The 144,179-nt window shown below is 39.3% G+C and overlaps 1 protein-coding gene across 3 annotated transcripts; it reads right to left on the bottom strand.

Annotated features, from left to right (window-relative positions):
- Positions 1–10,311: 10,311 nt before the first annotated feature.
- Positions 10,312–95,109, bottom strand: SMAD2 (SMAD family member 2). Of its 3 annotated transcripts, none has more exons than XM_065932663.1 (11): positions 94,957–95,109; positions 64,621–64,909; positions 38,852–38,941; positions 37,603–37,796; positions 36,105–36,239; positions 33,769–33,843; positions 21,624–21,677; positions 20,195–20,407; positions 17,688–17,825; positions 17,232–17,376; positions 10,312–14,182 (listed from the first exon to the last, which is right to left on the bottom strand). In XM_065932663.1, exons 2-11 carry the CDS (start codon positions 64,854–64,856, stop codon positions 14,059–14,061), a joined length of 1,404 nt encoding a protein of 467 aa, XP_065788735.1. In that variant the 5' UTR covers positions 64,857–64,909; positions 94,957–95,109; the 3' UTR covers positions 10,312–14,058. The 3 variants fall into 3 exon arrangements, with proteins under 3 accessions (XP_065788735.1, XP_065788736.1, XP_065788737.1); XM_065932664.1 differs by lacking the exon at positions 94,957–95,109 and adding an exon at positions 94,520–94,736; XM_065932665.1 differs by lacking the exon at positions 38,852–38,941.
- Positions 95,110–144,179: the final 49,070 nt, after the last annotated feature.

The following is a 144,179-nucleotide window of genomic DNA, read 5'->3' on the forward strand; positions in this document are numbered from 1 at the left end:
GTAAAATATATACTTTTGGATAATACATTTTTAAGTTGGAAAATAAGAAAAGATAGAACTTCACCTAATAACTATCTAAATGATTTACCAAAACATGAACAAGAAAGTAATCACAAATTTGTTCATGTTTTGGTAAATCATTTAGATAGTTATTAGGTGAAGTTCTGTCTTTTCTTATTTTCCAACTTAAAAATGTATTATCCAAAAGTATATATTTTATAGATTAGCGTGGCATGTTTAATATGTATGTCCAATACATTTCCTATGTTCATTATATCTAAACACAATGCTAGTTGATGAATAAAATTCCTTGGTTCCACTGCACACTTTTATTTCAGGATGCTTGCAACAGACATGACAAAGAAACATTTGGTTCCAAATACACCAGCCAAAGTAAATAGTCAAGGTGAGGCACATAAAAAAAATCATGCATGAGTTGTCTAAAATCTGTCAAACAGCAAATTTTTGTGTTGCTCAAAGCAAGTTAAAAAAATACATATCAATTATGGCTTGCTTAGTGCATTTTAGAGATTTTTCTTATGATTTGTAATAGCTTCCTCAACTAAATGTGTTGCTGGAGATGCTTCAAACATTTCCTGTTAAAAATACATATATCCAAAGTAAGGAGGAGAGGGAAAAAAATGACACCATGCAGTGGTCTTCTCTGGTTTTTATCTGGGTGGGTGACTTTTTTTTTTGCTGGTGTTTTTGTATTTAAAAAAAAAATGGGTATTTATTATAAAGTTAAATGCAAGGAGCTCCATCTCTATGCTTCCAATAAAGGTACACAAAATATTTTCGTGTATTTTCATGAACGTGATCATCAACAGTAGTAGTGACCATTAAAGGGGAGTGTGGGGAGCTCTTTCAAATCTGTGCTCGAGGAGAAATACCGTCTCCTGAGACATACGGTAAGGAAACAGGGGTACACAAAGTTAAAGGCTAAAACGCCAACTCCACTTTCAGGGGCTACCAAGCTGGGCCGTATCACAGAGAAACGCTCACTTCCCAACCTCCTCAACAGCAGACTCAGACTCTCCAGACAACTGCAATATTTGTGATCAAGAGGACACAGATGATTGCAGTGTTTCCTTTTTTTAAAATGTGTGTCAGAGTTACGACATACTGTGATCCTTCGTTCTTACTGGTGAAGCTTTCCTAAAGCATGCCAGGTCTCCAGAAAGGGCCAGTATGAGGTGCAAGAGGCAAACCGCTCCTTTGCACATAAGAAGTCCCAGAAAGATTTTGAAAGTGGCGTGAATCACGTAACATTCTGCCATGTGATGATGGCCAGGGACAACCACAAGTAAGAACCTAGAGTAGACAGAAGTTACATGACTTTGGTTTTACTCACCTTCACGGTGTGTGTTAGAACAGGTTTCTACTGAATGCTCCATGGAGTGAATACAGGTGAGCTGAACAGATCCCAGCGTGGGACCTTCATCTCTTACTCCTCACTGGCAAGTAAATACAAAGCCTGGGCATGCTGCACGGATGGCCTCTGGGCCCGATTCGCACCTCCTGGTACCCTCCTCCTCTGTGGCGCCTTTCCATGCTGAGCTGAGCCGGGGGCTCCCTTCTGGGGAAGTCGGCAGGGAGGCAGGGGACCGCAAAGTGGCTTGTGGGGCTGAGCCCCCCTGCCGTTCCCCACTGCCCCCTCATGAAAACATGCCTGGGAGGCAGGATGATGCAGAGAAGGGCTGAGTCAAGTGAGCCAGGCAAACCTGGAACTACCCAGAGATGCCCTGTCTAAATCGCTGACCTACCTAATTTGTAGGCTGCATGTGTGCAATTGCATGCCACTGGGCTTTTAGGGCTGCTGTGCATTACTTCTGCGGCAATGGAGAATTGCTCCCACGACTCATCATCTCTTGGTACGGGATCTCACGCAGCTTCTCTGAGACAGGTTTGGTGGCAAAGACCTAACTCCCTGCCACCACCTCCTGAGGCTCCATTGGCTGTGGATTCAGTCCTCTAGCACTGAGCTCCTCTTCTGGGTGATCCTCCTAACCACCCTGAACGGCAACTTCCTCATTTTGGAAGATTGAAGGAAAGGAGGAACTGGAAGCAAACTGATGAAATTATCTCAAGTTACCACAAACTGGCAGAATCAAGGCCCAAACCCAAGACCTCTGATTGAATTCAGCTGTATTTTCCATTACATCAGAAATGATAACCAAGGCTTTACAACGAGCAGAATGTTATTCTGTCCAAAGTCACTCAAGACAGAAAAAGTTTGTGTAAAAAGGCAACTGAGTTTTATTTCATTATTCAAGATAACTGAAGTAGTTGACCATTACAGGGTTGTTTTCTTCAAGCATTCCACCCTTAGTACCTTGCTGCTTAAATGTCTTTTGAAACATTGCTATTCACAGCTGAGAAACAGCCAGACGACCAAGAGAGACTAAATTATATAAATCTCCCACCATTTCTCATATCTTAGATTTTATCTTCAATACTCCTCTTCGGCCAATCACTAATTATGCAAATTGTAAATGTGAAGACTAGTTGCTCCTTGCTGGCAATAGATTGAAATACCAGTGAAAATATAAATTAAGAGAGGATATATGAAATATGTATCCATTTTAAAGGTGATCTTCTGAAGGATGTAATAACAAATCAGACTCTCAGCTATCTCTCCCTTTTGTGATTTTGGCTCTTAATCCAATGAATTGTTCTAAGATAAGGCAGTTTTCTAGGGTTACTTTAATTGCAGAAGTTTTTAAGGGTGGGCTGGAAATAGGAGGAAGCAGAACAGAGAATTAAGTAACATTTTGGTGAATGAAAGTCACAGACATTACTAGAAATTTTACTTCAAATTTAGTTTAGCTTGATTTTACTAATATATTTGATAAGCACCTAGATACTGGGATGATAAAAGACAAGAAAACAGCTGCTTAGTTAATAAAGTAGTTAAACTTTTAGAGGACATTTTGTCAGTGGTTGTTGCTTTAGAATTTAAAATTGAGTTTTACTTTGCATCGTACTTCCTTTATGCATATAACTTGGAGCAGAAAATTCCCCCTTTAACAACTTCAGAACAAAGCAAGAAACCACAGTGGTTTGCAGGCCACTAATTCTGTTACAGATGAAAGCATTCAATTATCTCTATAAAATTCAATTCCTTAGAAAATGTGTTTGTGATTGACTAAGTATATTTTTAAAATGTGGTGATACCACATGCTATTATTCAAGATCTTGATTTAAAAGTTGGAATAAAGTAGCTTGTGGTTCTTGTGTAAAACAGAGACTCTAATATATTTTTTTCAATGTAAAAATATTTTCAATACATTATCTTTAAGAAAAACCTGAATGAACTTTTGGGCCAACCCAATAAAAAGGCAACGTAGAATACTTTTGATTCCAGATGTTAAGCTGGGTGTGTGAAAATTATTTTTTTCCACTGCAGCCCAAACATACTTCAAAAATGAAAACTATTTCAAAGTGAGTCATCAATTATATTAAAATCTTATTTACATAGCATTTATATTTAAAATACTGTGATCAAATACTGCTCCATGGAGTGAATACAGGTGAGCTGAACAGATCCCTGTTGTTTCTTAACAATAAGAAATTATTATCACTTAAGAGTCAAGATCTCTCAAGAAAAAAACCCTTAAACAAGATTTAAAATCAGAGTTAATTCTAAGCTCAAGATGGGTGGTCTCAATAGAATCGCTGTTGGGCAGTGGGTAAGGCCTCTCTGATGAGTGCCACTTCTCACCATGAAAGTCTGCATATAACATATACACAAAATTTTGCATAAAATCTCAGAGGGCTCTCTATGATCCCCTCCAGCTGTGAGGAAAGTGTTAAATTTCACTCACACACATGTATTATGTACATGTTTAAGTTCCCCCTTCCCCAAACAAGCACTCCACCCTGGGCTGGGGCTATGGCTGGTATACTAATGTCCTCAAGCCAGCCAGCTCAGTAGCACAATCTCTATACATATTGAGACCCAAGGTGTAGAGCTAGCTATGGCTTTTACTCCTGGCTATCTAGGTTCTATTATTAGGTGTGGGCTTTGCAGTAGCTCCCACTCAGCTTGTGGCTGTCAGCTTCCTGCTCACCACACATAGCTCAGTAGTTGTCCAGCTTTCATGCACATTCAGATTCACAAGTTCTGTTTCAAGATCTCATTCTGACTGGCCCCTAAAGTCCTCTCCATCTCTTTGTGATATTCTCTCTTTCCTAAACCACTTTTAAAGCAACCTTATTAGGTATTAATAGGTGCAAAGGCAGCCAACAAAACAATTGGAAGATTATAAAATCTATGGCAGATACGTATCCCAAACTCAATTTATTCTGTAACAAACAAAGTCACGTAGCTTGGACTGAAGACTGGGACACAGTAATTTACTCTGTATTGTCTTGCACCTTCCCAAAGATCGTGTGTGGTCTTATCACAAACTTACTACCTGTAAGTCTGATTCAATGTTCTTGCCCTCAGTTAATGTGGTTGACTTTAAGAATGCAAACTAGCATCTCGGTATCTATTCACTGCAGCAGCAAACAGCTTTTATGTATGCTGTTTTCTTCTGGATTCCTACACTGGCAAATTTCTAAGTTTTAGGTTGGGCTTATCTTGTATTACTTTGATGAAAAGGATGAGAGTGTGTTAAAAAGCAGCTGGACAACTGCATGGTACAAATATATTCTTGAGCAGTGGACGAACGTGGTCTTCACTCTAGTTCCTGGGCACACCTGGTGCCGAGAAGGAGTGCACCGAAATACATTTGTTTGGTATTAATAGGCGTGCTTCCCACACTGGGACTTTCAATCTATCTTGAAGCAAGTGGGATAAAAGCATTTGCCAAATGCAGGTAAAGTCCAAACACGCAAACAATACTTCTCTCATACTCTTCGGCCCACTGAATACGGGCAATTATGGACACGGGGGTTTGTCCTGAAAATCTCATGGTGCAGATAACCAGCATCACTATCAGTAGGTTAATACACAGGAATGTTCCCAGGGTGAAGTGACGACGGGAAAAGGATCTGTTTTAGTCACCTGTCAACTGAAGTCATGCTGAAAATCAATGGCTCCTTTTAGATGAATAGAGCTGTCTGGTGTAGCTAATTTAGGCAGGATTTAAGTAGGTTTCCTACCAATACAAAATTGTTAACAAAATCAAGCTAGTCTCTGGGTTGTTCAGTACCAAGTAGCATAGTGCATTTTAGCTTCTGAAGTCCTTTTTGATGCATCCTAAGGTAAGCGTCTTAAATGGTCTGAAGTAAACAGCCTGCTAACGATTCAGAAGTATTGATTCATCCTAGGAACTGAGCTCTTGCAAGGCACAAAGAAAGTCTGGTTGATGTAAAAAGTTTGTTTCTCAATTATTTCATAACAATGATACAGCTATGAGTATGTATTATATACTATTTTTCAATGAAGTCTTTTAAAAATACCCATTGGTTTTTTTGCTAAGAGTACATTTTGAGAGTTAATGTGAATTTCACCTTCTAGTCTGTTGTTCACTGAACAATCATGTGTATCAGATCGTTAGTTTGACACAGGAAAGCTCTGAAATAAACTAAAATGTCTAATCAACTAGCTCTGTGAGGTATGTGCTGTGTGCGTGTACACCAAGCAGTGTATATCTGTCTGCCAGGGGAGTGGGATAAACTTTTCATATAACACCAAACTTAAAAAATAAAAAGAGGCACTCATAGCATAATTCCATCATGTGAAATACAAACACAAAAACTTTTTGTTTCCATATAATTTAGAGTGTGGTCAGCAAAATATAATCCCCTCTTTAAAAAAATCAGTTTAAATCAAGATCAATGAAAACAATAAAAAAATAAGTCCCATAATAACATGGTAAACAACTCAAATGGCTTTTTTTTAATGCTAGGAAAAATGTTCACCTTTCAATGGTGACAGTACTGTTAACACAGAGAGCCAACAAGATAAAAAGTGAAACCACATACAGACACACACAAATATATAAAATTGGACCAGAAATCACAGGACATTTAAGCAGTGTTTTCTTAAGTAGAACTTTTTTTTTTTTTTTTGTACTTTAAATAGACTAAAGTATTTGGTGTGGGTGGAGGGAAGGAAATCAGTATTTCACAACTTTAACTTGAAAACCAGCTGAAATAAAGCCTCAGCTCACTGTTTTAATTTTAAAAAAATGGAACATCATACTTCTGACAATCATAGGATTAAAGCTTACAGAGAACACATCTACCGTCTACATCACAGTGCACAGAGAGGAAGCAGTCTGCAGACTGCCACAGGGGAATGAGAACAGACTCTGCACCCGACATATTGCATTACAAAGCCAACGCCAGCTCAGAGGAGGCTTGCCTCCCGTGGTCGGTGTCGTAGCTGGTAAGCACCCGAGGGCCAGGAGGCTATCAGAACTGAGGGTGCTGCTCAGCATGGATCAGGACACCAGTTCCTTGATCTGCCATTGGCCGATGCATTTAGTAATCGCAATACGACATTCACTGAGAATAAACATAATAATGCCACATTCTGGCTTCTTGAGCAGGACAGTCTGGGGAATGCAGAAGATACAGCATCAAAGGCCGTTATCTTTCCTCGAGAGAAAAAAATCCATGCTCCTCAGTTTTCTTTTACCATGAGAATTTAAATTTCAGATATAAAAATTTAACCCCATAAAGACATGATCTGTACTTACATATACACACAGGTTCTGAAGAACTTCACTGTCTAGTTGCCTCTTCTCTTTCATTCAACCACTGGTATCTTCCCTGGATTACTGTTAGTCTCACTACCAAGAGTGCGTTGGTGCCATTAGCTATTATTTGTCGTAAATCTCACATTCCATCCACAGCAATAAGTGACCGGAGGACACGTGCCATAAGGCAGGTGAACTTAACTGAAACTAGTACAATGGTTAAGGTGAGGTCAAGTCACAGCAACAGCCGGGGCTACCAGCCCCTCCTTGCTGTGTGGGCCTGGGCTTTCCTGGGCTTGGCACTCATGAAGTTTTGCATCCAAGGGGATCACCTCAGTCCCAGGCATGCTAGGGCAGGTTGCCACCCTAAGAGCACTACTCATTCCTCCCTTAGGATCACTAGAGGAAGGGTAAGAATCTTCAAGAGCATATAGGGCTACTTATGAGGGAATCAGCTCAAAAATCTTTTTAGGACACCTGCTAATCGCTAGTTCCTAGAAGTCTACAAATACCTTACTTTAAGAACAGGTTGATCAAACCTAAAGAAACTGGTGAGCATGTAACAGTTCATCCTTGAAGCCTGTTTTCACATAAATCCTCTATAGGTTCTTCAGGTTTTGTCCAGTTATATAGTACTTTACTGTATCTTTTTGAGATTTTTCAGAGCGAAATGAATAATCCAGTTTTATATCTTTTCATAATTCTTTTTTTTAGGTGAAAATACTCTTTGCCAACTATTTCCCACATTCGGGCTTCATATGTTAACAAGAAGACTGCCAACTGGAGCCATTTCCCTCAGATTATAAAGGCCCAGAATTATGTTACTTTTAACTGTGCTCTACCAGAAGGTCTGGCCTTGGGGAGAGACGGCAAAAAAAAATATTCTCAGATATGCACATTTTTATTTTGCCTACAATGCTATGATTGAGCTCAACAACTGCACAACTGCTTTCATCTTAATCTTTATAGTTTTTCTTGTTTTGCCGTCTTGTATTACAGAAATGGTTAGGGTCACAGTTTCACTATCAGTAATAAAAAGATATAAATATTTATGCCTTAAAGGCCCAAGGTCAAAACAGCAAAAATGAAGCCTGAGGTAAAGTTGGTCTAAGAAATGACCATTTTGGGTTCTACAGTTTGCCAAAAAAATAGGGCATTTTTAAAAAATGTAAAATCCATGCATGTGACCTACATGCTATGTAAGAGATAATTCTTTCTCCTGATTTAATCTGTGTATATACTAGTTACATAAAACCGACAAACGACTACATTCTTAATGCAGGTACATACATTCATCAGAAAAGGACCCTAATCTTTTTCACCAACAATTTTTTTTTGTTTGAACAATCCAAGAATGTGAATAAAGAAAGTGACAAACAAGTATCATCTTAGGAATTATTGAGAAAGGAAAACCTCTTTGGAAGAAAAAGACTTTAGGAAGACTTCTATGCTGAGAACCAACTTTATGCCACAGCAGTGTAAACGGTAGGACTTAACACAGAACCAGAAATACAGCAAATTACCTAGAGACCAACACTGAAAAACAGCCAAAAACTTTAAAGCCACAGGGAGAAAAAAAACAGCCAAGTGTGAAATGAAAAATATATAATAGTTAAGTGTTTTTACAATTCTAAAACTTCACTTCTGTCCTTAAATCAATATATTATGAATTTCACGGTTCAATAAATAAGCATCTTTAATCAGAAGAGAAAGTAAAACCCTTCCCACCACCCCACCCACCCACCCCCAACCTTGTAAAAGAGCAGACTGGAAATTCTGGGGACAGTAAGAGGTTTTTTGTTTTGTTTTTTTAAAAGAGGGTAGAAGAATATAATCAGGAGTGGGGGGAGAAAAATCTAAAAGTCCTTTGTGTGGAGTTAATGAATACTCACTTCCTCTTCAGCGGCATTATTCTTTCAAAGGGCCCTTACATCTCAACCAACGGTGAAAATCTGGGTCTATTATGGATCTCATGGGAGTGAACCAACTGACACTGAAGTTAACTCAGGCTAATAATACACTCTGGTCAGATCCTCTGTAAATCAGAAATGACCCAAAGAATTTTGGAAAATTCATTTCTGTTGAGCACAGCTAAGAATGTCATCTTTAGGCTATCCTTAAGTACAGGAAAACTTGACTTGGTAGTGGTACTTCCCAGGTTATCTAAAGCAGCAGTCTTAGGCCAGGGGGAAAAAAGCGTAGGGGTGGGGGGCACACAACCTATCATTATTATTAAGAAAGTTTTTTAATGTAATTTTAAGTCAGTACCTTCCACAGAGACCACTCAGAGCTTCTTTTTGATGTCAGTTTCAGTTCTGATTCTTAATTGTCAAGCTGCCTAAAAATGGTATACTAACAGAACCACGAAATTAGGACGCTAGCAGAATAAAAAATTTACCCTGATGGTCTGTCCATGAAAGGAAGTCTGCAAGCAACTTAGGAATTTTTTACTGAGATCTAAACAATAAAATTATTGAATACTGTTAAAATGTGTGCAAACAACCCCTACTGTTAAGATTTTTATATGAGTGTATATGTATATATAAACCCATACATACACATTATATAATTTATTCCCTACTAAAAAGACTTAAGGCAGTTTATGCTATATATAAAGTTAGCTATAATATCCAAGAGAAAACAGTTCCTACCCAAAAAATTATGTGAACACATCAGACAACTTATCATAAAAGCGATCATGAGGCTATCTGTATCCGGTATAGCTCACATTTCCTGGTCGAGGCTCCCAACACAGGAATTCCACTCCCAAGAGAAAATTTGTCCCTCGATCCCCACAAAAGGTAGTCTGAACAGACAAAATATTTATAAAAACTTTGAAATGGAAGATAGTAAAAAGAACTCAACAGAATTCTGACAACCTCTGGACACCACACACTACCGTCATTACACCTGATTGTACTACATACAACAACTCAATATGCTCCAAGGTGGAAACTGGGCTGGTATTATGGGGAAATTATTGGCTGCAACTGCTGGAAAAGTTCATAATCCTAAACACAATTTAAACAGAATGTGATGATTCATGCTATTTGATCATCTCACACACACATACACGTTTAAACTGGATAGAATTTCTGAACCATTTACAAGTGACTTAGCTAATCTGAACATCAACCTTTGTGGTGAAAAAAGTTAGGACCCTGGGTATGAACAGCACCATCCTTTTTGGTCTTTAGTAAAGTTCAAAGGAGAGAAACACTCTGATGCATGCAGATAAAACATGGTTGGAAAGGAAGGGGGCAATCAGCAAAACCACTAGGGATACGTGCTGTCAAGAGAAGGAAGAAAGAAAGAAATTCAGCTGATGAATAAAAAGGGCTCAGTAAAACAGAGTTCATGAAGGAAAGAAAATAGGCAGTAATTTGTTATGTCTAAACCTCAATGTGTTGCACCAGAGTAAGAGACAAGATCATGGGTTGCTTATGTCCACAGACTACTTAATTATCTAAAGAGATACTGGGGGAATGGTGGAGGGGCAACAATCTGTGATTCAGAACCATTCAGCTATGAAAGTCAGGACTGTACATAAAGACAGATGTTAAGAACAGTGAGGACTGTCTTGCGTTATATTACATACCACCATCAACCAGACCAGGAAGGTGCTGATTACTGAATAAATGCTCAAAGTATTTAATTATTTTTTTTAAAAACGATGTTAAACATATATTTGGACAGTTTTTGGAAGAGGTAGAGAAACCAACTGGGTACATACTCTCTTTTATTTGATTTGAACTAGCAAGAGACTAGACTGATTGTTTTTCACCTTCAAAATCTTAGTCTTGATGAAACTGACAATCAAGGCACAAATAAAGTGAAATTAAAATAATTTTAACAAAGGAGAAAACCTGGCAATGTCTAAAGAGCAGATGAAGTAATAAGCAAAAACCTTAAATATAATTTAAGGTTTTAAAAAACCTTTAGATATTAACAACTTGCAAGTGTATATTCAGAATACAGAGTAAGAGTATAGAACAAGAATATTTAGCTTTCAAGAAAAATTAGGCAGGTTTTCTTCTGACAAAGTGACAGGTCCTGAGGGAAAAAGTAACCCCCACAAGACTAAGACTCAGTACCAAATCCCAGTCATCTTGCCACTCAACATCCATCACACTGGCTGGGTGAAGAACAGGCATCAGTAAGTGTTCACTGAATCAATGTATATCATAATGCACAATTACAATTAGTTAGTATGGTGTAGTTCAAACCCAGTCAGGAAAGCAAACCTTTTTTAAGCAGTGAAACTTTAAAAAAAAGAAATCTATGTAGAACTCCAATACAGAATAAAAATGAAGCTGCCACTGGCCAGCTGGCCAGGCCAAAGTCAGTGGGAATATCCCAGCCTCCAATTCCCTAAACCAGCCCTAAGGTGTATGTAATCCAGTGTGAGAACCACCGTTTATTTTGGAAATGTGATAGAAAGCATGAGCCTTCAGTTCTCATGCTGTTAAACTGAAGACATTACCAGCACTGTGTAGAAGAAATTCTTAATGATGTTGCTAATTTAAATAAAAGATAAAATTATACAGAGAGGAGATCTTATCACTTAGAAGAACGAAAACAAACCCCATAAAGGAAAAAAATAATCAGCAAAAATTAGCCCACAGTGGACAAAACAAAACGTAAACCCAACATCTCATTAAAAAGCGAATTAAGACCATTGAATATATTCATACAAATGTAACCACCACCACCATCAAGTCAACTGCTTGACTGGTCTAACTACTGAAAACAATAGGTGCTTCCAAAGAGTTGAGTCCCAGCTTCATACTGTACAGAAGAATCCCACCATAACTGTAGAGATGTGATCCATTTCTGAAATGCTACAGATGGTACTGCTTTGCTTAACATATCAATGCAAGAGTAACAGCCAGGAGTTTCTTCCATTTTGAATCGTTCTTTGACCCCAGACAAAGAACAGTATTCCCTAACATCACACAAGTTCTCAAGTGCAAAGGCCAGAACCTCCACACTTTCAACAGGTCTGACAGTGGTGATACCTGGGACATTTATACCATCCACAAGACAGGCTGCACAAGCAGTAATCAGTGGGCAGCAGGACGTCTGGAAGCAAGCAGCCAGTTGCTACAATGGTGAAATTTGCCCAAGGCAGAATTAAAGAAAGGGTTGTTCCATTAAATGGCAGTGACCTGGTGCAAACTCTTTATAGTAAGGACTTGAGGAAGAGGAAATACTAACAAGAATGACACATGAAGCAGTCCATTACAAAATAAGGCCACCTTCAACTATTATAAATTGTAGAACCAATCTGATCCTCAAGTTTGGATCTGTGAAGAGGTTTTTGTATAAAGCATAAACACCTAATAAATGATGAGTTTCCTTTAAAGTACGCCTTTGCATTTGATGCCATTTTCTTTGCCGAGAAAGCCTATTTTTCCCTGGCTCTCCACATGGCTGGCTCCTTCCTCACGCATCACTTCTTGACAGATGCTTTCCCTCTGCTTTGCTCTATCACAGTACCCTGTTTATCTCCTTCATAGACAATATGCTAGTTAAGTGTTAGAGTAACTGCTATCTCCGCAAAGGCAAGGGCCATAGCTGTCTTGTTCACCTTTACCCAAAGGCTAAGAAAGTTCCTGGCACACGTAACAGGTGAACAATAAATATCTGTAGAACGAAAAATCACTCTACCAAGTTTACATGAACATATACATGCATACACAAACATAGGAAAATGGGCAATATCTGACAGAAAACAATCAAATGCTGAAAGTATTGAAAATAACACCTGTACATACAGGTGAATATGGTTTTAAAACACAAGTACCAACCAAAGATAATCTGTCTTTAAAAATATGAAAACTTACTAGAAGGGGACCAGGAGTGGTTATTGGCTGTTCCTATTGAGATGTAAACAAGAAAAGTTTAAACTGGAATGAGTTAAGAATAAACTAAATAAAATAAGGATTATCTGCTGTAGAATGACTTTCAACAGAGCTTTTGACACCTCTGGTCATGCCTGTCCCTGCAGAGCATGAAGTATGGTGGCTTCTAATAGTCACCACATATTCAGGATTAGTTAAGAACAGCTCAGACCACAGGTATTCATAAGATAAAAAACTTGCTAAACGGCTTCTCCCCCAAATTTTACAATTCAGAATTCATAATTATGTAAAATAACATAGATTTTATAAATTTAATACAACATACCTTAAAAACAGATGGCCCCTATCTGCTGATCAGACCTCAGCATTACTTTTCTAGGTATTCTGCTGAAGCAATTACATTTACAAGAGGTCCATTTCATAAGACAATCTGGTAATTAAATCCAATGAAATTCAACTCAAAAGAGCACTAGGTTTGCTACTGAAATATTTGAAAGTATCTTTTAAAAAAGAGTGTTTATATTTATAGATTGAATTTTCAGAAAGGATAAATATATCGAAATAATTGCAGCATATCCCTGAAAATAATTATACTGCCACCTGTGCATTTTTTATGAGGTGTAAAGATAAATCAAAAGACTGCCAGGTTACATAAGTCTATTATTACCTGCTGAAACTGCAATTTGGGGTAAGACAAAGGGCCCTACTCCATGTGAATTCTCATTATGCCCAGAATTAGCTGGTGCTGGCAGTGTCAGTGCAATCACGGTGGTGACGGATGACATGCTACACTGTTTTGGTGGAAAAGGAGAAATGGAGGAGAGGTTTAGAAAGATTTCCATAAAGTTTCCTTATAATAAGATTTAGCAGTAAGTAAACAAACACATAAAGAATGAATATTTAAGACCCACTGAACACATTAAGGTCAAGGATTTCAAAAGTTAATCCACTTTTCTTCCCCCAAGAGTTTATTTTTGGTAAAAGGCAGAAAAATTAGTTTTTCTACAAGGGAAATCTGCTTCTAAATGATAATTTGAAAATCTTGATATATATTATATATTAAAAAAGACACACAAAAATAACAAAGAAGTGGGAATAACAGATTAGGTACTGTAACTTTATAAAGGCTTGCCTAAATCAAGAAGCAGCACACACACACCTAATTTATGCAAACTAAAAATATATATAAACAGCACAATACTGTGATACTGGATCATGATACATTACCTGTACACATAACTACTACTGGTATCAATAAACCTTTGGGACACTCAGTTTTATGCCCAACAAGACATCAGTAAGTCTTTAAAATCTTCTCTTCCTCCTTTACGGGAGAGTATTTCTAGACATTAATTTTCCCATCTAATATTCGAACATAGGAAACCAATTCCACAAGGTGCTTTAATTGATGAGACCTCAAGTGCTGTTTTCTCTTGAATTTTTGGATAGTAAACAGTCCACGGGGACCACACACAAATACTATGACAGAAGAGTTGGTATATTAAGTCTTTTGATGGGACTTGATTGGTGATGAAGCTTTATGACATGCTTGAGCAACGTACTGAAGGGGATCCCATCTGAGTTAATACTTTGTCCAACCACTGCAGAGGTCCATTCAGATGCAGTTCAATCCAGCAAGGAGTGCTTGTTACCGTCTGTCTTCTGTTCAAAAGAATGAAAGAAAATAATTACGAAATCAAAAGAATAACAGGGATACGGAAGAACTAAGATTAACCAACAGGCTGTATATACTAAAACCTAGATTCTTTTTTGAACTAGTATTAAGTTTGGACATCTATTATTTTGAAAACTGTTTAATCCTTAAAGTCTAACAAAGTATTTATAATGCTATAAATAATCACTGCCAGGGCAAGAGACACAAACCAGCACTGTCCCAAGCAAACCAGAATATAAAGTCACTTTACTTATTAATCATCCGAAGAATAGAAAATACTCAAATAGAAAATGAAGTCCAAATGGAACAGAGTTCAAACTTAAAGTATATCAAAACAAAAATTCTGACTCAAGCTTATCACAGAATGTTCAAAGCTGGGGTTCAACGTCCCCTGACAAAACCAACAACCAACCTCCCTTTTAGCAAAATCATGCAGGCTTTTAATAAGAAACATCTCTAGTACTTCAACTAAATGAGCTATCCTCTGAAAATCGCAAACTGTTCAAGGATATCCTATCACTTCCACATACTGATTTTAGTTTCTTATTTATTATACACAGTAAGTCAGTCAGTCTGTTTGCTTCAACATGACAACCCTGGAAACATGAGAAAAGGCCATTATCAACTCTTCGCCTCCAAGTGACACATCCTCAATGTAATTTAGAACTACTACTGTATTTCAGAGGGTGTGGTTTTCCGCAGCAGGTGGTGCTGGTGCCCCGCTGCTCCCTGCAGACGCTCAGTGATCTCCAGCCCACTTCCAACTGTAGGAATCTGCATCTCTGTGCCTGAGATGCCTGCGCTGTCCAGAGATGGAACAGACCTCAACCAATGACACGGGAATCGGCATTTAAATGCCCAGTTTCCTTTCCCTCCAAGTGGGGTAATTCTGAGCGTTCTTGACTCTTTTCCCAAAGTTTTCCTAAGGGGACAGCTCTAGTTACCCACCCACTAGAGGAGGTGGCATAAGAACGGTGAGTAGTGCTCCCGCCCCTGCCTCTCTTCCCTACCTCCTCCTTCCTTGGTAGTGCTCCCGCCCCTGCCTCTCTTCCCTACCTCCTCCTTCCTTGGTGGTGCTCCCGCCCCTACCTCTCTTCCCTACCTCCTCCTTCCTTGGTGGTGCTCCCGCCCCTACCTCTCTTCCCTACCTCCTCCTTCCTTGGTGGTGCTCCCACCCCTACCTCTCTTCCCTACCTCCTCCTTCTTTGGTAGTGCTCCCGCCCCTACCTCTTTTCCCTACCTCCTCCTTCCTTGGTGGTGTTCCCTCCATTTCCTGAGTATACTTCAGGCAGGCAAGCCCTTGTCTCAGGGTCTGAGCCTCACATTATCAGTGCCCCTGCCAGATTATTCACTTCACTACTAACTCACTTAACTGAGACATGAATTCTTTACACATCTGTATTTCCCCTTACTATGTCTCCTGATTTTTATGCTGGGAATCAAACTGGCACTTAAAGAAACTGAAAAATAGTTTAGAAATACAAACATCAAATCTATTCCTCAGCACCTGTATCATTAGGATAAAAGGTTCCACAGTTCACAGATACATGGGTATCTAAGTTATTTTGATCTGCAAATGTTAAAGGAAACTACTTTATTATCCAAAGTAGATGTACCAGACCTCCACTATCCATGAATACATACTGTATATCACTGCTTCTTGTATAGGTTTTATATTATCTCTGGTTAAAGAACAGCAGAGACCACAGTGAATCAAAGACAGCATCTCTTTCCACCAATCAAAATTGATCTTACAGGAGACCCACAGATATACACGGAATTCTCCCTGACCTATATGATTCATGTTTAATGCCACTCCATTTCTACCATGTTCCACAACATTATAATCTCTCGAAGGAGAAGAAAAAAAAGTGTGACCTAATAAACTGATATCAGATAGTACTATCTGAATCTAATTTTAATACCAACTCAATCCAAGTTCAAAGGAAAGAAAAAACTCAGCATTGTTTAAAGTTATCCCATCTCAAAGGGGAAATGATTAAAACAAAAGAGAGCTACAGAGAAGTCAAAAAATGAATTCTTGCACTAACATAACTTGGACAAAATAGTGATAAGTCTCACTTTAGATACAAATATATAACACATTGTATATTTTTATAGAAGCTGTCAAACCAGTAGCTCTCAAATCTCATCATCACAAAAGTCATACACCTCAAAATTTAAGACAAGGGATCAAGTTCAAATGAAACAAATTCTAAGAAGGGCCCAAACTGCTGAATGAAACAGGAGTATTATTACTATACCATATGAATATCTTCTTAAGCAGACATTCAGACAGTAAGTAATGTGAATTGGAGAAAGACTAGGTATTTTATTTATAGTTTTATTCATTATTATGTTGATGAACTATTCCCTTTCTTTGATGTGGAATCCAATCAACTGTATAACCTAGCAACAGCCTAATTGATCTTACTCCCTGATGACAGACTGGTTCTGGTAAAACTCAATTATGTAACTGCTACTACTATCCTTAGAGAAGAGTCAAGGAGAGCTTTCCTCAGGTCCCGTCTCTACCACTGAGAATGTGTCCTTGAGCAAACTATTAAATCTCACCTAAGCCTATTTCCAAACAAACATTTAGTGTAGACCTTTTTTTTTAAAACTTTACAAAGACTGCAACCTTATCAAGAAAGAATAAAAACAGCAACAGTAACTCTTAGCCATGCTGAGAGGCGTGACATACTGCATTTAAAACACAGTACAGTGCCTGGTACCCAAATACCCCCTTATATTACTGAATAATAACCCTTCCAATATGCCATTTACGGTATTTAACACTCTGCATTCTGTTACAGTGCCTGTCCATACACGTTTTAATTCTATGTTCCATAGTGCCAGCATAGGAATTTGCAATAGTTTTGAATCTAGAGGCCTCCAACTTTCTTTTGTTATTTTACATAAAGATTTGCTCTCTATAAACTTCAATGAAAATACTGATAAACTTCAAAAGATTCAAAGAGTGCAAGAAAAAGAATTACATTCTAGAAATTTAAGAACTGAATATGTATTTCATACCGGTATTCTGCTCCCCACCCTTTCACAAAACTCATTCTTATGGTGCACATTCTAGTTAGCTGATACACGGCTTCAAAACCCTGATTAACGGACTGAGCCAGCAGAGCAGCAAATTCCTGGTTGTTGAAGATCTTCAGATTACAGCCTATGATTGAAAAAATACACAAAAACATTATGTACGAAGAAGATAGTATAAGAGAATCATTTTAAAAGAGCTACAGATATTAGAATGGTGGTGGTGATGCAGTTACTAAGTCACGAAACCCCTTGGACCCTCACCAGCCACGCTCTTCTGTCCATGGGATTTTCCAGGCAAGAATACTGGGATGGGCTGCCATTTCCTTCTCCAACAGACATTTGAATATGAGCATGCAAATCACCTCCTGATTCCGAAAATTAGTAGCAAAGAAAAACTCAGCAAGTTGACATGATAGGCTTATACTGTTGCATCCATACCTGGTGGAATTTTGCACACGGTTGCAGGGTGCCAGCCGTATCTCTGATTACAGTTGGGGCTCTGCACAAAGATTGCACTATCACTTAGGCACTCAGCAAAAACTTCCCCACCTATGTAATATAAGCGCACTCCTCTTCCTAAAAGGAAATATATATGGAGTTAGTTTACAACATTTACTACTTCAATATCACTTCTGAAGGATTCTTAGAGGTAAAGTAAAATGGTATAAACTATCTTGATGATCTCTCCCATAGCTATGCTTTTCTGAAATCTTAATGTGAAACATACTACTGTATACTTTTCCAAGTATTTTTTCAACAATGATTTTATTGATTCGTAAAGATAATATGTGCTCATTAAAAGTACTTAATGTAGAAAAGTGGATAAGCAAAACAAAGAATTTCAAACAAATCATATTTTTGAATAAAGCAATTTAATTCATTTGAAGGAATTAACTAATGTCTAGATTAATATGCCTTCATTATAATACACAGCTTTTCTTTAAAGAATCCACTATGCTTAAGAAAAAAAATAATAAAAATTACCATCTGCCCCTTCTCAAACTATATATTATGGTGGTAACCAGATCTCTATTTACAAAAGCAGAATGAGGTAAGTAAAAATTATATTGGGAAATTTTAATATACCTCTTTCAGAATTTGACAGATCAAATATACATAAAATATAAGAAACACAAGGATTAAAAAAAAAACCAGGAAAAGCAGAATTCTTTTTTTTTTTTTTTAAGCAGAATTCTAAGACAGCACTTAACAGTCTCATCCCTGGTGTATTTATCTTCTCAATTATTCAGTCAAACACTAAGCAGTGCTTAAAGGAATTTTTCAGATGTGTAGTTCTTAAATCAAGTGACCCCAAGAAAAGAAGACTATCTTTGGTGGGCCTGACTTAATCAGGTGACAAGCCTTAAAGGGACTGGGCTGGTCCTGGCGAGAGTGACTCAAAGTGTGAGGGAGAAGAACTTAACAGTCTTCACTGCTGACTGTGAAGATGGAGGGGGCATGCAGGTGGCCTCTAGGAGCTGCGAGTAGCCTCTAGTGGACAGTCTGTAGGGAATGAGGATCTCAGTGCTACAACTCCAAGGAAGTGAACTCTATAGTAATCACCTGTGAGCTTCGAAGGGGCCCTCAGGCTTCAGATGAGATAGGGTGAAAAAGCAGGGTAAACTTACTTATTTAGGAGTAAATATGGTAGGGTTAACCTCCTGTTAAATTTCTATACAGAACTCTAATGAGAACACAGAAAAATCAGAACTATTTTCGTTAAAGGGTGGATATTCAGAGGCCTTTGTCACCTACAAGACATCCGAGTACCTCAGTGAGATTATGTAAAATTTATACATCAAGCAAGATTTGAGAAATTTCACATGGAGCCAACTAACATCTCTGAAGTCACGAGCACTCTGCAATACCACACTGACTCTTTAGTGATCAGCATCACTTCTCATAGGAGGTAATGGTTAATTAAATGAAAACAGAAGCACACTATTATTAAAAGAAGTTTCTTTAAAGTGATGAGAATTATGTTCAGTTATTTTAGTATCACTGAAACTATTTTTTCCCTCATTGTCAAAAAACAAAAACAAACAAAAAAATCCCAATGTCCCAAAATGTTGCTGTTCATATGTCTTAAATATATGCAAACTTACCATACTGTGTGTTAAAACTAAAGATTCAAAAAAAAAATTCATTAATTCATTTGAAAATCAAAATAGTAAACTTACTACATATTAATATAAACAAGTTTATGAAAACTATTTCCCAAAGTAAGGAAAAAATTAGTGAGAAGAGTTTTATATCTTTGCAAACCTCCTTAATGTCTGGATTAAGACAGTAGAATTCTCATCAGAGTCTGTGTTTAACTTCTTGCAAAATCACAAGCCTTGGAGGCTCTAGATACTTCACTGTGGAATCACGAGAGAGTGAGAGTGAATGGCAAGCGGCACCTTAATGCCGTTATGAGAGCAGCTCTCCCCTCATACACGTTCAGAGAGGGCACCTGGGGCCGCCACAGTCTAAGCTTCTCTGAACCATTCCTGAACAAGTTCATGGTGGTTTTTGTTTTAGATATCTTGCTTCAGATTAATAGCGTGCAGATCTGATATATGAATTCACTGAAGTGCAGAAAAAACTAGGAGATGTAAACAAACTGAAAAAAAAATCATGATTTGCTAAAATTACAATCCTAAAATCTGAACATGACAATTTTATGACTGGTAGAGGCTTAGCAAAGGAATTTTAACACATATTTACTGACGGACTTCCCAGTGTCGAGGGGGCCAAATAAAGAGAAACTCAAGATAAAAGTTTGCAGACGGAGGAAGGATCACCAGGATCACTATTCAAGGTGGTGAAGCTGTGCAACGTGACTGCACTTAAGCTGAGAGAAGGCAGGCTTTCTTGCACACAATCTCTTGATGTGGTAAACCACACAGTGCTCACGTTATGAGTATAAGGCATTGGTTTTCACACAAGGAAAATAAACATACCTATATGTCTTCTTGTCATTTCTACCGTAGCATTTCTGTTTACGTTGGAGAGTAAACCTAGGCAGAACCTCTCAGAATTTGATGGATCTGTGAAGCCGTCTACGGTGAGTGAGGGCTGTGAGGCATGGAAGGTCTCTCCAACCCTCTGGTTTAATTCATAATATGCTATTGAACACCAAAATGCAGGCTCTGAGTAAGTAACTGGCTGCAAGTCTGGCAGGGGGGAAAAACAAACCCATAAAAGAAATGTTGTGTGAACAATTCAAGCCATGTCAAGCCAAGAATAGATTGAATATCATTATCTTTACGTGTCCTATGCCAGCCTACACTGGCAATAGCCCAGGAAACAGACTTAAGATCTACATCACGAACCCCAGATTCTAAAGATCACAGCAGATTTTCAATTTCTCAAATTCCCCCTATCTCCTTAAGTCATCCAAATCTTCAAACATCTTTTTTAGATTTTATGGTGAATCACTTGTTCTACTAGTAATTTTACCCCAGTTGCACCACTTGTAAAATAAGTCAATTTGCATTATAAAGTTAATTTTGGGTAGGATCGAGTAGAACAAAGCTAAAGCAAGGATTAATGCATCAACAGCCAAAGATTAAAAAAAAAAAACCTGTCACGACAGGATATAAAACATGACATATTTTTGACATCTGACATTTTAACATGAGATTCTCACTGAGTTACCCCAATTACAAAAAGAGAAAGCCTGCATATATACAAGAAACAAAAAGTAATACAACACAAAGTATGCAAGCGGAAATAATATAAATATCATGGGAACACAACATATTTCATGGGAAAACAAGGACCATATATATATTTAAGTGCTGTAATTTTGATTAAAATGCATAAGGAATATCACAGAAAAAAATGACAATTTTGTAGAATAAATTCCAATGTGTAGAAACTGAAGAGAAATTGTGAAACAGTGTATAAAATGAAGACCAAGGTGCATATTACACACACAAACATACATATGCACATGTATCAATACAAATACATACGATTAGCAATCACACATATGTATCTCCCATATCACATGTATATGTGAGCAATATGTCTCTACATGCTTATTACAGTCTCATATTAATAATTGCTATTACAAAATATAACAGAAACTAAATATACCCATAAAATCTAGCCATGTAAGACATAAAATTCCTCATGAATAATGCATATGATTTCTATGAATAAAAAATTAACTTCTTATATTCATTATGTGCCAGGAGAAAGGTGTTTTAGTAATATTGAGGCACATTATCAGTATCATTTTTAAAAAAGCACTAATTTGAACAATCATCTGTTATTCACTGAGATCTCTTTCTCCTATATACAGAAAATAATTACCAGAAAGGACATTTAAATAAAAAGGTGGAACAGTATAAAAACAGTAGGGGGAAAGTATTTGCAACTTACCCAAACTATGATTAACAGGGGAAAGAGTAGTAGGAGATAATTCTGCTGGAGATCCTAAAACAAAAGGATTCAATTTTAAAATAGCTTAAGAAAGAAAACCTCTGACCCAATAATAAAATTTATTGTATCTAGCTATATTATCATAACACAGATAATTTGCCAAGAATTCAAATGCTTAATGGGACATTTAATTTCAGGAGCTTCAATATATAAAAGATAGAAAAAAGTCCTGGTTACAAGTTACCTTCTTCCAAAGGCATCCAATGTTGCCAGTTCTTGGTGCACCTTTCCAGAAATATTCTATAAACCCTATGAGCAAATATATTTCTGTGCCTCCTGCTTTTTATGTACAAATGGTAAAAACAATTCTGAACTTTGCTTTTGTATTACATATTCTATATCAACATCTAGAAATGCTGGTACACTTCCTTACTATTTACATCTATCCATCTATCCATAACATTACATTATGGTATATTATGATCCCATGTTGATGCGTGTTCAGGTTATTTTCAATCTTTTGCTTTTAAGAACCAAGATTCCAATAAGTAACTAATCTTGCACATTTTGCATACTCTGAATTGCATCTGAAGGGTAGACTCTAAAAGGGAAACTGCCAAATCAAAGGACTCTCAAACTTCCAAATCAAAACTTGGATAAATTTTGCCAAAACTGTCATCTTCAAAGGTTGTATCAGTTTACACTCCAGTCACAAAATAGTGAGTAGAGACTCATGTGTTATTGCTGATAAACAATGCTGAGAACAAGGTCTTAACAAGTATAGTTTTAATCTACATTTCCCTTATAAATGACACTCAGCAGCTTGATATTTGTTTATATTTTATTTCCTTCCTGTAAATAGTCTGTTCTCTTCTTTTGCTCAATTTTCTATTGTGGTGTCAATCACTTTACTCACTGATTTACAGAAGGCTCTTTATATTTTAACAATATCAGTCCTTTCATAGTACGGGATGCAAATATTTATGTCTTATTTTTCAGTCCAATTTTGATTAAACAGTACTAAAAAACTTCTATGTGACATAATTAATCAATCATTTTGGGGTATGTTATATTTTGATAAAAGTGGTGATGGGGAAATTCTTTTCTTACTCTTAACTTCAAAGAAATACTTCTATCATCTGCCCGTTAAGTATGATGCTGGCTTTGAGGATGAGAGATAAAATTCTGTATTTAGAAATTTTACATAAAAAATCATAAGCAGTAAAGATCTGTAGATTTATAAGCATAAATGTTATGCTGCCTCAAAAGTCAAGCTAGAAGCTTTATGTCTTTTCTATGCTCTGTAACAGTTTAAATAGAATTGGAACAACAAATGCTTTAATAGTTTGGTAGAATTCCTGTGTGAAATCAGTAATTTTCTAGGGTATATTCTAAGACATTATTTCTTCTATGAAAGATGACTGTTCAGACAGTTCTACACTCCGGAGTCAGTTTTGGTAAGCTATGTTTTCTTAGAAAAGTATTTGTTTCTTCCAGGTTGAGGTAAGCTGGTTAAATCTAATCAAGAAAATAAGGAAGAGGCACAAACACAAAAAGTTAAGAAAAAGAAGGAACACCACAGACAGAAGAAAAAGAGTCAGACCTTACTTCACTCAATTTCAGGCAAATTTTGAAACATGTTTGCTGTAGACTGTTGCTAAATAATCATAATTGTAGGATACACTTTGTTTTCGCATCATCATCCTCTACATATTTTGAGAATGTTACCCAAAAAAGCAAGACCTACAGCTCCCAAGTGTTAAAATTACAGCAATGGCACAGATGTAGAACAAGGTAAGAAGCCCCTGGGTGTATCTTCCCTCTCCACACGACAACCATGAACGAAAACACCAGGCAACACAGGTAAACAGCAATCTCCCCGTAAACTAACGCATCAAAAAATAAAGAAAAGGTGATGATTCTTGAGAAGCCAGAACAGCCTTCTATAACAAATTTCTTATGTTCTGTTTTTGTTCCTCACTTCGAAAAATCTGCTGGCAAGTCATAACAGGTACAGCTATGAAAGGTCAAAACATATTTAGAACAATGAACTAAAACCCACTGCTGTTTCCTGAAGCTAAGATAAAATAAACAGAGCTACTATTAGAAATGGAGGAAACGGCCCAATTTTTCATATCTTTTAACTGCTTACTCTCTCTATTAAATATTTATTAGAAGTGACCAGTAGAGTCATGGTTTATTAATTTTGACTGAGTCCAGTCGTATGTAATAAAAGTTAGCACTGAAGATTACAAAAAGTTGATTATAATCACATACAAAATGTTTAGAAGTTAAATTAAGATAAAAATGTATTAGGTACCAGAAGTCTTTAGAAACTTGTAATAATCTCACTATTTAAAGCTAGTTTCTATTATTTGCAGCTAAAACATCTAGAGAAATCCTTGTGCACACAACCCTGTACACAAGTTTGCAAATATTTGTAGGATACATTTTTCAACAAGGAAATGTTGAGCAAAAGGAATGTGAGGTTAAATTTTTATAAGTACCCTCCCTGGATGTTTAATCCCACCAACAATTTATGAGCATTTCTTCACACTATATCACTACCTTTTGACATATGACAATTTAAAAGATTTAATGAGGCAACTCTGACATTTAAAATTTTTATTTATTTTTATTTTGTTATAAATAGTGCACTCATGTTCTTTACGTCCATTTATCCATTAAGCACTGTCTTTAACCTCTTGACTTATAGGAGGTTTTAAATCTAGAAATCAACTATGAGACTTCTTGTACATTTAAAAATATTTCCCCCAGTTTTTTGGTTTATCTTTCAAAATTAAAAAAATTTAATAAAATTATTTATAGAGCAGTTTTAGCTTTACAGTAAAACTGAGCATTAATAATGTACAAGAGTTCCCATTTACCCTCAAATCTACAACCTCCCCTGCCATCAGTGTCTCACATCACAATGTACATTTACTACAACTGAGGAACCTACACAGACATTATCACTCAAAGCCCGTAATTTATATTAGGGTTCATCTTTGGTTGCTGTACATTCTATAAATTTTGACAAATGTACGATGACATGTATTCACCATTACAGTAGGATACTGAATACTTACACTGTACTAAAAATCTTCTGTGCTTATTAATCCCTCCCTCCCCTGAACCCCTAGCATCACTGATCTTTTTACTGTTTCTATAGCTGTCTGTGTCTTTTCCAGAACGTCATATAGTTGGAATCATACAGGTATGTCACCTTTTCAGATAGGTTTCACTGGTAATATGCATTTAAGGTTCCATGTATTTTCATGCCTTTATTTGGCAGATTTCTTTTTAGCGCTGAATAACATCCCATTGTCTGGATGTGCCATAGTTCATTTACTCATTCACTTACTGAAGGACACCTTAGTTGGCAATTAATGAATAAAGTCACTATAAACATCCAAGTACTGGTTTCTGTGTGTACGTAACGTAAATTTTCAACGTTAGGTGAATACCAAGGGGCATGACTGCTGATTGTATGGTAAGAATGTGCAGCTTTGTAAGCCGCTGCCAATCTGTCTTCCAAAGTGGCTATACCATTCATTCTGCATTCCCAGCAGCAGTGAATCAGAGTTCCTACTGCTCCACTTCCTTGCCAGAATTCAGATTCTGGTCATTCTAAAGGTATGGAGCAGTAATGTTTTAAATGTCATTTACTTAAGTTTATCAACCCTTTATTCTGTGGTTTTATATCTTGCATAATTCTTGCTCAGATTATTTTAAAACTTCAAGTTCTCTCTAAATGGGATTCATTTTGATATGACTTACATATTTAGTATCTATAACTTTTTGAGAAATACTAAAATTAGTTTGAATTTCTTGAGCAAAATTAATGGCAAAGAAATGTATATTTTACTTTTTTTAAGTTTCAGTATGTAAACTAACCATAAATTATTATCATTCAAATAAAAAAATAGACATGCTTTCAAAAGGCATATATGGGAGGACAGAAAAGTTAAAGGCCTTAAAATAATTTCATTTTATAATCTTTAAATTCAAATTACAAAAAACAGTCCCAAAGAACTAAAATTATCTACGATTTTGTTTTTATACCAAAAAAAGGCTTAAACATATGCTTTAAAAAACCTCACTTACTGAATACAGAGACCAATCACATTCAGAAACCTTTCAAAAAACTGATCATCATGCTGGTATATTCCTTCCACCATATCCCTACCTGATCACCAACCAAGTCCCACCCTCAGGAAATACTGCAAAAGCAGGCATCTCTCCCCATCTCTTCTGAAACAAGCCAGAGGAGCCTGGTGCAGTAGTGTAGTAGTCAGGAACAGAATTTCTAGAATCTGAGATCCTAGGTGCAAATTCCTGTCTCTTTCTACCTATCCTCCTATGGCATTCATTGCGGTACTGCTTTTTATGAATTAAATACCTGCTTTAATAATTCAAAATGCTGCATCATAATTTTAATCTGTAAAATACTGTTGAACTTTTGACAGAGAATGGTAGAAACTTGAGACTAAGCAAAAGATAAAGGAACTATGTCAAATTCAGTTAAAAAAATACATACTTCCTTCATGTTTCTTTATTATGTTCTATGTAATTCCAAGTTTTCTACAAGCATGAATTGTGTTCAAAATGAGAATACAGTTGCTCTTCTTTTGTTCTTATTAGTAACTTGTACAGGATTCCCCTTATGGTTAGAATATAGAAGACTGTTGGAAAAACCCTTACTCCTACAATAAGAAAGTATCAGAAACACTAAAAAATTATATATTTTTTTTTTACCAAAAGTGACCCCAAAGCTACAGATTTATTTAAATTGTAAGTCATTTACAGAAAGGGATGAGCTCTTCCTACAGTAAGTAGGGAGTGGTAACCATTTTCATTGCTGGGAGTATCTGCCAAGTTAGCACACACAGGACTGGTCTTGCCAAAGGACAAACCAGCTAAAAATTTAATGGCCACACACAGGCAACTGGAATCTGAGAAGCTCAAGCACAGATACAGTCCTCTTCGTTAGCCAATTCTAACTCCCATATCTGACTTGTTGAAGGCAAGTGAAAATTCTGTAAACTTCACCCCCTATCAGACTAGAAATGAGGGAAGGTGTTCACAGTTTATGAGGTCAGAATACGGACGTCCCGTCTAGGTCCCTGATACACGCAATAGAGATAGAAAACAAGCGAGATCTCTGAACCAATAAAAGCCTGGGTTTTTTACACACGATGTTGATGGATGTTTATGTTTATATGAGACACATTTTATAACAAGAGTCACTTCATCAAAAGGATGTAATTCGAAATGTGTACCATTTTAATAACAGAGACTCAAAATACATGAAGCAAAAACTGACAGGACTGAAAGGAGAAAGAGATAAACCCAAAGTCACATTTAGAAACAAGTCAGAGTTAAGGATTTAAACAGTATCAGCAATGACCTCAACCAAAAATGACACCTAGACTAACACTACAACTGCACAAAATTCTTTTCAACTGTAAATGGAACCGTAAATCAAAGTAGGTATACCACGCTGTGGCATAAAATAATTCTTAGTAAATTTCAGAGGACTGAAATCATATACAGTATATATGAAACATAATGGAATTAAGTTAGAAATCAATAAACTATCTAGAAAGCCCAAACACTTCTAAAAAATCATGGATCAAAGAAATCAAAGAGGAATTAGAAAATACTTAAATGATAACAACAAATAATAATGAAAAATAGCATTAAAATTTGTGGTATGAAGCTAAAATAAGGGTAGGAGAGCAATTTTCAGTTTTAAAAGCTTACATTAGAAAAGAATCAATGGGAAAAAATAGAAAAGAATCAACAATCTAAATTTAAACTACAATGCTCTAAAAAGACCAAATTTAATGCAAAGTTAAGTAGAAGAAAATAATGAAGAATAGAAACAAATCAAGTAATAAAAAGAGAAACACAACAGAAAAATTTAACAAGCCAAAAACTGAGTATTTAAAAATATTAACTGATAAAGCCCCTGCAAGATTTATCAAGAAGAAAAAAAAATAAATTATCAGTATTATAAAATATGAGACCATCAAGATTTGCATGATCTTGTAGACATCAAAGGGATAACAAAACATTAGAAATAACTTTATAGCAATAAAATTTACCACTCAGATGAAAAATATCTTTTAAGACACAAGCTGCCAAACTTACATAAAAAATAGAAAATAGAGAATCTAAACAACTCTCAATTTAAAAAACCCTTCCCTTGAAGAGACGGTTTCTCTAGTAGGAGCTATCAAGTAGTTAAGCAAGAAATAATAACAATCCTATGCAAAATTTTTCAGAAAATAGTAGAAAATCCCATCCAATATAGAGTCTATTACTGATACTGAAGCTACAGAAAACCATTATATGAAAACTGAAGACCAAAATCTCTTATAAACATAGATTTGAAAATCCTTTACAAAAATTATCAAATCAAACCCATAAAGATTTTTATTGAAGTGCAACTTATCATAACCAAATAAGGTCAAAATTGGTTTGTTATCAGAAAAATCACTTTGTGAAATTCACTTCAAAAAGGAATAAAACTATGATCCTTTCAGGAGACACAGAAAAAGTATGGACAAAGTTCCACGGCCATTCATTACAAACTATTCAAACCACCAGGAACAGAAAGAAACATCCTCAATCTGATAATCTATTAAAAATCCATAATTAACATCTCACTTATTTGGGAATTAGTAAATGTATTTGCCCTATGATCAAGAACAATGTAAAAATATCCATTCTTAGTATTTTTATTCAACAGTTTACTGTAGATCTTAGCCAGGACAGAAAAAGAAGAAAGCATAAGAATGAGAAAGCAAGAAGTAAAACTGTTTTCAGAAAATCTTAGGAATCTACAGAATACTAGATACAAAAAGTGACTTTAGCCAAGTTCAGGGAAAAAAAACCAACAGACAATAATCAAATTTTATTCTATATTCTAGGAATAAACAATTAAAAAATAAAATTGAAAAATAAATGTATAATAACACTAAAAGGTTAAAACAGTAAAGCATGCATCTCATAACAGCTATACATCTATGCTAAAAACTATAAAACACTGCAGAGATGGCCCACCCAGTAAGACCATTACTCTAAAGTTCAAAAACCTGACCCTTTTTTCCTAGCAAATTACTTTCCTATTTTGAGACGATCCTAATAATGACAATGAACTGCTCCTACTCGGAGATCTCAATTCCCTCAATTTACTTCTAATCTTCATGCAGTCAACTTTCTTCTCTTTCTTAATGGTTAATTCATCTTCTTTATATTTTCTCTAAACACACTCATACAGTATTTACTATGAGTTAGGTACACGTAGCTACTGTTAACAGCCCTATGAGGTAGGTACTATAATTATCCCTAGTTTACAGATAAGGAAACTGCATGCCTACATCGTCAAGCTAGCATAGAATAGAGGGACAATTCAAGTCCAGGCAGTCTAGTTCAGAGGCCAATCATGCTATCCAGCAGCCATGCATCTGGTTAGAGACGCTGTCTTCTGAGTATAGCATGTGAACCTTATCTAGGGGTACATAAAATGACCAGATTGTAAGAAGAAAAATTTAGAACTAAACCAAACCTGTATTTCTTATGACGTTCATTCAGCCTGATCCCTAATGTCCACAGGTTTTAAAGAATGAAGGCATGACCAGAGAAATTAAAAACACAAAGCAAAGAAAAAGTAACATGTGCCTGCTCATACAGTTCTGTATTTTACTTTATTTGTCCTCTGGCTTCATTTATTTATTTATTTATTTTGGCCCTGAAGCTTGCGGGATCATAGTTCTCCCAACAGAGATTAAACCTGTGCCCTCTGAAGTGCAAGCACAGAGTCCTAACCACTGGACCACCAGGGAATGCCCCCTCTGATTACCCTTTTAAAAACTATTAACTCCTATCCCAGAAGCGTTTCAAAGATTAATTTAATCATGTCTTCCCTCAAAAAAGTATGGACCAGAGTTTAAAGAGAGGTCAATTTTGTTCTAAACTGGGATCCTGCAGCAGTCAGAAAATTCTTGCCATTGCACTAAGAGAACAATAGATAGCAGGCAGAAGAATAGTATTAAAGCAACTTTTTAGCATCTCATGAATCAAATATTCACAGTCACTGTCATTACAGTAAATACTTTTAAATGTGTCATTTTGAAAAAGATAGCAATATTTCCTCCACCGAAACAGAATTAGAAATATCAAGTTATGTTCAAAGCTAGCCCCAAAACAATGAATTCATTTTGATTCAGCTTATTCCGCCCCCACGGGGTTTTGACCCATTACCGTAACTAGTGATTACTGTTGTTCAGTTGCTAAGTCATGCCCGACTCTTTAGGCTCCCATGGACTGCAGCGTGCCAGGCTTCCCTGTCCTTCAGTCACCCAGAGTTTGCTCAAAGGCATGTCCATTGAGTTGGTGGTGACATCTAACCATCCCATCCCTCTGCCACCCCCTTCTCCATTTGCCTTAAATTTTTCTCAGCATTAGGGTCTTTTCCAATGAGTTGGCTCTTCCCATCAGGTGGCCAAAGTACTGGAGCTTCAGCAGCAGTCTTTCCAATCAATATTCAAGGTTGATAGCCTTTCGGACTGACTGGCTTGATCTCCTTGCTGTTTAAGAGACTCTCAAGCGTCTTCTCCAGCACCACAGTTCGAAAGTATCAGTTCTTTCGGTCAGCCTTCTTTGCGGTCCAACTCTCAAGTCTGTTCATGACTACTAGAAAAACCATAGCTTTGACTATATAGACCTTTGTCGTATAGTCATGACTACAGATGTCTCTGCTATCTCTGTATACACTGTCTAGGTTTGTCACAGCTTTCCTTCCAAGGCAATCATCTTTTAATCACATGGCTGCAGTCACCATCCACAGTGATTCTGGAGCCCAAGAAAATAAAGTTTGTCACTGTTTCCATTGTCTTCCCATCTATTTGACATGAAGTGATGGGACCGCATGCCATGATCTGAGTTTTCTGAAAGCTGAGTTTTAACCGAGCTTTTTCACTCTCCTCTTTCACCTTTATCAAGAGGCTCTTTAGTTCTTCCTCACTTTCTGCCATTAGAGTGGTATCACCTGCATATCTGAGGCTGTTGATATTTCTCCCGGCAATCTTGATTTCAGTCTATGATTCATCCAGCCTGGCTTTTCACATGATGTATGTAAGTTAAATAAACAGTGACAATATACAGCCTTGACACAGTCCTTTCCCAATTTGGAACTGATCTGTTTCTAACTGTTGCTTCTTGAGCTGCATACAGGTTTCTCAGGAGACAGGTAAGGTGGTCTGATATTCCAATCTTTAAGAGATCAGAGTCTGTTCTGATCCACACAGTCAAAGGCTTTCTTACAGTCTTGCAGTTAGGGATGTCCTCGGCATAGAGCAGCTCGTTGGAGGGCAAGTCCTTGCCCAACTTGTGTTCGATATGGAGCAAAAGTTCATGAAGGTCTGGGCCACCACCACCAGGCAGTGGCTACCACCATCACAATGGCTATCCGTGAACCTGGTCTTGCGGATGTCAAACACGAAGTGTGTGTTCTTGATCACATTCATTCAGAAGCACAGGGGCGGCTGTGGGCAGCTGGGCGCACGGTCAGCCAGGCATTGGCAGCCCTTGGGACACCGGGAAAGGGGCTGGCCTGCGGCCGCCCCATCCTCCCAAATCTGGCCTACATGGTGACCGTGGATTTCCATGCAGCCAGGAAGACATGTCCAGAGTCAGGCAGTGAGTGAGAGATGCTACTGCTGCACCCTCTCCCCACAGTCCCAGGATGAGCTGTGCACACCCAGAGGTGCTCTCACGTGGGGTCACCCATGGGCATGGGCATGGTCCTCTAAGCCTGAGCACTTGCTCAGGATTGGGTTGGCTACTGGAGACGCAGCCCTGCAGACAGCTGATCTCTGACCCCAAACACCACCTGTATGACAGCCATCAGCTGGGTTACCATCAGCCTCTAGCCACACGTCACTGTTTAAATCAAATAAAGATAAAATTCAGGTTCTTGGCTGCACCAATTATGTCAAGTACTCCTAGAAGCATGTGGCCACATGGACAGCACACATCTAGAACCTTCCACCATTCCAGAGAGGTCCCTGGACTGTGGCCCAACAGGCTCCTCTGTCAATGGGATTTTCCTGACAAGAAAACTAGTATGGGGTGCCATTTCTTCTCTAAGGGATCTTCTAGACCCAGGGATGGAACCCAGGTCTCCTGCACTGCAGGTGGATTCATTACTGACTCAGCCACCAGGGAAGCGCATAAGCTGTGATTATATTTATCTTATTGCTCCTCATGTTTCAACTATATTATCCAACGGGCACTAATTGGAATCGTTATGGCCTTTTGTGCCTGGCTTCTTTCACCTAATATTATGCTTTCAAAGTTCATCCACGTTGTAGCATGCACCAGTATTTCATTCTGGTTGGATAATATTCCCAAGTACGGATATAACTCATTTAATTTATCCATTAATCATCTGATAGACAATCTGGGTCATTTCTACTTTCAGATTACTATGAATAATGCTTACATTTGTGTGCAAGTTTAGTTTGGACATATTCTCAATTTTCTTGGGTGAAACTGCTGGGTCTTATTGTTATTCTTTATTTAACTTTGAAGAGCAGCAAATCTTTCCAAAGTAACTGAACCATTTTACATTCCCACTAGCAACTTATGAAGACTCTTAACTTCTCCTATCTTCATCAAGACTTCTTATTCTTCTTTTTTGATTACAGAGCTTCCCTGGTGGCGCAGTGGTAAAGAATTTGCCTGCAATGCAGGAGACCTAGGTTCGATCCCTGGCTCAGGAAGATTCCCTGGAGAAGGAAATGGCAACCCACTCCAGGATTCTTGCCTGGGAAATTCCATGGACACAGGTGCCTGGCAGCTACAGTCCATGGGTTCACAAAGAATCAAACTTTTTGATTACAGCCATTCTAGAGGGTGTGAAGTGATATGTCATGATTTTATTTGCATTTTCTCTGATGATTAATGATGTCATCAGAGTATATTTTTATGGTATTCACGTCTAAGTGTCACAGAAGCAACTGTCCATCATAGGGCAAAAAGGAACATGGCTGATTTAGGAATACAGTTCTATGAGGTCCAGTGGTTAGGACTCTGTGCTGAGGGTAGGGAATGAAGAACCCCACAAGTCATTCAGCCAAAATTAAAAAAAAAGAAAAAGATTTACAACATGCTATATCCAATGATCATCATCTACTTTTCCTGGTTATTTACTATTCTGAAAAGCTATCAAGTATGATTAGCTATAGCAGAAGCTTCTTTACTTGGAAATTGAAATAATGAAAGAATTTAAGCAACAGAATTATTGTAAAGAGAACCACCCAGGCCCCTGCTATTTAGAAAATCACTTAGATTATCATAAATATAGAATGCTTTAGTATAAACTGTGTAGAAAAAGCTATGCTGTGACTTGGCAGGTTGTGATATTAAGCTGTCCAATCCTTAAGATACAACCAGGATGGAATAAATCAAGATCTACAATTACAGGGACATCGCAGCTACTTCACTGGTAACTTACCAGTTATGATGCGTTACATGCACTCTATTATATAACAACTTTTCTAAAGCTTTGATGTATGTAATCTTTATTACATGTCAAAATTTTTTCTTCATTGTGTTTAAAGTTGATAGCTAAGTATTAGAAATTGAAGCAGGTCAAGTACAATATACAGGGTACTTTATGTAAACAATCTACTATAATTCAGAACTATTAAGTTAAAAGAGCACTAAAAAGCTGATCCCCATATCTAACTTCCAAGTTCCTCTGAAAACCTGCTATTGGGTTAATTAATTAGAATCTTTTATCACAAAGACATTTATTCATAAAGTCCCTAAAACTTTAAACAGAAGCATAAAACACTTGAAAAATATCTGAGTGTTCCCTGATTTTTATTTAACTCTAATAAGAGAAAATCCTAACAATTATTCTGCAGAGTAGTACGTGTTAATCTTTCATTGACAAAGAGGGTCCTCTCTCTGATTGCTCAAATATGATTAAATCAAAATAAAAGATTTCATTTTTTTGATAGGTATCCCAACTTTTCTAAATATAAGGGTTAGTAATAATTTTAGTGAGTTTCAAACACGACAAAATTGTGTATTTAACTACTGAGTAATTTTGAAAATATTTTTTTACCTGTATCCATACTTTGGTTCAACTGTTGATCACTTGTTTCTCCATCTTCACTGATATATCCAGGAGGTGGCGTTTCTACAAAAGTTTAGAACAAATCAAGTACAGCTTCAATTTAATCTCAATGCCTTTTCTCCCAGCTACCAAAGATAACCAACAAATCACTCCAAATAACATATGAATGTTACATAACATCACTATAAAAAGCAGTACTGGATACTGAGGGCTTATGATTCAGGTTCCGATCCAAACCTTATAGGTGAATCCTTAAAACCCACTTGTAATACAATTGAGCTCTCTGTGCATATTTTCTTAGCTATTATTTACATATCTGGCTCATTCTCATTTGTATATTTTCTGGGGCAAGAGCCAAAAATATAACTTCAAAGATGCCTCAGTTCTTAATCAGTATGTTTAAAAGAAATTAGTAACCAAAAAAATTTTTTTAACCAATGGCCATCATAAATGAGTACTTAGACACACAACATAGGCACACAAGATTCAGAATTACAAAGTAATACAGGCTGACAAACTACACTAGGTTCTATAGGGCAAAATATGGTAATATAGTTCAGGAATGGTCTAGCCTGAATTCTATCTAAAAAGTGGATTGCTTTGAGTGATATCTAAACAGTTAAGTCCTGAATGCTTGAGGTAGAAAATTAAATTCAAATGAGACTGCTACACAAAACCGAGGTCAATTACTTTCTGAAAATACATAAGATTCTAATGTGTCATTTCCAAAATGGTTTATGAACAAAATGCTTATATTCAGACAGTACTTGAATATCTAAGCTTCATGTAAAATAAAAAATTTATACAATTTTACCAATCATAATTCCAAGCAGGAAAAAGAAGTTTAGGTGATGCAGGTTAAAGGTCTCCTCCATGAACTCTTGTTGACAATCTCTCTTCAATAAGTTAATTTTAAGCTTTAACTTAAGTATCAAACTTTTCATTTTAAATGTCAATGCCCCCAAATTTTTAATATGAGAAGAAAATAAATTCCTTCATAGTAATATGTGAACAACAAAGAATATAAAAATAAGAATATATACAGTTATGTGCTATTTTAAAAGTTAAATCAAATAAAATTAAAAACAGCTAAGCTTTGCCAGTTTAACCACCCATGTCTCAAAGGTGTAACTAGGAAAAAATACTGAACTGATAAATATGCTATTCTTTTTCATTTTTCTCCATTATTATTTATATATAAAATAGTAAACAACAAAGGTATAATACTAGTGTCTTGGAGGAAATGTTACAATTTCTTTCACAGTGGAATAAAAAGTGAACACCAAGGTTTGCTGTCAGTTGGAGCTGGGTAAAGACCCACTGTCCAGAAAAGCAGGTTAAGTATAATCCACATGTGATTTTCCACTTTGTAAAAGACCCAAATCTAAACAAAGATGATGGAAAATCAGCCTAAATATATCCACAGGTAAAAGTCAAACATTTTGATTAACATCCTTCTACATAATCACTGGGTAGGTATCTTACAAGAGCGAATGCTTACACCTCAATTTCCTAAGGATTGCTGAATTATACTGATTTCCACTTCAGACTTAAGGACTCCCTCAATCCAACACACTACTCACAAGTAACTACTTCCAGTCAAATTCCTCTCCCTACAAAATGCCTAGTGTTCACCCTGCTTCCCCTTGTCCTAGCCCCCATTTTCTACAATAAACTCTTTGCCCTGTACTAACTCCTCAAAATGTTTATGTTTCCCAATAAAAGCAGCTTTTATTCTTTAAATCTCCTTTTGGAATAAATAGTAGTAAAAGAAAAAAGCATTAAGATAGTCAGAAAACACTTTTTAACCTTAAAAATAGCTGTTTTTAAAAAGTCTTCTTTTACCTTATGTTTTCAAAATTACCTCCAAAGAGCAAGCATTATTTCCATGATGAGACACATTAAGGCAATTTTTTTTACTATAGCTGAAACTCGAAGTTCCTTACACATTTTCAGTGGTATAAATAAAACATGAAAGTGGAATAGATAAATACTGCACACAGAGAAAAAAATTAAAACACCAAAAAATCCAACATACAGCTATATGCTCATGCTTATCCCTTTAGTTTGTACTGGACACATAATGTAATAGAGCAGAATTTGAGAATTATGTGGTTCATTTATTTTTCAGCATTACTGAGTCCCAGATGAAAAAGAACTAAAATAGAAGTTTCCTGATTTTTTAGTACAACATACATGTTACTATGTCTGTAGAACTAAAATTTTTAAAAAGCCAAACCATAACTTATTTATTAATAGATGAATGTTTATGAACAAAATCTGTATCTATCTCACAGTTTAGGAGACTCAGAAGGCAAAAATACCTGGGATATAATTACTCTGCGGCTCGATTCCTGCTGGGAAGTTAGTGTTTTCTGGAATGGAATGGGTGTAGTCGTCCAGAGGGGGCAGCTCTGTTAAGATCTCCGTGTGCCGGGGCACCAACACCGGGGGCAAAACTGAAAGAGCGGAAGAAACCCAGTTAACGGCAGAGCAGATGGGAGCGGCCCTTTTATCAAAAGTCTTCACACGCAGAAAAGAATTAGCCCGATTAATTTCTGAAGTTTAGGATTGACTTACTTGGTATTATTCGGCTATTGAAAAACTGACAAACCTGATTATGATTTTAATTTACCACAAAGTCCACAATCTAAATCTCCAAGTTTTGATTTATCTTATACTTTTGGGGAAAGAGTGATCCTGATCATATTATATGACCATCAGTCAGTCAGTCAGTTCAGTCGCTCAGTCATGTCCGACTCTTTGCGACCCAATGAATCGCAGCATGCCAGGCCTCCCTGTCCATCACAAACTCCCGGAATTTACTCATACTCATGCCCATCGAGTCAGTGATGCCATCCAGCCATCTCACCCTTTTCCTCCTGCCCCCAATCCCTCCCAGCATCAGGGTCTTTTCCAACGAGTCAACTCTTCGCATGAGATGGCCAAAGTACTAGAGTTTCAGCTTCAGCATCAGTCCTTTCAATGAACACCCAGGACTGATCTCCTTTAGGATGGACTGGTTGGATCTCCTTGCAGTCCAAGGGACTCCCCAGAAGTTCATAAATCCTCACTGGAAAGGTTGCAGTAAGATTTGTAAAATCAAGCTTTTTTCCCCTAAACATAGCAGCATTCTATTAAGTTTCAAGTACTAAGTAAATTGAGTAAGTAAACTGACTGAAAGTCCTGCTGTGAGTTTTACTAAACTGCTTAGTTACAAATGATATCATTAAAGTACATCAAAAAAACCAAAGAGCAAAATGACTTAAAACAGTTAATGCAGCAGACAGGTAATGAGACTGATTCAGTTCTAAGCAGATTGTGTATCTACAGGATTAGAATTTCCTAGATATGTACTTTGATGTGAAATGTTATTTCAAGAAACTAACATATCTTTCCCTCTAAGCTATATTTTCCCATAACATATATCAACATTTTTTTAGTACTTTTAATTACCGCCAAAAAATTTACTGAATTCAAGGCAACTTATTAGAGCTTTATGCTCCCCTGGTGGCTCAGATGGTAAAGAATCTGCCTGCAATGCGGGGGACCTGGGTTTGATCCCTGGGTCAGGAAGAAAAGGGAATGGCAACCCACTCCAGTATTCTTGCCTGGAGAATTCCACCGACGGAGGAGCTTGGTGGGCTACAATCCGTGGGGAAGCAAAGAGTCAGACACAATTGAGCAACTAACACTTTCACTTTTCACTATTAAAGAGTTTTATGCCGAAGTTTCCCTGGGTCAATTAGGTGTAAGAGTACCTAATATACTTAAATTCAAGCATTTAACCAAAACAAGGGGAAAAAAATCTAATTTTCCTACCTGGTGTCTCAACTCTCTGGTAGTGATAAGGGTTTACACATACTTCATCCTTTTTAAGATTAAAAGCATATTCGCAGTTTTCAATTGCTTTGAGTTCATGATGACTGTGAAGATCAGGCCAGCGCCATAATCGGCAATATATTACATGAGGCAGTCCTTTTCGATGGGACACCTGAAGACGACCATCTAGAGACCTGTTGGGAAGCAAGGGGAAAAGAAAGATGGGAACTTTTAAAAACAATAAACATACTCAATTGGGCTAAACTAGTACATTAAGAGCATAAAGAAAGGAATGACAGACATTTAGTTAGTTTTAGTGAATACAAGGAAGAAAAATGTACTATCTAATGGATCTGATATAAAGGTAAGCAGCAGCACTAGGGTATTTTTCTTATAAACATGCTACATAAATGACTCAAATGTCAATCAATGAACAGGTAGCCGTTTGGGGAAAAAATGTTTTTTTTTTTTTTTTTTTTTAAGTCTCATACAGCTACACGTGAAAAATGTTATCAACATTTTATCTTTAGTGACTCAAACTCTTACTTAGGGAGGTTTAAGGGCATTACTTCTGTAGGTGACTGAATTCTCAAAAAAGGAACTAGTGTGAAGAATGGCAAATACCAACAATGATGTAAAAGTAACTTACTAAAACTAACATAACTCATTACCCAATTATGACTGTTTTGAATACTGAGGTATATTTTCTATAGCTCACACATAAATGCAGATGGCGATGAAAATGATGCGATGAAATGGACAAATACCAATATGCTCAAAAAGAGAATAAGGTGATTAAAAAAAATAAATAACCAAAACAAGTCAGCCTAGCATTATTTGTGACATAAGGGGTTCAAGTAAATAACCATGTACTTATTAGTATAAAGATGAGATTTAGATGACAGCAAGAAATTTAGCAAAAACTGGTTATGTATCTACTGAAAAATTAGGCCAACAACAGATTATAATCTACCCTCACACTAAAATGAGAATATAGTTATCGAAGCTCCTATTCTTTAGGGGATGCAGTAATTTAAAGATTCAAAACTAGAATTTCATTGATCAACACGTCAGCGGAAACATTTAATATATTTTTAATACTGGCAAGCAGTTATTTTAAATGCCATGCCTTATTTTACATTAAGGAAACATCCTAGGCAAAATTATACTAAGCAACCCACTTTAGGTCTTCCAAAACACCCTCCCTCCCACAAGATCTCTAGGATTCCATAGAGGGCAGAATATTCACCTGGTTTGTTCAGAGAAGCTGTAAAGGCCTGTTGTATCCCACTGATCTATCGTATTTGGTGTACTCAGTCCCCAAATTTCAGAGCAAGTGCTGTGCATAAATTGAAAAACAAAAAGTTGACGTGAACATGGAAGCATGGTTATTCAAATTACCATGATGCAAAACATGGAGAATGTGCAGAACACTTCCTTCACCCAGAAAATATACGCCACTTCACTTTTTCACGGGCATTGAGTGCTGATTTCTATATTTTCTATATGAAGGAAGCCAATAAAATGGAACATGTGACTCCAGATAAGTTATGATTATGTTTTTAAAATGTGAACATCAATGCTCTCTAGCTTAATGAAATCATAACTGTGCCTTTTCCAATTTCCTCTACTCACAACAAAGGATCCTATGCCATTAAGTCTTACTAACAGTGCTTCATTTTATAATCCAGTTTAAAAAAAAAATCTAAAAATGGGTATCAACTGGTATTTTTAACATAGATAAAATTTCAATTAAAACAGACATATATCCAGTTAAAATTTCCAGCTTATTTGTTTAAGATACATACATATTCAGTTTTACTGAAAATTATTATTGCTGTTATTACTACAAAGGACAAGGAAATGGATTTTGAAGTCATCCTAGCATAGCACACTACCTGAAAATTTTTAAGAAACTGCTACAAGGATTAAAGATAGGTGAAAGCATAAAATTTGTAAAAGATACTATGACTATGACAAAGTTGCTGTATCAAAGTTGCTGTATCTAGTTTTTCCTCATCAATTCACCTGAAAGACATACACCAGAAAGATTTTTTGAAAAATCTGATTTGAAATTTCAAAAATCATAATTTTTCTTCCACATTTCTTTCCACAACAAGGAGAGCCCAGATACAAGTCCGCCTATTTTCCCTGCCACCACTTCATTTGTATGAGAGTTCTGAGAAGAGGAGAAAAGAAGAGCTTAATAAACAGTCTGGAATCGAACTACTCTCTACCAAAGGGGTCTTGCCAAAGATAGGAGGTCATACTTTTTTTAAAAATGAGGGTCAAAAGACAATTTCTGAAACTCCATTCCAACTTCTTACATGTTATGAAATCATCAAAACTTAAAGGAAGAGAAAGAAACATCTCAAAACTTCTGAGCATCCTTTGCTAACGGGCTCACTCACTCAGCATTTCAAAGAGCACTGGTGAAAAGCGCTGCCTTCCTGAGGCTGGGCAACTCGTCCAGTCCGGTGGGGCAACTCAAGGCCTCCCGCAGGGTCAGTGAGCTGCACTGGAGGCTAGTGTGAGTGTAATGCAGGGTGGCTTTGCAAAATGCATTTTCAGACACTTTGGAGCACCTTGTTCATTTTACTGATTCTCTTGGTTTTTTTAGGCTTCAGAAGTCTAACTTCCACTTCTCAGACTACAAAAGTCAGAAAAGGCCAAACGGAGGCTAATTCAGACCTTTTCTCCCAAAGGTGTACTGACTAAAAAACCATGACATGAACAGTTCTTTTATTTAAGATATTTGTCAACTATCTACTGGAAACATATAGCTCCAAGTGTTTAATACAATAAAACCAACCCAGTTCTGGAGTTTCATGAATCTGAATTCAAACCTCCGAAGGAACAGTATACATCTTCCTTTTCTCTCTTTAAAAACAGCCAAAAGATCTTTAAATGACTGAGAAGAGTACATAATGTGGTTATTCTGCTCTTATGAGGCTAAAATAAATATTTCACTCAAAAAACTCTGGAACTGACATGAGAAGCAGAAATTTAACAGGGCATGAAGAGCTTAAGTTGTGTTTTATTCAAGCCCTGAAATATATGAGAGAACAATAAACAGTAGCTGTTAAAAGCATGCAATCAATCTAGAGGCAGACAGAACTACCTCCCAACTCTTAACTCAGCTACTTTTCCACTGCCATCACAGGGTATTTAAGCCTCAGTTCTATTGACCACTGCAATCTCTCTCATGCAAACTGGAAGGTTTATTTAAAAATAATAAATTTGCTTCTATCAGGTAAAATTTTTTCTCATTTATATATGAAAATTTTCTTAAAGAATCTATATCAAAATATACAAAATACCTAGGATAAATGTAATTATAAATGTGTCAAAACTACAAAAATAAACATTTTAATTATTAAAGAACACAAAAATCAACCAAAGAGAAAAAGATACATCTTCCTAAATAGCAAGCTAACATCATAGCAATATCAGTTCTGCCAAATTTACATATTTGATGGACTCTCAACAAAAATTAAAAAAAATTTTAAGACTCAAAATTACTCAACATATATCAAAAAAAATTACAAGAATGACCAAGAAAACTCCCACGAAGAAGCAACTGGCTCTACTAGATTCTGAAACACATTATACTCTTCAATAGTGGCAACTGCATGAAATTAATAAAGGAATACAAAACAGAATAGAGGTCCTGCCAGTAGGGCAGCCTCAATCGGGCAAACCTTCCTTTGGATAAAAATGACAGCCTTTAAACAAAATATAATAAAATTAACTGTTTGAAAACAAAATAAAATCAACTATTTGATAACAGGGGAGAGACACAAAGCAGACAGAAACTGAAGGAAAGGCAACCTCTACAGGGGGTGCAGCACCAGGTGAGATGCACGTGCGCGGCTCTGTAAGGCAACCCTCAGCGGAAGCTACCCAGGGGAACTAGACCTTAAGCAAAAAAACGGCAGTTTTAACAGACCTGCAGAATCAGAGGGTGGATTTGGGGTTATCGGAAAGGCTGGAAAAAGAAGAAGGAAATCCCATAATGAAGGGAAGAAACCACAAAGGGGAAGAAAAAAAAAAAAACACATCAAAACAGGAGTGTGAATTCTGGCCAGACCCTAAACTGTCCCTGTGGGAGAGGCTGTGGAGGCCTGTTCAAAACTAGCACTTGAAAGTCTGAAAGAACTAAGCTCAGATTTCAGCTACTCCTTTGCTCCGAAGCAGTTTGCACTTTCAGGTGACCCAAAACTATTTGTAAGAACAAAAATCAACACTCTTCAGAGAAAGATAAGAGAATTTAGTCTCTATGATATTTTGTCCCAAATATCCAATACAAAAATCACAAAATACTAAACAGGTGAAGAGATAAGAAACTGTTACCCCCTGGTTAAAAGAAAAATCAGCTGTTAGAAACAGACCATTAAAATGAATTAACAGACAAAAATCTTGAAGTAACTACTATGCGCATGTTCATGGACTTAATGAACCAATAGGAATCTTAGGGAAACTATAAAAACAAATGAAAACTCTATAACTGAAAACTACAAAATCAGAAATTAAAAATTAACCTGATGGTGGGAGAAGACATAAGAGTCAGTGAATTCAAAGATGGATCAATAGACGTTATCTAATTAGAACTGAAATAAAAGACTGAATAACAAAATAAAAGTTACAGTAGCACATGCAGTCCCCAAAAGAGGGCAATTAAGAACAGACAAAAATATTTGCAATAATAATAGCTGAAACTCTTCAACTTCAGTGAAAAACTAAACTTATACTTCCCAGAAACTCAGTGAATAATAAGCAGTTTAAAAATAACACCCATGAAACAACCAAAAACACACCAGGGCATATCACTGTCAAACTGCTAAAAACAAACGTTGAAAAGAAAATCTTTAAGCTCGTGAGAAGTATGAAAACTCTTTCCACATCCATCCAAACCTTTGCAGTAGAAGACTTGACCAAACTCTAACATGGCTTCTAGAAACCTAAGGCCTTGTCTGTGGTGTGACACAGACCCTCTGGAGTTCCTGCCTGGAAATGCTCATGACTGACAAAAGAATTTACCATTTGTCCCAGTCAATACTGATACATAGGCTTCTGGCCTCCTTTTCCTGAGGAGCATCTATTTTAAAAAGCTTACAATTGTAAATCCTTCCTGTCTCTTTGAAATGTATATATGACTCCCACAACTCAGGAGGGGAGGACCTCAAAACCATTCCTTTGAAATGTAACTGATCATCAGGAAAAAAGGGCCTCTGTCTGCCTCCCAGTCTGCCCTCTAAGCAAAGGCAGAAGCCTAACTTCTGATAAATGCCTTTCGGCAAACACAGATGGCCTCAATCAGTGACACTAACCAAACCTCTCGCCCACTTGCTGTATATAATTTTTCACTTGCCTGACTCTGTTGCAGACCCCACTCTTGACCCCCGTGCTACTCATTATTCCAGTCACTTCTGTGCAAACTGGAATTCGGCTCACATCTTACCACCCTGATGGTAATAGTTACTGAATAAAATTTGCTTTTTACCACCTTTAACCAATGACACGCAGCTTTGACAGCGACCAAACCACAACAATTCATACGCGGAGAGGCATAACAACAATTTCTCATTAGAAACAACGGAAGCCTGTAGGTAATGGAACAGCAGCTTTAAAGAGCACCAAGGGGAAAAAACCCCTTAACCTAAAACATAATCAAGAAAATTCAGGATAAAGAGAAATAAGAGATGTAAGTTAAATCGCGGGGGAAATTTTTAAAAAACTAGAAAGTAGTAGTTTATATTTACTTACAACTAAATATAAAAAGATAGTATTCATTTCAGCTCTTCATTTCTACAGAAAGATGATGACCAACTTCAGAAAAAACCTATAACTAAAAGTATTCGAGTGTAATTTAAATGACAACGGCAGCAGAAGAAACAGCAGGCGTTTTAGAATCACTACACTATCGCAAAGCTAAAAACACAGACTATCACTGGGAAAGCAACCCCCTCCTCAAACAGCCAAGAGATATAACTAAAGAGTATATAGAAAACTATTAATAAAATGAAATACTAAAAAATAAGTCCAAAGGAAAGAAAGAACAAATAACAGATGATAACTGAAAACAAAGTGTAAAGAGTAAAACAAAGAGTAGGTCCAACCCTATCAGCGTTAACATTATACATAAATACACCATATACTCCAATTAAGAAAGACTTGTCAGAATGAATACAGTATGCAAAATGTCTACCAAAAAGGGTACTTTAAATATAATATATAGATGGGCTGAGAATACAAGAGTGGAAATATAGTTCATATAAGCAGTGAGTTTAATAAAGCATAGTACCAGAAATAGTAAGACTCATGTCTAAAAATACTACCAGAGATAAATAGACATATTTCATTGAGAGGGCCAATTCATCAGAAGACCTGTATGCATTTAAAAATAAAGTTCAAAATACATGAAGTAAAAACCGATAGATCTAAATAAAGAAATGAACAAATCAGTCATCAGAATTATCTCACGAACTCTTAGGACAGTCAGACTATCAAAAAAAAATCTATATATCATAGTAAGAGCTGTACAATACTATCAACCACCATCTAACTGACATTTATAGAATCTGCTTCAAGTACACACGGAATACTTAACAAAGAGAGCAAAACAGTGCCTGAGAATCAGGGGGTGGGTGGTAAGTGCCTGGTTGTTTAGAAGAGGTTAGAAAATTGCCTAAACTTTTCTAGAAATGCTAATTTCTTCCCAGAAATGGCTTTCAATTTACATCACTAAAAAAAAAAACCAGACCAAACTTAGGACAATTTTCTCCTTCCTTCCAGTCTTTGTGTATGGAGACATGTAGTTCAAGACCTCCCAAGAGGACTCCGTCAGTTGTCATCATCATGTATTTTAAAATGAATGGCATGCAATGAGAAGTTATCCACAGATCCTATGGCATGCTGTTGTTTAGTCACTAAGTCATGTCCGACTCTTTTGTGACCCCATGGACTGCAGCCTGCCAGGCTCCTCTATACATGGGATTTTCTAAGCAAGAATACTGGAGTGGATTGCCATGCTGTCCTCCAGGAAATCTTCCCAACCCAGGGGAACTCTCATCTCTTAAGTTTCCTGCATTGGCAAGCAGGTTCTATGCCGTTGGAGCCACATGGGAAGCCTGAGGGAAAAGATCTTCAAAAGCAAAACATCTGGAAAAAGACGAATTACTGATACAACATGAATGAATCTCAGAATTATTTGACTCAGAGAAGCTGAACATGAAAGACTAGATTCTGAATGATTCCATTTACATAAAGTTCGAGAAGGGACAAAACAAACTTAAAGTGCAAAAAATCCCAACAGTAGTTGCCTCTAGAGGGAAAGAGAATGAAGAACTTCCTGGGTGACTGAATGAAACCTTCATTATCTTGATAATACCTCCCTGTGATGGACAGGGAGGCCTGACGTGCTGCAGTCCACAGGGTCGCAAAGAGTCGGACTGAGCATCTGTCAAATCAAAAACTACTGAGCACCGTGATTTGTGCTCTTTATGATTTGAAAATTTTACCAAAAAATACAATACATTGTCTGAAAAATTCAATGAAACAATAAAAATGGAAAGTAGCCAACAAAAAAAATTATATATTAATTTAGTATATAATAAAGTTCCCTATGAATTGACAAGGAAAGATCTCTCAAATAAAATACTAAGTGGAAAAAAAGTACAGTATTTTAGTAAGCTACTCTGTGTAAAAAAACAAAAAAAGGACAGTAAAAATATCTTCCAATATCTGTGTAAGTATACAGGAAAGACACACACACACACACACACACACACACACACACACACACACACACACTGTGAACCACAGGAAAGACAGACAGACAGACAGACAGACAGACACACACACACACACACACACTGTGAACCAGAGTTACTTGAGGTGGGGAGAGGGAGGAAAGAGAAAATTTTTCAATGTTTGTTCGTTCTGTTTTTACATATGCATGCATATATATCTGTACACATAAAATATATACAGATTTTTAAACTATGACAATGTATTGCCTTTTACAAAAATTAAACAAATCAAACAAAAGAATACTGCCAAAGAATTAAACGTCAAGTCAAGCTGTCTTGACATTTCTACTAAAAGATATGCTTCTAACCTTAGATAACTAAGAAGTACAGACTGTTATTTTCTATTCTGCGCCATTTCAGCTCACTTGGGGCATTAGTTTCGAAGATAACAAATGCCAGTCGGAGGCCTGTTTATTCTGCCACCAAAATGCCCTCTCTAACATGAGCTTTGCTACCCATTTTCTTCCACGTGCATTTATGTCAATGGCCTGCACCTAGCCCCGTTTTAACTTGACTACTAATTCTTTAGGTATGCCTAGTGAAACAGGTCAATTTTTAAGACCTAGTAGTCTAGGGGATTTAAATCAGGCAGTTTTAAACACTCCCTCTTCTTTAAAGAGTCTTTCTACCCAAAGTTTTTATTTATGAACAAAATTAACCCCATAAGACCTTGAGCTTCTAAAGGTCTTTGTATACCTACCACATGGCAAGCGAGGTAGCTGGTGACTAAATTAGTATTTTTATAGCATAAAATCTGAATCATAATATTCCCGGGCACACTAAATCATAATACTTTAAATAACAGTGAGGAAAATGGCTCTCTCAGGTTTTCAGTTTATTAACAAGGAGTGGCAAGTTATAACTGCAAATATGGACAGTTCCCAAAAGATATTAAAAGAAGTAAATGCAGGAAAAATGTCAGAAAAACAGCACTGATTACAACTACTTTATAAAACTCTTCTGTATATTCTCTAAAATGCAACATTATCTTATACTAAATAAGGAAAAACTTTCAATTTTATTTATATGATGCGTCCCAAAGTGAAGAAATGTACATCTGAAAACCAGTGAAATAAGTAATAACAATTACTTTTATAAGTTAGCCAGGACATATGCTAGGCATCATTAAGACTTAATATATTATGGACCTCGTAAGAACCTGCAAGCTACTTACTATCTCTCTTTAAATTTAAGGAAACTGAGCCTCAGAGGGGCAGTAAAACAATCTCCTAACAAGTGGCAGGGCCAAGATTCCAGCCCACTCTTGTCCAACAACACTTTCCACTTTACCAAGAGCTTTCTGAGCTTTTGTTTTCACAGCACCTCTGTCAGCATTTCTGTGACTAAAACCTGGGCATCCCTGGGCACCTCAAATACAGTACTGTCGGGAGTCTGCAATAATTTTTTTAAGTTGTATTTTCATCCCAAGTAAATAGTAACATAAACCTTCTGGACACGTGTTCTGGATAGCCTGGTAAACACCAGTCTCACTCTGCTGCATCATCTCAGCATCTCAGTTTGGATCAGGGTTTGACAATTACCGCAGCACCAAAGGCAAGTAGAGAGACTGACTTAACATGTGAGTGACGAGAGCACACCAAAAAGGCCAAGTGGTATTAGGATGTGCTAAATAAACTATGCTTCCTAGTAGTCTTAGAGAAAAGAGGTACAGAATTTAGCAATACAGGGCAGATGATAATATGCTGATCTTAAAAGAACCTCAGTCATTCAGCACCACAACCACAATGGAAACAAAAAATCAATATTAACGAATCAACTTGATACTAGAATTTTCTCAGTTACAGAACTCAGTATAAATTAGCCTTTTGACAATCATAAACCTTCACTAAATTGTTTCTACACATTTAAACAACATTAAGAAGTCCACAAGAAATGTCTACATATCACTTGAAAGTGAAACATATCAATGCTTCACTGTTAATAAGTAGTAAGGAAGAGAAAGATGGGTCTGAAAACACTAAATGGATAAAAATACTTGATAGGAGAAATTCATATGTTCCAAAGAAAGTATTGCACTTTACTAATTACAAAATGAACTGTAATAATAGCACTGTCCCATACACATTAGCTCAACATCTCCTAAATTTGACTATCTGACTTCAGGACAGTCTAAATACTCAGAAGTTTAAAAAAATTTGCATGCTAACTGGTTAAAGACAAAAACTGGTCTCAGATAAATTCAGCCTGGTCAAAATTTGATATAGTTCCCCAATGCAATTAACATACAATAATATGCTGAAATAAGATATAACAGACCAAGCATAAGTCATCTACAAAGCTGTCTTCGCCTAGATTCAGTCAGATGAGCAAGCATGTCCATATCAGAATCTCATGCAAAGTCCTGCAGACCTTGTACTGGAGATTTCTCCACAATAAACCTATTATGTTTTACTAATTAATTATTTTTCATGACTTTCTTGCCTAAAGATTATATTCTTCTACAAATCAAAAGGAGTAAGGATCTAGACCGGCATGAGGAAACCCACATATACAACACTGAATACTGAATAAAATTAACAGAATGGCATCAACAAAAGAAACTTTACTTGAGGCTCTAGTTCGATTACTAATGTACTCAAGAGAAATGAGAGGTTTCCCAGGTGGCACAGTGGTAAAGAATCCACCTTAAAATACAGGAGACACAGGAGACACTGGTTCGATCCCTGGCTTGGGAAGATCCCCCAGAGAAGGAAATCGCAATCCACTCCAGTATTCTTGCTTGGAAAATTCCATGGACAGAGGAACTAGTGGGCATAGTCCATAGGGTCGCAAAGGGTCTGACGCAACTCTCAGCATGCATGCATGATATATGAACTTGTATGAAATAATTTGTATCGACCTGTCTAAAACTCTACTTACAACAGAGAAGTCCTTCCATTTTGTATGTGACTAACAAGGCTACAAGTTTATATCAGCTCAGGAATCAAGAGCTGATAACTGTAATAAAAAAAAATTATAGTCTCTATAATTCTATATACTAAATATGTCTGTATACTTCACTTTATCACCATTATACAACTGAGGCATGGGAACAAAAAACAAGAAAATGCCTATCTCCAGATAGTTTTTAACCTTCCCTCTATCACCAAGAAAGGAGCTTTAGGAACAACCTTGTTCTTAACAAATTAGCAAAGGATATAAAGGAACAACTAAGAAATTTTCATTGGCTACAGAAAACTTAAGAAAAAACTGCCAACATTTATTTTAAGCATTTGCTATGTACCTGGCACTATTCTTCCTATGTATTACATAATTTATACTCAACCCTATAAAATGAATTAACATGAATATTATTTTCATATAAAAAAATAAATGTGAGCAGTTAAATCATTCAAAAGGTCACAAAGCTACTGAGGTAACAGCCAGGATTTGTATCAACTTCTGGCTGGCTTAAGAATCTAAATTTTTCAAGGTATACCTTTGCAGAATGATGGTTTAAAATCTGTAGGTTTAAGCTTTTATATGAACATGTATTAACTATATTTTCTCATTTCTGTATCCTTGACACGCTGGCATCTGGAGCTTTGATTTCAGAGAGACTACTTCTCTCCCAGGTCTAGAGACAGCAAGGGACTCCCTTGAGAGCTCATCTTTCAAACACAAACCAACAGATTCAGAGTTCACACCTCTACTATTTAATCAAACTCTGACACACCAAGCTAATATTCTTCCTGCCCTAAATCAACCTACGGGTATGTACTAGACAACTAGGAACCTCCTCTATAGCCCAGAGGCTGACCAAAATTACTAAAACTACCTAGTCCTAAACGTAACTCAGCATATCCACCCAGCACTGTCATTCCTTCCCTGGAAAACTCCAATGAAAGCTCGGAGCCATGCTGTCCTTGCCCCAGTATCTATTTATCAATCCATCTTATTTTTGATGTATTCAAAACTAAGTTGTAGATACTTTAAATCTAGACACTGAAAGCACACGTATACTGTTAACTAGAGTTCACCGTTTGCTCTTTCTTAGAGGTAACATTTACACAGAGACAAACAGATCTTAATCGTACCATTTTGTTAAGTTTAAATTTTATCAAATACATAAATTGGGTAACTCTGTATCCTGACAAGAAGTCCCCTTCTACCCCTTTCTCAGTCAATCCCTGTCACCCCCTCCCCACCCCCAAAGGCAATCTTTTTTCCCCTGCGATGGTGGATGTGCAGTGGTATTTCATTGTGGTTTCACAATGTGCGTTTTCCCAATGACTAACAATACCACACACTTTCTATTTGCTTAGCAGTCCTTTCCATATCTTCTTCTGTGATGCATCCAAATCCTTTGTCCATTTTTAAAATAGGCAATCTCCTTCTCACTGCCGAGTTAAGAAATACTTTAAAGTGCAGATACAATCCTCTTGTTAGAAATATGTTCTGCAAATATTTTCTTCCACTCTATGACTTGTTTATTCATTTAATGGTTTTTGATGAAATGCTTTTTAATATTGATGGAAGTCTAACTGAATGTCCTCTTATTGCTTTCCATTTCCTTTAAGGAAAAAAAAAAAAAAAAAAAACACTGCCTACGTCCAGGTCACAAACAGCTGAGAAAAGAAGAGAAGAGAAAAGCAAAGAAGAAAGGGAAAGATACACCAACTGAATCAGAGCTCCAGAAAACAGCAAGGAGACATAAGAAAGCCTTCTTATGTGAACAACGCAAAGAAACAGGAAAACAATAGAATGGGAAAGACTAGAGATCTCAAGAAAATTGGCAGTATCAAGGAAACACTTCATGCAAGGATAGATACAATAAAGGAGAGAAATGGCAAGCACTTAACAAAAGCAGAAGATAATAAAAAGAGGTGGCAAGAATACACAGAACTACACAAAAAAGGTCTTAAGGACCCCGATAACCACGATGGTGTGGTCACTCGCTAGAGCCAGACATCCTGGAGTGTGAAGTCACCGGGTTTTAGGAAGCATTACTAGAAACAAAGCTAGTGGAGGTGAGGGAATTCCAGCTGAGCTATTTCAAATCCTAAAAGATGATATTGTTAAAAAGCTGCATTCAGTATGTAAGCAAATTTGGAAAACTCAGCAGTGGCCACAGGACTGGAAAAGGTCAGCTTTCATTCCAATCCCAAAGAAGGGCAATGCCAAAGAATGTTCAAACTACCATACGATTGTGCTCATTTCACATGTTAGCACAGTAATGCTCAAAATTCTTCAAGCTAGGCTTCAACAGTAAGTTAACCGAGAACTTCCAAGATGCACAAGCTGGGTTTAGAAAACGCACAGAAACCAGAGATTAAACTGTCAATATCTACTGGATCACAGAAAAAGCAAGGGAATTCCAGAAAAGTATTTACTTCTGCTTCACTGACTAAGCTAAAACCTTTGTGTGGATCACAACAAACTGGAAAATTCTTAAAGAGATGGGAATACCAGACCACCTTACCTGTCTCCTGAGAAACCTACATCCAAATCAAGAAGCAACAGAACTAGACATGGAACAACTGGTTCAAAATTGAGAAAGGAGTTTGTCAGTGTTGTATATTGTCACTCTGCTTATTTAACTTACGCAGAGTACACCATGCAAAATGCTGGGCTGGATGAATCACAAGCTGGAATCAAGACTGTGGGGAGAGAAATATCAACAACCTCAGATATGAGGATGATAACCATTCTATTGGCAGAAAAGTGAAGAGGAATTAAAGAGCCTCTTGATGAAGGTGCAAGAACAGAGTGAAAAAGTGGGCTTAAAACTCAACATTTAAAATACTAAGATCATGGCATCTGGTCCCATCACTTCATGGCAAAGAGAAGGGGAGAAAGCGGAAACAGTAACATTTTATTTTCTTGGGCTCCAAAATCACTGCAGATGGTGACTGCCTGCAGCACTGAAATTTAAAAGATGCTCACTCCTTGGAAGGAAAGCTGTAACAAACCCTGGTGTGTTCAGTCGCTTCAGTCGTGTCTGACTCTTTGCGACCGTCTACACTGCAGCCCACCAGGCTCCTCAGTCCATGGGATTCTCCAGGCAAGAATACTGGAGTGGGCTGCCATTTCCTCCTCCAGGGGATCTTCCTGACCCAGGAACTGAACCCACTTCTCTTATGTCTCTTGCACTGGCAGGCGGGTTGTTTACTACCAGAAGGTTCCAAGAAGCCCTAGTCAAACCTAGACAGTGTATTAAGAACCAGAGACATCACTTTGCTGACAAAGGTCCGGACAGTCAAAGCTATGGTTTTTCCAGTAGTCATGTACAGATGTGAGAGTTGGGTCATAAAGAAGGCTGACAGTGAAAAAATTGATGCTTTTGAACTGTGGTGCTGGAAAAGGCTCTTCAGAGTTCGTTAGACAGGAAGGAGATCAAACCAGTCAATCCTAAAGGAAATCAACCCTGAATACTCATTGCCAGGATTGTTACTGAGGCTAACTTGGCCACCTGATGGGAAGAGCCGACTCACTAGAAAAGACCCTGATGCTGGGGAAGATTGAAGGCAGGAGAAGGGGGTGAGAGAGGACGAGATGGTTGGATGGCATCACTGACACAATGGACATGAGTTTGAGCAAGCTCCAGGCTATAGTGAAAGGCAGGGAAGGCTGGTGTGCTGCATTCCATGAGGTCGCAAAGAGTCAGACACGACTTAACAACTGAACAAATGCAATTCAATTTGTTCACAACAAACTGGTCACAACAACAAGGTCACAAATGTATTTTCCTATACAAGTTTGATAGTTTTAGCTTTTAGATGAGAACTCTGATTCATTTAGAATTAATCTTTTTGAATGGTGTAAGGTGGGACCAAGGTTCCCTCATCCACATGGACAGTCCAGTTCTCCCATTACTTGCTGAAAAAGACTTTCCTGTCTCTATTGGATTGCTTTGGCAAACCTGTCAAAAATCAAATAACTATTTGTTGGTTGTTCAGTTGCTAAGCTCTGACTCCTTGTGACCCCACCAACTGCAACACACCAGGCCCCTTGGTCCTCCACTATCTCCTGGAGTTTGCTCAAATTCATGTCCATTGAGTCAGTGATGCTCTCTAATCATCTCATTCTCTGCTTCCCCCTTCTCCTTTTGCCTTCAATCTTCCAGAGCATTGGGCCTGGCTCTTCCCATCAAGTGGCCCCAAAAACCAAGAACCCACATCTCTTATGGTTTTATAGAACCATCTGTTTTAAGGTTCTCTATTTTATCCTATTTATCTGTTTTTATGACAGAATCACAATATATTATTACTGTAGCTTCACACAAAGTCAGATAATTTAAGTCCTCGAACACTGGTGATCTTTTTCAAAATTGCTTTGGACATTCTAGGTCCTTCCTATGTATTTCCATGTAAATTTTAGGATAAGTGTGTACATTCTATGAAAAACAAATACATATATTTTTAGGGTTTGATGGAGATTAATTTGACTCAGATTAAACTGGAAGAGAACTTAACACTACTGAGTTCATCAATTCACAAATATATGTCAGTTTACTGCATGATAGTTACAACAGGAAGGTTGTCTCAGAGGTGTCTCCATCGGTCTCCTCCTGAGAAAAGGCCCCATTTTCTTTGTTCCTCAGAGGTTGAGTAACTTCAAAGACTGTATGCTGGACATGGAACATTACATGCTGGGGATGTCAGATTCCTCCAAGAGTTAACTGGTTTTGTTTGGGCAGGTAACTAACTTGTTTGTGCTCAAGCTGCAAACTGTTCGTCTTCAAACAATTTCAATCAGTTTTCACCTTCAGCCAGACTGCACTAGCTCTACCCCACACACACATGGCTTTAGGGGTCAGCCTAGGGATTTTGGCAGTTTTAAAGGAAAATCTGGACTCCTCTTCAGTGGCTGGCTCCATGCTAGAATTCTCCCGTCACTCATCAGCAACTCTGGTTCTGGTGGTCCTCAACCCTGATCTCTGGTTTTTCAGGCCAGAAAAGGTGTAATTCATATTGAAATTTTAGCTACTCTATTCATTCTACATGGATAACAGCAATAAAAACAGAAAATTTGCCTGTCACTTCCTTCCAAGGGTCAAATCTCCTTCAAAATGTCTATTTTGTTTACCCTGTAGTGACTTATTTTTCTTTTTATTCTGTGCAGAGTTGATAACGTTTATCTGAGGGAGTGTGAGTCTGATAAAAAGAATTATCTATGTGAGAAGAATTCTCTCCCTATTTATTTAGTCCTTAATTTTTAAGATTTTTAAATTTTAATATACAGATCGTCTTTAAAAAAATGTATTCTTAGATGTTTTAATTGTATTGACAGAATTTTCTTAATATTAATTCCACTTGTTTGCTGTTAATGTATTGAGTTATGAAAATACAACTCATCTTGTAAAATTCAACCTTGCTAAATTTACTCATTTGCTTTAGTGACTGCTCTCGCAGCTCCCTTGTTTCTTATATAATCACATCATCTACAAAATGTAAGTGCTTTGACCCATTCTTTGAGCTCTTTATGCCTCTTATATTTCATTTGCCTGCCCCACTGCACTGCCTAGGTCCTCAACTATTAATAAAATAATGAACTGAAGAAGACATAAGAATGGATATCCTTGTCCTATTTCTGCTCTTAGGGAAAACATGTTATTTTGTAAGTATAACCTTAAGCTGTCAGTTTTTCTTAAATGTGCTTTATCAGACTGAGGAAATGTCTTTACACTTCTCATAAGCTGGGAGTGTTTGTCATGAATGGATGATGAATTTTTATCAAATGCTTCTAACCAAGTACAGTGATCACATTGCTTTTCCCCTTTGTTACGGCTCTGAATTACACTGATTAATTTTTGAATATTATAAACTACCCTCTCTCTCACTGTTGAGCTAAATCTCACTCGATCATGATGTGCTCTTTGTATATTGCTGGAGGATATGTGTTCTGTTAATTTTTTATACCTTTGCTCATGACTAATATTAATCTGTAAATTTTCTCCTTTTTGTGCCATCTTTGTCAGGTTTTGGTATCGGGGTTACAATGACCTCATAAAATAACTGTTTTTCTGAGTTTCTGTGAGATTGATGTTATTTCTTGTGCAAATGTTTTGAATTTACCAGTAAAACCATCTGGACCTGGAGTGTTCTTTGTGAGAGAGATTTTGATTATGAGTTCAATTCTTTTTCATTGATACAGGGCTATCCACATTTTCCACTTCTTCTGCACCAGCCACAGTAACATGCTCTTAAATTTGACCATTACAAATTACTGGCATAAAGTTGTGAAAATATATTCATAGTATGCTTTTAATGCCTGTAGGATCTAGCATAACATTATCTCTATCATTTCATACATAGCTAATTCATGGTTATGGGCTCTTTCACTCTTATGTCCATCAGTGTTATAGGAGAATTTATCAATTCTACTGATCTTTCTAAAGAATCAGCTTTTGGATTTATTATCTCTATTGTCTCTTTTCCAATCACTGATTTTCTGCTATTTTTTATCTTCCTTCTACTTACTTTCTATTTTCTTTGACCTTTTCTCATTTCCTAGGTGACATCTTAGATATTTTCTAGTATAATTATCTAAAGCTATAAACTTCCCTGTAAGCACTGTTTTAGTTACATCCCACTTATTTTACATGGTGCAATCTGATTATCCTTTAGTTTTGACAGATATTCTAATTTTGCTCACAGTTTTCTTCTAGATAACCCATGGGTCAAAGAATTATGATAATTTCCATTTTTTAATACATGTCATAATGGTATTGATTTCTACTTTCGTTCTGTTCTTAGCAGAGAATATATTATGTTGACTTTTAATCTTTTAAAATTTACTGAACCCTGCAAATAGTCTTTCCTGGTGACGGTACCATGAGTACTTGGAAAGACTTAATACACTGATTTTAGATCTACTTTTCTAAAAATATCAAAATAGTAGTGTAATTTAGATCTTCTATGTCTTTACTCACTTTTTTAGTCTTATTTAACTCTCTATAACCACAAATTTGTGATTCTGATACATTAATTCTATCAAGTTTTACTTATATATTTTGAAACTTTTATTAACTAGATACACATTTATGGTTATGGCTTCTCAGAGATGTCATTTTATCATCTTCTGGCTCCACTGTTTCTACAAAAGGTCACATGTCTTTCACATCATTATTTCCTGGTATGTAACATGTCACACTGTTCACTGGCTGCTTTCAAGATTTTCTCTTTCATGGGTTGACTATGATGCACGTAGTGTAGTTTACTTTCATTTACCCCTATTGAGTTTTATGAGGAATCTGACTCTATTTTGACGTTCAACTGCGGAGAGTATCAGCAAGTTCCACCATGTCTTCAACCCTCTGCCTCAAATGTGAGCAAACTGGTAAGGAAATCCTTGTGGCTGGTGGGAATTTTAAACCAAGAAAGTTTGGGTACACACAGGAATGCAGGATTATCAACCCAGCCCCACGACTCCCATTACTTCCTTCTCAAGTAATTTTTGGACCAGTCTGGAAGCCTATCCTGCTTTTCCTGAAAGATTCATCATATGAACAATAATCTTTTTCATTCCTTTTTAATATATGTTTGGCTTCATCAGTCTCACATCAAAATCAAATTTGGGGAGGGATCCATCCCATATATAATTCACACAGATCAAGCACTTACTATAATATCGGGCACAGTACTAAGTTGTTACACATACTAGATCACTTAATCTCCCAACAACCCACAAATAAGGCAGTTACCCACTTGACACATGAGATCATCAAAGCACAGAGATAAAGTGACATGTCTAAGGTTGTACAGCTAGCAAGTGGTGGGGACAGAGACTGCATTCTTAATTACCAACTCTATTCTGCCTCTTACGTAGTTCAATAAAAATAAAAACATGGCAAGATAAAATTAAACCAATAACTTTGGTACAGCATTTTAGATAAGTAAAGCATTACAGAATGTGCTTAACTATAAAAACTAGAGCAGTCACTATGAAAGTTAATTTCTCAGGAAAAAAAATATTCTTTGGACAATGAAATCAGTAGATTCACTCCCAAATTAAAACAGGAGGAGACAACAGAATTTCCATAGAGTCCAATAAGATAAAAGGGATACTTTTATTCTTCTTGGTTTGGAACAGCTCTTCTTTGAAACAGAAGGAAGGACCAAGTAATAACTGAAAAAGTTACTGACCTTTCTCTTTAAATGTTATCTTGAAAATACTACTTTGAAATCTTGCTAGGTTCTTCTACGCTTTTGAAAAAAAAGCAAAATATCCCCCACACAAATAAAATAGTCCCTACCATTAAAAAGATTTAAATATCAATTCTAAAAATAGTTGCTCAAAATATTTCAAGTTCTTCCAAAAGGAAAAAAAAAAACAAAAAAAACCAGAAACTTTTACTTAAAAAAAATAAGCCAGCACCAAAATAGGCTCAAGGACATTTATTTTAATAATACAACTGATGGATTCTTTAAATTTATTTTAATACATATTCTGTTTTTAACAAAAATAATATCCTAAAAGACAAGAAATCCTAACAAAATATAACTACATGGTCATTTCAATCTATTAAATGCATAAAACTTAAAATAAGAATTGCACTACAGAATAGAGTTCTGTAAAAAACTCAACTTATTAATCACACATTTTTGTGATGCTGTATGTGGCTGTAAAGAAATGATTTTTTTAATTTGACAATTCTAATATTAGCATCCTACAAAATAAAAACTAACTCACATTTGTATAGCACTTTGAAGTTGACAATGGGATTTTACATATAGAGGTTAAAATGTTTTACATAGTTAATGCAAATTATATAAGCAATCACATAAAAATTATGGGAGAATTACTGTAAGTTAATTACTTTTCATTATAAATTTCTATTCATTATCTAACTCTGAACTTTTACATCATCCTTAAGAAAAATACAGCCTCCCTTAACTTCCTCTCCCCCACTGGCCTAGCAAACTTGGGGTAAACCAAGTTACGGAAAAATTATATCCTCTTAATACATTAAAAGCCATAAACATAAGCAAGGATCATAAAAGAAAAAAGTCTGGGATGAGGGAGATAATCAAGAACCTTACATACGTTAGTTCTAATTTAAGCATTATTCATGATAAGTTTCATACGAGTCTCAAGACAACCAATTCACACTGTTTATAATAACCCAAAAGCAAAGCTAAAATAATACTGGATTCTGAGAACAGAGATTGAACAGTTCAAGGGGAAAAAAAAATGTGATGGTAATAAAAAAAACTCTAGTTGTAATAAAATCATCCCTGGGGAGAAAGCATCACTGGATAATTTAGCAGGTATACAGTCAGATTTTTTGTTAGAAAAAAAAATATTTTGTTAAAAAGCTATGCATTTCATGGATATGTATGTAACATTCCTCCATTCTCCCCATTCAGTCTGCTTGTCCCCAGTGTCACTAAATCTGGATTCCCTAGTTTTCGAAAGGAGAATATAGACAGTTTTTTGAAAAGCTGTTGAGTATTCCCATATCATTACCCTCAAACAAACTCCTTTTCAAACTGTTTTCCTCATTTCTGCATAAAATCTCAAAAAGGTCACATGGTTGTTCTAGTACACAATATATATAAATATATAAAGCATATAAATATATATAATTAACAAAAACCTCTTTGAAAAAATTTATATTTTACTACTCTGATCTAAATCAAAACTTACTCTGTCATTCAATTTTGCTAACTTCAACTCTTGCAGAACTCTCCAGCTGTTACTTTTAAGGGCTCTGTAGGTTCTGGGAGAGCAAGAAGAGAAGATTTTAGAGGAGGAAGGAAGAGCCCTATAAGGTCAGAAGCCCAAATGCTACCTTTTTCCTGCAGTTGGTTCCCGCTGCAAGAGTTTCTCTGGCTGTTCGACTTGGGTCACTTTGACTCTCCAAGTTGAGCCTCTTGATCTTTTCAAGACAAGTCAACTTCAACTACCTTAGGAAGTCCACCTAGCCCATGGGAACCTTCCACTGATACAAGAGCAGCTCAGCTGCTCTCTTACTTTTTTTTTAGGCTTTTTCAGGTGACAGTCAAGTACCAGTCTATTTATCTCCCATACCTCAATTCAAACTGAAGAGTTCCCTGATGCCCCTCAATCTGGATAAAAGAAGGGAAATGTCACAGCAAAAACCTACTTTCTACAAGTTTTCATATGGGATCCCTCTCACAAACTCTTTATCATGGCGAGGAGGTCAGTGATAGGTTAAACCTAACAATACTTGTCTCAGCTAATCTTTCCTACAATTCCTGCATGAATAGTACAGCACCTCAATCCTGATTGTAGGTTACATGCAACCAGTTTTCAGATTTGGGGGTCTCTGAATAAATAGCATAAGAGTCTCACTTTAAGTAGCTGTTACAACTTTACTTCAAGGTAAGATGTAAGCAGGTCATACACAGCAAGCTAATGTTCCCTGTTGCAAAAACTGGAGGAAAAAAGGTAACAAAAAATATTTATTCAAAGACAACAGTGAGCAATTAAAGCAATGAGATTCAAACAAACAAAGACTGTGAGAAGAGAAGACACTTTCTGGTGAACAGAAAACTGTCTGTGCCATTTCCTTCCCTGGAGTCACTTGTACATTCCAGGTACAAGCTGAGCACCAGGTTCAGTCTGGGAAAAGAAATTCTAATGAAGAAAATAAACACGGTCAAACACTGACAATCACAAGATTCTCCTCCCTCAAAGATGTCTGCCTGATTTTAAAAATGCAACCATCAGGAGGATCAAGCACCAAACTCAAATTATGGAAGAAGAGTTGATATGAATCTCCCACAATGCTTGAGGGACTGGGTGATAGAGACCTGCCTGGATTTCAATCAAAATCCCAGGGGAATCTTATTTGCAGAAAAAGGAATGTGTCATATATTGCTGAGTGTCTTTGCTGTCCACCTGAAACTATCACTGTTAATCAGCTATATTCCAATATGAAATAAAAAGTTAAATAAATAAATGAAGATACTTTTCTATCTAACAACAGAAATAAATAAATAAAAGGTATGTGCCAGTGCAGACTAAAACAAGTTAAAATGGCAACCAAGCCTCAGCCGATCAGCCACTGAGATTAAAGTGATCAGCCTGTCTACCTGACATAAGAAAAAGTTAACGACTCTTTGCGGAAAGCATCACTTGTAGCATCTATAAACATGGCTACAATTTTTTAAATGTCTATTATTTTAGCTAGGCTGATTCCAGGCTGTTAAGTGAATTCTTCAAAGCAAATACATTATGTGAATTGGACAAGAAAAGTGGGGATGATGTTTACTGTAATGAGTGTTAAAATTTTAAATTAAATAGATAATAGTAAATCTGGGTAATAATTCTGTAATTTTATAAAGGAACCTAGGTTCTAGGACAGGTATGTTTACTTTGATAAGGTAAATGATAAAAATGCCCCATGGAAGAATGTATTATATACACAAAAGAACTTTGAATACCAGGATCCTACAGCATGCACTACCTCAGAAAAAATCACAATGCAAATGTAGGCATCAAATAAAGGTTAAGGGTCTTAGCAGTGTGTCTTTCAAACTGTGTTTCACAGGAGCCTAATGAAGTGTTCATCAGAAGAGCTTTCACAACTTATACACAGATCATACAGACAGAAAATGACAAGTTGGATGCTGAGGCCGATGTCTCAAAGTTCTAGTTTGCATTCATACACTGTTTCACTGTTCTGACTAATTGATTTTATAAATAATAGTTATACTGAATCATGATAGTTATCTGGCAGAAGCGTTTACTAAGCAAAGATAGACAATTATAATTTAATATGAGTTTTCTTAGAAAATCTGGAAGGAAAATGAAGACATGGCATACCTGGGAACATTTCAAATAAATCATATTCATGACTACAGCGCTTTACAGCAAATAAACCAACAGTTATAGTATTTCAGAAGACCCCAGAAGAGTGCTGTGAAAGAACTGGAGATAGTACTGACCCCTTTCACAGATGAAGAAATAGTCAAAAACAGTTACATGCCTTAGGAGTCACATACATCAGTACTGAAGCTTACAAGTCATCAAACTTCAAATTCAGACTTCTTTCTGTCATAGTACTCCATATATATTATCTCATACACACACACACACACACATCTACATATGAGGGAGAAAGAATCATTCTTATTTTCTTCTGAAATAAAAAAGCACTAATTTAAGAACTGAAGGATACTACAGTTTGGTTTTTAAAGACTTTTCTTTAATTCTTCCTGGGTTATCCAGAGAAGCAAGAGTAGGAATATGAAACTAAAAATAAAAGCTGACAATCTGCATAAAGTTTACTTCAATTACTCTGATGTTTAAAAATTTGGAAGATGGAAAACAAAATCCAAATGTGAGTGACAGCATTAATAGGATACTCAGTATCCTAGAAGGATATGTAAGACATTAGTAATACAACTGGGTGAGGAGATGGGTGATGACAGGAGGGGAGAGAGGAGTTTTCCCGCTGGATAATGTGTGTTCAAATGTGGAATCATGTACAACACATACTACTTTTATCTTTTTAAGGAACAAACTTTTTAAAGGAAAAAATGTAAACACATGTATTAGAATGTTAAGAAAATGAAAATATTGTTTCCCTGTAAGAGGAAAGTTGACTTAAAGGGTTTAAAAAATATAGAAGAACAGTCCAAGTATTGCCAAAAAAGTTTTTTTTAAACACCTAACTGTGCTGACTGCAAGAGTAAAACATACTTTCATAGATAAATACTAGGGAAAAATTATAGGACATTTCTCTTTTTAGGTAATCCATAAGTAATCACTATTAACAATGTGGCATTATTTCTTCTAAAGTTTCAAGATTAAGCATTAACACTTTTATGTTTTATCAACTTAAGAAAATTCCTATTCCTAATTTGTTAATATGAGCACTGGATTTTATAAAAAGCTTTTTCTAGATCCATTAAGATCAGGGCTTTCATAAATATGAATATGCAGTGTCTCCTATTGACTAACCTCCTACAGGTGAATTATACTAGCATTCCTGCAGTAAACCTTACCTACTCATGATTTGGTGGTTTTGTTTTTATAATTTAAGTTTTATTTATAATTTTTGCATCTATTTTTATGAGTAAAATTGGTATAAACTTTACTTTTGCTATTCAATTTTACTTTACCGTTCAACCCTGGTATAAAATGAGTTATGGAAGTCTCCTTTACAGTCAAGGAAACTATGGGTTATGATTGGATTTATCTAATTCTTTGCTACTAAAAACACTGCTGAAATGAACACCAGAAATCTTTGACCATATTCCTCACTGTTTCTTTAGGATGAACCATCAAAATGTCATAGATAGTCAAACACAAAGTAACACCTTAGGAAAGTCCTTATAATGTATATTTACGAAAAAAAATTCTGCATTCGCGTTTATTTGTGTAAAACAAGCATTATCAAATTAGCATTCAGACCTCACAGCCTTGTTTTTAACTTTACAAGCTCTCCATCTCCACTGCTGTTTCGATTTTGTTTTTCTGTAGATGATATGCACTGAAAGCCAATTTTTTCTTCTTTTGACTGATTCGTTAAACATCAGTTGCCGTTCTGATTTCTGACTGAGTTGTCTTGAGATGGAAAAGCTTCATGAAACTTTATTTATACTATTCAGCTCACTGCAGCTTAGTCGCTTAAGTTCTACTCATGAATTACTTTGTGTCACCACATACAACAGTAGGAAGGGAGCAGCGACACATGTGCAGCCACAGCTGTCCTTTCTTCAGAGGCAAAGTGACGAAGGCAGAGCTAGTAATATGAGGGGGGTGGGAGGGATATCAAGTCAGGCCTATGTTTCCACCCACAATTTAGCCCCACTCTAACACTAGCAGATGGAGGTAGAGGGAAAGAAACTGTTGAGAGTCAAGGAGACACTGACCATTTAAGAATATTTGCCATTTCAAAAATTTAAGTAATTTATGCTTCATGTTCATCAATACATGATGAAAACATCAAGACATCAATACCTAAAGGTATTTTATTAACAACTCACTTGCAATTTTAAGCTAACAGACATACAGTAAATCCATTTTGCATTACATCTTAAAAAATTTTGCTTAAGCTGAGGTTTGGATTCCTCCACAATAGGTCCTTTCTGCACCCACTCTCCCTGTTTTATAGTTGACACCATGAAGAGTTGACCAAATGTTTAAGGATATTTAGTAGTTAAGAAATGACTAATAATCTGATACAATTTTCAACTATGAACAAGAAAGCAAACTTCAAAAAATATATGGTTCCAAACAGTATAAGAAACTTACATTTTTCGATAGACAACAGCCAATATTAAATCTACATTTCTTGTGGTATTAAAAAAAAAAAAAACCCCACCAAATTAGACAAGCAGGTTTCTAAGCTTCAAGGAACTTTTATTAAAGAGTAAAAAACAAGATACTGGACAAGCAACACTTCACTTTCATTAATCCGGTGAAAGTGTTGCAGAAAAAAAAAAAAATCTTTAAATGAAGAAAAAGAAAAAAAAAAAACCTCTGAAACCAGAGTGTAAAATGAAAAATGGACAAGAAGGAAAAGAAATCTGACTAAGGGGACTTCCATAGTTTAAACACAAAGCCTATACATTTTAATCAAGAGCCTGCTACCTACTGGATCTCCTTAAGAGACAGACTGCACGGCTCTCCTGGCAGCTCCGCTCCGCCACACGTCACCGCGCTGGCAGCAGGGCCTTGAATGGAGCTGTGCCAAACCATGGCCCCATGTCTTCCTGGACCGCGCCGCTCCCTTGGAGGAGGAGGAAACATACTAACCAGCCTCCAGCTCCACTCCTGACAGTCTCACGGCCCTTTCCCTCACTTCTTTACCCAAGACTCTCTGATGTCTCCCCTCGCCCACTCCGCTCAGGTTCAGTGTGAACCCCCGGCACGGGATGCAGCGCTCCCTCACCACCACGCAGCCTCTGAGGCCTGCCATCTCCCATCTCCTCCCCTCCACGCCCAGGACCCCGGCCACCGGGCCTCCCCACCGCCACACTGTCCACACCACAGCGCCACTCTGGGTGAATCAAGCTTCTCCTAACTAAATTCCTCCTTGACGTCCATCCACCTTGGCCACCAATCTTTCTTCAGGAGGAAAATTTTCACAAGCTGCAGAATAGGGATTCCCACTTTGGACACTACTCCCTAAGCATACATCTTTCAGAATGCCTACTGTATGTTATAAAACTATCTTTCTTATTTTTTCAAGTTTACCTCCCTTACTAGGAAGTAAGCAATTCAACAGCAAAGACTATATGTTGATATTAACAACTGTTCACTGAACTGAAATGTCAGGCATCTATAAACATTTCTAAAATGAAAGAGCAAACCAAGAAAAGCGACTCTTACTTAAGAAATACATGAAACAAGCAAGGTAAAAGAAATGGATAATTAATCTACCAAACAAGGCAGGAAACATTCTGTTAGTATTTGCAAGTAGATAGGCTGGTGTTACTAGGCTCTATTATCCACAAGCATCCACAGTGTATTTCCCAAAACTCATTAGAAACATGTCAAGTAGAATGGTTTCACATGCCATATGCTAGCCTATGTGTATGATACTGCAAACAATCATTTTACAAAATGCAATAAACTGACACTCCCTCAAACTCTATAATGTGCACAATTATAGCAGTACAAATTAAAACCACTTGCTACTTTATTTCAAAAAACACTATTTCTGAGAGTGGTACTACTCTGAAAATGATTAAACTTACACTAATAAAACTTCAACCTCTTAGGTAACACATCCTTCTAATACAAGAGGCAGATCTTCAAGACAGGTTCTGACTATAACACACAGGAAGCTGTCTTACATACGGTTCTTTGTTAAAAGTAATGTTGTAACTCAAATAAAAACTATACAAAATTCATCACAATGTGAGCTGCCTCTGTTAACTCCTTACTAAAGTTTTGACCAAAGGAGGAGAAAACAGTCAGTCACTACTGCGCTAGTGATAGAAAATCTTTGACTCTTTATTCAAATTTGATCACAGAAATTACAAAAGCATACAAAGAAGCATTTAGGCAATGAAGGTAAATGAAGACAGTGGAGATAAAAATACAATCTAAGTATTTTATTTGGCTTGATTAACCTTCTCACTGTTCAAGAAAATGATTTCTAAAATAAGTCTTAATGAGTCAAACAAAATTAATGTGACAGGTTTAAGAACAGCTATCTTATTTTAATAATCACTACTGATGGGTGACTTGAAAGTAACAAAATTTCAGTAACGGTCCCTTAGATTCCTTTAAGCAACTTTCAACAGTAAGGCCCTCAAATTTCTTACCTAACAACACTTACCTTGGTATGGTAACACATTTAGTATTACAATTCTGAGTGGTGATGGCTTTCTCAAGCTCATCTAATCGTCCTGTTTTCTTCAGCTTCTTCACCAAGCTTTTAACTGCTTTCTCACACCACTTTTCTTCCTGTCCATTCTGCTCTCCTCCACCCGCTCCTCCAGATCCACCAGCTGACTTCTTCCATCCCAACAGTCTCTTCACAACTGGTGGAGTGAATGGCAAGATGGACGACATGGTCTTACCGAAAGCGGTGGTCCACTCTAAGAAAATATCCTCCTTAATCTAACCTAGAAGAGACACCAAAAGAATAGTTTAGAGCCTAACTTTACGATCAACCACTAGTTTTAGCACAGTACCAAAAGCCAATTACAAGATGAAACAAATTCAAATTACTACTTTCATAAAAAACATTCAGTTATCTTTTTCACCCTTGAAAATATCTTTACCAATTTAAATGAACTGTGGAAAAAACAAATTCTTCTAAAAACAAGACAACGTTATAAGTGGATAAATATAATATTTTTGCAAGTAAAACCTCATCTTTATCAACACTGGACAAGTTTCTCATTACCCATACTACTTTATTTTTAATTTTTAATAGTATCAATAAAGTATTTTCACCAAAAGAAAGTTTTCCTCACTTTTTGGCATTTCAATCTATTCTCAAAACATGTTAACAAAAGATACTTTTTAATTTACAAGTCCAACAACTTCAAAGTTTTCAACTTTCATAGCTAAGTATCATAAAGGAAAATCTAAAGTTGTAACAAAGGAAAAGGCATCAAGTGTGAAGTAAACAAGAAGGAAGAAATAAAAGTAAAAAGAGTCTGTGAAGGAAAGACTTGGTTACTTTTACCATCCCCTGAGAAGACTGCTAATTAAGCTTCTTTTTTAAAAAATGTTCATTTTTATCTAAGAAACAACATGTATAGGGAATAAAGTCAAATACAGCTCCTCTTCTTACACCAAGGTACAAATTCCCTAAAATCTTTTAAATTTATTCTTGCTATTTATACCTCAGTAATGATAGCCCTTGAAACCATCAAGTTTAGATATGCTTATCGACTTTTCTATAGGAAAACCAGGATTTACACCACAGCCACTTGCTTTCCTCCAACTTTAAAAATAACTATCTCCCAACTGCAGTTTTCTACCTGATGACATTAGCAGTAAACTATTATACAATCATGTGCTCCTTTCTGTACAACTCTCTCCCTACAGCTATAACTATGTCAGTTTCTCATCTGCCCAGTTTCTCAGCAGCTACCGCAAATTCTTCCCACACTCTCCACAAGTCCCTCAATTACAATTTAATGTCAATGGCTGTAATCTCAAAGTAAGAGATAAGATAATTTGCCACTTGAGGACAGAACTGGAGAGTTCAGATTTGAGAAGAAAGGAAAATATTTCAAAATCTAGCTCTGAGAAATTCAGTAGAAAATTCAACTACAGCAAAGTGAAATAACAAACTTGATCAGGTATTTGCTAGATTATGTACCAGAAAGTATTCCATAAAGGAGTTCCACTTCTAATCAGGATGTAAAAGATCACAACAGATCATCACTTTCACCTTAACAATCAATACAAGACAGGAAAGATATAAAATCATGGTTTTTCTGAACCCATCAGGAAATTTAAGATTCGAAGTAACCTGAGTGGAACTAAATTCCAAAAAGTGTTGAGTCTTGATAGAAAAAGGAACCCACAGATGGTCTCTTTCCTGGTGGAGTGGCTATGAAGGAATAATCCCACCACAGTGAGAATAAGGAGAAATCAACCTAAATTTTAGTACATTTTAACAGCAACATTTAAGCTGATAAGATATATTAGAATTCCAAGGATTCCACAGAACAAGTCTGCACTACTCAACCACTCAATCCCACAGACCTGCGCCAAGTGTTGGCCAAAATGTGCCAAAGGGTGGAGGACAAGGCTTGAAAGCTGAGATAACCCAAGAAGCTAAAGGTCTTCCTCAAACGCCCTGCAGAGGAGAGGCAAGAGAAATTAATACAAGAGATTCCAGACATTGAGCTGCCTAGGCTGATGTGGGACAGGACAGCTGAGACAAGATACTCTCTAAATTGAACTACCAAGGCTAGGGTAGGAAAGAATTGCTGACAGAAAGCACTGGAAGATACAAGAGCCTGGGGTAGCACTCCAGAATCACAAGAACCCAGAGAAAAGCAGAGAAATCACCCACAGTTCAGAAAGCTGATGGCTCAGATACAAAGCATAGGGAGAGAACTAAAATTACAATAAGACAACAAATCTTGTAGAATGTGAAGTCTTAAGCCTACTCTCAAAACACTTGAGCTAATCAAGCTGAAGTTGCAAACAAGCCGAGAACTAGGTCAACCACACACACATCTTATCATTTAGCCTCCCAAGAAATGATGGGCCATTGCACTGATTTTACAGAAACATTCAGCATTCAATCAAAAACTACAAGACAGACAGAGTAGCAAACCATAGTCAAAAGAGGACAGTATTAATATAATCAGATCAGAGGGCCTAGATTTGGAGATTATCAGACATACTTTTAACTATGATGAACACTGATGGGAGAGACAGCATGAATAACAAAACAGAGATTTTCATCACAGACACTGAAGCTATAAAAAAAGATCACAGGGAAGTGTGAGAAATGAAAAATACAATATCAGAAATTAAAGATCTCTTTAGATGGATTTAGAAACAGACAGAAATAAGCAGTGAATTTGAAGACAGGCCAAATTAAAGTGCTCAGATTTAAACACGAAGAGAAAAAAAAAGTGTGGAAAGAAATCCCAGAACATCCAACATCAAATGTGAACTTGGGTTTAAGGGGAGTATAACTGGGGTCCCAGGAAACGAATGGGGCAGAAAAAGCATAAGAAGAGATAATGGCCAAGAACATTGCAAAAATGATATCAGACATCAACCCACAGATGCAAAGGAAACAGCTAACAGTCAATCTGCTGAATATTTCAACCTACTGAATATTAAAAATAAAAGTAAAGATAATGGAGAGGTCCTCCCCATTAAGTGGCATCTCACATGAAACAAAGCCTTCACCCAGGAGAGGAGATGCAGAAAGCCTCCCACACCCCAAGCCCAAAGGAAGATCCCCCTGCCTCAGAGGGAGGAGCAGAGACCGATCTGGGAGGGTGGGGGGAGCAAAATCGACTTGTGCACCTGCCACGTGACAAGCCGTTCACGTGTAACATCACATCGGTCCACTCCTAGAGGAAGGCAGGAAATAGCGCCACCCCCAGCAGCAAACGTGCCCTGAGGCTGAGGAATGAGTATGAAGAAAAGCTATCTGACTTCACATTCAGCATGCCTGGCTCTAGGTGAGTGACCACACCATCGAAGTTATCCAGGTCATTAAGACTTTTGTAATATAGTTTTCTGTGTATCCTTGCCAGCTCTTCTGCTTCTACTAGGTTCTTCACATTTCCATCCTTTATCACGCCCATTCTTGCGTGAAATGTTCCCTTGATATCTCCAATTTTCTTTAAGAGATTTCTAGTGCTTCCCATTCTATTGCTTTCCTGCATTTCTTCACACTGTTCACTAAGGCTTTCTTATCTCTCCTTACTATTCTCTGAACTCTACATTCAAATAGTATATCTTTCCCTTTCTCCCTTGCCTTTTGCTTCTCTTCTTTCCTAAGCTATTTAGAAAGCCTCCTCAGACATCACTTCATGGCAAATAGATGGGAAAACAATGGAAATAGTGACAGACTTCACTTTCTTGGGCTCCAAAATCACTGCAGATGGTGACTGCAGCCATGAAATTAAGACACTTGCTCCTTGGAAGAAAAGCTATGAAAAAACCTAGACAGCGTATTAAAAAGCAGAGACATCACTTTGCTGACAAAGGTCCGGATAGTCAAAGTTGTGGTTTTTCCAGTAGTCGTGTATGGATGTGAGACTAGGACCATAAAGGCCGCTGAACACCAAAGAATTGATGCTTTTGAACTGTGGTGTTGAAGAAGACTTCTGAGAGTTACTTGGACTGCAAGGAGATCGAACCAGTCAATCCTAAAGGAAATCAACCCTGAATATTCACTGAAGGACTGATGCTGAAGTTGAAGCTCCAATACTTTGGGCCAGCTGATATAGAGTCTACTCATTAGAAAAGACCCTGATGCTGGTAAAGACTGAAGGTAGGAGGAGAAGGGGATGAAAGAGGATGAGATGGTTGGATGGCAACACCGACTCAATGGACATGAGTCTGAGCAAGCTCTGGGAGATGGTGAGAACAGGGAAGCCAGGCGTGCTGCAGTCCATGGGGTTGTAGAGAGTCGGACACAACTGAGCGACCAAACAACAACCTCAGACAACCACTCTGCCTTCTTGCAGTTCTTTTCCTTTGGAATGGCTCCGGTCACCACGTCCTGTACAGTGTTACAAACCTCCGTAACACTGCAGTTCTTCAGTCTGTTTACCAGATCTAATTCCTTGTACCTATTTGTCACCTCCACTGTATAACCATAAGGGATCTGATGCCGCTCATACCCGAATGATGCTGTGGTCACTCACCTAGAGCCAGACATCCTGGAGGGTAAAATCACTGGGCATTAGGAAGCATTACTACAAACAAAGCTAGTGGAGGTGATGGAGTTCCAGCTGAGCTATTTAAAATCTAAAAGACGATGCTGTTAGAGTGCGGCATTCGTATGTCAGCAAATTTGGAAAACTCAGCAGTGGTCATAGGACTGGAAAAGGTCAGTTTTCATTCCAATCCCAAAGAAGGGCAATGCCAAACAATGTTCAAACTACCATACAGTTGTGCTCATTTCACATGCTAGCAAGGTTATGCTCAAAATCCTTCATAGCTAGGCTTCAACAGTATGTGAACCGAGAACTTCGAGATGTACAAGCTGGATTTAGAAAACGCTGAGAAGCCAGAGATCAAATTGCCAACATACACTAGAACATAGTGAAATCAAGGGAGTTTCAGGAAAACATCTACTTCTGCTTCATTGACACTAAAGCCTTTGATTGTGTGGATCACAACAAACTGTGGAAAATTCTTAAAGAGATGGGAATACCAGACCACCTTACCTGTCTCCTGAGAAACCTAAATACATGTCAAGAAGCAACGGTTAGAACTGGACAAGGAACAGACTGGTCAAAATTCGAAAAGGAGTTTGACAAGGCTGTCTACTGTCACCCTGCTTATTTATGTTCTATACAGAGTACATTATGTGAAATGCTGGGCTGGAAGAATCACAAGCTGGAATCAAGACTGCTGGGAGAAATACCAACAACCTCAGATATGCAGGTGATACCACTCTAATGGCATAAAGTGAAGAGGAACTAAAGGGCCTCTTGATGAAGGTGAAAGAGGAGAGTGGGAAAGCTGGCTTAGAACTCAACATTCAGGAAACTAAGACACGAGATCTGGTCCCATCACTTCACGGCAAATAAGTGGGGAAACAATGGAAGTAGTGGCAGATTTTATCTTCTTCGCTCCAAAATCACTAGAGATGGTGACTGTAGCCATAAAATTAAAAGATGCTTGGTCCTTGGAAGGAAAGCTATGACAAACCTAGACAGCGTATTAAAAAGCAGAGACATCACTTTGCTGACAAAGGTTTGTATAGTCAAAACTATGGTTTTTCCAGCAGTCATGTATGGATATGAGAACTGAACCATAAAGAAGGCTGAGCGGCAAAAGAATTGATGCTTTGAAATTGTGGTGCTGCAGAAGACTCTTAAGAGTCCTTTGGACTCAAAGGAGATCAAAGCAGTCATTCCTAAAGGAAATCAACACTGAATATTCACTGAAAGGACTAATGCTGAATGAAGCTAAAGCTCCAATACTCTGACCATGTGATGTGAAGAATAGACTCACTGGAAAAGACCCTGATGCTGCAAAGACTAAGGGCAGAAGAAGGGGGTGGCAGAGGATGAGATGCCTAGACAACATCACTACTCAATGGACAGGAGTTTAAGCAAACTCTGGAAGCCTAGCATGCTGCAGTCTACGGGGTCACAAAAGCCAGACAGGACTTGGTGATGGACAATACAATAATCTGAAAATGGGCCAGAAGCATGCCTTTGGCCAAATTCTGCACTAATACAAAGCAAAGGTCTGCTACTACTAGAAGGAAAAATCCTTAACAAAATATTAGCAAATCATTCCTAGTACCATATATAGAAAATGTGATACATCATCACCAAGTGAGGTTTATCCCAAGGAGCAAAACTGGTTTACCAGTTTAAAAAAAAAAAAAAAACAAGCACTTCATTTACAGTATACAAGAAAAATCCATATGATTCTCTTAACTGATGCAGGAAAAGAAAAGCATATGAAAATGCTAATTTAACATCTATTGTTGTTTACTCACTAAGTCGTGTGTGACTCTTTTCTGAATCCATGGATTATAGCCCACCAGGCTCCTCTATCCATGGGATTTCCCAGGAAAGAATATTGGAGTGGGTTGCCATTTCCTTCTCAGCAATCTTCCTGAATCAGGGATCAGACTTGAATCTGCCGCATTGGCAGGCCGGTTCTTTACCGCTGAGCTACCACAGAAGCAATTTAGTATCTATTCACGATTAAAAACTCTTAGGAGAATTAGAAACAGAGACAATGAAGAAAGGATAACTGAAAAACTACAGCTGGCAACATATCTAATGATCAAACATTAAGTCCCTTTCCGTTATGACTGAGGATAAGACAAGGATGCCCACTGTCACCATTTCTATTCAATAATGCACTGGGTGTTCCAGCCACTGCAATAAGGCAAGAAAGAAGTAAAACACACAAAGACTGGCAAGAAAGAAGTATATTCTCTGGTGATATGACTGTCTCTATTGGAAACTGCATAAAAATCTATAAAAACACTAGTACAATTAATAAGTGAACCAGTAAGGTTTTAAGGTAGAAGGTCAACAATATAAAACTAACTATATCTCTACATACAAGAACAAACAGAAAAGGAAATTTAAATACATAACTGCAACAACAAAAAACCTATAGGTCAACCTAAATAAAGATACTCAGGGCCTTTATACTAAGAAATGCAAAATATTACTAAGGTAAATGAAAGAAGACTGAAATGAAAACAGACCATGTTTACAGACTGGAAGACGCAATACTATGTAAATGTTTATTCTTCCCAGTTTGACATATAAATGCAAGCCCTGTTGAAATTTCAGCAGGATTTTTTTTAAAGAAATTGATATGCTGATGCTAAAATTCCCATGGAAACAGGAGATCTAGAACAGTAAAACCAATCCTGAAAAAAGGATGATTTTGGAGGACTTATACCAACTTATTTCAAGACTTCGTAATCAAGATCATAGAGTACACATAAGAAAAATAAAGAGAGTGAAATACAAGAGTTCAGAAACAGACACACACACATACAGTCAACTCATTTGCGACCCAAGTGAAGTGAAAGCCGCTCAGTCGTGTCTGACTCTTTGCAATCCCATGGACTGTACAGTCTGTAGAATTCTCCAGGCCAGAATACTGCAGTGGGTAACCTTTCCCTTCTCCAGGGGATCTTCCCAACTCAGGGATTGAACCCAGGTCTTCAGCATTGCAGGCAGATTCTTCACCAGCTGAGCCACAAGGGAAGCCCAATACTGGAGCGGGCAGACAATCCCTTCTCCAGCAGTTCTTCCCCACCTAGGAATCAAACCAGGGTCTCCTGAATTGCAGGCGGATTCTTTACCAACTGAGCTATCAGGGAAGCCCTTGCTATCAAGGTTACCAAGGCACCAAGTCAATCTATTTTCAACATTTTTTCAACAACATGGAAAATAGTTAAGCCTCAATCACTATCTTATACCATCCTCAATGGGAAAGGAAAATCTTATCTCTAGAGGGAAACAAAAAATACTTTTATGTCCTTAAGATATAAAGAGCACTAACCATAATAAGAAGTATAAGTAACACAAACCTCATCAAAACTTACAATGCTTGCTTACCTAAAGACACCTTTAAAAAAACAAGTCACAGGTTAGAGAAAAAATGTTATAAATATATATGGCAAAGGACTACTATTCAGAATATGTAAAGAACTGCAAGTCAAAGAAAAACATGAACTCTTTTTTTAAAAAACAGGCAAAAGACAAATTACAGGTATTTCATGAAGAGGATACAGGAGTGCAATAAGCTCATTAGGAAATGTTTAATCCAACCAGTCCATCCTAAAGGAGATCAGTCCTAGGTGTTGATTGGTAGGATTGATTTTGAAGCTGAAACTCCAATACTTTGGCCACCTGATGCAAAGAGCTGACTCACTGGAAAAAACCCTGATGTTGGGAATGATTGAGGGCAGGAGGAGAAGGGGATGACAGAGGATGAGATGCTTGGATGGCATCACCAACTCAATGGACATGGGTTTGGGTGGACTCCAGGAGTTGGTGATGGACAGGGAGGCCTGGCATGCTGTGGTTCATGGGGTCGCAAAGAGTCAGACATGACTGAGCGACTGAACTGAAGTGAATATCAACCACCTTCAGAAAAATGCAAGTTAAACTCACAATGCATTTCACATCTAAAATGGTTTAAAAATATTCTGACACCACCAAATGCTGGTGAAGACGTAGAATGTATTAGTTTGCTATTGCTGCTGTAGCAAATTATCACAAACTCAGTGCCTTAAAACAATACAGATTTACCAAAATGAATTTTAATAAATTAAAGGAAGTCAAAGTATCATCAGGACTGGTTCCTTCCGAAGAGTCTAAGAGGAGACTCTGCTTCCTTCCCTTCTCAGCGTCTGTTGGTCTCCTGTATCCCTTGGCTTTGCCCCGTTCCTCCATCTTCGAAGCCCATCACTTACTTCAGTCTCTGCTTTCAGGCATACTGCCTTCTCTTTCTGTAATCAAACCTCCTTCTACCCTCCTGTAAGGACACTTGTGATTACATTTAGGGCTCAACCAGATATTTCACAAAAACCTCCACATCTCAAGATCCTGAACTACACCTGGCAAGTCCCTTTTGCGATATTACGTAATATTCACTGGTTCTGGGGATTAGAACCTGGGTGTCTTTGGGGACTATTACTCGGCCTGACACGTGTAGCAACCAGAACGCTCACACCCTATTGATGTGAGTGTAAAATGGTTCTGGGCCTTTGGAAGACTGGCAAGCTCCTAAAAAGTTCAACATATATCTACCCTTTATCAAAATAATTCCACTCCTAGACCTATATTCAAGAAAAATGGAAACTCAGGTTCACAAAAAGAGACTTGTACAAGAAATATTCACAGCAGCCATATTCACAATGCCCCAAACTGGAAATGGCCCAAATATCAAGAAAACTGTAAAAAAAAAAAATTAAATTGCCGTATATTCGCACAATGGAATACTGCTCAGGGACAAAAATGAGTGAACCACTTATACACTTCACAACACAGATGAATCTCAAAACTCTCATGCTGGGAAAAAAAATAATAAAGTTATTATTTAAGAACAAAATATACAAAATATATACTGATTCCACTTATGACTTCTAACAAGTGGGGAAAGTAATGTAGTGACAAAAGTCAAAATAAACTGTCTCAGGAAAAGAGGGGAACACACAGAGGAATGCTTGGCCAGAGGCACAAGTACCTTTCTGGGGTGACAAAATTGTTTTCTATCTTACTTTGAGAAATAATTACATGTGAGTTAACAATTACCAAAACTCACAAAACTGAAAATTTAAGGTTTGGGCATTTATCACATGTAAACCACAACTCAGAAAAATTAAAAAGCACCTAAACAAATACACTAAGAAGTTCCAAATAAGCAAAGTTTTGGATTTCTTAACTAAAAAACTTATCAAACCTTCAATATGCCAACTCATACTGTAAGTTGCTGAAGGGAGGCGGCGGCAGCTGACCAACAAGGTAAGCAAGCCTCCACGTGTCTGCCACAACCTGGAGGTGGGCCTCTACAGGCACATCTAGGTGTGTGCTGGGGAGCAGGGACAGGCGTGGTGCGGGGAGGGAGTTATTAAGAACAAGAACCGAGAGCCCAAATGACATCCAATCACAGACTTCATCGGGGCAGTGGTGGCAAGGCTGCTATACAAGGGGAATACTTTTACTGTTCAAAAAGTAACTAAGTGTAACTCTCAGAAAAGGACTCTGAATTCTCAAAAGGTCATTCTCAGAAATGATCTTCTAGCTAAAGATACTGAGGCCTTGGTATAGTTTGCTAGAAAATAATGGTCACAACCTAATTATCAATAATCATTATCATATTCACCCCCCTCAAAAGGAAAAAACAATTAACAGGTCCCCAACCTAATTCAGGAGACTGTCCCAAGGGTCCCAAATTCCATAAATTTACTTGACCATAGTAACTCTTTTACGGGGACGCCTCTGGAATTCCACATAGCAACACTGCCCTGACATCCCTGATAGCCCAACTGTGATTTAGATGCTAAAAATCTGAAAGGAGTCAAAAAATTAGATTATGTAACTTCCTTTAAAGTTTTCCCACTGTGAGGTAAGTAAAGAACAATGAGAACTGGACAGTAGATAGCACCATTAAGCTGTCTAGAGTGGGAAATGCTGTAAAAATGCACATAAATAAACATACATAAAAATGCTACATATTATAGTATACTAGAGTAAATATTATAATTGAAAAATACTATAGCATGTAAAACTACAACCTGGCAAAATAAAGCAGACACATAAAACTTCACCGAACACATGTAGATGTTTGCAGACCAAAGCAGACATGTGTAACTAACAGGCAGCAAAAAGCGTATGTGGCCCCATTTAAACTCTGCTGAGTCCCTACTGGGTCACAAGGCATGCTCTGGGGCAGCCAGCTGCACGAGCCTCAGGACTGTGTGACAGTCTCATCCGAGCGCCCAGAAGAGGCTTCTTAATTCAACCTCTGGAAGGGAGACGCATCACAAAAGCGACAGCAGAGAAGTGTGACAAGAGAGAGAGAAAATGAACAGCAGGCAGAAAGTTCAGTATGTCTGACAGACAAGAAACAGTTTAGGAGTTACAAAAAAAGAAAAATAAATGCAGGTATTGCTAGAACCGAGCACAAGGAAGCAACAAGGGAGGAGAGAGGGAAGAGCGAGGCCAGTCCAGTTTAAAAAACCGAAGACAGAAGTTACCGCTAATGTTAAGAGCATTACTTTAGTGACTGCAGAAAACAATTCACATGTGTTATTGGCCACCTGGATATTGACAGTTTAGGGAAAAGGAGGGTTTGAAGATAATGGTCACTAACCAGGGTAACTAAGCAGCACGGAATGGTGCGTTAATCACCATTCAGGACACAGAAACAGAAACCAATCTGAAAACTAAGGCTACAGGGTCAGTATTAACACATGGCTTTACTCGTGTTCATCCCGTGACCAGGGGACGGCAGAAAACACAGCAGAGACCCAGCAGAGAGTAGGCAGCGGAGGAGAGCGTGCACCCGAGGAGCAAGACAGAGCCAGCAGTCCTGTGGACAAGGCTCGGGGTCAGAGGACGCGCCAGGCACCGCCTAAGCTCCACACCCATTTTATCCTTAGAATAAAACTCTTGTTCCTAAGTTAGAGGAAAAAGCCCTGTTCCTTGCGAAAAACTGCCAGAACAAGCAAATACAACAAGATGCTATCTAAAAGTGCCTCTATACCTTTAGTTCAATTAATTCGGCCATGAGAATTACAGCTAGAAAAATGAATAAAAATTAAACTTTTATATTACCAGCAAAATGAAAGGGATTCCCAGGGTCTGGAAGAACCTGAGTAAACAGGGTCTCTGTTTCACTTTTTTTAGGAAAAATGTTTCTTGTGAGTTAAGATGTATTCTTAGGGATCTGAACTTTCTATAAAATCTTCTTTAAAAACTTTTTTCTTCATGGAAATGAAAACATGAAAAGTTTAAGCCTATTCTGGGTCATCTGAACGGCCTCATGAACTGCTAATGCCTCGATATCAGGGTCCCACGTCTTGGAAAGAGCAGTTATGATCACTTTGGAACTATGTGATCACTTAAAGTTACCAGTCTTAACTTGTCATGTCTTAGTAATCATGGCTGGCTAACTCCTGGCTAATTATCTCTGGAGACTTTTTCAATTATGCAATAAAATAATTTTTTCAGTAATGCTAATACACTTTAATTAGTTGGGCATTTTAAATAACTATGGTATCATATATGCAGCCAAAATTTCTGAAATGTAAACAGACTGAGTTTAGGTTTTTATAAGGTATCAATTTCTGCATGTTCCAACTTGAGGACAAAACAGAGTAAGAAAATAAGAAAATTAGATTTACGATCAAGTTATCAAAATATGAATGAATCTTTTACATAATACAGATTTCCTTCAGTAGTGTGGTAGCAAGCTCTGTACTAAAGTCAAAAATGTTTTTCTCAACATCTGCAAGAATTGAAAAGTTCAGATACTAACCCTGCTCTTAATTCCAGCTGTGATACTTACATAGTGCAAATTTCAACAGAACAGGAAAACTTCACAGACAAAGAAGAAAGTTTATATTTTAGTAAAATTGGGATTCCAAGATTACTCACTGGAAAGTTTCAGTTAAGTAAGAGGTCTGATTATCCCAAACTAGCAAATAAAGCCCTCAAGTTATTAATAACTGTAAAACAGTTTTACAAATGGCATTCCCTACATTTCACTTCTTCAGTCTTCAATTTGCTATTCTTCGTATACTGCTTTTTATTCTGATAAAAAACCCTATCAACTGAATGTGTATTACAAAAAAAAAAAAACCTCTCCAAATCCTCAGAATGTTTTTTCATTTTCTTACATTGTCTTCTAGCATACAAATTTATACTTTAATCAAAATATTTTATGATACAATTTTGTTAATTTCTTAAAAAATCTCTTTCTGCATTCAAATATAATAGCAAACTTGTACTAAGTGTTTACTCAATGACACAACACATTAGTGTACAGTCAGCTAAGCATTAACTCATTTGATTCTCTTAAGAACTCAGTGGGGTGGGTACTATTATTTACAAATGAGGAATCTGAGACACAGATACCTTGATTTTATAAAGATATTGCTCTGACATTCTTGTAGAAGTCTACATTTGCTTTTCACATTTGGTTTTTAACTTACCAGGACTTTCCATTTAAGGGGTGAGATGGCAGTCTAAGTCTCCTTTAAGGATGCCTATCTTACCAGCGTTGTGTGTGTGCATACTCAGCCTCAGTCGTGTCCAGCTCTTTTCGACCCCATGGACTGTTAGCCCACCAGGCTCCTCTGGCCAAGGGATTTCCCAGGTAAGAATACTGGAGTGGGTTGCCATTTCCTCCTCCAGGGGATCTTACTGACCCAGGGATGGAAACTGCATCTCCTGTACTGCAGGCGGATTCATCACCACTGAGCCACCTGGGAAGCCTATTTTATAAGCACCATTTATTAAATAGTTTATCTTCTCTTGACTAATTCAAAATGCCACTCCTGTCACATATCAAATCCCTGTAAATAAGTGTCTCATTGGGGACTTCATATTCTGCTCATTGGCGTGCTTATTTACTACTACTGCTTTCAAGCAAGTTTTGACATTTGAAAAGTGAGTCCTCCCTCACTCTTTTTTTTAATTTGGATGTTACTTTTAATTTGATGGACCTCCCTGGTGGCTCAGTGGTAAAGAATTGGCCTGCCAATGAAGGAGACTCGGGTTCAATCCCTGGGTTGGGAAGATCTGGAGAAGAAAATGACTACCTGCTGCAGTGTTCTTCCCTGGGAAATCCAGAGGAGCCTGGTGGGCTACACCCATGAGGCTGCAAAAGAGTTGGATGCAAGTTAGTGACTGGGTTTCCCTGGTGGCTCAGCTGGTAGAGAATCTGCCTGTAATGTGGGGGACCTGGGCTCGATCCCTGGGTTGGGAGGATCCCCTGGAGGAGGGAACAGCTACCCACTCCAGTATTCTGGCCTGGAGAACTCCATGGACTGCATATAATCCATGGGGTCCCAAAGAGTCAGACACGACTGAGCGACTTTCAATTTCACTTTAGTGACTAAACAATGACTTTTAATTTGATGTTGTCAAATTCCACCAAAACCCTATGGAACTTTGGAAGGGCAATGAATTTGTAATAATTTATGACACTATGTATTCTTATTTATGAACATGAGATATTCCCATTTATTTTGGACTTAATACCCATCAGTAAGTTGTCTAATTTTCTGCATAAAGGTGTTACACATCTCATTAAATTTATTTTTTCCTCCAGTTATCTTGAATTTTATTGTGGCTAGTGTTTATTTTTTAAAAAAATAAGTATTTCAGTCATACAAAAATATATATTGAAATACCCTTGGATCTCCCATCCAGCTCTGTCAACTCAGCATTTTGCAGTATATGATTAGATATAAAACATGATAGACGTATTTAGCTAAAGTCCCCTGTGAACACCTTTATTATCCCACTGTACTTCCTCTTGCTTCTCAAGAGATAGCCACGATTTTTACTTTCCCCAATGGTCATTAAAAGGTTTTGATACACATGGTATCCGTAACAATAAAGCTTTGCACACTTCTATAAATTTGTGTCAAACTTTGACACGGCTCATGTCGCTTCATTCTTTTCACTATTAGAACTATTCATGCCGATACATACAAATAATCTGCAGCTCTAGGGCATTCACTTTAGCTGTCATACGGCATTCCACTGTATGACTCCAACACAGTTCAGTGTCTAGTCTCCTTCTAAAGAGTAGGCTGTTTCCAATTATCCACTCTTACAAGCTCCCATCAGTAGTTTGGTATATAACTTCTCATTCATATATGAGAGCTCTTTAAGGACAGAAACTTCTGAACTTCTTGATCAAAAAAGAAACCCCACAGCAAGAAAGACGATTTTTCACTGCAGCCTCACACAGACACTTAAAACAGGCATTTTATTATATGTTATCCTCTGCCATCTCTCTTAAATTGAGGGTTGTGAACTACTGATGACTATGAAATCAACTTAGTTGATCCTGAGCAGTATCTTTTTTAAAAAGAACAAAAAAGAAAAAAAAACAAAAACAGAATACAGTAGAAAACAGATCACACTCAATTTCAAAAATTTTAATTCGGCCTCTGTCTCATATACTATCAATATATTTCCCACCACGGGTCTGTAAAAAACATATGAAAAACAATGCCTTAGGACAACATACCAAAAAGTGGAAACGCTGCCTGGCAGGACATGCACATGTACATCTTTACCAAGTACTAACAACATGATTACACTAATTGTCATTCCTACCAGGGAAAGATGGAATTCCTATTTTATCCACTATCATCAACACATTACTTGGTCCCTCAAACTTTCGTCAAAAGCATGAGTGCAACAGAGAGGAGGGCTGTCAACACTTAGCACTTCCCCAATGACTAAGAAATCTGAGAACATTTTCATGTTTACTGATTCTTCACGACCCTGTTCCTTTGAATCGCTTGTTCACATTCACCATCTTTTCCTTGTCCCTGTGCTTAGTCACTCATCGTGTCCGACCCTCTGCGACCCCGTGGACTGTAGCCCACCAGGCTCCTCTGTTCATGGAATTCTCCAGGCAAGAATCCTAGAGTGGGTTGTCATTTCCTTCTCCAGGGGAACTTCCTAACCCAGGAGTCGAATCGGGGTCTCCTGCATTGCAGGCGGATGCTTGATCAGATGAGCTACCTGGGAATTCTTCATATAATCATCTTTTGTTAATTACACAAGCCACATATATCTTCACCTAGCAAGTGACTTTTAATGGCCTTTTTTAAATAAAGTATTTCACTTTAAAGAGCTCAAATTTATCAGTATTTTAAAATATGTATACATATTTTAAATTATGTATCCTTCCATACGCTGTCACCTTTTAAAAGTCAAATTGCAAAGTTTTGCTGTTCACCATTGCAATCTATTTTGGTGTGTGATGTAGGTAGGGTAGGTATCTTCTCCTCCCCAACAGAAACAATCAAGTACACCAGTACCATATATTGAATCATTTCCCTAGTGATTACAAATGCTACTTGTGTTTCTAGGCTTTTTTCCCCTTTCCTTCCATTAGTCTATATCTGAAACAAATACCATCACATCTTAACCATTAAAGCTAAAGAATTATGTCTTGGTATCGGACAAAATGAATTCTCTTTCACCTTTCTGCAATTTTACTTGGAATGACACTGACTTTTTAAATAAGTAGAGGAAAATTGATATGTATGATACTGCATCTTCTATTCATAAACACAAGTATCTTCTTATAATTGAATATTATATAGGTCTTATAATTTTTTCCATTAAGGTCCCACATGTTTTTATTTTTTCCTAGGTATTTTGTAGTTTGTGTTGCCATTTTAAAGGGTGTCTTTTTTAAATTCAGGTTTTGCTTGTTGTTGGAATATAGTAGTGCATTGGTTTTTATATACAATTGAGCCTTGAACAGGAAGATTAGAGATGCTGACCCTCCATGCATTTGAAAATTCGCATATAACTTTACAGTTAGCCTTCTGTATCACAATTCTACATTTGAAGATTCAATCATGAATGGGGTAGTACATAGTTACTGAAACACACACACACACACACACACACACACACACACACACACACAGAAGTGGACAGGCACAGTTCAAGTGTCAACCATATTAACTTTTAAAAAAATCAACTTTATTGAGGCATAGCTTACATACAATAAAATGCATGAGATGTTAAAAATTCATTCAGTGAGTCCTGATAAATACATACCTCCATATAACCACCATCCTTGTCAAGATACAGAATATTCTCACTGTCTCAGAAAGTTTCCTTGGATCCCTTGAGTCAATATACCCTTCATATTCCTGATTTATATCAAAGTAATTTTTACCTGCTACGGAAATTCACAAAGTTGAAATCATGCCACAGGTACACTTCTTTTTTTTAACAAAGACCATTTACTCAAATTAACCAAGTTCCCTTATATTCCTAATTTTCTAAGAAGTTCTGTCAAGAATAAGTACTGAATTTTATCATATGCTTTCCTTCACCCATTGAGATTATCATAGAGTTTTCCTCTTTTGATGTGTTAATGTGATAAATTTCATTTACAGGTTTTCTAATGTTTAACCAATTTTATGTTTTGAGACAAACCCTAGTTAATCACAGTGGCTTTTTTGTTATGAGCAAATACTAACATTTTATCCAAACTTTCGTTGCTGCGCTTATTACTGAGGTTCAGCCTGTGTGTTTCCCTTCTGATACTACATCTGTCCTGACAGCTGGTGGTGCTAAGATTATAGTAGGCCAGCAAAACAATTTTTTCTCCTATGTTCATTCACTGCATCTCTCCTAACAGGACCCAGACCACTAACATTTTACGTGACACTGGAATTACTGGTTCTTCCTAAGTTTTACAGGACTTGCCCATCTGGGATTTTCACTTGGGGTTTCGATTTTTTGAAATTTTTATTTAATTTCATTTCTTTGTATTTTCTAACCATGAATTAAGATTTTAAAACTATAATATAATCAAGTTTCACATCCTTAAGCCACTTTTGGTCATTTATTTTGCTAGAGATTTCCATTTAACCTGTTTTCCAATCTAAAGGCAAAAAGCTGTTCAGTGTTCTCAGTTTTGAAATTTCTGTTTGTCCACAGTCCTATCCCTTTTTCATTTCTAATATATTTATGCCTTCTTTTTCTCCTCTATCAATCTTGGCTAACTTAAGTCTTTTCAACTTAGCGCCTTAGGTCTAGTCACTTCAATTTTATTTTTCCCAAATTAATATTTCTCAACTTTATTTCCTTCCTTTTTCTAACTCATTATATTGTATAGTTAATGCATTTATTTTTCTTTACTAAACATTCTTTTTTTTTTTTTCATTCTTAATTCTTTAATAAACATTTAAAGTTCTAAATTTCCCAGGCAGGCAAATGAGCTTTTGTCATATCCCAGAGTTGATAAGTAGCATTTTCATCATCCTAAACATTTCTCATTTTTACGATTCGTTCTTAAATTTAGAAACGTTCTCCAGCATACCACTATGGATTTGGGAGTTGACGCTATCCTCCTGTTACGTTTCTAACTTAACTGCACTAGGGTCCCAGAACATGACTTGCAGGGTACAAATTCTTAAGAATTTCTCAACATTTGCTTTGACGTTTGATACATAACCAAGTTTTATAAAATTCCACAGGTATCTGTAACTGTTGCATGCTTGCTAACTGCACATTTCCAATCCTGTATAACCTTATTTTTTATCTATCTTTTCCTAAATTATTGTGACACATACTGGAACCTCCTAGTACCATTATCACACATGTTGGTTTACCCTTGTAACTGCCAGCGTTACCGTACAGATCGCTACAGACTGTCCCTAGCACACCCACCTTGCCCCGCACCCAAATTCTTCTGCAGAAATCTAATTCCCAATGTGATGTTATCTGGGGATGGGGCCTTTGGCAAGTGACTAGATCATGAGAGTGGAGGCCTCCTGAATGGGATTAATGCCCTTTTAAGAGAGACCCCAGGGAATTCCCTTGCCCCCTTCTGCTGTATGAGGTTACAGCAGAAAGACAGCTGTCTATGAAGTAAGAAGTGAGCCCACACCAGACACCAAATCTGATGGCACCTTGAACTTGGAATTCCCAGCCTCCAGAATTGTAAGAAATAGATTTTCACTGTTTAATAACGTACCCAGTCTACAGAATTCATTACAGTAGCCCGAATGGGGATTATGCCTAGCACAACTTTTTGCATTTCTTTACTTTAAAGCTACGTCATCCTAGTTTTAAGTGTATCTACTAATAAGAGGCATTTAATTAATTTTTTTTTTAATTTTCATTCTCCTTTAACCAGTAAACTTAATCTGAAATTAGGTACTGGTTTACGGAGATATCAAAGCTAACTTTCTATCATCTTATTTTGTTTTCTACTTCCTAAGCAATTTCTTCTTTTTTCTCCTTTCCTGGCTTCTGCTTGAATGATCACATATTCATCATTTCAACCCCTTCATCCCCACTGATTTGGAGTTACACATTCTATTCCAATTCTTTCAGGAGGCACTCCTGAAATTTTTAATGTAAAACTTTAATCAGTGGTTGTAGGTGAAGACAGCAAACAAAAACCAAAATCACACACAAATAAAGGAATTTAAAAAGAAAAGACAACCTCATGAGGATAGGGTAAAGAGTAAGAAGAAAGGCAAAATTCTGATAACTGGAAAATGGACAGATGAATAATAACTGTGAACAGATTTCAGAAACTACTACTAACTCTAAGCTACCTGTAGAGAACCATTCTATTTACACAGCAGAATTCTCAAAAGGTTAAGTTGTGGACACCAGCAGGCATAGCAGGAGCTGAAGACCGGAGGGGGAAGGCGATAAGAGAGACAGGATTGAGTGGGAGATATGTGAGAAGCAATCACCTACTTAGATCTGCTCCCCCACTGGGTAACTGCCCCTTTCCCTCTGCAGAAGACTAAACCTTTATTCTTGGCAGAGAGGAAATCAGTCTACCTGGACTGGGGAATGGTCTGGGTCCTGTTAGGAGAAGAGATGGAGTAAATGGACTCCATGCTAAATGCAGACACTCCCCAGCCCTTTCCTTCATTGAGTTCTGGTTCCCAAAATACTAGAAGCCAGACCTTTACCCACTTAGCCAGAACAAGACTCCTCTCTGGGGTACCTGACCAACCTAGGAGGAAAAACAGACAGACACTGAAATCAAGACTTTACCAACAAAGAGTCCACTCAGATTATTCTTCAATGAAACTGAAAGGAGACATGCCTCACCTATATGCTGAGTTTCCAATCACCTTTTTAGACCCCTACTTTCTTAATTACTTGGATTATCTGAGGAAAAATGAAGCAAAAACAGAAAAACAGTTTTAAGAAGTTTATATAGAGAAAGAAAACACTGTCAAAATCATCACTACACCCAGAGAAACGAGAGAGAATATAGCAACCCTGACCAAGAGTAGCATGTTTTACAGAGGAAACAACCTTTACAAAGGGAACCATTCAAACACTAAAAGAAGAGCTCTTGGACTGCCCAATGCCCAAACATCAGAGATGACAATGGAGGGAGGGGGAATTATCAAAGAAATCAAGAAATATCCCCTGAACTGAAAGATGGGAGCTTCCTGATCGAAAAGGTCCATCAAGACCCCAGGCCAATGGATCAAACATGCCCACATAAACGCTGGTGGCTGTAAAACTTCTGAATGCTGAGGAGACAAAGGAAGAGCCAAAAGTTCCCAGATATAAATTTTTTAAAAGGTCATATAGAAAAGAATCAGAATGGATTTGATTTTGGGAACAGTAACACTAAGTGAAGCCAACAGAGCAATGCTCCCGTAATTCTGAAACACAATTATTTTCAACCAAGAATTCTATTAGCCACCCAGGACTGAATAAGGGTATTTTCAGACATACAATATCTCCAAATATTTTCCACATACACTCTCTCTTAAGGAAAGTCCTGAAGGGAAGGATATGTTTTATGAAAAGAAGGGACAGCAAAAGAATAAGAGATCTAACAAAGGAGAAAGGCTAAGGAACCCCACAAGGGTGGAGGGGGACCCCAGGACGACTGCTGTGTACCAGTGTCAGAAACCAGTGCAGATGGGAACGGGTTCAAACAACATGCAGCAAGAATAATACCAGGCTTCTCTCCAAAGTGGACAAACATCGTGAAAGTCAATGGAAGCATGACTGTCACTGATGAGACCCAATAAATGTTGAGAATGAATGTGACAATAAATAACCACCTGGTCTGCGTTAACCAACATCCAGATTTCGGATCCTATAGATTAGAATGCAAAGGAAAAAAACCTGCCTGTTAAGAGGAACTCTCATATGTTCAGACATGTTTATACATATGGAATTTTAGACCCAGTGCCATTCAACAAAAATAGGATGCAAACCACACATGTTAATTGTAAACTTTCTACTAGCTACATTTAAAAAAAAAGTAAAAATAGTTGAAAGTAATCAGTTAAACGTAATCCGCCAACAGTCGGCCATGACTGAGTGACTGAACTGAAATGAATCATTTTAATAATGCAATCAGTTCAGTCCAGTGACTCAGTTGTGTCCGACTCTTTGCGACCCCACAGACTGCAGCACGTATGAACTTATCCTACCATATCTAAAAAGAGTTTTCCCAGGCGGTTCAGTGGTAAAGAACCCACCTGCCAATGCCGGAACAGAGACAAGGGTTCCATCCCTGGGTTGGGAAGATCCCTTGTAGAAAGTGGCAACCCACTCCAATATGCTTGCCTGGAGAATTCCATGGACAGAGGGGCCAGGCGGGCTGCAATCCACCGGGTCAAACAGTTGGACACGACTCAGCACACACACAAACATCTAAAATACTATTTCACTGTGTAATCAGTATTAAAGATCAAAATACTTTATTTACAGTAAGTTTTTGTTTTTTTAACTTAAGTATTACAAATCCAGTGTGTTTTACACATGCAGCCCATCTCAGTCTAGACTAGCTACATTTCAGGTGTTCAAGGGCCACATACAGCTGTGGCTATCTACTGAACAGAGCAGCTCTAGAAGGATACAGAACTGGATAGCAGGAGGTAAGAGATCTGAGGGAGAGTTACTTTTCATCATTTACTATTTTGTTCCTTTTGAATCTGGCATCATGTGCTCTTATTATTCAAAAAATGAATAAAGTGCATTTCCTAAAGTATATTATAAATGTAGATATCCTCTGACCTACTTCTAGAAATCTCTTCTATGGATGCATATAATGATGCAGAAACAAAGTTATTTGTTGCAGCACTATTTTTAACACAAGACTGGAAATAAACGTCCATCAACAGAGGACTGATGAAATATATTATAGACACACATACAAAAAAATACTGTGCAACCAAAAGAAAGCTAAAAAGTAATTATATACTGACAAGGAGTAACCTATGGATGCATTATTAAGCCAAAGGACCGCTTTTTGTAATAAAAGGTAACACATGCACAAAGTTGCTCATATATGCACAATGCTTTCAGAACAATACAAGAAAACCTCCTAATGCTACTTGCCTTTGGAAAGGCAACTGAGTGGCAAAGGACAGGCATAGCAAAAAGACTTCAATGTATCTTTTGAATTTCAAGTTTGAATACAATAATGTATTACCTACTTAAAAAATCCACTATTCAAAAGACAAAAACAAAAAACCGACTATTCTACATCTAACTAGTGTCTGCTTTTTATTTACCATGCTTGGCATTCATGGGATACTTAAGCCCATCTACAAAGATTAGTGTTTTTCTAGTTTTTCCATAGACAAGCTTGTTTTTCTCAGAGTCCACTGAAGTTTCAATGATAATGGAACAGATACATACATGTATGTGTGCATTTTAGTATACATTTTAGTATACAGAATTTTATCTCCTTTTCCCAAATGGCCATAGCATCCCAGCCCCAGCTACTGGATTATTTATCTAATAAATTCCCCAAGGTTTTTCCTTGACACTAACTGATTTTCTAAGCTTGATACCTGGAGACTTTTTTCTCCCTCGCCTCCCACTCTAAATCAGCTATATATATATATATATATATATATATATATATATATATATGTGTGTGTGTGTGTGTGTGTGTGTATGTGTATATATATATGTGCGTGTGTGTATATATATATATATATATAAAGCTGTGCATTTTATTTAATATTTGGAGGAGAAGAAAAGGGCCTTATCTAATGTCTCTTTGTGTGATTTTAAGAAATCTAAATGAAGGAAGTACAATCAATGATGGCAAACACTGACGTAGTATAATAATGGATAAAGACTGCTAAACTTGGCAGTTCAGAATTCAGTGATGACTTTTCTAAGGGCAGCAGGAAGGCAAATATGGAAATGGGTGACAAAAAACACGAAGTTCAAGTCTAGAACAAAGAAAGTCATTCAGTGTTGAAAGTAAACGTAGATGTCAAACATCTTCAAAGTATGAAACATTTCCCAAATATCCATATATTTATTTCAAAAGAAAATCAAGTTAGACATTTCAACATAAAATACATGAAAAATGATGGTGCTGCCTTCAAAAGAACACCTAAGTTCCTGCTGAAATAATATAAAATTGCTATTAGATTTTTGACAATCCACATTCAAACATGTATCACACAAGATAGGGAAAAAAGCAAGATATATTAATGACCTGGATTTTTACAACTGTTTTAGTCAAAGAAACCAGGACAATAGAAAGCATTAATGAACACACACACACACACAAAAACCAGTTTAAAAAAACATATTTCTCAATCCTCACTGTAACTGTCTTATTCCCAAAGTTATACATTAGTAAGGAAAGGGACTGCCAACCGGAAACCCAAGCTGGGCCCATGGAAAGCAATGGGTAATGGGCCTTTTAAGCAAAAGCAAAGAGAAACATCCATGTGTTCAATTTTATGGACTGTTAAAACCTAATGTCAGAGCTTGAATTTAACCCTAAAAAGCAGGTCATTAGTTCAGAGAAAGTCCACATTAAAGGAGGACTGCTGTGCAGAGAGTCTATCTGTTCTTCAGTTCAGCTACATTCCTTTCACTTTTAATGAGCTGTGTGGAATCCACAGGTCTATATTCAGCTTATAAACATAAAATTACATACTCCTTTATCATCCCTGAATTGTAAAAAAGGATGCAATTATTAAGAGACTATACAAGCCCAGACTCAAATCAGCACAAATATTCATTACTCCAACTTCTCTTCAAATTCCCAGAGTCTGTACTGACCTTCTGCTGAAGCAACAACTTACGCCCACATCAACTGGGTGCAAATCCTCAGGGTATAAAAGTCCAATTAAAGACTAGAGAATGTCCAAGAGAATTTTCTTTAAAATTAACTAAAATTAAATTCTATATTCATTTCCTCAGTTACAGTAGCCATATTTCAAGCGCTAAATAGTCACATGTAGCTGGTGTCTACTATACTGAATGGTGTGGGTCTACAGCAAAGATTCTTCTCTACAACCTATTATTCCTCTAGAGCTTCAAAGGCTTCCTGGGGGTAAAAGAATGACAGGAAAACTGTACAGGCAGGGCTTTAGTACCTGCCACTTTGCTTACATTCTGAGACTGTATAATGTTGCTGTTGCTGTCAGGAGCCTTCCTTCTGGTTGCTGTTGTGTGCACAGGTCTGACTGAGGTTTAAAAACTGTTTAGAGCAAAAATGACCAATGCACAAACCTCAGGCCAAAGCAGGACCCTCCTGATACTTAAAACATTACACAAAAAGTTTAATTGGCCAGCTTACCTGAACTACAGCCTAACCACCTGTCTATAAATTAAAAACATGGTCTAAACAAGGAAGATTTGCATTCACTGCCATAGATAGAGCATCTCTAGATCAACAAAAAAGTTTCCATGGTTCATTCAAATCAAGGGAGAAAGCCCATGTGCCCAGCTTCCACTGCACCATTTATCAGGAGTTTATTCTGTGAACTTTGAACACCCGATTCACCACCACACATTTTGTAACAAAGGGTGTGATTAAAACGGAGCATTTCTTTAATATTTACAAATCCTTAACCATTATCTCTTTACAGAAATTTTGGAAAAAGCTGAAGTAACATATGCAAATGTACTTTATCTTAAACAGGCAAACTACAAAATCACAGATTTACTACACTGCATCCTCAGAGTTTTTGAATTGAAAGACTCAAGGTAGTAAATTTGATGAACTTGCACTGGCTCCTCCCAGTTATTCTTCCTTACTAGCTGAACACTTGAAACCTGAAGCTATGCCTACGCTCTCCAAGAGAAGGGAGGTGGTGGGAAAGGCACTACAGACTGGTAAGGAAATGCAGGTTTTCAGATGCAAACTGGACATGGGTACTGAAAAGATCAAAACTAAAGTCTGCATTTACATTTCATTGTTCCAAAGTAATCCCAAGATTTTGAAAATTTCCAGAACTACCTAGAAGAGTTAGTGACAATTTCATAGTAAAATTTTAATGAGAATGAATCACTTTAGGATTTGTTTTCTTAAAAGCACAATCCTAAAGACAGATCTAAATGACCAGATATCTGTTCTCTATCAGTGTGGCTCACTTATTATCCAAAATAAACCCACACACTCTAGAATGTATGGCAAGTGTGTAAGCCACAATGACCTCTAACTACCTTAATATTTCTGGCTAACTAGCCAAACCAAAAGCAGGGTCCAAACCCATCTGCCTTGGCAAAATTACATTCTTCCTACATGAAACTACTGAAATTGAAACTCAGAGCTATCCTTGAGATGTCTACCTATAATCAGTATTGAAGTATGTCCTAATTGAACAGATCACAATTATACCATTCTGAAGAAATGATCAAAATTAAATCAGAGATAAGCAATAAGCCTCAAACTCTGCATTTTTAAACAAAAAGGACTGGTTTACTCTTGTACTACTAGTTTTTTTTTAAAGTCCTTTTTTTTTTTTTTTTCCCAAATAGCTAAGGCTATAATTACAAGGTCACCAATTAATATTAACATTCAACGGAGTAGATGGTTTAGAAAGTATAACCCAGAGACAGGAACGAGGAAGATCCAAAAAAGTCATCAAGGCTAATATTGAACAGAAATCACTTATAAGAGGCATGAAGACCTCAATAGACAGACTAGCCAACTGTCCACACTGGTTCTAGAAATCACTAGCATACTTAATCTTAAAACCCAAGTGAGCAATTGTACATGACATCCCTGCAGACTGACAAACAGAATGACTTCCTCTGAAGAACAGGTGTGGGTGCTATACCATTGAGTTCACCCTTCTTTACTACTGGCCTAGCATGAAAGATTGTTCAGTCTGGAATGAAGGCCCCCAGGATGGCAAACAAAAGAAAAGCAGCTTGGTCACAGTAGGTACTGTGGATCTTTCATGAAATAAATCATTAGAATCACACTCTACTCCTTTAAGAACATGTGTTAATCATACTGAATGACGATCTAAAGTGTATTATGTCGATTAGCACGCTCTTTAAATAGATTTTCCCAAATATGATTTAAGCTAATTGATGAACATTCATTGCTGTGCTTTCAGGTCTGGTCCTGCACTGAATGGTTCCAGACAGGCTAGTTGGGCTCTGAGTATTTGATTCTGTGTCTTGTAGATTATCTCCATTATCCTCACCAAGCTGCTATCTGTTTCACCTTACAATGGACAGTAGGCTAACAGTTCCCCATCCTCCTAGTCCACTCCCCACTAGACTGGCCTCAGACTCCCACATTACCCACAATCTATTTGTCTCTAATCTACTGTGGGTTAGAAGTAAGATAACTCCGCTTGTTAAAAACATACGAAATAAATGCCAACAGGATCTAATTAAGGGTAGCGATGACTCTCCCATGACTAGGGCTATAAGGTTTGGACTTGGGACAATTTGGCTACCCTTGGCCTTTCTGCTTAGTCTGTTTCTCATATGTATGTTATAATAGGTCAAGGAGAAGAGGGTAGGAGAGTCATCTGAATAAGAAAGAAAACAAGTGAAAACTACAACCAGAAGAGAACAAAAGAGATATCCGAGAAGACCCTTATGTCTTCTCAGGCACTGTTTTAGATACCTTCATACCCTCATCACAATCATTTACTCTTTCTAATAATCTTAAGAAGTAGGTGCTATCAGCTCCATTTTCAGTCAGAAAACCAAGGCTCAGGAGTTAAACTAATTTGTCCAAAAAAACTGAGAAACTGACTGTAAGCTTTGGTCTCTCTGACCCCAAAACCCAGGGCCTTTCCACTACACAAGGTTACAGTCCAATCCTCATTCTTGGTTTAGCTAAATGTTTTTATACTTTATTTCTGGTTCTTTCACTCGAACCTGACCAGTTCAGGTTTGCTTTCTTTCCCTAACCATTTTCTATAAAATGAAGCAAAAGTCGCTCAGTTGTGTCCAACTCTTTGCTACCCCACGGACTATACAGTCCACGGAATTCTCCCGGTCAGAACGTTGGAGTGGGAAGCCTTTCCTTCTCCAGGAGATCTTCCCGAAGCAGGAATCAAACTGAGGTCTCCAGCACTGCAGGTGGATTCTTTACCAACTGTGCTATCAGGGAAGATATAAAAGGCAATGGATAATCAAACCAAAGCCAACTTAGGCTTAGCTCTTCAAGTGTTCACCTGCTCAGCAACAAATACTAATTTCTGAAAGACTGGTCATACCTTCAATTTGTAGAGACTGTGCAAAAATGGTGACAAGTTCCCTCTTTCCAAAAAAAATACATGATCTGTTCCCAGAGACGACGAGAGTGAACACGTGACCCCTTCCCCAGTGCTGTGCTGAAAAGAAAGCGGCACAAGCATACTTCAGGAAGTGGTCAGTCCCGTGCTACCATCTCCCTCAATTTGTATCAATACATTAACATGATTTTCTAAACACTGGAGGACAGGGCAAGGAGACAGGAAGACTTCCCACTTTTCCAATTCCATTAAGGAACAGTGTATACTTGTTCCCTGTTACTTTACTGCCTAGCTCAGGGCTTGACACACAACAAAACATTTTACTGTTTAATAAATGAGTAAATGTTACCTGTTCATTAAATACAAGTTACTTGTTGAATAAATGCATAACCCTGCCTGGGCTGGTTTTGAAATCTTTTTATTTCACATTTTCTGGCATACCTTTGTGATACTTAGTGGAAAACATCTTTCCTCCTACAGATAAAAATGGCTCCTCTACTCCCATCAAAAGACATGCCCCTCTCCAGCCTCTAAAAATGACTCTTGTCCCAAGAATATGAATAAGGCTCCATCTGCCAGACTGCACTAAATACAGATTTTATATGCATTACAGAAACACCTGTATAAAAAAGCTGCTACAAAAAACGAGGCCTTAGAAGTCCTAAAGTACAAAACCAAACAAGAATAAGGAGTGCTTTTGGACCTTTTAAAAAACCCGAAGTTGAAAATATCTGCAAAATAACTATTCAATAGGTCTTTGATCAGCAGGTCATGCAGCTGAACTATTCTGTCACTCAGATTTTCCCTCAATGTGAAGTAACAAGATTTCAGCAACACGTTTGAAGTATTTACAGTATGAAAATGAAAAGGGGACATTTTGCCATCTTGAAGTAGAAACAACCTTTGTTCTTACTAAAGAGAATTTCTGCTGAAATATACAAAACTATCCCCAAATTCCTACTTAAGAGTTAAAGCACATACCAAGTCTGACAGGCCACAAACAACAGGAAATTACTCTGCACAGTTTCTTGCAAACTATTATTTCATGAACCTTACAGATGTGTGTGTAGAGATTTGACCATTTATGACTAGGTACAGGTTAGTTACAACTTTAAAAAGCCAAACTTTGCTGAACACTTACAATGTGAAATCACTTTAGAAGGTATAGCTACAAACTATAAAAACCAAGTTCTAATAGCAATTTCATACTAAAAAAAAAAAAAAAAAGCCCAGAATGGGTGTTTCCAAACACCTTAATTAAAACAGACCAATGAACTACTTCAAACTCAACTTTAACATTTAAGGGCTTAAGTGGGCACTCATCTTAGAAATGCCCATAGATTTGAACTATTCTTATTTACTACAGCAACTAATTTTACAGCATAAAAAAACATAAACTTTAAAAATAAAATCAGTGTTGGTCTCTGACTTTGATACAAATGTTTGCTAAATGAACTTTTGGTAGAGAAAATTCTATCAATATCCTGTATGGTTGTTTTTTTTTTTTAAGGCAAATGAAAAACATCTTCAAACTATGTCACATTTATGAAGCCCATTTTACATTACTTCTTTTATCTCTGTGAACATTTGCTTCATTTACTTGCTCACAACTTCCCAAATTTAACTATTTAGCTTAGACATCCCCTAACCCTAACTTTTTTAAGGGATCAAAACTAGAACAGCTAATGTATTATGAAAATAATAGAAAGTGTATTATCTATTAGTCTCAAGGAAAGCACCCTTAACAATCAGTGGTGAAGGTTCAATTCATATGAAATCAGAAGATGGAATTTTTGAAAAGATGGAATTACTCCAAGCAAGTTTGCGAGATCACTTATTTATTCACAACAAATTTAGCTGTGTCGTGTTGAAACTTTAAAACACCACAATTTAGGATACCCCAAACTGTAACAAACACAAGATTGATGGAAAAATCCTACCTGATTTTCGTTTTACCTGGAAATGTTTCTTTTTAAATAAAGGGTTACTTGACAACAAACCGGTAGTATTTAGCTTTTTCAAGGGTCAAGAGGAAGGAATAACAAAACCAACCTAACTACTGTTTTTTCTTTTGTTCAGGATCAAAAGGAAACCATTAACCACGAAAGGATTAAGTAAGTAGAAGACAAAAGTACTCAATCCAAGGGCAGTATTCCCCAAGAGAGAAGAAAACAATTAAAGCTGCAGGATTTGAAAACCAAGTTTGAAATACGTGAAATCAATTAGCGTGCTCTCTAAAGGCGTGTGATTAAAAAAAAAAAAAAAAAACAACTAATAGGCTCCGCTCACGAGCAACTTTCACAAGCGAGTGGAGAAGTTATGTGGACGGAGTACCAGCCGTGTGCGTGTTTGTGTGGGAGCACACGCTCGCGATTCTGAACCCCGAGACGAGAATAGTTAACAAAGGTTACAGCACCAGGGGAGGGAGGGGGGGAAAAAAAGTGGAAGCAAAGTCTCGCATGCTCCTAACTCGGGCTTCCCAACAAGTCCCCGAAACCAAAGCTCCGTCCCTGCGGGATTTGAAAATCACCACCACAAACTACCGAGGGTGTCCGCCACGGAGGAGGAGGGGACGGGCCGGGCCACACAGCCGGCCCCCGCCCCGGGCCGCGCGCGCGGGCGGGCGAGCGAGCGGGCGGGTGGCTCCCAGCGCCGACCCCGTCCCCCCGGCCGCCCCGCCCCACGCTCCGGCACCCACCGAGCGGCCCGGCGCCTCGCCACACCCCGGCCCCCCGGCCCCCCGGCCGGGCCAGGTGACACGGCCTGCCCGCCTCACCGACCCCGAGCCCCACAGAGACACACCCCGGCCCCGAGGCCCCGCCGGGCGCCGCGGCGTTACCTGGACCGGGGCGCCGGGTCCCGCCCCGTCAAGAACCCGGGGGGGTCCGGGACCTTTGTTCCTTCCTCTTCCGAAGGGGATGGAGGGACCGGGAGGGGAGAGGGGAATGGGCCGACTGGAGGCGGAACTGAAAACACTCTGGCGGCCGCCCCGCCCCCCCAGCCGGAGCCCGGCCGGCGGCCCCGGCGCGCGGGGAGGGGACGGGAGAGGGGGCGGCGCGGGCCCGGCCGCCGCCCGCCGGGAGGAGGGTGTAGGGACGCGCGCCCCACCGCCGCCGCCGCCGCCCCTCCTCCCCTCGGGCGCGCGCCCGCCCGTCTCGCCCCCACCCCGGGCGGCCCCCGACGGCCGAGCCGTCCTCCCCCGCCGCGCCCGTCGGCCCCACCTCCGCTTCCGCCCTGCGCCCTCCGCCGCCGGCCGCAGCGGCGCGGCGCACCCACCTCCGGGCGGCTCGCTCGGCGCTCGCTGGCTGGTGGCTGGGAGCTGCTCCTCCGCCGCCGCCGCCGCCGCCGCGGCCGCGCGGTAGCCCCGCCTCCCACCACCGGGCCGCGAGCCCCGCCGATTCGCCGGCGCAGCCCCGGGGGGCTGGCACCCTGCCGCCCGCTGATTGGCGCCCCCGGACGCCCGTTAGGGGCGCGAGGCACGCTGGCCGAGCGAGCGGCCTTGGGCGCGCGCGCGCGCGGGAGACCTGGGGAGCGAAGAAAGGGAAGGGGTTAGGCCCGCGCGCCCGGGTTAGGGCCAGGGCGCGAGCTGTGGGCTCTGAGCGGCGGGGGCCGCTACCTCTCCCCACCTCCTTTCCCTCCGGCCTCCCCGCCCTCCCGGCCGGACCGGCGGCGCACGCAGCCAATCAGCGCGCTGGGTGCTCGGGGTGTGAGCCGCGCGTCGGGGGCCTCGAATCGGAAGGGAGACGTCGCTCGCTGATTGGTCCCGCCTCCCCCGTAGAGCGTGAGGCGAGGCGCGGCCGGGAGGGCGGCGGAGGGCTTAGGCGGGGTGGGACGCCCGCGGTTTCGGTTGGCTTCGTGTCTCGCGCGCTTGCACGGGAAACTCTGGGAAAGGGAGTGGGGGGCGGGGAGGCGAGGCGCGCAACCTGCCGTGAGGGCGACCACCCGTCCGTCCTGACCTCGGCCCTGGTCCGCCGTCCCCGTCTCGGGCCGGCACCACTGGGTGGGGCCTGTCGGAGGCCGCTGCCCGGCCCACCTTCTCTGTAGTCAAGCCGGCAGTGGAGGCGTGCTCATCCTCGGGGTGGGAGGCCCCGACGGTGGGCGAGCTAAGGGGCCGAAGAGGGGTGTGCCGAAGCCTGCGTGCCTGAGCCACGCGGGGCGCGCCCTGTGCGAATGAGTGGGCGCGGCCCTCGTGGTGGTAAACGGGGGCGGGGTCCGAGATGTAAATAAGCCCGGGGCCGAGCTCTTTGCTTGGGCTGTAGGGTCTGGTGGGGGGCGGGGGGGTGACTGGTATTTTTCTTGAACGGAACCTTGGTCCTGTCTTCTTTAAAAAATGGTGCGCATCATGCATTCTCTGAATGCTCCTTGTGAAGTCTAGAACACAAGTGCCTGGCACGATGTCCCTCAATTGCTGAGTTAACTGCTCCCTTCATTTCTGCACTGATCAGGCGCTGTTCTTAGGCCCCATCCTCGCACGTCTGCACTCCAAAGCCTCTAAGCTGCTAGAAACTTTGGTCGCCTTTTCCTTGCAGACCCCGAGCCTCTGGCCGAAATCTTGAACCCAGCCCCTCACATCAAGCGTTTATCAAGCTTGTACGATGTTAGGCAGAGAACACCATAGAACCTGAAGTTGGGGTCTCACATAGGTCGTTGGTGGCAGAGACTAGACCTGTAACACGGTTTTCTTGGTTCCTGTCTGGCACTCACTCTCATGTACACTGCTTCGTGAATTTAACAGAGGACTGGAGGCAGAGCAGGAAGTACCAAATAACCATTTCAAATAGACTTTCTGAAATATATTCTTTCTTTTCAGAAATGAAGGCTTCTCTTTGGAGGAGACCTACTGTTGAACCTGGAGAGAGATTTGGTCATCCTCTGAGTGTCACGGATTTTCCAAATATCCTTTTTAAAAAAAATCTCCATTTCTACTATCTCCCTCGAACATGGAGATATCACAAACATCAAAAGTTTGTGATGAAGAGCGTGAACCCCGGAGTTGGGCAAGTTGTAGTTTTGAATGCAGCTGTGCTTCACATCTGTGACCTTTGGCAAGTAAAATTCTCCTGCAATGATAGCTGCTTAAATATAGTTGTGTGAGGGAGGTGGGAGGGGGGGTTCAAGATGGGGAACACATGTATACCCATGGCTGATTCATGTCAATGTATAGCAAAAACCACTATAATATTGTAAAGTAATTAGTCTCCAATTAAAATGCAGTTCAGTTCAGTTCAGTCGCTCAGTCGTGCCTGACTCTCTGCGACCCGATGAACCGTAGCAAGCCAGTCCTCCCTGTCCATCACTAACTCCCGGAGTCCACCCAAACCCATGTCCATTGAGTCGGTGATTCCATCCAACCATCTTATCCAATTAAATAAATAAATATAGTTGTGTGATGATTAAAGAAAGTAAATATGAAAGTGAATAGCACAGGGTTTTGAAGTTCGAAGAAAACCAATAATCATTATCATTTCTTCCCTTCTGTTGCCTGTAGGCACATAGGTCAAGATGAACCCACTCAGCAGAAATCTTACCTTCAAAAGTTTACCTCCAGAGTGGCGTCTCTTGTAAATTTAGAGGCAATTCTACTGACCTCTTTCTAAAATCAGCTTGTGAAGGAGAGCTAGGAAGCCAATTGGTGGAGCTGTTCCACTTCTTAAGACTTCCCTTTCCACTTCCCAGTGCCACCAAGGAGGATGTTCTAGGGCAAAGGCTATTCGATGTAGAAGTAGGAGGCTGTTTATGGTTTGTGGTCCTTTTTCCTACTAACAGACCACCAGTTTTTACATGAAATAGCCTATAAAAAGCTACCTAGGTCACACAAGTATTTTCTCCTATGTGACCAGGCTGTGCACTTGGGTGTCCATGTGAGTGAGGACAAGTAGAAACAGAAGCAGATCTGACTGGAATTCCAGAAGAATCTGCTCCCGGTGTGAGAGTTAGGTACTTTGAGAAGCATATTATAATTCAATGGATAATATATTTGAGGTCTAAGACCATCTCTCCAAAGTGTCAGACTTTAGATCCCTAACTCTTCTATTTAGGAAGCCTTCCAGGATTTGTATGATTAAGGAAAGGGGAGGAGGGGCAATCTGGCTACCAATGTGGTTCCCAAAAGGCTTAGGAAAGGAACATGCCTTCTGCCCCTCAGCTAGAAATTCATCTGAGCCAAAGTGGGTCAAGATAGAAACTGAAAGCAGATGGAGCAGGGAGCGCCGTGGCAGCAATCAACTTAGAAATTCATTAGGGTACCTCAAGATCTATCAGTAGGTCCCAATTATATAAATTATATTTAAAATCTTATGTTTATATGAAAGACACCTTGTTTAACACTTTATTATACACGATACTGAAAAACCAAAATCAAGAATCTATTTAAAAGTAGTAAAATGTTCCAGAAAGACACATAAGGAAAATGGTAACAGTCTTTGCTTCTAGAAAGAGCCTTGAAGTCATGAGTGGACAACTTTTATCATTAATTCTTCTGTAGTTTGAGTTTTAAAGAGTGTGTGTGTGTGTGTGTGTGTATAATCTCCATGTATTGATTTTTCAAAGGCTAGAACTCACATTCCTTCTCCTTTCTGCTAAATCTGTTAAGCTCTTCCTTGTTACTCCAGCCCTAAGGATATCACTCACCTATGAATTTTCTCTCGTGGTCAGAAAGATTTACATACCATGACTTTGCTTTGATTAATGTCTTGATCTATTAGTTTAGTCTTGAGTAGTTTTTTATCTTCTCATGTGTGTGTTTTGTCTCGTCATTTAGATTGTGAATTCTTGAAGGACAAGGACAGTAAGCATCTTGTTCTCAGTTGTTTCCCCACAATCTGAGATAAAATAGCACATAATTGAAGAAATATGAAATACAGCATTTGTATAGCAGAAAGAGGCTGTATGTGTATCAGAGGTCTGCAAGCCTTCTACACAGTTTTGCCACTTCCAGTTTGTATTTGCCCTCAATAAAACTTTTGAGTATCTTATGAACATCCAGTCTCTATATTTGTTCATCCTCATGGAACGAAGTTGTGGTATTACATCTCAAAGATTCAGTTATTTGCTACTGAAAGGATACTGATTAATGAGATAACCTAAGTAAATATTGTAAAGAACAAATATGTGGGGTTATTTTTTTGTAAATGAAGAAACCCAATACCAACTGCATTTTTATCTCAATATAATGAAATTTCATGTTTTAAATGAAGTTATGTTGAAGATGCATACACCTGTCTCTACAAACACACATTCACATGCTAATTTTTACTTAAAATAAAAAGTATGTACTATCTGATAGGAAATGCTGGAGATAAGAAAGCATATACAAGAAAAAAGAATTTCAGCAAGTATTTATCAGATATCTCTTATATGCCTATCATAAAAGCATCGTTTCTTCATGGTAGAGAATTCTCATTCCATGGCAAAAATCACTCAAGAAAATAAAACATGCAAGTGGCTTTTTGATTTAAAGAAAGTGAGATTGGAAAAGAAATGGCTGTGGTTGAAAGAAATACATTTGGAGAAAACAAGTTATATTTCTCATTATCCAGGCATCTGATAATTAATATTTCTATCTGTACATTTGAAAGCATAAAGAATCACTGGCTAATTTATCATGAGATAACTAATCAAATGATTGTTCAAATATTACTTGGAAAATTACAATTCCAGTGAAATGAGCGTTCCCATAAAGGCATTTAAATGTTATCTGAGATCTCTGTATTTGAAATAAACTAAACAGGGGCCACTGTCTAAATCCTAGAAGGTCAATGGACAAATTATTTAAAGTTCTATTGTGAGAGGGATAATTTGGTAGTCAGATGTCAACAATAGGGCCTTATGCCTTGATTATAATTGTCTGTGTGTGACAATATTGACTGAGGCAGGCTGCTGCTAGGCAGGATAAGTGTATGAAGGTATAATACACTTAGAAAATTTCAAGCTTTTTAGCATAATTGTTCTGATGAAGACTGAAGAGCTTACTTAACATAACTGACTGGAGTAGACAATAGATGCATAATCAGTGTCCTAATGATTGAATTAATGAGCCCCAATTGTTTGTCCTTACTGTAAGCAGTCCTTGGCTATGAAAAAGACATTTTGCTGAAAGAGTCTGACAATTGTGTTAGCTGATGAGTGGCCAGAATGTAATTAATGATGGAAGAGAGCTGATTACTACTGGGTCCTAAGGACTTCAACGGTGGATTTCAAGGGGTGAATTACATAGCTACGGAGAAGTTTCCTATCAGGTCCCCCTTGCCTTCATACAATAGTGGAACCTGATCAAAGCTCTTATTTGCAGCTAAGGAAACTGAAGCCCAGGCTTTTCCAAAGTGCTATGACCACTTTAGGGGTTATAGATACAGTGCCTCTGCTGCTCTGACACTGCCTGCCGACCTTGACCTGGCCCTGGTCTACACCCTGACCTATGCCTTTGCTCCTGTCTTCAGGCTCCCTTTGACCTTCTGTGCACATGTCCTAACCAAATTTCACACTGAAAATGGGGCAGATTCCTCCACACCTGAACTCTAACACTAGACAAATACGTCTGTCTCCAAATTTATTCTCCAGACATTTCCTATGGAAAACCTGCTCCTCTGTCCGTGCAAAAAGCTTCTAGCTATTCTCTGTTCTAGATTAGAATCAACCCTTCTACACACACACACACACACACACCAGTCACACTCTCATATCACCTTTAAACTTTTTTCTTCAGAACTCTTATCATTTTCTGGAATTATATCTATTTATTTCTTTACTGATTTATCATGTCACTTCTCCCTGCTGAATGTGAGCTCTGTAAGAGCAGGAAACTTGTCTGCTTTATTCACCAGAATATCCCCTACTCAAGCATGCCCATTTCGTTCACCATATTGTCCCTAATTCAAGCATACCTGGGAGGTACTCAATACATATTTTTGAATGGATGAATAATTTTCCCTCAAACTCAAACATGTGAGCAGTGAACTCATCATCTTCTGTTTTCCTCTCTGGGTGTGTTCTATCCCAGTTCCCTAGAAAGCAGAAGCTGAATCAAGGATGCTGATGCTTTCTTTAGGAGATATTATCCCAGGTCAGGGACAGGGAAAAGGCAAGGAAAAACGGAGAGCAACGCATAGCGATGCGTGACTATGCTGAACACTGCTTCATAGCAAGCCTTGACAAGTGCAACCACTTGGCCAGACAGACAGCATGGAGCACTCATGCCTTGGAACATCTGATGAAGGAAGGAATTTTATCTTATGTCTCTAGTCACCCACTGGTCACAGCTTGCCCCACAGGGGGCTAACTTTCCCATACTTCCCATGGGCTATCCTTGGATAGCCACTCCGAAAGCAGGTCCCTTCCCTGGAGGCCAGAAGTGGTAGGAAAAAACTTGGTATGTGGCTGGTCTGCCTCAGGCTGTCAAATCACAAGGGACTTAACTAAGTCATGCATGGTAGCAGCTAAGACAGAGCAAGAGGCCCAGAAAATCTGAGAAGACACATGTGTGGGGCCTGCTGTAGAGCAGTTGTTACCACAGCAAACATAGGAGCAGGTCGGCTCCCTTCACTGCATTATAGCAGCGCACACCCACAGTAAGTGATAAATGTTTGTTGAAGGAATGCGTGTGTAAATGGCATCACCATCTCTGACTAATGTAAGCCAGAACCTTGGAAGTGTCTGTGATCTTCCTTCTCCTTGCCTGTATATCTAATTGACACAAATTCCTCTTCTATCTCCCTAATACATCTCCAATCCAGTACCTCTTGTCCAAGGTCACTGCCTTGATTCAGACTTTCAGCATCTTTCATTGGAATTCTTGCTATAGCTCCTTAACTGGTCTTCACATCTTTAGTCTTCCTCTCCAATTCAGTCACCTTCCTGCTGCCAGAAATTTTTTTATAGCGTGTTTTCTGAATGCAAACCTGATAATGTCACTATCCTGATTAATTTGATAGTTCTTTTTTTTAAGATAGAATCAAGTCTCTTTAGCATAACCCAAAAGATCCTTCATGATCTGTCCTAGGCTACTCTCTTTAGCTTTACACCTAAGCCCTCCCCACCCTGCCCATGTACCCTAGGCAGGCGGAACTCCTGGTGTTTTTCCCCACACACTCTTCCATGCCGTGCTCTTTGTTCTGCCTGAGATGCATTTGTACTTGATGAACCTCCTCTTGTTTAGTCGCTAGTCACTAAGTTGTGTCCTGACTTTGCGATCCCACGGACTGTAGCCCTCCAGGCTCCTCTGTCCATGGGATTTCCCAGGCTAGAGTACTGGACTGGGTTGTTATTTCCTCCTACAGGCGGTCTACCCAACCCAGGGATCGAACCCACGTCTTCTGCATCGGCAGGTGGATTCTTGACCACTGAGTCACCTGGAGCCCTGATGAACCTCTACTTGTACTTCAAAACCCTGTTTCCATGTTTCCCCAGTTCATCCATTGATGATCTATCCACCCACCCACTCATCCATCCAGGGTTCATTGTAACAGGTTTATTAGTTGCACGCAGCAAAAGAAGTTGACATTTGCTGAATTAGGGAGAAAGGGAGTTCGTGAAAGGATACTGGATGACGGACAATTGCTGGGAAGTCTGCAGAAACAGGCTCAGAGAGTCAGCAAGAACAAGGAAGTCTAGGCAGAAGCTAAGATCACAATCAGTATCGTGGTACAATGCTTCGAAGGAGGTGACCACCACCATTCAAAACAGGATACCTCAGCTTAAGCTTCCAGTTCAACAGCACTGGACCCAGGTACCATCCACCACTGGGACTGCCAGCACTCTTGGTCCTGGAAGGCAGATGTCACTGCAGTGCCTATTATTGCCGCCAGAGTGGATTCTCCACCAAACCTACTTTGTATCACTAGGACTTTCTCTTTGAAGTCAGTGGCAGACCCATTAGGTTTACTAAGTTTAACACATGTTCCTTGCTCTAATTGCAGGCAGCTCTGGGAATGTAAAGAGGTGACACTTTTGGACATTTATGTTGTAAATGGGATCTGCTTCTCCAATAATCTTTTTATTACTCCCCCCCCCCAAAAAAAAGAAAGGGGATCAGATTTTGGGAAACCCCAAATGACAAACATTCTCAAATTCTCTCAACATATGAATTGACATCTGCCTGTATTAGATTCTCTTGGAAGCACTGCTGCTAAGTCGCTTTAGTCGTGTGCGACTCTGTGCGACCCCACAGACGGCAGCCCACCAGGCTCCCCCGTCCCTGGGATTCTCCAGGCAAGGACACTGGAGTGGGTTGCCATTTCCTTCTCCAATGCGTGAAAGTGAAGTCGCTCAGTCATGTCTGATTCTTAGCAACCCCATGGACTGCAGCCTACCAGGCTCCTCTGTCCATGGGATTTTCCAGGCAAGAGTACTGGAGTGGGGTGCCATTACCTTCTCCCTTGGAAGCACTAAGGATACAAAATTGACTGAGGTGACTACACCCACTAGAATGTATGATCAAAAAGAAAACAGCAGGTGTTAGCAAGGATGTAAAGAAATCGATGGGAGGAATGTAAAATGGTGGACTTTGGAAAACTGTCTGGCAGTTCCTCAAAAGATCATACAGAGTAACCATGTGCTTAGTCACTGAGTCATGTCCAACTCTTTGAGACCCCATGGACTGTAACCCACCAGGCTCCTCTGTCCATGGGGATTCTCCAGGCAAGAACACTTTAGTGGTCTGCCACGCCCTCTTCCAAGGGATCTTCATCCCAGGGACCAAACCCAGGTCTCCTGCATTGCAGATGGATTCTTTACTGTCTTAGCCACCCAACAGTTCTACCCCTAGGTATGTATCCAAGAGAAATGATAACATATGTTCACTTCAAAACACACACACATGTTCATAGCAGCATATTTATAAGTGCCAAAATGTGGAAACAAACACCCATCAACTGATGAATGGACAAAGTGTAGAGTATCCACACAATGTAATATTATTTGGTGGTGAAAAGGAATGAAGTCTGAAGTATGCTTCCACATGGATGAACCTTGAAAACATTGTGTTAAGAGAAAGAAGCTAGTCACAGAGGACCACATACTGTATGATTCCATTTATATGAAACATCCAGCATAGGCAATTCTATAAGGATAAAAAATATTTGTGGTTGGCTAGGTCTGAGAGCAAAGAGGGATGAGATAGGGAGTAACTGCTAATGGTTACAGAGTTTCTTGCTGGGGATAAAAATGCTTTAAAATAGATTGTGGTGTTGATTGTACAAATCTGTGAATATACTAAAAATTATGGAATTGTATACTCTTAACTGGGCTTCCCAGGTGGCGCTAGTGGTAAAGAACCCACCTGCCAATGCAGGAGACATAAGAGACATGGGTTTGATCCCTGGGTGGAGAAGATCCCCTGGAGGAGGGCATGGCAGCCGACTCCACTATTCTTCCTGGAGAATCCCAAGGGCAGAGGAGCCTGGCAGGCTACAGGACAATGGGTCGCAGAGTCAAACTCAATGAAAGGACTTAGCACGCATGCATACTTTAAGTAAGTGAATGTGTGGTATGTGGCTTTTTTTTTTTAATGAATAAAATAGAGAAGCTCTCTCCTCAAGGAGCTGACATGCTTGTGGGACAGCAAGCAAGCGGGTAACATACAACTTCAACTAAACGGTCAGCCTCCTCCTCACTCCTACCTCTTCTTTCTTTACTCCTCAAAAGGGAATAGATTCCTCCCCCTCCCCTTCACAACACTTGTTATACTTTTTAAAATCATCTTTCTCTGAAAAAATAAGACCCTTGAGGTAGGGTGTGTGCCTTTGAACTGTGAGTCAACAGAACTAGACGCAGTGCCTGGCACGTAGTAGGCTTATAATAATTGTCTGTTGACTGGAGAATAAATGACAGAGCCAGGACTTGAAGGTGGGTGTCCTGAGTCCCAGGTCAGCACTCCTTCCAGTCACAGCGGTGTCTGAAATGAAGACTCCTCAAATTGGACAGCTAGCCGAGAGAGGTCTACACAGAAGCAATGATGCTTTTCAAGGTGTCAGTTTCCAGGTACCTGTTTACATTTTACGCTCTAAGCATAATTGTGCTGTTTCCCCCCTCATTACGCATGTCCTTTGAATAATCTTTCTACTCACCTCATTTACAGCTTTCTCCCTAGAGTTCATCACACTATAGCAGCTTGGCTGGCATCTTTAGCATCTTGTAATCCTGAATCCCCAACAGTGAGTGGGGCTCCCTGGACTACGCATGCAGGAGTTCAAAAGCCCAGATTTTGGCTTTTTAATTATTATTTATTTATTTTTGGCTGCAATGGGTCTTTGTTGCTGCCTGTGGGCTTTCTCGAGTTGCAGTGCACAGGCTTCTCATTTTGGTGGCTTCTCTTGTGGAGCACAGGCTCCGAAGTCGTGGCACACAGGCTTAATTGCCCCATGGCACGTGAGATCTTTCTGGACCGGGAATCGAACCCGCGTCCCCTGCATTGGCAGGCAGATTCCTAACCACTGGACCACCAAGGAAGCTCTGAGGCCTGGATTTTAGAGATTTGGTTTTTCACTTATCAAGAAGCACCAAGTAGAACTCTTACAAGTAAGGATTATCTTTAAAAATTTATTTTTTTCACAGCCTACTGAGATATGATTTTTGCAATGAATGTTCTCTACTACTTTTCAAAAACAGCTTTTTTTTTGAGATATAATTCACATAATATGCAACTTGCCCATTTAAACTATACAGTTCAATGGTTTTTAGTATGTTCACAGAACTATGCAGTGATCATCACAACAGAAGTTTAGAACATTTTGTCACCTCCAAAATAAACCTCATACTATTGCATTCACTTCCCTTTCTCTTCGCCTTGCACCAGCCCTAGCCAACACCTAACCTAGTTTTTTGCTTTTGTAGATTTGCCTATTATGGATGTCTCATGTAAACGGACTGGAGTCTTTCACTTAGCACAACGTTTTCAAAGTCCATCCATGTGGTAGCAAGTCTCAGAACTTCATTCCTTTTCACGGCCAGATGATATTCCGTTGTATGCGTACGCCACACTTGTTTATGCATTCATCAGTTGATGAGCATTTCTGCATTTGCACTTTCATGAATAATGCTGCTGTGAACATTCTTATACAATTTTTCATACTACTGTGTAGACCCTAACTTTATCCTCAAATTTCCTCTCCCTTTCTGATCAGCTCTAAATATGTTGTCCATCAGTCTACAAGATTCTGCCAGGGTTTTTATAAAGGATCATTCATGGATATTGAAAGCTTGGCAAACATACAGCCTCGCTGCTATTGGAGTTGGCTGTCAATATATAAAGTATTTCACTGAACTAATGAAACAATTATCTCTCAAATGACATTTTGTGACTTCTGTTTGGAGGTGCCAAGGAGCTAAGTTTTCCTTTCATTCAACAGAGCTGGGTGTTCCTGGAGAATCTCCCCTGTATTAGGGATCATGCACTGGAAGGAGAAAGAACAGGGCACAGTCCTTGCCCTACAAGATCCTTTATTCTGTCAGAGGAGGCAGCTTGCTGGGTTCAGGCAGGGTAGGCTTCCCAGAAGAAGAAGCAACTATAGCCAAGATGGTACCACCAGAAGTTGATGGTACCCCCAGAAGTTAACAGACAAAGAGTCAAGACAGCAAAGGAAAGCAGGTGTGCAGAGGTCCAAACATGAGAGGAACATGTCTGGATGGGAAGGAGGGAGGAAGAGAGAGAGGAGGGGGCATGAGGAGGTGGGGAAAGAGATGAAACTGAACAAGAATGCCAAGTAAAGAGACGATCACTGCCTGAAGGGGAAGGGTTAAAAATTTAGCAGAAATGAGCAGTCACAGAATGGTTGACTCTCATCAAACAAACAAACAAACAAACATGAGAGCTTGTTGACAAACATACACTATGAAAAATAAATCATGATTTGTTATTTTTCTATCCTCTTATTGGAGCAGATATATGTCCTTTTAATCAAACATTTCAAATTTGGTGTCAACTTGTAATGTTCTAAATTATTGTATTTCATCATTTAATAAATATGAATTTAGATCCTCCTATATACAAGAGATTACTCTCATCTCTAAGGCTATAAAATGTTTCCTAATGCTTGGATTTTCACTTCCAGGCATTAAATGGTAAATCAAGTAAAACATGAAGAAAGTGAAAGGAGTGCAAAAATATTTTATATATTATATGTATTGAATGAATTACTTAGAAGAACAGCACTACAAAATAATTCAGAGTCTGGGCACTAATCTCTATCCTTAGCACAATTATAATTAATGCAATTTTTTTTTTTTTTAAAAAACCCTATACCAAGAGGCCTTCAACTAAGAGTCTTTTAAATATTTTTGCTTTGGAAATCTTTCTATTCTCTAGTTCAGTTCAGGGTAGAACAATAGGAGTGTAATAAATACACATTTGTAAGATGTTACAAGCAAAGCACTGTTCTGTGGGCTATGAGCATAGGAAGGGTATAAAGGATACAAAGGGTGCAAAGCGTGGCAGGTGTGGTTCCTTCTCCTGGTGAACCTCAGCTGAGAACAAGGGAACTCAGGACAAGGGAAACAACAAATGTTTATTGCTAGTCCTATCACTGCATGGCTCCTAAAGCTCACTTTATCTCCATTATCTCCATTAATTTCCAAATGACCCCAGAAATACGGAATTTTTCTTCTAAACAACGTTTCCATAGAGGTAAAATAACTTGCCTAAGATCAATAAGCTACAGTGGACATTTCCAGTTGAGCTAAAACCCAGGAAATGTGCACAAAGTGCAAACATCTGGGCAATCTCCTAGTTCTGTTGAGCCAGAATGAGGCTGGGTTCTCTCATAACAGACCTTCAGGGGGTCTTGTTTGCATATCTACTCTTTGTGGAAGGCAATGAAAGGACCTTCTGAGACCTGGGGATTGGACCTGGGCAGCCACCAGGGAAATGTGGATGTGTTTCTGCAAGGCCTTGGTTCTACTTCCAGACCTAGGAGGAATCACAGGGCAGGCATGTTGCTGCTCAAGCCTGGGTCACCCCAACACATTCCACCTAAATCTCCCTGGGCCCCCAAGATGCAACTGTATCCTGGGGTGGAGGGAGTGGGGCCGGGGAACCCAGAGAGGTCAAGAGTTGCAGCTGGGAGCAGGATGCTTTCACCTGGATACAGCAGGAATGTAGCCCAAAGGCACCAAAGCCATAGGGCTATGTGGCCAGTGGGCTGCATTTCAGAAGGACTAGAGATGGAAATGTTCCCAGCAAGAAGACTGGGGGACAGTCAGGCTTACTGATGCAGGGGGTTTCTGCTACAGTGTTTTAGCATGGCCTTGCCTGGAATGGACTTCCCTTGTGGCTCAGCTGGTAAAGAATCTGCCTGCAATGCGGGAGACCTGGGTTCAGTCTCTGGGTTGGGAAGATCCCCTGGAGAAGGAAAAGGCTACCCCCTCCAGTATTCTGACCTAAGAATTCCACGGACAGTATAGTCCATGAGGTCGCAAAGAGTCGGACACGACTGAACAACTTTTACTTGCCTAGAATGGAGGAGCTCTTCCCTAGAATGGAGAGCATCTTGTCCTAACATATTTACTAAGCATATGCTGTGTGTCAGACACTTTTCTAGACACTGTGCTAAGTCGTTTCAGTAGTGTCTGACTCTTTGCAACCCTATGGACTGTAGCCCGCCCGGCTGCTCTGTCCATGGGATTCTCCAGGCAAGAATACTGGAGTGGGTTGCCATGCCCTCCTCCAGGGGATCTTCCCAACCCAGGGATTGAACCCACATCTCCTGTGGCTCCTACACTGGAGGTGGATTTTTTTTTTTACCACTGAGCCACCGGAGAAGCCCATTCTAGACTCTATAGAACACAGCAAAAAGTATTAAACAACAACAACAAAAATCTCTATCCTCTTGGGGAGCTGTATTCTAACTGTGGGGGGCAGACGGTAGAACATAAGAAAAATGGGTAGTAAATATCAGGGAGTTAAGTCTGGAGGAGAGAGATAAAGCAGGGAAGGAGAAGAGGACATGCTGGGTAGGGGCAGAGGGCCGCTTGCAGTTCTCAGGAACACAGAAGCTGAGGCCTGCTGGAGGTGAAGGAGCCGGCCGCGTAGACGTGTGGGGGCGGTTCTCAGGCAGAGGGGAGTGAGGGCAGTGGTCCCGGGTCAGGAGCAGGCCAGGCGGGCCAGTTAAGGCACAAGGCGGGCAGAGTGAGCAAGGGGGAGAGTGGGGAAGGGGCGGCGGGGGTGTGGGTAGGGGCCATTTTAGGGGCTGTGCCTCCAAATCTGAGGAAGATGAAGATTCCGGGCATATTCAGCTTTGAGGTTGCAGGGGTGGAATAAAGAGATAGTTGGATTGGCCAGGGCTGGGCTTTTGCCACCCCAAAATAAAGAATTGGGAGCAGGCAAAGGAATCAGGGGGTTTCTCAGGTGGTGCTAGTGGTAAAGAACCCACCTGCCCAAGCAGGAGACGTAAGAGATGTGAGTTCAATCCCTGAGTCGGGAAGATGCCCTGGAGGAGGGCATGGCAACTCACTCTAGTATTCTTAACCTGGAGAATCCCATGGACAGAGGAGCCTGACGGGCTACAGTTCACAGGATGGCAAAGAGCCAGACACGACTGAAGCGACTCCGCATTCATGCAGGCAAAGGAATGAGGAGTAATTACAATGATGAATTATTCCACTTAGCATTGTTGTGTAACCAGCTGCCTTAAAACACAGAAACAGCCGCAGATTCTGTGTGTCAGGAATTGGGGTCGGACACAGTGGGGATGGCTTTTCTGTATTTGATGACGTCTGGGGTCTCACCTGGGAAACCTGAAGGTGGAGGGCGGGCCAGCACTGTTCATGCCGCCATAGGGTGGACACAGCTTCGCTTCCACGTCTGGCGGCTCACGCTGGCGGCTGGCCAGCACACCTACCCACCGTCTCTTCCTGCAGCCCAGCTGCCTCACAGCCCAGAGGCCTCGGCAGCCTAAATGGCCACTCAAGGCTCCCAAGACGAGTGTCCTGGGAGAAAGTGGAAGCTGCCAGTGTCTTAATGGGCACAATGTCACTTCACCACGTCCTACTGGTCAAGTAGTCACAGAGCCCAGATTCAAGGAGAGGGGACATAGGTTCCAACTCTTGATAGGAGAAATGACAGAGAATCATGTTTAAAGTACAGGACCAGCTGAACTCATTTAAAGAGAGAGCGTGGTTAAAGGGCAAGAAAAGACCACAGCAACATTCTTAGAGGGAACTCTATCATTTGGAAGTGAGAAACATGAGGAGAATCCAGCCAAGGAGAATATAATGGTAGTGGGAAAACCGAGAGAATGTGATGATTGTTTCAAGAAAAGGGAAATGATCCACTGTGTGTGGTGTCACTATTAATAACAGGTCAGAAAGATAAGCCTGAGAAATGACCTTGGGCATGGCAAAGTGGAGAATGTTGATATCATGACAATGACAGGCTTAGTGAACCCATGGGGATGAAAGTCTGATTGGAATGGGTTAAAGATAGAATGGGGGAGAGAAAGTAAGGACAGCAAAGATAAGACATGTCTTTTGAGTTATTTTGTAAAGAGTAATAGAAAAATGGGACAGACTAATAAAGGGAGTTGCAGATTAAAGGAAAATAAGATGGAACATAAAAGATTTTATAGGCTGAAAAGAACAATCTAGTAGAAAGAGGAATTTAATGGTACAGGATAGACAGGATAGTGGTGGGAATGATGTCCTGAAGCTGGTGAGAGTGGATGGGACCTGGTGTACAGTGGATGGTTTCGTGTACAATGGCAGCACGGATGGTCCATCTGATGCATACATTCTCCATGAGGCTGAACACTGGTTCTTACTCTTTTTAAGTACAGACTTCAGACATACATTTAGTATATAAACAGATATGCAGAGTATCTACAGGATTAATATTTTATGTGGGGGCATAGTTAGGGACGAATATATCTAAAAAGACTCTTTAAGGAGTGTGGTAATGAAAAGAAGGGCTGAGAAATACTAGTCTATTATAATTGAAAAGAAGGCAGGACATATGCATAGACAGTAGGTATTTGGGTGCTGTGGTGGGGAAGGTGGAAGCTCACTTCTGATAACGTGTATTTCCTTAGTGAAATAGGAACAAGAAGAATCAAATGTTAGGAGACAAAAGGGAATTCTGCGGGTTTGACAGGAGATGAAAAAGTTTGAAATTGATGTTTTGGAGGTTAGGAGTGGGAATTAACTAAGGGCTCACTTGATGCTGGTGAACATTTTAATGTGAGGCTCACTGGCACATTTGTATGCGTTTCTCCAACCACATTTACCTGCTCAGTTTAATCAGAGGTTGGGGAGGGGCATATCCGCAAGAAGGACTCTACCTGTCATCATTGTCCCGCCCACTCTCAGTGGTCCCCATCACAGTGAATTTGCTGGGTTTCACACCAAGCACCTGCAACTCTCCATCTGAAACTTCCTGTTGGCCTGTGTTCCAGCCAGGCCAGGAGTGCTGGGAAGCCAGTGCCCTCAGGAGTAATCTTCAGCCAGTGATGAATGGGATACCTCCATTTCCTTGCCCCTGGGTACGGCAGGGAGGGAATAACCTGCTGAGTGTTTTGCATACCTGCTCAAAAAACACCCTTTATTCACTTCCTTCCCTTTCATGTCTGACTTTCATATATCCCTACCAATGCTTTCTGGGATCACTTCCCAAATATACTGCTTGCACTCAAATTCTTATCTGAGGGTCATCTGAGGGAATTCAAACAGGACAATGATGAATCATAGCTTTTAAGCCAGGAAATGAGATAATTAAGTACATGATGGAAGGCGTGGGGGATAAAAGGGTTGAAAGACAGTAAAAGGTGATAGGACCAGTGGGTCTGAGGATCCAATGAGATTAAAGATTTGGAGTCAGGGTTCCAGACATAGTGATTAGAGAGTAGGACACTTGAAACTGAGATAATGTAGTTATTGGTGAAGACAAAGTTTAAGGTATGACCTTGGGGATATGTGACTTGGTGGGGTGGAGAGTAAGATGGTTGCAGGTAAAGGATTCAAGGAACTGAGAGGCCCAAGACTAGACAAAAACATGTAGGGAAGAATGATTATCTTTTATTTGAATTCTGCCTCTCCCATAGAGTTATTCTGAAGATTAAATAATATAATCCGCCTAAAGGTGTTAGTATAGGGTTTGGCACGTAGTTAGTGCTTAACAAATGTCCATAGAGACCCACAGATGAGCACGTGATGTAAACCACACCAGTCAGTCCTTCCCAAGGAGTGTTACAAGTCAACCCATTGAGGAAACACTGTCTTTCCTCCTTGGTTATGAGGCTGGAAGTTTGCAGCTGCCTAAGGTAAAGAATCTGCCTGCAATGCAGGAGACCCAATTTCAATCCCTGGGTCACGAAGATCCCTTGGAGAAAGAAATGGCAATCCACTCCAGTATTCTTGGCTGGGAAATCCCACGGGCAGAGTAGTTTGGTGGGCTACAGTCTATGGGACTGCAAAGAGTCGGACATGACTGAGTGCCTAACACAGCATGGCAACCATCAGGCTTCCCAGGTGGCACTAGTGGTGAAGAACCTGCCTGCCAATGGAAGAGACAAAAGAGATATGGGTTGGATCCCTGGGTTCGAACCCTGGGAAGATTCCCTGGAGGAAGGCACGGCAACCCATTCCAATATTCTTGCCTGGAAAATCTCATGGGCAGAGGAGCCTGGTGGGTTCCAGCCCATAGGGTCACAAAGAGTCAGACACGACTGAAGTGATTGAGCACACATGCACACATGCATGGCAACCTACACTGCCCATGGAGAGCAAAAGAGATTTAAGGCAACACAAAAACAGAAACAGAGAGAACATGGAGAGAGGATCCTAGCAGTGAGATTCCCAACAGTCAGTTCTCTCTATAACCAGATCTACCCTCCCTCATTTACAATGATTGCTTGATTTCAATAAAACTTTTGGAAAACCTTTCATTTTGTTTGGCTCGAGCTAGTTTGAGTGGAGTTTCTATCATTTGCAATAATAATAAAAAGAATAAAATAAGAAAAGAATTTGCCTCTTGCTTTATGCTAGCCTAAGTGATCAAACCCATGGTTCATACATGGAGATCTTTCAGAGCCCTAGAGAGGAGGAAGTATGGTGAGATTTGAAGAACATTTGACTAAGATTCATTCCTGAGTTTGTCTCAACTCTGCCATTTGCTAACTGAGTGAACATGATACCTTGAGATTTCACTGGGAGACTAGCCTTCCTAGCTTAGGTTTAGTCTTTGTCTGCATCATCTACTGCAACTGACACAGTAGATAATGCACACAGGAGGCATTTGTTTTAGAATTCGTTGCCAGAAAATAACTTTACTTCTCTCAAAGAATTGGCAAGGGTTTTATTCATGGAACGAGAGAACTACATAATCAATTGTGTTTTTTCACTTTGGCTTTCTGGAAGTTCAGAGTACAGCTCAACATGGAGGACCTTATACTCTGCATATGTGAATATGTGAATTTTATATTTTTCTCCTAATCTTAGTATTCTATTCTTCCCAGGTGGCACTAGTGGTTAAAAAAAAAAACCTCTTCTGCCAATGCAGGAGACATAAGAGACATGAGTTCAACCCCGGGATCAGGAAGATCTCCTGGAGGAGGGCATGGCAACTCACTCTAGTATTCTTGCCTGGAGAATCCCTCGGACAGAGGAGCCTGGTGAGCTATGGTCCAAAAGGCCACAAAGACTCGGACACGACTGAAGTGACTTAGCATGCACACAATCTTAATATTCAATTCTAGTTTATTTTTCTTAAAGCATATTTATATTTTACTATTTTATATATGTTATATAAAAATTCCTCAAATTATTTATGGAATAAAGCATAAATAAATAAGTGCACACACTAGTATTCAATCTGAGGAATATCCCTTCCCCCTTTATTGTAAAATGATGGAGTTAAAATTTTCAGTGGAGATGGCAAATTTTCAAGCCTCCGTTTTACTCCAAATTATAGCAGTCATAGATGGCTATAAAAAATGAAATGAAAACAATACAACCAGGTTCAAAAACAAGATAAAAGTCTCCATGACCCAGAAACAAAATAGAAACATCCAGAAATAAAAAGGGCTGAAGCCACAGCTTGCTGGGCTTTGGGTCTAGAGGCAGCAGCCATGGCAAGGAGTTCCACTTCTGCAGAATAGTGAGGACCAAATATGCTGCACATGCAATGGAGTATTGCAGCCAGCAGCACTTACCTGACCAGGAAGGGAAGCTGAAAAAGAAAACTGTTGTTGACCAATGTGTGAGCTTACAGCTTTTATAAAGGCAGGAGGGAAGTCTAGGGAGATAGGAGACAGACACACAGGCCCACAACCTGGAACAAAAATAAGCAGCTCACTGGCCTGGTGACTGTATCTGAAGCATCCTCAGTAATGTTATAGGGCAGGATCCCCAACTGCAAATATATTTATATGGTGCTCAGTCACTCAGTCATGTCTGACTCTTCGCAACCCTGTGGACTGGAGCCCACCAGGCTCCTCTGTCCATGAGATTTGGGGATTTTACAGGCAAGAATCCCGGAGTGGATTTCCACTTTCTCCTCCAGGAGATCTTACCAACCCAGGGATCAAACCCATACCTCCTGTGTCTCCTGCTTTGGTAGGTGGATTCTTTATCACTGAGCCACCTCGGAAGCCCCTGCATATATATAAGACCAACATTTCTAAGACCTAGATTGAGACACGGGGTAAGGGTGGGGGAAAACATAAGGAGCAACCACAAACCTCCAAAATAGGGAAAAGAGAAAGAAAAACAAATATCCCTCTCAAAATGAATTTCCAAACTAAAATTATTGCAAGGCATTTGAAGACATTTAAGGCTAAGAAGACTATAACCATAATCAGTAATGAAAATACAAATTTGCTCCATTAGAAATGTATTATAGAGGCTGTTCTAAAGAACACTTAAACATAAGTATTTCAGCATGCTAAAATCACATCCATAATAAGAAAGATAGGAAAACAAACAAGCAAAAGTAAGAACAGTTATATGTGGCAAAAAATTGATTCAAAATTTGAAATAAAAATGCAGATTTTGAAATTAAAAACCTCATAAGCAACTGAGTACTTTTAAAAAACAAATTAGTAAATTTGATGGTAGTATCTATCACAAAATTTCTCAGAACGCAGCACAGAAGACAAAAAAAGTTTTAAAGAAGAGTTAAGAAATGTGGAGAATAAATTGAGAAACTACACAATGCATCTAATAAAAGTTCCAGAAGAGAAGAATGCAGGGAATGAAGGAGAAACAATAAGCTGTGGTAACTGAAAATTTACCAAAATTAAGGCATGATACAAGTTTTTGGTTTACAAGTATGGAATACCAAGGAAGAGAAAGAAAATTAAATCCACATTTAGATGCTTTAAAGTAAAACTGCAAACTATTAAAATAAATGAAAAAAACTTTGTTTGAGATAAAGATAAATCACCTAAAAATAAATGACTACTAGAGGTTTCTTATTGGCAACAATACAGGACAAAAGGCAATGGAATAATATCCTCAAAATGCAAAAAACTATATTTGGTGAGCCCGAATTTTATACCTAGACAAGCTGTCATTCAAGATGCAGCAAAATATAGACACACCCAGATAATCTTAGAGACTTTACTACCTACAAATCCTCACTAAAGGAGAACATTTAAACTTTTTAATTTAGTGAAGTAAAAAGTTGAAGAAAAGAAAGAAAAAAGGAAGAAAACATCCAAAGAAAGTGAAACAAAGTCTTGAAATATAGGCATACCTCAAATGACTTATGATGTGTTCAGTTCCAAACCATTACAAAAAAAGGAGATTACAATTGAGCCACATAAATATTTTTGTTCCCCAGTGCATATAAAATTTATATTTGTACTATACTGTAGTCTGTTATGTGTGCAATAGCATTATATCTTAAAACAACAACATACATACCTTAGTTTAAACATCCATTACTGCTAAAAAAATAAATGCTAACCTTCATCTGAGCCTTTAATGAGTGTTAGTAGTAACATCAAAATCACTGATCACAGATCACTGTAGCAAATATAATAATAACAAAAACATTTGAAATATTGTAAGAATTACTGAAATGTGACACAGACATGAAGTGAGCAAATGTGGGTGGAAAAATGGCACTGAAAGACTTGCTAATAGAATTGCTATGTAAGGGTTGCCACAAAACTTCAGTTTGTGAAAAATGCAATATCTGCAAAGCACAATAAAATGACATGCCATAGAATGAAGTATGCCTGTACAAGGAAAAATGGTGGGTACAAAGTGAGAATGTATGTTTCTGTAAATTTCACTAGTACTAACTATAACAAGAAAATTTTTTCTATATACAGAAGAAGTGTGGAATGGAGAAGAAGCAGTAAAGAAGAATATAGTAAACAGAAAACAAATTAAGATGATAGAAACAAATATGTTAACAATTTTAATATATAGAAAAGAATTAAATTCACATAATAAAAGACAAATTATCAGATTGGATCTTAAAAAGTCATCTGTATGTTGCTTATAAGACACACCTAAATGAAACCATATAAAAATATTAATAAAAGAATGGAAAAAATATATACCAGGCTAATACTATCCAAAAGAAAACAAGGACAATAGCAATAACACCAAAGAAAATTTACAGCATGAACTCCACATGGGGATAAGGGGTATAAAGTTAAAGTTACTCAGTCATATTTAACTCTTTGTGAGCCCATGGACTGTAGTCTGCCAAGCTTCTTCGTCCATGGAATTCTCTAGGCAAAGAATACCAAGGTAGGTATCCATACCCTTCTCCAGGGGATCTTCCCAACCCAGGGATCAAACCTGGGTCTCTTGCATTGCAGGCAGATTTTTTACCATCTGAGTCACCAGGGAAGCCATATAACAATAAAAGTAATAATCTTAAAAGTATATACAATATTCATAAACATATGTTTACTAATCATGTAGCTTTTAACTCCACAAAATAAAAGGTGATACATTTATAGGGTGAAATTGACAAATCTGTCACCCCAATGTAGAACATTAACCTGCCTCTTTTAGAAATTCCTATATCAAGCAGACAGAAGTTAGATAGGTTATGGAAAGTTTGAAAAACAATAGTAAGAAGTAAGACCAATGGATTGTTTAGAAAACCCTGCTGGTTGGAGGATGGTTAATAGGCTCATTGGGAGAAGATTAGAGCAAAAACTCACAGGCTTGAGCCCTGTGTCAAGAGAGCATCTGCAACCAGCAAGCACAGGCCTACATATTTTGAATTCAAGGGCAGGGTCCCAGAGGAGCACATTGTAGGACAAAGACTTGGGCAGGGGGTGATGGGGAAGGTCATGGTGGGGAAGGACAAGACGTGGCCTCTACCTTGACTGGACCACTTTGGGCAAATCACTTTGATTTATCTGCTTCAGTTTAACAAGAGAGATAATAATTAAGACATGTACCTCTGGGTTTTGTAAGGAGAATCAAGTCAATGGCTATAAAGAAATTAAAGTGGCTAGCACCTATTGAGTGCCTGCTATATGCAAAACATGATAATAGTTGTAAAAATTATAAAGGCAATGACATAGAACCTGCCTTTAAAACTGTAAGATGATGTTGTCCAGCAACAATTTACCAGGGATTTTGCTTCATCACTTAGCCAGACAAGCACATACTTTGGTATCAGACACACTCAGCTCCACAATTTTCTGTCCATGTGCCTTTTTTCCTGCTCTGTCAAATGGGGATGATGATAGTGCTGATCAGATTGGATTTTGGGGAGAATTAATTGGAATAACACAGTAAGCATATTTTCAGACACATCAAAATATTCAGTAAATAGCTATTAATATTACCTGTAGGATTCAGTAAATAACTATTGCCATTACTAAAGTTAATAAATTAAAAAGTGGAAAATGATGCAAGTAGGATAAATGAAGTTGAAGAAACAAAAAGAGTTTAGTTGGAAAATATACTTCGTCAATGTACCCAAGTCCAGGTACAAAACAACATGAGTTGGAACTAGAAAAGTTTTTATCTCCCCTTAGTCTAACATTTTTTATGTGATATAGGATTATGAAATTTAACCAGTCATTGTTTTTAATTCCCCCATAACAATGGCCACATCACAGTTATTTTCTAAGAGCCAACTGATAGAAGTATAAAAGCCTATAATTAGGGGTCTTACTTGGATTGCAAAATCCGTAAGAAGAACCTGTCATTTTCTGTTGAGGGAAGTGATGTTACCAAATAATGCCTGAAGATTAATCTTAATTTTCTAGCACATATTATTGCATTTCCTATGTTACACTTTCACATTGTTAATTTTGCTCTTGTGGCTTTACAACACCTTTCTGAAAGAGGTCTGGGCACAAAGAATTTTCCCTATGTGAAGAAGAGATGGAGGTAGAGAGTCAAAGTACCATCCTAAGGTAGCTACCTAGTTAGAATTTTATATGATCGTTTAAAACCAAAGAAAATAAGTCAATCAATCTGATGAAGATGTTGCCTGCTTAGACTAACCATCTAAAATATGAACTGATGCATGTATTCTTTCAACAAATAGTATTTGCCCTGGGTTTGGGAACATATGGAGCCTCAGTCATTGCCTTATCAGAGAAAAGGACCTAGAAATACTTTCAAAAGAGAGAGAAAATGTACAATAGACTCACAACACTGCTCTTGTGGTATAGTGAACAATGACTATCAGTATTTGCCTTCCCATAACATTCCTTTCCAAACTGCTCCTCTTCCACTGAAGAGGATCCCACAAGGCTGCCATGTTCTTAGATTACCTCAATCCTATGGCCACAGTTGATTGGCCTGGAGGTGAAGAGTATCTGACTTCATCCGTGGCCGTCAAAACTCTACCTAGGACCACTACCAGCCCATATAGCAACTTTGTGGGAATTAGAAAGTTGTCGCTTCCTCAGGACTCTTTTTATGGCCATCTGTGAGGAAATTGGGAGAAGGAAATGGCAACCCACTCCAGTATACTCGCCTAGAGAATCCCGTGGACAGAGGAGCCTGGTGGGCTGCTGTCCATGGGGTCGCACAGAGTCGGACATGACTGAAGTGACTTAGCATGCATGCATGAGGAAATTATTGAAATCTACAATGTTTATGGCATGAACAGTGCCCCTGAGTTTGGGCAGTGACTTCCTCCAGCAGGATTTTTGAATTTCAAACTAAAAACAATATGACAGGCAATGTCTTTGATGATAACATCCAGGAGCCAAGGACAATCATCCACTCTGACACATGGAGAAGGACGGTCTGCAGTGAGACAGAATGAAGTCAGTTGGTGGAAAGAAGCCAACTACAGAACAGAGGGAGGTGGTTCTGGTCATTTTGGGGCCACGATTCCAATTGTTCCTGGAGGCTCCACTGCCTCCCTGCCTCTCCCATTGTTTGGATGTTCAACTCTTTCTATTTTTCCACAACCAAAACATTCCTCTTTTCTGCTTACACAAGATCAAATGGAATTTTTTTGTTACTTGCAACTAATGCAGCTGTGAGTTTAATTCCACTAATTTCCACATCCCTCAATTTTAAAAGCTAATGCGGGAGGACACATTAGCTTTAATCTCAACTTGATCAAGTATGATTTTTACACAAAGGGAAATGGCTCTGTCTCTATCTATTCCAACCCAGTAAGTGGTTTCTCATTCTATGTCCATGCCTAAAAAGAAAATTACATGTTGGCTGCCCACTTTAATTGTTTGTAATCACTGAAATTTGCAATCCTATCCTGTGGTGTGTTCTGAGACCTCTCCTCATGGGGCAGTCTTTCAGCGTGTTCTTTTGGCAGTATCTGTAGCAATTAGAAAATTGGGAAATGTATAAAATCCAGAGGGATATCAATTTCGGCATTTCTTTTCTTCAATCAACATTGTTGTTAGACATGTGTGGAACCCTAAAAAAAAATTAAATGGAACCGTGGATTTTACTACTGACATATAGAGCTCATCTTGTTCCACAAATCCTTCGTTACCCCATTGGTAAATTCAAATCTCTTAGGCTGGTGCAAAAGTAATTATGTTCTTTCATTGTTGAACTTTGCCATTTGATTGATATTGGAATACATTCTTAAATACAAGTGGTTGTGTTATACATCATTTTAATGCTCATTTCTTGCTTTTTTTTTGCTAATGATTTATTACTTGCTGTGTATTTTATATTTATTTTAGACTATGGACATGATGTTATACAAAAAGCAAATTCAAGCAGTTTTCTTATTTGAGTTCCAAATGGGTCATAAAGCAGCAGAGACAACTCACAATATCAATAATGCAGTTAGCCCAGAACCTGCTAACGAACGTATGGTGCAGTGGTCATTCAAGAATTTTTGCAAAAGAAACAAGAGCCTTGAAGAAGAGGAGCAAAGTGGCTGGCCATCGGAAATTGACAATAACCAGGTGAGAGGATCATTGAAGCTGATCTTACAACTACGGGCTGAAGAACTCAACATCAACCATTCTATAGTCGTTCAGCATTTGAACCAAATTGGAAACATGAAAAAATACAACAAGTGGGTGCCTCATGAGCTAACAGGAAAAAAAAAAAACAACTGTCATTTTGAAGTGTCATCTTCTCTTATTCTACGCAACAACAAACCATTTCTCTATTGGATTGTGACGTGCAACAAAAAGTGGATTTTATACAACAACCGGTTTTGACCGGCCCAGTGATTGGTCCGAGAAGACCAGAAGTGCCAAAGCACTTCCTAAGCCAAAGTCGTACTAAAAAAAAACGTCATGGTCACTGTTGGTGGTTGCACAATCAACGCTTCAAAAGTTGAGTGAGTTGGACTATGAAGCTTTTCCTCATCCACCATATTCACTTGTTGTTGTTATTCAGTCATGTCTGACTCTTGGACTGCAGAACTCTAGGCTTCCCTGCCCTTCACTGTCTCCCGGAGTTTGCTCAAACTCATGTCCATTGAGTCAATGATGCCATCCAACTATCTCATCCTCAACTTTGTTTAGAGGTCAGTATCTTTATTAGACCATCTTCCCCCCAAGGGTACATGACTCTTTCTTATGCTTCTCTTTATCAGATTGGATTTTAATTTATAGTTACAGCCAACAATGCAAGGCAGGAAAATTGAATCTTTTTTGTGTGCATGCATAAACATATCTGGGCTTTCCTGGTGGCTCAGCAGTAGAAAATCTGCCTGCCAATGCAAGAAACCCAGGTCTGATCCCTGGGTTGGGAAGATCCCCTGGAGAAGAGAATGGCTCCCCACTCCAGTTTTCTCACCAGGGAAATCCCATGGACAGAGGAGCCTGGTGGGCTATACAGCCCATGGGGTTGCAAAAGAGTTGGACATGATTTGGTGACTAAACAGCAACAAATACACATATCTAATTAAATGCAACTATAAATCATAAGACTAATTTTAAAACAAACATAAAAGAACTGAGGTCCATCCTTCTACCCATCTTCAATGTCCTTCAAATGTGTATTTTCTCTTTGGAATAGGAAGGAGTTATTTGGAACCACGTTATCTGGCAAATCAAGCTACAGTATGCAATTTCAGGTTTAAGAAAAGCATTATTAAGTTATAAGACTGATTTTCTATATGGCTCAAAAGCTGCTTCCCAAAAAAATTTCCAAAGGAAATCAGCAAAAACTTTCCGGCAGTGGAAGCACCCTTAAAATAGTTATGTAATCTTCTAAAGAGATTACTCAGAAGGGGAACCACTCATTTGGATAGAAGAGGATGTATATGCTTGCCATTTAAAAGAAGTTAAGAGATAAAAAAGCATAAACAAATGCATGTGCAGCAAATACAGCAACATATATATTTATGTTTCTAGAATAGTCACCAAAGGATTTTGGAAAAATTGGCTATAGATAATCAAATTAGACCTTCACCTTACATTGTAGCCTAAAATAAATTCCCACTATATCAAAGTGAAAAAAAGAAAGTCATATGAGTTTTAGTGATTAAAAATGTGAATGAAGTATAAGTGGACATTTTAAATGGTCTTGGGACAGATTTTCTAAGCATAAAATTATGAAAAAATGTAAATGCAAGAATGACATATCTGTTTACAAAAAACATAAGACCAAAAAACATTTTGTAGGAACATTGTACATTACAGAGTGAAGTAAGTCAGAAAGAGAGAAACAAATATCGTATAATAACACAGATATGTGGAATCTAGGAAAATGTACAGAGGAACCTATTTGCAGAGCAGGAATAGAGATGCAGGCATAGAGAATGGACACATAGGCATGAGAGGGGGTCAAGAGGGATGAACTGGGAGATTGGGATAGACATATGTGCTCTGCCACACGTAAAACAGACAGCTAGTGGGAACCTACGATACAGCACAGGAAACTCAGCTCTGTATTCTGTGTCCTCTATTCTCCCCACCCCTAGATGAGTGGGGTGGGGAGTGGGGTGGAAGAGAAGTCCAAGAGGGAGGGGACATTTTTGCACATATTGCTGATTCACTTGTACAAGACTGTAAAGCAACTATACTCTAAATTTTGAAAAAGAGAGAGAAGCATTGTGCATTAAATAAAGCAGATTCAATACCCTTAATACTATATAGAGCAAAAAAATTTTTTTTAATTTTTATAAACATGAGTTGCTTTTTAAAATGTTCAATTTTACTAGGCACCAAAAACATTGCACATTAAAAGTTTTGTAACTGGAGTAATATTTCTAAGTATCTGACTAATTGAGGTGTGTGGGGTTTGGTTTTGGTTTTTGTTTGTTTTACTTTGCTTAATGGTTCTTAATTTTGCTTAATGAACACTTGATGTTCCCCAGCCTCTGAAATCCATCTGTGTTGAGTTAAGGGGAAGGAGAAGAGCTGCGAGAGTGGGGGGCAGGTAGTATTCTTATCATAAGAAAAAGGAGGAGTTAATAATTTGCTTTCGATATCCAAAATAGGTTTGTACAGCACGGTAAAAGTCTTGAGAGACAGACTTTGTCAGGAGAAACAAGATTTGCAAATTCCTAGAATAGCCAGGAGAGATAAGAAAGCCTTCCTCAGTGATCAATGCAAATAAATAGAGAAAAACAACAGAATGGGAACGAGTAGAGATCTCTTCAAGAAAATTAGAGATATCAAGGGAACATTTCAGGCAAAGATGGGTTCAATAAAGGACAGAAATATTATGGACCTAACAGAAGCAGAAGATATTAAGAGGTGGCAAGAATACACAGAAGGACTGTACAAAAAAGATCTTCATTACCCAGATAATCACAATGGTGTGATCACTGACCTAGAGCCAGACATCCTGGAATGTGAAGTCAAGTGGGCCTTAGAAAGCATCACTACGAACAAAGCTAGTGGATGTGATGAAATTCCAGTTGAGCTATTTTAAATCCTGAAAGGTGATGCTGTGAAAGTGCTGCACTCAATATGCCAGCAAATTTGGAGAACTCAGCAGTGGCCACAGGACTGGAAAAGGTCAGTTTTCATTTCAATCCCTAAGAAAGGCAATCCCAAAGAATGCTCAAACTACCGCACAATTGCAATCATCTCTCACACTAGTAAAGTAATGCTCAAAATTCTCCAAGCCAGGCTTCAGCAATACGTGAACAGAGAACTTCCAGATGTTCAAGCTGGTTTTAGAAAAGGCAGAGGAACCAGAGATCAAATTGCCAATATCTGCTGCATCATCGAAAAAGCAAGAGAGTTCCAGAAAAACCTCTATTTCTGCTTTATTGACTACGCCAAAGCCTTTGACTGTGTGGATCACAATAAACTGTGGAAAATTCTGAAAGAGATGGGAATACCAGATCATCTGACCTGCCTCTTGAGAAACCTGTATGCAGGTCAGGAAGCAACAGTTAGAACTGGATATGAAACAACAGACTGGTTCCAAATAGGAAAAGGAGTACGTCAAGGCTGTATATTGTCATCCTGCTTATTTAACTTATACGCAGAGTACATCATGAGAAACTCTGGGCTGGAAGAAGCACAAGCCGGAATCAAGATTGCCGGAAGAAATATCAATAACCTCAGATATGCAGATGACACCACCCTTATGGCAGAGAGTGAAGAGGAACTAAAAAGCCTCTTGATGAAAGTGAAAGAGGAGAGTGAAAAGGTTGGCTTAAAGCTTAACATTCAGAAAACTAAGATCATGGCATCTGGCCCCATCACCTCATGGGAAATAGATGGGGAAACAGTGGAAACAGTGTCAGACTTTATTTTTTTGAGCTCCAAAATCACTGCGGATGGTGACTGCAGCCATGAAATTAAAAGACGCTTACTCCTTGGAAGGAAAGTTATGACCAACCTAGACAGCATATTAAAAAGCAGAGACATTACTTTGCCAACAAAAGTCCATCTGGTCAAGGCTATGGTTTTTCCAGTGGTCATGTATGGATGTGAGAGTTGGACTGTGAAGAAAGCTGAGCGCCGAAGAATTGATGCTTTTGAACTGTGGTGTTGGAGAAGACTCTTGAGAGTCCCTTGGACTGCAAGGAGATCCAACCAGTCCATCCTAAAGGAGATCAGTCCTGGGTGTTCATGAGAAGGACTATGCTGAAGCTGAAACTCCAGTACTTTGGCCACCTGATGCGAAGAGTTGACTCATTGGAAAAGACCTTGATGCTGGGAGGGATTCGGGGCAGGAGGAGAAGGGGACGACAGAGGATGAGATGGCTGGATGGCATCACCGACTTGATGGGCATGAGTTTGAGTCAACTCTGGGAGTTAGTGATGGACAGGGAGGCCTGGCGTGCTGCAATTCATGGGGTCGCAAAGAGTTGGACATGATTGAGTGACTGAATTGAACTGATATCTCCTATTTAACCAGACTAGGGGCTCACCCAGGAGAGCTCAGAGCATGCAGTCTACTCTCCTGTGGAAGGAAGAAACTTCCATCTCTGCCCATGATGGCTAAACGCCGAGATGGGTTGACTTCGGGACAAGAAGGATATAATATCGAGACAGCAGGGAGACCTTTCCTGCTCAAACGAAGAGAACAGCAGAGAGAGATTGATCTTTTTTTTTTTCCCTTACCACTTATGCCAGACAGATACTTAAAAACATCCAAATAAATTTTAGGGAGCCCAAGGCCATTGGGGCTAGCAGTTTCCTTCCCAGATGCGACACAGGAAAAACCCTACCTATAGCTGTTTCAAGCCCACAGAGAGGCTGAGCAGGGGGTGCGCAGTTAGACAAACCACACGCTCCTCGCTCTCCATGGCCAGCTTGCAGCAAACAAAGGATTCACGTGAAGCCACGTGCCTTGGTAGAGAGTGTAGCAAGGCTGATAGGGTCAGAGGACCACAGAAGCACGTTCAAAAACCTCAGCAGTGGATGCTAGAACATCATGCCAAGAGGCCGGGTGGGGGTACGTGTCCTTCAGCAGCACCAGGTTCAGGTAACAGATCATTCCAATGTCCAAGAAGCTGTTGCCTCATGAGGAATTGGTTTCTGAAAAGTCTGAATTTGTACATCAAAAATACGTTTTTAACCAGAGGACCCGGGGATACTGTTCAAAGACTCCCACCATCAGAGGGGAGGCACTCACAAGGAATACCAGAGCGTTTTTAAAGCACAGTGAAACTACACTTTTAACCTGCGCAAATGTAACTTGAGTAATTGACCCCCCTGCTAACTTGATAGCTTTTTTTTTTTCTTTCTTGAGCTTTATTTTCTTCAGTTGTACATTTTGGTATTGTCTTTCTTTTTTCTTTTTCTTTTCCTGAAAATTCCATGGGCAGAGGAGCCTGGCAGGCTACAGTCCATGGGGTCACAAAGAGTCAGACGTGACTGAGCGACTGAGCGCATGAACATTGTCTTCCATTTTTTTTAAAACCATGCATTGCCTTTGAAATAAATGAATACAATAAACATTTTAAACATATGCTTTTATTTTAAACAAGAAGAGGAATCTAACAGAATGAAAGAGAAATTAAGCAGAAGAAAATCTAGGCTGATGTTTTAGCTAAAATTAAGTTCTCTAAAGTTATGTACAATTGGCTCTCGGTATCTACGCATCCCACATTCACAGTGGGTTGAATCCACCAATGTGGAACCTGCAGATACGGAAGCCCCACTGTCCCCACACCTTGTATTAATATATAAGAGACTCGAACAGCTGTGGATTTGGCTATCTGGAACCAGTATCTCCCATGGATACCGAAGGGTGACTGTGTACAATAAAAATTCAAAGGTTAATAAAACTGCTTTCCTTAATTTAGACACACCTTACTTCATATATATCTCTTTTAAAAAATTTTAAGATGAAAATGAGCCATCTCCTCCACTGACTTTCATCATCTGTATTGGGGAAGTCTGGTATATCCCTGCCTAATTAAGCATATGCTTACTGGGATTAGTGCTGAAGAAGAGATTTACCACCTAGCGAGGCTCGTGAGGCTCCCAGCACCATCTGTGCAGTGAGCGGTTCCTGGAGGAAAGAGCGGGACAGAGATCTGGTGACTCACGGGACCCCGTAAAGATGCTGTCGAGACTCACAGAAAACAGGATATGGTAATTCTCTCGAGGCTTAGCCCAGCTTTGCTGTGGTTTCCTTGATATGCTCTCTGATTTCCCAAGACCAGACTTCGGTTTTTATTGCTCTTGCGGTGGTTTTTCCACACTCACCCTGGTTCAGAGCGAATGACGTAATTAACACGTGAGCTCCTTGCTTCTCCAGGAGGCCGAGAGGAACACGTGCCCAAGGTCACACGTTGGCTGGTGGCAGAGTGAGGACCCCACCTGGTTGCCCTGATTGCTCATCTGGGAGTACCAGAATTTGAGGAGAATGCTCAGGACCAAGGCTAGACCCCTTGTTTACTTATCAACACTCATGAAACCTTTCCATTTTTATGATCCACTTGAGGGCGACTTAAATTCAGACTCATCTGGCTCTCACTTGGAATTCTCCACAGATGATTTATAAGCTTGGGTAGGTATGAATTATGTTTATATATGAATCATTCATCTCCCTGTGATCCTCAAAGGTTGCCTTTTCAGAGCCCCATGCACCTGCCACTAACTGGGTTTTCTCAGTAAAGCAGCTAAAGTTTATCGTTATTATTATTATTTTGATAGATTATACCAACATAATGTACGTGCTGTCTCTTCAGTCATGTCTAACTCTTTGCAAACCCATGGACTGTAGCCCGCCTGGCTACATGGGATTCTCCAGGCAAGAGTACTGGAGTGGGTTGCCAAGCCTTCCCCCAGGGGATCTTCCTGACTCAGGGACTGAACTCACATCTCTTTTGTCTCCTACATTGGCAAGCAGGTTCTTTACCACTGGAGCCACCTCGGAGGCCTGATACAAGCACATTGGACAGAAGTTAACACCGCCCCCCAATTCCAGTGGAAAGTGATTCTCTTTCACACGCTCAACCCCTCAGTTTTCCTGAGACACAACTGCTGTTATAAGGTTTTTGGGTATCTTCACAGAGTTGTTCCATGAATACACAAGTGTGTGTATATATATATATATATATATATATATATATATACTGTTGTCTCTTGCTTTCCTTTTATACTTGATATTTCTTGACTGGTGTTCCATGTTAGCATATATGTAGCAAGACAGCTCTTTATTTTCAATGCCAAATATACCAGGCGCATAAAGATCTACCTCTACAACTGTGATATTCTGTGTTCATTTACACTCAACCAAAATTTTTCTTTCTATTCCTTTCAAGATTTCAGTTGGGAAGATTTTTAAACAATGAATGGTCAGAAGACATAAGGTAAATTTCTATAGTACGGAGCCGTAGAATCTTGTGCCTCAGTGTTGGAAGGGACCTCAAAAGTCCTATGGTCTGATGTTTTGCCAGTAAAAGACTTCCTTCCACACTCCTCTTGATAGGTTCACACAACTTCTCTCTGGGGTAACCTCCACAGGCAGCCCATTTCCTCCCCCAAATAAGCCGTTCTACCTCCAGAGAGTCTAAGGGCTTCTTACATCAAGGCGAAACTTGACTTCCCAGTGGTCTTTTCAGGAATCGGATGACTGCTCCCCTGGCACCTATAAACTTACCTTCAGACTGCCCTTCTCTGGGGTCTTCCACTCCTCAGGACCACCCTCCTCCTTGGCAGGCATCTTGCTCCTGAAAAGGAGGTGCTCAAACTAGGGCAGGGCTGCAAAGCAGAAGCCAGCACAGATCAAAGATGCAGAATTGTGCCTAGGGACAGACAATAGGATATCACTTGTGATCTTGCTCACCTTTTCCGAATATTTCCCTACTTTCCCTGAAAACATTCTGAACAAATGCTAGCCCGTGGGTTGAATAGCCATATTTTCTAGTACATGCATCAGCCACCAGTCAAATGTTTGCCTGCTCTGCAGGGAGACCATGCCATGTCCAGCAGGCTCAGAAAGGAGCAGGCACAAGCATAGGCAGGCTGGTACTCCGCCCAAGGGCTCCCTCTGGTTCCTGGAAGTTTAGGGAGAAGTGTGGCCACCATTTGGAGTTGTGCTGTTCTTTGAAGACGATGAAGTCAACTTGGGAAGAGCTAAAGTGATGATTATCCACATTCACCTTTGGTTCATAGGGATATCAGTAATACAGTCCCTGATTTGGTGGACTTACCTGCTTAACAGTTATTGCTTGAAAGTGAAATGGTACTAATCACGATAGATGAGAATAACCAACTACAGAAGTCTCTCCACCTAGCTATAGCTGTCTGTATTTAATTATATGATATTTCATATAATACATTACATAAATGCATAACTATATAATTATATGGGCTTCCCAGGTGGCTCAGTGGTAAAGAATCCACCTGCCAATGCAGGAGATGTGAGTTTGATTCCTTGGATGGGAAGATGCCCTGGCGTAGGAAATGGCAACCCACTCCAGTATTAGTGCCTCAGAAATTCCATGGATGGAGGAGCCTGGCAGGCTACAGTCCATGAGCTCGCAAATGCGTATTTGGGCATGCTAAGTCATTTCAGTTGTGGGTCCGACTCTGTGCAACCCCATGGACTGTAGTCTGCCAGGATCCTCTGTCCATGGGATTCTCTAGGCAAAGAATAAATAATGTAATATATTTGTATATATTTATAGCTAAATAATTGCTGAGATGACAAGAGACACAGCTGCATCAGATCTGCCCAGTGGATAGACTTATACTCAGATCACAGTGAGAGGAAGGTCATAGCCTAGGCAACCCTGAGGGGCTCTGTATGAAGAAAGACTAGGGGACCAGAGTTGAGATGTGCACACAGCCAGACAAAAAGAGGCAGGAGGGGATTCATCTGAACCACCACTCTGGAAAAAGCACACTAATCTAAGCAGGAGTGCTCTCATTTTAGTGCTGGGCTCATTAAACCATCTTCTGTCTGTGGATTTGATTTCCCAGTTACCTGGATACGAGGTAAAGGGGGCCAAGAAGAACAGACATAATTCCAAGTGTGCTGATCCAAGAAAAGGCATATTTCCCACTGAGTCAATAGACACATGGGTTTCTGGGTCTAACTTTATTAATCAGGAGAGTGGTGTTGTTTCTGAGCACCTGGCCAACTATAGATAAAATGGAAACAAACTGTGATACCACCAGGACAAGACTGATCGGTGAGACCCTATCTGGGGGCCAGCTTTTACTCTCTTTAAAGGCAACATTCGTCCTCCTCTATGGGACCCATTTCTCAGCTCCTAGATAACTCTTTGGCGTCTGATTCTCATACTTTCTTTTCACACAGCCATCATCCCAGTAGCTTTCAACATTCATGTCAACAACATGATGCATGTGTTGACTTCTGCCTCTTTGACTCCACATAGAACTGCTCTGACACCTTCACCATCTCACTCAGGGCTTGACTTTGCTGAACTTGTCCTTAGAAGGCCCTCCCTGCGTTTGACTCATTCTACAATCGTCAGCAAACGACCCTCTTTGGTGCAAACCCCTGGCCTCTGAGATGCTACACTTTTTGGATTCTCGACTATCTGACTTTTCCTTTTCTCCCTCTGGTTTTCTTTCTTTCTTTTTCCTTTTGATTTAGGCTGCACTGCATCTTCATTGTGCCCTGTGGGCTTCTCTAGCTGCAGTACAAGGGCCTAGTCACCCTGCAGCATGGGGGGATCTTAGCCCTCCAACCAGGGATTAAGCCCATGTCCCCTGCATTGGAAGGTGGATTCTTAACCATTGTACCACTGGGGAAATCCCTCTCCTTGGTTTTCTAATCTACTATATCAGTTAGCAGTGAGATGTAGCCTCACATGAGAGTAACCTTACTACAGTGACATTAAGGAAAAAAGGATTGTTTTCCTTGTATCACAACAAAGGCAGAGGTAAATAGTGCAGGATGGATGCAGTGGCCCTCTGGGGTCCCCACTCTCCAAAGTGACTTCATTCTGTTCTCCCATCCTTAGCACGTAGCTTTCATCTTCTTGATTAGCCATGGGAACCTGATGGCTGTTGTCTCTTGCCTCTTGTCCTCTGTCCGGGCATAATAAAGAGAAAGGAAGGCTGGCTCATGCTGCAGCCGAGGCTGGAAGATGCCAGAACGACTGCAGCGCTGCTGGACCCCGAGCTCTCCTCCTTCTTCCTCAGCGGTCTCACAGACACGCAGCCTGCAGGGTCCCGCTGTCCTCAGTCTCCTCCTCCAGATCTAGGGAGCCCTGGGTGCCAGCAGCACAACCTCGTCAAGGGACTTTGAGGGTAAAACTGGGTGCCACGTGTTTAAAGAACTCAGCGCGGAGCCTGTCATGGTGAGCACCCTGTTCACGCTCCCAGCCAGGACTTCTGCCTCTGCCTTGCTGTTCCCTCCTTAGCTCTGTCCACTCCACATCCTGTTCTCTGGACCCTTGTCCCCCCTGGGTTCCTGGGAGGACTTGTGCAAGGTGATGGGTGTGGAGTGCAAGGGCAGCGGCAATCAGAGGGGCAGATGGGATGAGTTGGGTCAGGAGGTCCCTGCAGGGGCCTGCGAGTGCCTCTCTGCTGATCCCAGCCCAACTCACCCATGAAGGCCTCTCTCTCGAGGGCTCTCCCACCTTCCCAGGCCCCTGCCTTCTCTTCTGTCCTGAGGAAGAATTCTAAGACTCTCAAGAAGACAAGAGATTTTAGAGGTCATCTTATCCAACGTCCTCCAGGGCGGGCTTGGATTTCCCAGCGGCTCTTGTGCAGATAGGATGGGGCGCTTGCTGTCTCTGGACCCTGTTTTGTTTGGGGGACAGTGCTGGGAATGTGAGGGCGTTGGGTTGGATCTGTAACCTCTGTCCTCTGGTTCTACCTGTCGGCTCTCCCTGGAGCCTCTTTGGGTCCCTGCAGAGAGGTACACTAGCCCCTGTTACCACCTTCTCCCCTTCGTGGGCCCTACAGCCTCCCTCCCTCTGGCCTTTGACCCTTGTCTTGCAGTTCCCAGTTTGGGTTCCTAGGGGAACCACAGTGGAGCGAGGGCTTTGCCATGGCCCCAGGTCCCAGGGTGACCCTTGAACTTCTCTCTATTTTTCACATAAAAATTGTAACTGGCTTAGACTTTCAAGTTGAATAAAAGGCATCAAATACTGAAAAAAAGAAAGAAAAAGGAAGCCACGAAGAAGAAAGCCTGTCATCTAGATGAGGGGGCAATAAAACCTTTCAGAAATCCCCAACACACTTCCACATAGGTCTCATAGCTAGAAATTGTCACATGTTTGCCCCTGTGAGGGAGCAGGGAATGTATCTGGGGGGCAGACACAGTGTTACTTAGGGTAAGGCCTTAAAGAAAATCAGATGGATCCGGGGTAGGCAGCTATCACATTTTATTCATCCGTTCATTAGCTGGTGGGCCTTTAAGTTTCCACATTGGGGCTCTTATGAATAATGTTCACTGCTGTGAGCATTCATGTGCAGGTTTTTGTGTGAACATATGTTTTCATTTCTCTTGGGTCCTCCATGACTTTCTTCTAAAATAGGGGTTAGCAAATTTTTCCAGCAAAGGATCAGATAAGTAAATATTTTAGGCTTTGTGGGATAATCTCTATAGAAGTGACTCAAATTTGCCATTGCCGTGAAAAAAAAAAACACAGATAATATGCAAACCGATAGGAAAGGCTGTGTTACAATAAGACTTTATTTATGGACACTAAAATTTGAATTTCCCATAATTTTCCCATCATGAAATAGTATTCATCATTTGATATTTTCCCCCCAACCATTTAAAGCATAAGAACTGTTCTTAACTCACAAACTATACAGTAAAAGAGGTAGGCTGGATTTGGTCCATGGGTCATATTTTGCCAACTCTTGCTATGAAACATCATCATGTTTATTTCCTTTGAAGCATTTATCCCAAACCTTGTATGGCTGTTACTTGTTTGCTAATGTAGTTCTTTCCACAAGAATGCAAGCTTCATCAGATGGCATAGGATCAACATTTTGTTGAATTAATAAATGTACTCTAATTTGCTTGATTGATCCCATATAAACAGATGTTTGAGTTGTTTTCAATTTTGTGAAGCTACAAATGATACTGCCAGGAATGATTCTGCCAATAGGTATAAATATTTTAAGTTTTACTAGATTGACAAATTTTCCTCCTAAAAAGTTATATTAGCAGACATATGATTATACCCATTTTTCTCTACCCTAACCAACGCCAGGCAACCAAAAAAATCCCATTCTTATTTTATTTGCATTTGTGTAAAAGTTGTTCATGATGTGATAAACTTCTTCCTAAATATTGGGTCTTGATTTGTAAGAGCTCTCATCGATTTTTATATAAAGGAAATTAGCCCCTTAGTTGTCAAATATATTATAAATAAGTTTTAGCAGTGTTTTTATGTTTTGATTTTTTTTTTTTTTGACTTTTGACTTTATGAGAATGTCCTTTTTTTCCCATACAAGATATTCAAGTTTTCAAAATGGTCAAATTTATCAAATGTTTCCTTTACTGCTTGTGGTTTCCTTTCTTACTCCAAGATTATAAAAATAATTCATTGCTGTTTTCTTCTAGTAATCTTATGGTCTCTCTCTGTCTCTCTCTTTTTAATGTTTTAATCTTTGAATTACTGTTAATGAACACTTGGCTATCCTATGCTTAGTCACTCAGTCATGTCCGACTCTTTGCGACCCCATGGACTGTAGCCCGCCAGGCTCCTCTGTCCATGGGGATTCTCCAGGCAAGAATACTGGAGTGGGTTGTCATGCCCTCCTCCGGAGGATCTTCCCAAGTCAGGGATCAAACACAGCTCTTCTGCATTGCAGTCAGATTCTTTACCATCTGAGCCACCAGGGAAGCCCCCAAAATATGGAACACTTCATGAATAAGAACAAGCCTTTTCTTCTAAATAATGAAGTAGATATCTGTATAAGCCATATTTCCCCCTGTTGATTTGAAGTATCAATTTTAGAGGATACTAAATTTCCAAAAATCTTTGATATATTCAAATGTGCTCAGATGTTCAGAAATGTCCAACTCTTTGCAACCTTGCAGACTGTTGCCCACTAGGCCTTTCCGTCCGTGGGACTCTCCAAGCAAGAACACTGGAGTGGGTTGCCATTTCCTCCTCCAGGGGATCTTCCTGCCCCAGGCATCAAACCCATGTCTCTTACGCCTCCTGCATTTGCAGACGGGTTCTTTACAGCTAGTGCCACCCTATTAGGAGGCGATATTCAAAATATTTAAAAGCAGATACAACATGGATCCCCCATTCATTGAGAACAGGGCACCAGCAGGTTGGCACCCGAGTGGGCAGAGTACAAAGTGCAATCTGGCCCACACAGATCACCTGAAATTGGCTCTGGATCACTGATTCACCTTCACCTGTCAAGCTCCACCTCTGAGGCCAGCATCCCTGGGGCTGTGGTCTCTAAGGGCCTCATTAAATGTCTGACCCAATAATGAAAATAGGTACCCCTGGAATTTGGTTAGGTTTCATAACAGATGTCTTGCCATGTAAGCCACTTTTACTCAAGGCTTCTATTACCTGTAGCTCAAAGCATCTCATTTGATACACAGGTTGTCTGTGTACAAAGGTAAGCATGTGCACCTGCCCCGTCTATCAGCTTTTAACATCACTGTAATCCTGTATTTTTGTGTGTGTTGCGGGGGGGGGGGGGGAACAGAAAATTTTCCTTAGTTGCGGATGCTCTGGAATCTTCGAATAGTGTTAAAATTAATCTGTTCCTTGAAGTGCTCACCCATGAAATTCTCCAGCCCGGCACTTTGACAGCTTCCTTCTTCAATGTATCCCCTTGTGTTTGTTCTTGTTGTTGCTCATTTGAATTTGACTTCTTTTTATTAATTCATTTTGAATCATTTCTATTTCCTTAGGAAATTATCCATGTCGGTCAGATTTTAAAATTTATTACCATAGAGTAGTGAAAATGGTTCTCTAAGAATTACTGGCTCATACTATTTCATTACAGTCAGTCATTGGAACCAACAGAGCTTCTTCCTTTTGGAATTTATGTAGGTTTTCATTGCGGTCTATTTGATTAAAAGATTTCAAATGTTTCAGGTAGTGTAACATAGAGGCAAAGAGTAAGTTCTCTGAGCTGAAGCCCAGTTCGCCCACGAACCAGTGAACTTGGGACAGTTGTTTATGTTCTTGTATATAATATGGGGATAATAGTAGTATTGTTGTGAGTTTTAAATGACTAATACATGGAAAACACTAAGAACACTGTCTGGCACATAATACATATTCCGTAGATGTTAGATTTTATTATTATCACCCTGTAGTATTATCTCTTCTTGAGCATGTTTTCATAAACTTTTTGGTTTTAATGCTACAGAGAAGTTTTGTTTTAAAACGTGTTGTTTACTGGAGTGATTCTTCTCTTATTCTTTATCTGATTTGTACCTGATATATTCCTTCCAATGTCCTCCTCTTTTCTCTTTGTAGTATCAATGAGAAGGGGGAGAAGACGGGAAGGGGGCAGACAGGCACGTTATTCATCTTCGGATAGAACATCCTATTCCAGCCCATATCTGCCCGAGAATCCTACTTATGGTTTATCCTTGACTTTCTCCCCTGTTTTCCGAAGTGGTGCTGTAAGAGTACTTAGAATTTGAGTGGGAAGGTGGGTCACTGGCAGCCTCTGAGGAGGGTTGGGGGGTGAGCGGCAGTAGAAAGGAGCCCAGTGGACTGTGACTGTCTCCCCTTCATTGGCAGATAGCGCATCCCATGAAACAGGAGCTTTCTTTTGGTTTGGGGTGTTCCCTCACTTTGGGACCAGTCAGTCATCCTGAAGGGTGTTCTCAGTTAGGAAACTGAATGAGATGACAGGACGGCAGCCTTGGAATTCTTCTTTAGCCCCACCTACCTGGCCTTTCTTTGTCATGGAAATGGGCCCCAATCAGTGGGCCCCACATATTCCCTTTTCCCTCTGGGTCCTGCTCACTGCCCCCTTATTCTGTATCCACAGAAACGGATCCTGTAGCATGATGGAGCAGGAGTCCACAGGACCACCCTCACTTTAACAATTGCAATACCAGCTTCAAGTGTGCAGGTCCTCCAGACCTCTCTTGGGTTCAGTAATTCATTAGAAGGCCTCACGGAACTCACTGAGAGCTGTTAGATTGATGGTTTATTACCACAGAAGAATACAGATGAAGGTCAGCAAAGGGAAGAGGTGCACCAGGCGGCGTCCAGGGGAGTCCCAAGCACAGAGCTTCCAGCCGTCCTCTTCCGGTGGCGGAGGGGACAGGGCTGCCCTTCCAAGTCATGTGTGATGAACACTCAGAACACTGCCAGCCAGGGCTGTGCACCCCAGCCTCAGGGTCCAGGGTTTTATTAGGACGCTGTCACATGGGCATCGTTGACTCCCGTGTGACTGATCTCAGCATCCAGTCCCTCTGGAGGTTAAGCCTTATACCATGTGACCCAAATCCCCCACCTTCAATCACATCATTTTAGACTATCTGAAGTGACCCAAGGCCCCCAGACAAACAAAAACATTCCAATCAGGCATGACATTCCAACAGCTTTAGAGATTACCTCCCAGGAGCTGAGGGCAAAGACTGGACTTCTCTTTAAGGGGCAAGATTAAATGTTTTACTTACATAGCCCCATATGAGCACTCTTAATTACATTTCTTAATCTGTACATGTTTTGAATTAGAGGGGAAAGGTGTCAAGACCTTGGTATTCTCCTTTCTTTGGGATCAGTTTTCTTTATATCTGGCTCTTAGGGCTCCTGACATCTCGAACAGTGCTGCGTGTCAGAGGCATTCGTTAACAGTGTGTTGAATGGGTGAAGAATGAATGAATGACTGTTTTTTAAATCTGTATTGTGAGATCGTGGCCGTTACCTAGCATTTATCATGGTTGAAGAGTTTTTTCTTTGTTTTGACCTTTGTTCATTCCGAGTTTCAGAGAGTGGTGATGCAAATATGTGTTTTGCCATCTCTCTGGAAAGAACCCCTCTCATTTTACAGAGGAGGAAGCTAATATCCAGAAAGGCTGAGTCACATGTCCCCTGATGAGGGACAGATATGGGCATCAGCACACAGGTTTCACAACTTTTAAAACTTCTCTTAGCCAAGTGCTTTAGTTCCTCTTTTCCTTACAAAACTGACAACATAACTCCTTCTTTCTAGTGAGTTTGTTGCTACACAGTGAAATTCCCTCATTTGGGGTAGACTTCAGTTGCCCAGCCTGCCCTGCAGTAACAGCATTAAGTTAGAAATTCATCAGTTCCAGGGCTGGAATAGAATAAAACCACTAAGGACCTGGACACCAATTTCACCTTGAACAACTGGGATTTCACTGTATTTACTTTGAGGATTGATTATCCAGTTGCATCCTTTCAATGTTCTATGTGCGCGCTGTGGGCTCAATCACTAAGTCGTGTCCTACTCTTTGCGACCCCATGGACTATAGTCCACTAGGCTTCTCTATCCATGAGATTTTCCAGGCAAGAATACTGGAATAGGTTGCTATTTCCTCCTTCAGTGAATATTCCCACCCCAGGGTCTAACCCATGTTTCCTGTGTCTCCTGCCTCGGCAGACTGATTCTTTGCCACTGAGCCCCATGGGAAGCCTCACGTGTTCTATATCATAGTTTAAAAAGTTCCCTCTCAGGGATGCTTGGGGCCTGGGCCAGCAGCCAAACTATTGGGGAGTTGTACATGCTTCAAAAATACTTTTTAAAGGTGATGTTTGATCTGACAGTTAAGACTAATGGAGAGATAGTAACACCAAGGTCAGAAGCCCAGAAGAGAAGGCTCTAAAATGATGTTTCTTATATGGAGTTGCTTCCTTGGAACTGTCAGTATTGGCTGAGCTTTCTGCCACATTTTTGATCCAAGTGTAATAGCAAGATGGTCATTTACTGAGCACTTACTATGTGTCATGCATTCTTCACCATGAACCATGAGCTACTGTTATTAACATCATCCCTGATGGGGAAACTGAGGCATAGACAGGTTAAGTAACTCACCCATACTCACCCAGTTTGCAAGTGGTTCTAGGATCCAAATACCAGCAGTTTAGCTTGAGTCTGATATATAGCCTCTCTCTTCCCTACCATGCCCACACTCATGATCATAACACCAGTTAACTTAAATAAAAGTGAACTTTCAGGATATATTAGTTATATTAGGATATATACATAATTATATATATATTAGTTTTAGGATATATTAGCGATATATTATATCGCTGATGACAAGTGACCACACATTCAGTAGCTTAACATCATACAGATTTATTATTTCTTAGTTTCCATTAGCAGGGGTCTTGTTATGGTTTAGCCGGGTCCTTTCCTCAAGGTGCCACCAGGTTCAAGTTGCTGCCTGGGCTGTGACCTCAGCCGAAGCCTGGGGTTCTCTTCCAAGCTCGCCAGTTGTTGGCAGGATCCAGTTCCTCGTGATTATCGGACTAAGACCCTACAGAGCCTACAGACCAGCTGCATTCTGTCCTATGGTGCTCTCCGGGGCATGGCAGCTGCTTCTTCAAGACCATCAGAAGAGCATCTCTGCTGCTTTGAATCTCTGATACTTCAATAACCTTTGAAAGGGCTCATCTGATTAGGTCAGGCCCACCCAGAGTAGTGTCTTTTTTAAAAAAATTTCTTTTATTGAAGTCTAGTTGATTTATAATGTTGTTAATTTCTACTGTACAGCAAAGTGATTCAACTATACACATATATGTATATCCATATCTATACATTCTGATAATCCCTTTTTGATTAACTTAAGGTCACCTGATTATCAAACTTCATTACACTTAGCAAATGTCAATCCTAACAACTCATAAGCAAAGGGAAGAGATTAGTCATGGCATATAAACCAGGGGGCAGGAATCTGGAGGGCCAGCATAGAATTCTGCCTCCTCCAAAGGATTATATTTAAGAGGAAAATGTCAGAAAAGGGTCAGAGTGGAGAGAGGGAGAGAAAGGCAGAAAAGGAATCCCGCACATAGGTCTCTTTTTAAGCATCAGCTGGTAGAGGCAGTTTTTTTTCTCACCCTTCATTGCAAGGTGACTACTAACCAGTTACCATCAACATGCCCAGATGTGCCACATGCTGGCTTGTCTGAGAAAACCTTTGCCGTCCACTGCCCCAATTCCTTTTGCTCTGTCTCGGTTCCACCAGAAGCAGCTCCATCCCTCGTTGAATAGCCTCCCTCATTTACACCATCAGCGCCGCCTGCCCTGTGGGGCACAAACGATCCTTGTCATCTCGGAGGTCCCTTCGAGGTATGGTGTCATTGAGAGTTGGCTAAAAGCAGTAAGATTTCAGCTGTGAGAACAGACTTATGGACTCTGTGGGAGAAGGCGAAGGTGGGATGTTTCGAGAGAACAGCATTGAAACATGTATATTATCTATAGTGAAACAGATCACCAGACCGGGTTGGATGCATGAGACAAGTGCTCGGGCCTGGTGCCCTGGGAAGACCCAGAGGGATCGGGTGGAGAGGGAGGTGGGAGGGGGGATCGGGATGGGGAATACATGTAGCTCCATGGCTGATTCATGTCAATGTATAACAAAACCCACTACAATATTGTAAAGTAATTAGCCTCCAACTAATAAAAATAAATGAAAAAAAAAAAAAGATTTCAGCTGTGATAGCATCAAGAGGAAACTAAGAAAAAAGAGGCGGAAGCATCATGGTTATGTTCTTCCTGCCCACTCTGAGGCATTCTCGGGTCTCCAACAGGAGCCTGGGCCTCTCAGAATGATATTCTTAGATGGTTAAATTCCTATCATAGAAGCCCTTAAATCGAACTGTTCTCTTACTAAATCTTTCAACTCCTCCCCACTACTTCTTGCACGCCCTTTCCAGTGTTTGCCAGAAAGCATTCCTGCAGGTCTGGAGGCAGGGAATAGCGTTCTGGGGCCGAGGCTGTAAGACAGCCCTCCCACGTCGTGGGACCAAATCCCCGCTAAGTGCTCTTAGGAGATAAATCCTTGCAGTCATCGATGTTTGCTCAGCAATCATGGAGTCAGGGTCTGTGGAAGAGCTGTTTGTTTGTTCTTTAAGAGACAGAGGGTCCGCTCTGCCATTTGATAAGGCCAGAGAGGTAAAAATAAAACCTGGGAGAGATACCATAAGAGTGGTTTGAGCTCTTCTTTGTTCAAAAATATCCACTGCCATTGAAGCATCCTGATTGAGAGTGGAGAGTTTGCAAATGACTCAGACACAGGTGTCATTGACTCCTGTGTCTACACCTAGGATCCAGTCCAACATCATCCCTGTGAAATCTCCATAAACAGTTCATTTCCATCCAGAGCTTCCAGGGCCCCTATGCTCTGGAGAGGAATTTTAGCCACTGGAGAGCAGGGGAGCTTACCAATGCTCTTTATTCATTCATTCTTTTATTCACTTAACCAATATTTATTTATATTGGAAAAATAATTATTTATGTTTTGGGACTCTAACAATTGACTAGTTTCTACCTTTATCATGGTGAATAAAACAGAAAGTAAACACAGAATTATATAATGTCATGAAATATAATATATTGAGCTTCCTTGGTGGCTCAATGGTAAAGAATCCACCCGCAATGCAGAAGACACAGGTTTGATCCCTGGGTCAGGAAGACCCCGTGAGAAAGTAATGGTAACCCACTTTGGTATTTTTGCCTGGGACATCCCATGGACAGAGGAACCTGGCAGAATACAGCCCATAGGGTCACAGAGAGTCAGACACTACTTAGCAACTAAACAAAACAAAATAGAAAGCAAACAACCAATTACATAATGTCATGAAATATAATGTTATAATGCAGGGTAGCCAAAAGTTTCCTTGTGAGAATATGACCAAAGCTATGGTGCTTTAAAAATAGTCAGATTTCACGTTGCCCATAATTTCCAGAAGTTCATGGACCCTCTGAGCCCCTCCACGGGGCTGCTCCCCAGCAGTGGTTCCCAGGCCCACAGCTAGTCTTGATTCAGGGGGTGCTCAGATGATGTCTGAGAGTCTTTTTCAAAGTTCACTGGTGACTCTGCAGGGTTCAGAGCCACTGTTTTAGAGGAACTGACTTTAGTCTACATTATATCAAAGAAGAAATATATTAGTGACAAAAAGCCTGCAAAGAAAGATAAGCAAAGATTCATGACGCCTGGCTGAGGCCTGCCCTAGGAGGGGGAGAGCTCCAGTGTTCGTGTTCCTGTGGTCTACCCTGAAAGGTCTCCAGCCTGGGAAGCTACAGGTCAGAGTGCCGACATCTTTATTTGCACAGTGCTTAGGCCAACTCTTTAATCTGGCACCTACCCCTGCCTTTTTTTTTCTTTTTTTGGGAACTTAGTTCCCTGATCAGAGATCAAATCTGCTCCCTTTGCAGTGCAAGTCTTAATCACTGGACTGCCAGGGAAGGCTCCTCCCACCAACTCTTTTTTTTTTTTTTTTTTAACTCATACCCCTTTTGGATCCAAATGAAAATTTCATCATTCCCTGAAAATTCTAAAATAAAGTCCTAGTGGAGGATAATCCTTAAGAAAGAATTGTATTTTCATAAACCAAGACATTGTTCAGCCCTGTGTTCTAAGATGTGTATTATAAAAGCATCAAGATTAAGATGACATGTTTATGCTCAACGTACTTTTCTAACACATACACATAGATCATGTCCTTCCCCATCCCTCCTCACTCCTTTTTAGATCCTCCCACTAAATGTGATGCTTTACAGCTTACGACAAAGTTTAGGCATTTCTGTTTCCACTGTTGAGATTTCTAGGTAGGAGAATAGACAGATGGGAGAAGGAAGGGGGAAGTTGAAAGGCAAGGAGTTTTGTGTAAAGACACACATGCTTGATTTCATTCCCTACTGAAATCCCATTAAAATGCTAGCAAAGAGATACTTTTTTAAGGTACAGACCTATGTGAATGGGGGAAGTGGGAGAGTAGGAGGCAGCAGCAAAATTTGAAACCAGAAAAACAGCTAGATAAGGGGTAATTTACTTAGAAAGTTGAATCCTAAGCCAACAGTACAGCATGTGGAAAACCAGCTTGGTTTGTAAGATAGAATTCCCCAAAGTTCCTGGCAGTACCGTGTACTTCTGGAAGTAGAAGTGGGGCTGAGGGCTGATAAAATTAGGAGAACTGCTGCAAGTTCTGTTTATGAAGTAGTCACACCTTCAGATTCCTTTCCAAGTCTGCACAGCCAGGCAGTAGCCTCTTCCTCGTTCTGGAAAAAGATAGAGGAGGGCACCGCCAAGGGTCTCTGGCCCCAGAGAGGCAGGCACAAGCGATTCTGGAATCCCCAGCCACCGTCTTCCCTCTCGGCTCCCAGAAGTCAGGCAGCCAGACCTTCACCCTTTAGACAGGAGCTTGGTAGAGTCTCCTCTGATAATGTGACCAGCCCCCAAGGAAAAACTTACAGATACTAATAGAGTGGTTCTGCAGGGAAAAGGCTCAAACTCACCAAGGTGAAGTTTACTGTTGACAAGTTCACCGATCGCCCAGAGCTTCCCATAAGATTTTTTGTCCCTGGCCCCAAACATGAACAACTCTTCATAAAATTGGGATGACAATATCCCTACCTCAAATGGATGAGATGAGAGTGTTGTCATCCAGTTACTCAGTCGTGTCCAACTCTTTGGAATCCCATGGACTGGAGCATACTAGGCTTCCCTGTCCTTCACTATCTGCCAGAGTTTGCTCAGACTCATGTCCACCAAGTCGATGATGCCATCCCACAATCTTATCCTCTGTCACACCCTTCTCCTGCCCTCAGTCTTTCCCAACATCAGGATCTTTTCCAATGAGTCGGCTCTTTGCCTCAGGTGGCCAAATTTTTGGAGATTTAGCTTCAGCGTCAGTCCCTCCAGTGAATATTCAGGGTTGACTTCCTTTAGGATTGACTGGTTTGATCTCCTTACTGTCTAAGGGACTCTTAAGAGGCTTCAACAGGACCACAAATTGAAGGCATCAATTCTTCAATGCTCAACCTTCTTTATGGTTCAACTCTCACATCCATACATGACTACGGAGATGACTATATGAGATGAGATGGTACTTGTGAAATCCTTAAAGCAGTGCCTGGCACATAGTAGAATATATACATTATCATTATAGAGATATATACAAACAGATAAATGAAGGGTTATCAGAGCACTAAAAAAATCCTCTAATATGAAGAATAGAGACATAACAAATTGAAAATAAAGTTGCTTGGACATTCTATCACTTAGAACAAGAACCAAAACCCACCCATCCCTAACCCATTATTTATTTAAATAGCTATAAAAATTACATTTATGTGGAAATATGTATGTAGAGATAATACAACAGATTATATCTATTATATATATATATATATGCACAAAGAGTTCTTGGAAATTGGAAATAGAAGCAGTTAAAATTGAGGAAATCTCCCACAAAGAAAAGTAAAAGAGATGAAAACTTGTACAGAAAAGAGAAGACAATTAAATCAGTTCAGGAGTTCTGATAGTCAAGTACAGAAGTCCTAGAGAGAGAGACAGAAAGGAGATAAGGAGAGAAAAAAATCAAAGAAATAATTCAATAAAATTTCCCAGACCTGAGATATTTTCTGAATTAGAAAGATCATGAGTGCCCAGATGAGCCAACATAAAGATACATGATTGGAAATTTTCAAATACTGGATTAAAGCAACTCTACCATTTTTAAGGAGAAGAAAAATCAAGTATAAAGTATAAAGTAGTTAAGAATCAGGTGGTGGGGGGCTTCCTAATAGCAGCACTGGAAACAAGAAGGGAATCAATTCAAACAACCAATAAAACATTTCTCTGTATGAACTATCCTTCTGGCAATAAGGTTTCACAATGTGTGTGTATACTAAATCATCATATTGTATACATTAAACTTGCACAGTGTTATAATACATCTCAGTAAAGCTGAAGGAGGAACATGCAAACTAAAAGAAGAAGTAAAATGAAATAACAGAAACGTTCAGTAATCGGATAACAAGATAAAAGATATTTTGTTGAATATGTATTTTCCCAAATACATATTTGGAGAAACATGGGCTTACCTAGGAAATATTAGCCATGGATATTAAAAAATAAAACATTAAATGTGAAAGAAAAGAGCTCACATAGTCAAAGTCTGAAGAATTTCTTTCCTATGCACTGTTCTCTGAAAGCTGCTAGAGGACATGCTCCACCAAAATGAGGGAGTAAACCTATAGGAAGGCAGAAGCTGCTGGAACTCCGAAGGCCAACTCAGGATGGGGAAGGGAAGCCTCAGATAATGGGGAAGGGAGATGCAGGAGGAGAGACGGGTACCAGTGGTAGAAAGCAGTCAGTCAAGGCCGAGGTAGGTTGGAAGGCTCTGGGAGAGGTGCTTTGTAATAATCACTAGAAAAACAGATGTGTCTGATCCTCTTGAGAGAAGACGTGGATGACCTGCTGCATAATTTGGGGTTGAATTATGAAACTCACAGTTGCCCAAATGAAAAAACTAATTAACTCTTCGAGTGAAAACAAACAGCAAAGAGATGTAGTTACAGAGTAGTACCTGGTTCAACTGTGGGTAGCTTCCATATTCATGGTAAAGAATAAACATTGATCTGACCCAATTGCAGTGTTATTAGACTAGGAGTTTAGGGGCTGGGAAGAAAGTATGTGTGCAGTAGGGGGTGGTGACCAGGAGAGAGAGCAGAGTCTTTAAATATCCAAAATAGGAAGTCATTAGAAAATGCCTAAAACTGAAAAAGAAAAAAGTACAATACAGGTATAGGCTTCCCAGGTGGTTCAGTGGGTAAAGAATCCACCTGCATGCAGGAGACATAGGTTCCATCTTTGGGTCAGGAAGATTCCCTTGGAATAGGAAATGACAACCTACTCCAGTATTCTTGCCTGGGAAACCCCATGGACAGAGGAGCCTGGCAGGCTACAGTCCATGGGGTTGCAAAGAATCAGACATGACTAAGAGATTGAGGACACACACAGGGATGTTATCTAGAGACATAAGTGTAAATACCAAAATAATCTCAGTTGGGAGAATAGAACTGGTTGCTTCTGGGGAGGGAGAAGTTAGGGCTGACAAGCAATGGACTGCTTTTAGTTTTTAATAGCAGAGCTAAAAGTATTTGGTTTTATTAAAAAACATGTTGTATGTGTACAGCTTCAAATAAGATGGGGAACTTAAAAAAAGTTTTACACATGTTAATTCAGTAAGAACTACATCTCTTCCTTTCACACCTAGGTGGAGTGGAACAGCCTTGGAAACATTCAAATTAGCTTTGTTGTGGCTGTGTGGTTGTCATTTTTTTTCTTGCATATACTGAAGGCCAGACTCCTTTGTG

This window comes from Muntiacus reevesi, chromosome 4, assembly GCF_963930625.1.
Source record: "Muntiacus reevesi chromosome 4, mMunRee1.1, whole genome shotgun sequence".
Lineage (NCBI taxonomy): Eukaryota > Metazoa > Chordata > Mammalia > Artiodactyla > Cervidae > Muntiacus > Muntiacus reevesi.

Coding starts and splice junctions, on each gene's coding strand:
- SMAD2 (XM_065932663.1), bottom strand. CDS start 64,856: ATGTCGTCCATCTTGCCATTCACTCCACCAGTTGTGAAGAGACTGTTG. Junction 37,797..38,851: donor AGCTTCTCTGAACAAACCAG/GTGAATATTCTG, acceptor GCTTCCCAACAG/GTCTCTAGATGGTCGTCTTC. Junction 33,844..36,104: donor GCAGAGTAATTATATCCCAG/GTATTTTTGCCT, acceptor AAACTTTTGTAG/AAACGCCACCTCCTGGATAT.